The 144,179-nt window shown below is 44.7% G+C and overlaps 2 protein-coding genes across 2 annotated transcripts; one reads left to right on the forward strand and one right to left on the reverse strand.

The window, feature by feature from the left end:
• Window positions 1-5,153: 5,153 nt before the first annotated feature.
• On the reverse strand, window positions 5,154-16,242 carry C1GALT1C1 (C1GALT1 specific chaperone 1). Its single transcript, XM_069747197.1, has 2 exons — window positions 16,189-16,242; window positions 5,154-9,919 (listed from the first exon to the last, which is right to left on the reverse strand). The coding sequence occupies exon 2, from the start codon at window positions 9,912-9,914 to the stop codon at window positions 8,961-8,963; it is 954 nt and encodes a 317-aa protein (XP_069603298.1). The 5' UTR covers window positions 9,915-9,919; window positions 16,189-16,242; the 3' UTR covers window positions 5,154-8,960.
• Window positions 16,243-36,919: 20,677 nt separating this feature from the next.
• LAS1L (LAS1 like ribosome biogenesis factor) lies at window positions 36,920-117,888 on the forward strand. The gene is made up of 13 exons (XM_069747198.1): window positions 36,920-37,155; window positions 48,332-48,457; window positions 56,815-56,884; window positions 57,689-57,770; window positions 69,328-69,495; window positions 93,591-93,637; window positions 96,791-96,897; window positions 100,579-100,664; window positions 111,398-111,604; window positions 112,383-112,530; window positions 112,846-113,198; window positions 115,034-115,172; window positions 117,592-117,888. The coding sequence occupies exons 1-13, from the start codon at window positions 37,025-37,027 to the stop codon at window positions 117,674-117,676; spliced, it is 1,749 nt and encodes a 582-aa protein (XP_069603299.1). The 5' UTR covers window positions 36,920-37,024; the 3' UTR covers window positions 117,677-117,888.
• Window positions 117,889-144,179: the final 26,291 nt, after the last annotated feature.

Consider the following 144,179-nt stretch of genomic DNA (forward strand, 5'->3'; position numbering starts at 1 on the left):
AGATTAAATGTGAACTTCAAGCTCAAGCAACATCAGTGTCAGATCGCACCATCCGTCGTTGTATGAGCCAAAGTGGACTTCATGGGAGACGACCAAGGAGGACACCATTGTTGAAAAAAATGCTAAAAAAAAAGCCAGACTGGTATTTGCCAAACTATATGTTGACAAGCCACAAAGCTTCTAGAAGAATGTCCTATGGACAGGTGAGACAAAAATGGAACTTTTTGGCAAGGCACATCAGCTCTATGTTCACAGATGGAAAAATGAAGCATATGAAGAAAAGAACGCTGTCCCTACTGTGAAACATGGAGGAGGCTCTGTTATGTTCTGGGGCTGCTTTGCTGCATCTGGCACAGGGTGTCTAGAATCTCTGCAGGGTACAATGAAATCTAAAAACTATCAAGGGATTCTAGAGAGAAATGTCCCGCCTAGTGTCAGAAAGCTTGGTCTCAGTCGCAGGTCATGGGTCATGCAACAGGATAATGACCCAAAACACACAGCTAAAAACACCTAAGAATGGCTAAGATGAAAACATTGGACTATTCTGAAGTGGCCTTCTATGAGCCCTGACCTAAATCCTATTGAGCATCTTTGGAAAGAGCTGAAACATGCCGTCTGGAAAAGGCAAACTTCAAACACGAGACAACTGGAGCAGTTTGCTCTTGAGGAGTGGGCCAAAATACCTGTCGAGAGGTGCAGAAATCTAATTGACAGTTACAGGAATCTTTTGGTTGCTGTGATTGCCTCAAAAGGTTGTGCAGCAAAATATTAAGTTAAGGGTACCATCATTTCTGTACAGGCCTAAACAATTATGTGGAAGCATGATTAAAAAGCAATGTCTGACTTTAATTTTCATAGATCTTTATTATTACCTTTGTCAGATTCAAGTTATTTCTGTGACCATTGTGGGTTTTTCAGTCATTAAACAAGGGGTGCCAACAGTTTGAAAGAAGGATTTCCCATCATATGTATGTATGTGTGTACATGTATATAGCTCCGTTCCCATGAGGAGTATTTGCAGAGTTTAATAATGTTACTGATTTTCTGAAACATTTCTGCAACTATTTTGAAAATTTGGTCATTGTTTTTTTTTTTTTTTCATTGTTTTTGACGTTGCTGTTTTGACCTCTTTTCAGGATGTTAATGTTTTTGATACTTCCTGTTTTTTTAATTTGACAAAACTTTATTGATGTAGTGTGGATTACTGGAGTATTTTTTCTTGCCGATTTTCTATATCTAATGCGATTCTATAGGGAAAATCCACACATAAAACTCAGAGTACCTGCAAGGGAAATGGTCATGTTGCAGATTTGAATCCCACATCGTAAGTCAGCACGTTGGCATGAGATTTCTGGAAATCTCATCCACTGTGCTGGAACTGTAAGAGCTGCCTTTTTTGCAGCGTAAAAAAAACATTGTGGTGCTGGAGAAGGATGTTCTTCTTAATACCATGGATGACAAGAACAAATAAATCAATTTTGGAACTAACCAAGCCAGACATGTCACTCGAAGCAAAGATCACCATGCTACAACATGCCTACTTTGGACACATCATACAAAGATAGATAGAAGGAACAAGGTGAAGAGGGGGATCCATTATAGCAGAAAAGACTACAGATTGACTCTTAATTCTGGACAATGTAAATGTGGAACGTTATTCGTAGGGGGGGGGACTGGTGTTCGATCAACCAAAGAAGCACCATTAATTAAAAAAAGTGGAATTTCATGAATCTGTTTAACACATCTGGATAAGGAAAGTCGATGAGGAAAATTCAAAAGAGAAATAAAAGGTTTGTATGTACTTCTACGTCACTCTATGTGACTGCAGACTAGTGAATACTTGCGGCGCGCACATCATACACACTCAGGATTTTTCAGGTGGTCACAAGTATGTGATTTACATACTTCCGGCCACATTGTGACTAGACTTGCTCAACACACTTATGCCTGGCCTCACTTTGTACGTCTAGTCTTTACATGACCACATATATGCAAATTACACACTTGTGGTCACGTGACCAACCAGTCATGCTGGCAACATCGGAGAAACCTAATAACGTGTGATGCACTCGCAGTAAGGATTCAATAGTCTGCAGTCACAGAGTGACTACAGAATTTTAGTAGAAGCCCAGACAATCGCTTTCAAAAAAATAACCTTAAAAAGTGGCGCAAAATATATAGAGAATAAAGTGCAAATGCTAAAGCCATTAAAAGGAGCCAATTACTTCAGAAAAATCGAGAAATAGCAATGAGACCAGTGTTTCCCAAACCCCAGTCCTCGCAGACTCCATGAGATCAGGATTTCGTTAGTATGGCAGAGGTGGTGGAATGATCATCAAGGCATCAGAAACTGACACAGGTTCTCTCACCTGTGCAATGATAAGGATTAAGCCATTAAGGTTAGGGATCTTATGTTCCCTTCCTAGTCTATCCAGTATCTTCATGTGCCCTGCTGCACCCATTACACCTTTACAGTGACGCTTTCTCCAGAACGGGCCGAGCGTGTCCGACCAGTTCAGACGCTTGTGACATGAAAAGACTACTAGTCAGTGTCAATGGAGAGAGCAGGCTGCCCAACACATCCAATAAAGTGTTAACCAGGTTCTTCCACAAATACAGACTAAGGCTGCCGTCAAACCAGTAGTATTTGGTCAGTATTTTACATCAGTATTTGTAAGCCAAAACCAGGAGTGGGTGATAAATACAGAAGTGGTGACGTGTTTCTATTATACTTTTCCTCTGATTGTTCCGCTCCTGGTTTTGGCTACAAATACTGATGTAAAATACTGACCAAATACTGAACGTGTGACGGCAGCCTTACTCTTTTAGATCAGGCAAAACAAAAGTTTGTAGTTGGAATTTTTAAAAAGGTTGTCTGAAATTAAAATTATTACTTTTTTTTAGGTATGAATTGTTTGAAAATAACAAATGTTGGCATACTCCTCTTTCAGGGCCCTTGTGGATGTAGCAGAGGGTGCTGTGGAGCTCTGGAAGCAGTGTCTGCTCCTTACGGAAATCGCAGCACAGGCTGCAGCAGTCAGGTGAAGGATGCGTCTTACGCAAATATCTAATGACACACTCGGCTAGTCATCTGACCGCTGCAGCCAATCACAGGTTTCAGTGGTGCTGTGACTTCCGAATGGAGCAGACACCAACTATGGAGCAGATGCAGTCTGCGAGAGTGGCCTGCACTGGACCCATGGTGGCCCTTGAAGGGGAGTATGCCTCCATTTATTATTTTTAAACAATCTATGCATAAAAAAAAATGTGGAGTTTATTAAGCCCTTTATAAATATTTCGGTAATCCCTAACTACTTTTGTAATTTTCTTAATAACAAAATTCCCTATCTTGCTATTCCCTCTATTTTTTGTTAAGTCCACTTCCGGTTTCATTTTGTTTGAGGTGAGTTTCACAGGATGGTCCTGTAGTCTCGCCGGCCACCAAAGATGCGTGTGGCTGAGACAGAAGCTTCGGCACTTCTCTATCACCACCCCTTGTATCAAAACAGGACATCAGCAGGGGACAGTGGTGATAGCAGTGCCACCCCCTGACGATGTCCTGTTTCGCTGGGGGTGATAAACGCTGCAGAGAAGTGACTGCATGGTCATCTTCCTTGACATTCCAACTGAAAAAAAATTGTCAAAAAGTGTGCTCGTGTGTCACAGTCCAGAGGCAGCTTCCTACAATCCAAGAGAACGTAGACAGCATCCTTTCTGATCAGTGAGAAAACAGTTCTCCTCTAGCCCAACACTGATCAGTCTGATCGGTGCAGGGCAGGAGAGAACGCTACTGGGACCTGCACATTGATGAAGCTGCAAGTCGAAGGCATCTGAAAGGAACTTCAAAAAGTGGTAATGTGTAGTGTGTGTATGTATGTAGCAGAGCTGTGTATATATAGGACAGTTGTGTGTATGTAGCAGTGATGAGTAGTGAGTATGTATGTAGAAGAGCTGTGTGTATATAGGACAGTTGTGTGTATGTAGCAGTGTTGTGTAGTGTGTGTATGTATGTAGCAGAGCTGTGTGTATTTAGGACAGTTGTGTGTATGTAGCAGTGATTAGTGTGTATGTATGTAGCAGAGCTGTGTGTATATAGGACAGTTGTGTGTATGTAGCAGTGATGTATAGTGTGTGTATGTGTGTAGCAGAGCTGTGTGTATATAGGACAGTTGTGTGTATGTAGCAGTGATGAGTAGTGAGTATGTATGTAGAAGAGCTGTGTGTATGTAGGACAGTTGTGTGTATGTAGCAGTGTTGTGTTGTGTAGTGTGTGTATGTATGTAGCAGAGCTGTGTGTATTTAGGACAGTTGTGTGTATGTAGCAGTGATTAGTGTGTATGTATGTAGCAGAGCTGTGTGTATATAGGACAGTTGTGTGTATGTAGCAGTGATGTATAGTGTGTGTATGTGTGTAGCAGAGCTGTGTGTATATAGGACAGTTGTGTGTATGTAGCAGTGATGTGCATGTGGGTAGCAGAGCTGTGTGTATATAGGACAATTGTGTGTATGTAGCAGAGCTGTGTGTATATAGGACAGTTGTGTGTATGTAGCAGTGTTGTGTAGTGTGTGTATGTATGTAGCAGAGCTGTGTGTATTTAGGACAGTTGTGTGTATGTAGCAGTGATGCGTATATGTGTGCGCTGTAGATAGTGAACATAGTAAGCCATCCTGGGCCTAAGAGTAATTTATGAAGTTATGATTTAGTTGATAGGCAGGTGTAACCGCACCCTGTCCATGTACTGCCCAAATTGGCATAGTTGGACATTACTAGAGTGTACTGTGAACCCCAAAAGTATAAATATTTTTGTGCAACTGAAAAGTTGACTAAAAATATTGTGACTAATTAAGGTGTTTACGCCAGATTTCTGGGGTAAGCATCTTAATGAACTGAAGAAAAAAATACATCCATGATGAGCCAACCATACAATTATACGCTGGAGTCTGAAGAAATAGTGGTCGGCGGCTACTATAGCGTATGAATGACCAACTTCTTATGCAAGTAGAAAGTTTAAATCACATTAAACCCGGAAGATTTCAGCTCTTAAGTCTGCAGAATCACTAATGCATCTCTGGCCAGGATGTAATACAATGGAAAGATATTTAGTTTAGGCAAAACAGGAATAAACTATAAAATAATAATAATACAGCACATGTAATATAAAATAATTGTTTAATTCATACAGAAATTCATTGTCGTAAATTTTTCAGACCATAAAAAATTACAAATATTTATTCTTCATTTAATTATTTTATACAAGAAATGCTGTTAATATCCACATACCAGTCAAAAATATAGAAAAAAAATATATATGACACAGCCAGCAATCTTCCGCAATTCTTACCTTACAAGCTACCTATAGTATTACAGTTTAGTATAGTAGTGCAGCTCCTCATGGCTGAGCAGCCATTCTGATCCAGTTCTGCAGAATGACCAGAGAGTAGATCAAAATTTTTCATGTTGTTAAACAAAACTTTTTTCTTTATAACAAAAAAGAAAACACACAAATTCATTGATCAAGAAGCCAGTTGGGAAACACTGAGGATATGTTCACACCACGGCATGTATTTTGCATGTTCCGCATCCCAAATTTCATAGAACAGCTTAAAAGGAGATATCCAAGTTCTTAAAAAGGGAATATCAGTAAGATCAACACCCCCCACCCTTCCAAGCTTAATACATGGACACCTTCATATATTCTATCTGCTGCTAAATTCCCAAGAAATTACCTGTTTAATTCATATGCAGATGAGGCATTATGGGCTCTGGGCATGACAGAGCATTTAACTAGCCACTGATTTATTTCCCTGTTTTTGCCAGCCCCTTTAGCTTGATTGATAGCCTACTTTGTGATTTCCCTGCCTGGCACCTAACGTCACACAGACAGTGAGCTGTCAATCAAAGCTGAGCTGGTGGTAAGCAGGGAAACATCCTCAGGAGGCAGAGGCTCATTAAGTGCTGTCGGGAACAGAAAACTACACCTTATTTGCATATGAATTAAAACACTGATTTCTTGGCAAAGTAGCAACAAACGAAAGATATAAAAGGTGTCGATGGATTTAGCTTTCAAAGACCCACATTTTTAAAAAAAAATTTATAAGTGTGAAAAATGAATAAAAACTTTCAGAAAATAAAATATGCAGATCTATGGGACAACACAAACTGGCTTTAACGAAAAAAAAACAGTCCTGAGTGTTGTGTGTGTGTGGAAAAACTGAACAGGTACTTTTCTATATTTAAAACCTTCACTGCCAATATTACCGGACAGCATGTTGTAGAAATCCAATGTGCCAATCATGATATAGCTGAAAAGCCATATGCAAATCAGTTTGGAAATGCATTGTGGGCGTGTCTACACAGTTGCGCTGCATCTTCCCAGTGCGGTAACACAACCCCAATGCACTGCCAACCTAATTAGCATACGGCTTCTACAGGGACAGGTGTCCTTTAATGTGCCAAAGAGGAAAGTTAGAAAATCGGAATAGTGGTTTCTCCATGCGAATCCTCAGTGGTCTTTACTGGGTGGTTGGATAATGGGGGATTACTGGAGAAGGGTCATCAGGCTCATTCTTGGATTGATTTATTTTTAAACGATGTCTGCTAAAATCTTTACTTATCTATATTTTTCCATTATGATTCGGTCGAAAAAACACTCATATCCAAGCACCACAATTAATGAGAGATGAAGTAATAGTACGTGTACTGATGTTTTAGAGCATTAGATGGCCTTAACTCCTCGCTGTCGAGATAAAGGCGAATGAAAGACAGATCCAACATCCTCTTCCACAAGCCATTTTATCAGAGTTTATTAAATCATTGATCGTCAGTAAATTTAATTTTTAGCCATTTTATTCCTCTGCCTCACCTCCACTTTTTTTTTTTTTTTTTAAATAGTGATAAAAGGAAAAAAAAAAGGATTATTCGCATAGCCTAATTTGCACACTTAGTAACCAAATAGATAAATTAGTTTTTTCCTCCTCGACTTTACAGAGGGAATCATTACTACAAGGCGAGGTTATAATGACAGGACTATTATGCTGCTGGAGACCGGATAGGCTGGAATATGCACCCGTCAGCAGCATAGGAAGGAGGACACGTGCCATCTACAGCACATACCCCCTCTATAGTGATAACAGGGGCTTACAAAAGTAAAAAGAATAATCACCGCTCACATCTTGTATTACAGAAAGACAAAAATAAAAATTTGTAATAGACTCCCATAAAAGTGGATCTGACCCCTCTTCTGCCGGATCTCGTCCCCCATGAAATATTCCTGGAGCTTTTCCTAGGACTCTACAGTTCTCTGTTATCACCAGGATGAGGTTTTCTTGGTTTTCTTTGAAAAACCATTAACATCTCAAAAACTTTTTTGTAATGGTTATTATGCAGATACCCAGAAGAGAGGCTTGTGTGCGGTGGGCTCCAGGCATGGCCAGAGGCGACCATTATCTACCATGGTGGCAGACAGTGGAGACTTTGTCACGTTTTTGTGAGATCTTGCAACTAACAAAAAGTTATCTTTTCATAGTATTACTGCTGGTTTTGCATAAAGGGGTATTCTGGCTCCGATCACTTCTACATTGGGAGGTGAGCGGTGGTCTGCCGGGATGCGTGCAGTGCTATCTGCAGATATCTGTAGAGGCGACATCAGCACCGCTCACCTCTTAATGCAGACGTTAGTGGCTATGGAATAATATTCCTGCCATTTATAAAACTTTTTTTTTTCCAGGGATGGGGGTTTTCTTTCGTGGGTTTTTTTGGTTATCGATCCTCGAAATACTGAGAGTCCGTTGGAGCTGCAGTGGCTCCTTTTAATATTTAGCTGCCTCCAAAACCTAGTAACAGCTGATCAATGGTGGTTCCGGGTGACAGACTGTCATTGCGCGGATATTGATGATCTATCCTAGCGGTAAGTCAGCAATATTTTATGCCCGGACAATCCCTTTAATAACGATGTGTTGGCTGTGTTAACATATCCAAGTCCTCACATTCTGAATTTTGTTCTTCAGTTATGCCTCCTGGAAAATTCTGAATAAATTGACAACTGGCCAGTGCCGTTCCCTTTGTCAATAATGTGCGTCCCTACACTTGTTGACACAGCGATCAGGTCCAGATTGTGTAGGCAAATCTTGTGACAAGTAGAATGGTAAAGCCCAGTCGGCCATTGAGTTGTAGGAATGGCACAATGCACCATTATAAGAAAATATGCAGCAGAATCATTGCGACATGCGGCAATTATAAGATGTGGGGAGAGAACGTTGCTGCATAAAACCAGGATGCCCCCCTCCATATTACTTCCCCACCAGTCCTGTATCTCACAGGGAGAACAACGATGCCACTAGGGCTCTGGCTTGTGGATTCCTAATAAAAATGTAGAGGTGCCATCACACCACCTTCTAAAATACCAGAAGGGCCTCCCTGGGGGATGCCATGTCCTATCACTTGTATACAAAGGGGCCCTATGCCCTAGGTGTATGAGGTAATGGGGTTCGAGCCTCGTGGTAGGAAGGGAACGTGTCCTCTAACACCAAACACTGTCATTTGGCAATATCACCCATGTACGACGGAGGTGACAGACACAAGTCAGCTCATTTACACTCTCCCATAGGGAGCAGCCTGAAGAATTGTACAAAGCTCGCTGACCACGGAAACTGAAAAGATCAACCCAGTTCTGTATGACGTAGAAAAATAGAATTTGAGTTCAAAAATCATCACCGAAGAAAATCAGTTGCAGTCCGAGTAGTGAAACAGTATTGAGCAGTCCCGACATGTGGAAAGACAGAAGCTTCTAGAATGTACAGAGAAGAGAGTAAATTACACATGTACACGGATCCCGCTCTTCCTCCCCGCATAAATAAATAGAGCCACCATACTTGATTGATTAGTTTCTTTTTTAGTCCTTGTCTCCGGATTTCAGAATTAAGCACACCCTAGAGTATTTAGTGATGCGAATAGAAGTTCGTCAGTCGTTATCGGAATTTGAAGGCGGTAAGAAGACTAGTGCGTCGTTAAAGCTGTGCCCGTACGCCCGTAACCTGTACACACCGTACATCATAACCTGCATGTGGTTTGGAGATATGCCACTGAATGTGATCGCCATGTCTGAGCAACAGCCTTCAACAACCTTTTGAGGATCATTTGCCATGGCTTCTTTAATTAGGGTCCCTACAGATTTGGTGTTGAAGACGTTCTTGCCTTCGGAGTCTTCTGCATTTTCGGCCACTACTCCCTTATACTTCAGGCACATGGCCAACTGCTTATCTCCTGGAACTTTCCATATGAGGCCACCAGTTTCTGGACACTTATCGGGCTCGTTCATGACATGGATAAGACGATTTACTGACCCGATACTGAGCACAATGCCACCCGCCAAATCCACATAATCTAGGTCTCCATCTTTTACAGTGTGACCAATGTAGAAAGGCTCCAAAGGATTTTTCTTCAAGACAAAGTACTTTAGGTTTTCAATGATGGCAAAAGTAGAGGGTTGAGCAATGAAAAACCAGTTGTACTCCTTTTTATGTTTCTCATAAGCCATCTGGAGGGCTTTTCTCATCATGGTCCACATGTCGCTGCTGTCAACAACGATGGATTCAAAGACCTTAACGTTTTCCGAGCTGTAATAGTCAGTCCGGTCGCAGTGCTTGCTCCACGTGTTTATGACGGCAGACCAGAGGCTCAGGTCTTTTGGCTTGACAAGGATGATACAGTAGACCTGCATGCTCTTACTCAAGTCCAACCGTTCTGCATGTGAAAGCTTCAATACGTCCTCCTTGTTAGGTGCCTGGATGTGATGGTGCTCATGGGGGGAGGCAGATTCATGCCCCAACTTAATGTGTCCGAGAAGAGTCACCACCAGACAAAAGCCACCTCCTATCAACATGCCCCGCATGAACGAACCGCCTTCGGAAATCATCTTTCCTAGAAAACAAAATTAGCATCCATTAATAGGCTGATAACGGTAAATAATTAAAGGGGTTTTCCATTACTGGATAAACCCAGTTTAATCAATTCTTGTCCCCAATTTAAATAAAAACAGTGTATACTCACTGCCCATAGAAGCAAAGTTTCTGCAAAATCAGCGATGCTGTTGCCGTAAGATAATGTGATATTGTGGTCTCATATGCCTGCTGCAGACAATGAGTGCCAACATATACGTTTCTACCTATGCTGCGGATTAACCCTTTAAGGCTATGTGCACACGTTGTGGATTAGGCTTAGGAATTTCTGGTGTGGATTCTGCCTCTCCTGGCAGAAAACGCACCTGCGGATTTGTCGCGTTTTTTGTGCGTTTTTGCTGTGGATTGGCTGCGTTTTTTTACCCCTGCGGTTTTCTATAATGGTATGGGTACAAAAACGCTGCAGATTCACAAAAAAGTAGTGACATGCTACTTCTTTTAAACCGCAGCGTTTCTTCTGCAAAGTGTGCACAGCATTTTTTTTCTCATTGATTTACATTGTACTGTAAATCAATTGCGGATCTGCAGCGTTTCTGCACTGCAAAAAACGCTGCAGATCCGCAGACAATCTGCAACGTGTGCACATACCCTTAGTGTGCATTAATGGGTTTTTTTTACCTACTGCCTCTCCGCTGCTCCCTGAAGGTGTTTGTTTACCTGGCTGAAGTGAATCACGACTGAGGCACATATTGTTGGACTGGGGGCCGCAAGTATTAATCGACTCCAGGGACCACTGCTCAGCTACATACAAATAGCTCATTACCTCATTCACAAATGTATATAATACCACACTGGGTAGTGTGCCATTTACTAAAGGAGCCCCTGTCTGCACATAGCAAATCAAGAGTATTGTGCCAACTAGTGGCTATATGGGAAGGTGAGGGGTCCACTCCTGCATCGGGGCCTACCGGGGGATTCTCCTCTTCTCCTGTGGATCAGTCTGAGCCTCGGCACCACATGGCTTTAGCAGCCAATCACTGACTCAACGTTCTTTTACTGTCAAGCTGGGATTTTATAGGACTAAACCAATGATCATAAGGATTTGACCCCGGCGAGCCATGCTGACAGGCAGAATGAAGGGGCTGCAGTACCATGTAATGGTGACACCAGACAGCCCCCTGTAATGTGAATTGTCACTTTCTGAACAATTCTAGCTAGAATAGAGGCTGACACAGCAAACTCAACCAGAGATAAGCCGGACCACCTGTGTGCAGGACCCCAGATAGTGCAGTGTGGACTCTCAAGGGACTAACATGTATTACAATCAGTGATTACTGCTCCTTGCAAGCCATGTGTATGTATGTGCTGTGGATGTATGTGCCGTGGATGTGGTATGGATGTATGTATGTGCCATGTATGCGGTGTGGATGTATGTATTTGCTGTGTATATGTATGTGTCGTGTGGTGTGGATGTATGTAGTTGCTGTGTATGCGTTGTGGATGTATGTATGTATGTGCTGTGTATGCGGTGTGGATGTATGTATGTGCTGTGTATATGTGCCGTGTATGCGGTGTGGATGTATGTATGTGCTGTGTATGTATGAGCCATGGATGTATGTATGTGCCGTGTATGCGGTGTTGATGTATGTATGTGCTGTGTATGTATGTATGTATGTGCTGTGTATATGTATGTGCCGTGTGTATGTGCTGTGGATGTATGTATGTGCTGTGTATATGTATATGTATGTGCTGTGGATGTATGTGCCGTGTGTATATGTATGTGCCGTGTGTATGTGCTGTGGATGTATGTGCCGTCTATGTGGTGTGGATGTGTGTATGTGCCGTGTATATGTATTATGTATGTGCTGTGGATGTATGTGCCGTGTATGCGGTGTGGGTGTATGTGCTGTGGATCTATGTGTCATGTGTATGTGCCATGTATGCGGTGTGGATGTATGTATGTGCTGTGTATATGTATGTGCCGTATGTATGTGCTGTGGATGCGGTGTGGATGCACAGTACAGATTGTTGGAAGACCATTCCCGGTGACTACCTCTTGAAGCTCAACAAGAGAATTCCAAGAGTGTGCAAAGCTGTCATCAAAGCAAAAGGTGGCTACTTTGAAGAACCTAGAATATAAGACATATTTTCAGTTGTTTCACACTTTTTTGTTAAGTATATAATTCCACATGTGTTAATTCATAGTTTTGATGCCTTCAGTGTGAATGTACAATTTTCATAGTCATGAAAATACAGAAAAATCTTTAAATGAGAAGGTGTGTCCAAACTTTTGGTCTGTACTTTATGTATCTGCCGCGTATATGTATGTGCTGTGGATGTATGTGCCGTGTATGCGGTGTGGCTGTATGTGCCGTGTATTCGTGTATATGCCGTGTATGTATGTACAGTATGTGCTGTGTATATGCCGTGTGTATGTGCTGTGGATGTATGTGCCATGTATGTGGTGTGGATGTATGTACAGTATGTGCCGCGCCATGTATGCGGTGTGGATGTATGTACGCGCCATGTATGCGGTGTGGATGTATGTACGCGCCATGTATGCGGTGTGGATGTATGTACGCGCCATGTATGCGGTGTGGATGTATGTACGCGCCATGTATGCGGTGTGGATGTATGTACGCGCCATGTATGCGGTGTGGATGTATGTACGCGCCATGTATGCGGTGTGGATGTATGTACGCGCCATGTATGCGGTGTGGATGTATGTACGCGCCATGTATGCGGTGTGGATGTATGTACGCGCCATGTATGCGGTGTGGATGTATGTACGCGCCATGTATGCGGTGTGGATGTATGTATGCGCCATGTATGCGGTGTGGATGTATGTATAGTATGTGCCATGTATGCGGTGTGGATGTATGTATGCGCCATGTATGCGGTGTGGATGTATGTATGCGCCATGTATGCGGTGTGGATGTATGTATGCGCCATGTATGCGGTGTGGATGTATGTATGCGCCATGTATGCTGTGTGGATGTATGTATGCACCATGTATGCGGTGTGGATGTATGTATGCGCCATGTATGCGGTGTGGATGTATGTATGCGCCATGTATGCGGTGTGGATGTATGTACAGTATGTGCCATATATGCGGTGTGGATGTATAGTATGTGCCATGTGTGCGGTGTGGATGTATGTATAGTATGTGCCATGTATGCGGTGTGGATGTATAGTATGTGCCATGTGTGCGGTGTGGATGTATGTATGCGCCATGTATGCGGTGTGGATGTATGTATAGTATGTGCCATGTATGCAGTGTGGATGTATGTATAGTATGTGCCATGTATGCGGTGTGGATGTATGTATGCGCCATGTATGTGGTGTGGATGTATGTATAGTATGTGCCATATATGCGGTGTGGATGTATGTATAGTATGTGCCATGTATGCGTTGTGGATGTATGTATAGTATGTGCCATGTATGCGGTGTGGATGTACGTATGCGCCATGTATGCGGTGTGGATGTATGTATAGTATGTGCCATGTATGCGGTGTGGATGTATGTATAGTATGTGCCATGTATGCGGTGTGGATGTATGTATAGTATGCGCCATGTATGCGGTGTGGATGTATGTATGCGCCATGTATGCGGTGTGGATGTACGTATGCGCCATGTATGCGGTGTGGATGTACGTATGCGCCATGTATGCGGTGTGGATGTACGTATGCGCCATGTATGCGGTGTGGATGTATGTATAGTATGTGCCATGTATGCGGTGTGGATGTATGTATAGTATGTGCCATGTATGCGGTGTGGATGTATGTATAGTATGCGCCATGTATGCGGTGTGGATGTATGTATGCGCCATGTATGCGGTGTGGATGTACGTATGCGCCATGTATGCGGTGTGGATGTACGTATGCGCCATGTATGCGGTGTGGATGTATGTATAGTATGTGCCATGTATGCGGTGTGGATGTATGTATAGTATGTGCCATGTATGCGGTGTGGATGTATGTATAGTATGCGCCATGTATGCGGTGTGGATGTATGTATGCGCCATGTATGCGGTGTGGATGTACGTATGCGCCATGTATGCGGTGTGGATGTACGTATGCGCCATGTATGCGGTGTGGATGTATGTATAGTATGCGCCATGTATGCGGTGTGGATGTACGTATGCGCCATGTATGCGGTGTGGATGTATGTATAGTATGTGCCATGTATGCGGTGTGGATGTATGTATGCGCCATGTATGCGGTGTGGATGTATGTATAGTATGCGCCATGTATGCGGTGTGGATGTATGTATGCGCCATGTATGCGGTGTGGATGTATGTATGCGCCATGTATGCGGTGTGGATGTATGTATAGTATGCGCCATGTATGCGGTGTGGATGTATGTATGCGCCATGTATGCGGTGTGGATGTATGTATAGTATGCGCCATGTATGCGGTGTGGATGTATGTATAGTATGCGCCATGTATGCGGTGTGGATGTATGTATAGTATGCGCCATGTATGCGGTGTGGATGTACGTATGCGCCATGTATGCGGTGTGGATGTACGTATGCGCCATGTATGCGGTGTGGATGTATGTATAGTATGTGCCATGTATGCGGTGTGGATGTATGTATAGTATGTGCCATGTATGCGGTGTGGATGTATGTATAGTATGTGCCATGTATGCGGTGTGGATGTATGTATAGTATGTGCCATGTATGCGGTGTGGATGTATGTATAGTATGTGCCATGTATGCGGTGTGGATGTATGTATGCGCCATGTATGCGGTGTGGATGTATGTATAGTATGTGCCATGTATGCGGTGTGGATGTATGTATAGTATGTGCCATGTATGCGGTGTGGATGTATGTATGCGCCATGTATGCGGTGTGGATGTATGTATAGTATGTGCCATGTATGCGGTGTGGATGTATGTATGCGCCATGTATGCGGTGTGGATGTATGTATAGTATGCGCCATGTATGCGGTGTGGATGTATGTATAGTATGTGCCATGTATGCGGTGTGGATGTATGTATAGTATGTGCCATGTATGCGGTGTGGATGTATGTATAGTATGCGCCATGTATGCGGTGTGGATGTATGTATAGTATGCGCCATGTATGCGGTGTGGATGTATGTATAGTATGTGCCATGTATGCGGTGTGGATGTATGTATAGTATGCGCCATGTATGCGGTGTGGATGTATGTATAGTATGCGCCATGTATGCGGTGTGGATGTATGTATAGTATGCGCCATGTATGCGGTGTGGATGTACGTATGCGCCATGTATGCGGTGTGGATGTACGTATGCGCCATGTATGCGGTGTGGATGTATGTATAGTATGTGCCATGTATGCGGTGTGGATGTATGTATAGTATGTGCCATGTATGCGGTGTGGATGTATGTATAGTATGTGCCATGTATGCGGTGTGGATGTATGTATAGTATGTGCCATGTATGCGGTGTGGATGTATGTATGCGCCATGTATGCGGTGTGGATGTATGTATAGTATGTGCCATGTATGCGGTGTGGATGTATGTATGCGCCATGTATGCGGTGTGGATGTATGTATAGTATGTGCCATGTATGCGGTGTGGATGTATGTATAGTATGTGCCATGTATGCGGTGTGGATGTATGTATAGTATGTGCCATGTATGCGGTGTGGATGTATGTATAGTATGCGCCATGTATGCGGTGTGGATGTATGTATAGTATGCGCCATGTATGCGGTGTGGATGTATGTATAGTATGTGCCATGTATGCGGTGTGGATGTATGTATAGTATGCGCCATGTATGCGGTGTGGATGTATGTATAGTATGCGCCATGTATGCGGTGTGGATGTATGTATGCGCCATGTATGCGGTGTGGATGTATGTACAGTATGTGCTGTGTATGTGCCGTGGATGTGCTGTGTATGTGCCATGTATGCGGTGTGGATGTATGTATGCGCCATGTATGCGGTGTGGATGTATGTATGCGCCATGTATGCGGTGTGGATGTATGTACAGTATGTGCTGTGTATGTGCCGTGGATGTGCTGTGGATGTATGCGCCATGTATGCGGTGTGGATGTATGTACAGTATGTGCCGTGTGAGAACAGTGATCCTGGACTGCAGCACATCTTCTATGTCGGGGCTGACAGCGCAGCCTTCACATCCTGTGTCTATGGGAAGATACAACACCGACTACTACAGGGCTGCAGCCGCTACACATGCACACGGCCGTGACGTAAGCTGCTCAGGAGACGGAAGGGTTAACACCCCAGTCCCCGCCAGACCCCCTATCCCGGTGTCCCCGCCCGCGGGCACCGCACTCACCCTGCCGCTCCTGAGCTCCGTCTGCTGTTGCCTCTGCCGGATCTTGGATTTCCGCCTTCATGCGCAGGTGACATGGAGTCACGTGTACAGTCGTGACGTGTCACTGTTCTGACGCCATCTTTGACCCTGGCAAAAAAAAAAACTGAACGTTACATGAGGAAATAAATGATACTGTGGAAAGTTGAAGGAGAATTTAGGACCAGTAAATGGGAAGTTACCTGAGTCTAGAGAACTAGTATAGACAACCCAGGGAACAATAAAGGGCGCCAGATTCCAGTTATCAATTCCAGTGCAGGAGTTTACTGCCGCAATTTGTTGGGTTGGTCACGACGGTCTGGTCTGGTCGGTCTGGTCAGGACGGTCTGGTCAGGACGGTCTGGTCAGGACGGTCTGGTCAGGTCGGTCTGGTCAGGACGGTCTGGTCAGGTCGGTCTGGTCAGGTCGGTCTGGTCAGGTCGGTCTGGTCAGGACGGTCTGGTCAGGTCGGTCTGGTCAGGACGGTCTGGTCAGGTCGGTCTGGTCAGGACGTTCTGGTCAGGACGTTCTGGTCAGGTCGGTCAGGTCAGGACGGTCTGGTCAGGTCGGTCTGGTCAGGTCGGTCTGGTCAGGTCGGTCTGGTCAGGACCATCGCACTTCTGTATAGTCAGGACAAGAACTCCATGAACCCATGAGGCTCTGCTGAAGGTTTAGCATGCTGGTGGCCAACTGTCCCTGTACATCTGGGGGGCTACCACATTAATGGGCCACCGAAGCTTCCCGCAGCCCCTCAGAAAGCGCTCACGCACCTCCGCTCCATTCAGGACCGCATGGCCGCGTTCTCGAGGTTCCAAAGCCCCAATTATGGGCTCGTTGGGGGTTAAAGTGGTCAGACCCTTATCAATCAGCAAGATACTCCCTATCATATGGATAGTGATAACTTAATTTTTGGGGAATAAGCATTTAAAGGGGCTTCACAGTTTGGGGAAACCCGTGTCCTCAGCTACAGTCTGGTTATAAAACCCTCACGCTGTGCTTTACCCACGATCCCGGGATCTGATCGTCTGCAGCGCTGACGTCACATTGACAGCGCTGCTCCACACCCCCACCCTTTCATCCCGCTTGCGTAAGAACGCGACATTTTGTGACTTTTTAAATCTTTTACCCCAGAATTCTGGCATGAAAGCTTTGATGCATCGGAACCAACGTTCGTTGTTTTTAAAGGTTCTTCAATGGACTGATCACTGTTATTAATATTAATTGTGGGACCCCAGAAGCAGCGTGATAACTATGGCTCGCAGGGTGACTAGGTATTGGGAGGAGGACCAGCAGCGTGCCTCCCTGGAGGGCAGGTGCTCACCACCCATCCAAGAAAACAGTCGGGTTATACTGATCAGAGTGGGATCAATTTTTCTGAGTGGAGAGAAAAAAAAAGTTTCTCCACCTTCTCCATTCAGTCAGTCTTTGAAAATCGGACCGCGCTCGGGATGTCTAGAGTTGGCCTGTGTGCATGTGTGTGAGATGGGGAGACTAGATTGTGAGCACAATAGAGATGGGCCGATTGATTCGCACTTGGCTTCCTGGATGGGGTCCGGCAAACATCCTCCTACTTGGCAGCGTACCGGAGTCTCTTCTGATTAGGAGGGCGCAATGCTTTGTGTGTCTTTCTGTAACAAAGATGTGATGTCTGGCCCATGATTCAGAAGAAGAGCCGGGGATGCCGGAAGGCGGGAGACTGTTCACGTTGCTCCTCACCAGGAGTTCTGATCTGGCCACAGGACCAGGGTCCTGCAAATTGATTCGTTCACCTCTAGAGCCCGAATTTGTGGCCATAGATATGGAATAGTTGGTGATTCCAATGATAACTTGCTAATAATGTTCATTACATCCTTTTGTTCTCGGGTGAGATAAGCCACCTACAGCGGTGTCTGACATTGACTTAATGGGTTTGTCATTATTCAAAATTTTTATTAACCCCTAATTTTACTGATGGGACAGGTTTTCTGAAAGAGGACAATCCCTGGGCCATTCAGACAGGCCGATAATCAATAACATTCAATATTGTGCTCTTGAAAATGCGTTAAGTCAGTCTAAGGGCACAGAATGATGGCGGTATAAATCGATCTGAGATCGGAAAGGAGTGCCCAGACTGGCCGGCGGCTCTCCCCACCCAAGTCTGACAGCTGTGCATAGAAAATACATGAAGGTGTCACGCTCGGATCAGGAGAGCCACCGGCCAGTCCAAGCATTGCGGTTCCATGTTCAGTCTGATTTATATGGCTATCTGACTGCTGGCTGTTAAATGACCGCCAATCAGCTTGCATGTTGCCAATCCATGGTCGTTTTACAGCTGCAATCGTGCAGTGTATTCAGGGCCTTAGGCCCCAACACCCATTGAAAGCACTTGTTTGTAAAATCGAGTGTGTAAGTGTATAGGAGAGGTGTCAGGACAAGAATTCAGATCAGGTTCTAATCACAACCGCGAGCAAAGCAATATCAAATCTGATCAGGCGATGTCTTCAGCCTGTGCCATATGAATCACCTGATGGCACTGATGTGTCACCTCCACGGTGATTTCAGCCACTATCTGACATGTTCATCTCATGTTAGTAAGGCCGGGATCACACATACGCGAGATACGGCCGAGTCTCGCAGGTGAAATCCCTCCTCTGGCGCCGGCACTCCGGAGCGGAGCGTGCAGCCGCACAGCAACACATGGAGCTGCACGCTCCGCTCCCAAGCAGGGATTTCACATGCGAGACTCGGCCGTATCACGCGTATGTGTGATCCCGGCCTAATTCTGTAAATCTGGGTTATATTTTAAGTGAAAGGAATTGGATAAAACATGAGGAAGTATTAGGGTGGGGGTGAGGATGAGGTTGGGGTGGGTTGAAGTATTGGGTGGGGGTGAGGTATTGGTGGGGTGAGGTATCGGGTGTGAGGATGAGGTTGGAGTGGGGTTAAGTATTGGGTGGGAGTTGAGGTATTGGTGTGGGTTGAAGTATTGGATGGGGGTGAGGTATTGGTTGGGGTGAGGTATTGGATGTGGGTGTGAAGTTGGGGTGGGGTTAAGTATTGGGGTGGGTTGAAGTATTGGGTGGGGGTGAGGTTTAGGATGGGGTGCTGTATCGGGTGTGGGGATGAGGTTGGGGTAGGGGTGAGGTATTGGTGTGGGGGTGCAGTATTGGGGTGGGTTGAAGTGTTGGGTGGGGGTGAAATATTGGGGTGGGGGGTGAGGTATTGGAGTGGGGTTGACAGCACGGTGGCTCAGTGGATAGCACAGCAGCCTTGCAGCGCTGGACACCATCTGCAAGGAGTTTGTATGTTCTCCCCGTGTTTGCGTGGGTTTCCTCCGGGTACTCCGGTTTCCTCCCAAATTCCAAAAACATACTGATAGGGAATTTAGATTGTGAACCTCATCGGGGACAGTGATGATAATGTGTGCAAAACTGTAAAGCGCTGCGGAATATGTTAGCGCTATATAAAATAAATATAAGATAAAAGATAAAAAAAAGTATTGGGGTGGGGGTGAGGTATAGGGGCGTGGAAGTATTGGAGTGGGGTGAAGTATTGGAGTGGGGGTGAGGTATTTGGGCGAGGAAGTATTGGGGTGAGGGTGAGGTATATTGGGGCCTGGGTCAAGTATTGGAGTAAGGTGAAGTATTGGAGTGGGGGTGAGGTATTGGGGTGTGGAAGTATTGGGGTGGGGGTAAGTTATATTGTGGCGTGAGTGAAGTATTGGGGTGGGCGTGAGGTATATTGGGGCGTGGAGGTATTGGAGTGGGGTGAAGTTTTGGAGTGGGGGTGAGGTATTGGGGCGTGGAAGTATTGGAGTGAGGGTGAGGTATATTGGGGGGAAGTATTGGGATGGGGGTGAGATATTGGGGCGTGGGGGTATTGGAGTGGGGTGAAGAATTGGGGTGGGGGTGAGATATTGGGGTGTGGAGGTATTGGAGTGGGGTGAAGAATTGGGGTGGGGTGAGATATTGGGGCGTGGAAGTATTGGAGTGGGGTGAAGTTTTGGTGTGGGGTGAGGTATTGGGGTGTGGAAGTATTGGGGTGGGGGTGAGGTATATTGTGGCGTGGGTGAAGTATTGGAGTGAGGGTGAGGTATTGGGGTGTGGAAGTATTGGGGTGGGGTTGAGATATATTGGGGGAAGTATTGGCATGGGGGTGAGACATTGGGGCGTGGAAGTATTGGAGTGGGGTGAAGTTTTGGGGTGGGGTGAGGTATTGGGGCGTGGAAGTATTGGAGTGGGGGTGAGGTATATTGGGGGGAAGTATTGGGATGGGGGTGAGATATTGGGGCGTGGAGGTATTGGAGTGGGGTGAAGAATTGGGGTAGGGTGAGATATTGGGGCGTGGAAGTATTGGAGTGGGGTGAAGTTTTGGTGTGGGGTGAGGTATTGGGGTGTGGAAGTATTGGGGTGGGGGTGAGGTATATTGTGGCATGGGTGAAGTATTGGGTTGGGGTGATGCTGCCTCCCTGTGAATCACATAGATGCACAGTTAGGCTGCCGTCACACTAGCAGTATTTGGTCAGTATTTTACATCAGTATTTGTAAGCCAAAACCAGGAGTGGGTGATAAATGCAGAAGTGGTGCATATGTTTCTATTATACTTTTCCTCTGATTGTTCCACTCCTGGTTTTGGCTTACAAATACTGAAGTAAAATACTGACCAAATACTGCTAGTGTGACTGCAGCCTTACAATGATATTCTGGCCACACTCCACTCTCTAGAGCAGTTGTCATTACTATAGGGAAAACGTCCGCCAGAGCGCAGTCCGGAACCTAAAGTCGTGGCTCTCGTTTCCCGATCGGGCTTGTTAAATTGTTACTCCGCACCAAAACAAAGGGTTGTGGCTAAATCCAAGTCGGCTAAAGGACCTGGTCCCTCTGCCGACTTGGATTTAGCCGGCTCAGTATAGAGAAAGCTAAATCCCAGTCGGCTAAGGGACCTGGTCCTTCTGTGCACTGGGATTTAGCTTTCTCACACAGAGTCGGCTATTTCCAAGTCGGCAGAGGGACCAGGTCCTTTAGCTGACTTGGTTTTAGCCTGCTCTATATAAGAATGCTAAATCCTAGTGCACAGAAGGACCCTTATTGTATATAGATATATATCAATACTGTCATGTGATTTTTTTGAGCCGCAGACTAAATATGACATCTGATCACACATTTATTTATATGTGACAATTACACGCAAGAATTTTCCCCTTAATCCCAGTGTGTACAATATTCTGCGCCAATCTCATCTGCGTCCCGTTTTATTTTCTGGTGATCATTTTTGTAGATCACACGACCACATATTTTTTTCCATGCATGCACCTAGGAGTGTTTTAACCTTCGGGCGATTTTCTGTTTTTTAACATTTTTTTTCCTTCCCATAACTTATTTTTCCATCCACATCGCCGTTGAGATCTTTTTTATTTTGGCGGGACGCTATTATTGATACCATTTTGGCGCGGATACCATGTTTTGATCACCTCTTATTTCATTTTATTGCAATGTTGCGGCGACAAAAAAAAACGTAATTATGGCGCTTCGAGTTTACTTCTCGTTATGCCGTTTACCAATCAGATTATTTTATATTTTCATTGGTCAGACCTTTCTGAACACATCAATTCCCAATTTTTTTTTTTTTTTTAATGGAGCAAAAGCGATATTTTTTTTTCCTTATATTTTTATGATATATGACGTAACTTGTAGATCACACAACCACAGATTTTTTTCCATGCATGCCCCTAGGAGTGATTTAACTCTCCGGCGATTTTCATTTTTTTAATATTTTTTTTCCTGCCCATAACTTATTTTTCCATCCACATCGCCTTTGGGATTTTTTTTTATTTTGGCGGGACGTTCTTATTGATACCATTTTGGCGTGGATACCATGTTTTGATCACCTCTTATTTTATTGCAATGTTGTGGCAACCAAAAAAAAAGTCATTATGGCGTTTCGAGTTTTTTTCTCTTTGTGCCGTTTACTGATCAGATTATTTTACATTTTGATTGGTCAGACCTTTCTGAACACGTCAATTCCAAATTTCCAATTTTTTTTTTTTTTTTAAATGAAGCAAAAGTGATATTTTTAAAAAAAATATTTTTATTATATATGATGCAACTACATCATGCGTTGTGAAGGGGTCAATTCTATAACTATTGGCCAAATGGACCAGGTCCTTCTGCCGACTTGGATTTAGCCTGCTCTCTGTGAGAAAGCTAAATCCCGGTCGGCTAAAGGACCAGGTCCCTGTGAGTGTTTTAATACTAGATCTAGCAGACTGAAGGACCAGGTCCCTGTGAGTGTTTTAACACTAGATCTAGCAGGCTAAGGGACCAGGTCCTTCTGCCAACTTGGATTTAGCCTGCTCTCTGTGAGAAAGCTAAATCCCAGTTGGCTAAAGGACCAGGTCCCTGTGAGTGTTTTAATACTAGATCTAGTAGGTTAAAGGACCAGGTCCTTCTGCCAACTTGAATTTAGCCTGCTCTCTGTGAGAAAGCTAAATCCCGGTCGGCTAAAGGACCAGGTCCCTGTGAGTGTTTTAATACTAGATCTAGTAGGTTAAAGGACCAGGTCCTTCTGCCAACTTGAATTTAGCCTGCTCTCTGTGAGAAAGCTAAATCCCGGTCGGCTAAAGGACCAGGTCCCTGTGAGTGTGTGAGTGTTTTAATACTAGACCTAGCAGGCTAAAGGACCAGGTCCTTCTTTCAACTTGGATTTATCCTGGTCTCTGTGAGAAAACTAAATCCCAGTTGGCTAAAGGACCAGGTGCCTGTGAGTGTTTTAATACTATAGGAGGCTAAAGGACCAGGTCCTTCTGCCAGCTTGAATTTAGCCTGCTCTCTGTGAGAAAGCTAAATCCCATTCGGCTAAGGCCTCTTTTTCACTTCCTTTTCTTGCAATCCGTCGCAATCCGTCATTTTGGGCAAAAACGGATCCTGCAAATGTTCTCGCAGGATGCGTTTTTTTTACCATAAACTTGTATTAGCGACGGATCGCCACACGTCGCGTCCATCGTGCTACGGATCCGTCGTGTTTTGGCGGACCGTCGTCACAAAAAAATGTTCCACGTAACGTGTTTTTGTACATCGCGTCCGCCATTTTCGACCGCGCATGCGCGGCCGAAACTCCGCCCCCTCCTCCCCAGACTGCAGAATGGGCAGCGGATGCGTCGAAAAACTGCATCCGCTGCCCACGTCGTGCAAAACTTTCACAACGTCTGTCGGTACGTCGGCGCGACGCATTGCGATGAAAGATGATCTACTAGATCTAGCAGGCTAAAGGACCAGGTCCTTCTGCCAACTTGAATTTAGCCTGCTCACTGTGAGAAAGCTAAATCCAAGTGGGATAAAGGACCAGGTCCCTTGAAGTGGTTTAATACCAGACTTAGGCTAGGGTCACATTGCGTTATGTGACCGCGATTAACGGACTATGTTACACCGCGGCATAACGCGGTGTAACGTAGTCCGTTAACGCCACCATAGCCTGTAATGGCGAACGCATCGCTAGCGCACGCCCACATTGGGCGTGCGCTAGCGATGTGCCGTCATTTGAGTGATGGACCGCGAACACTGCTTGCAGCGTTCGCGGTCCGTTCCTCGCTAGCGCAGATCGGGGATCTGCGCTTGCGGGATCGGCTAATGCGATCCCTTTTGGGACATTGTGTTAGCGCAGTCCATAGCGCTATGCGCTAAACGGACTGCCCTAACGCAATGTGACCCTAGCCTTAGTAAGCTAAAACACCAGGTCCTTCTGCCCACTTAGATTTAGCTTGCTGTATGTAACAAATTCTAGTGGGCAACGCAGTCCAACAGTGATTCACCATCTGATGCACTGTAATGATTCCACTGGTTCACTGTCGGACTTCCGTACTGTAGTGCCCCTGTGTCACGCAGGGGCCAGTCTGGCAATCCAACCTACTACAATGTTTCCGCCTGGTTATGCATATTGCCGGTCACTGTGCTCCTTGAGTTCACCTCAAGTGACAGTTGACAGCTCAGAGGGTTCTGTGATAACCGCAAACTGTAATCTCCAGTGACCTCACAGGTGGTGGCTTCCATGCCACCCTTAGGCCGGGGTCACACTCGGCGTAAGACAATACGGTCCGTAATTTACGGCCGTAATACGCAGAAAAGTCCACAAAATAGTGGTCCGTATCTCCTCCGTAGGCAGGGTGTGTCAGCGTATTTTGCGCATGGCATCCTCCGTATGTAATCCGTATGGCATCCGTACTGCGAGATTTTCTCGCAGGCTTGCAAAACCGACCTACGGACATACAATGGATCCATGTACTCAAAAAATCGTAACAACATATATACCAGGGATTCAAGCTTCAGGAGGCTAATTTGCATATTCCAGGTGCCTTCTGGGAGAAGCGAAGTCTCCCTAAGCTAGAAGATCGTTGGGTACAGCCGGGACCAGCTGCTTCGAAAGCATCACCAAACCAGGGATTCAAGCTTCAGGAGGCTAATTTGCATATTCCAGGTGCCTTCTGGGAGAAGCGAAGTCTCCCTAAGCTAGAAGATCGTTGGGTACAGCCGGGACCAGCTGCTTCGAAAGCATCACCAAACCAGGGATTCAAGCTTCAGGAGGCTAATTTGCATATTCCAGGTGCCTTCTGGGAGAAGCGAAGTCTCCCTAAGCTAGAAGATCGTTGGGTACAGCCGGGACCAGCTGCTTCGAAAGCATCACCAAACCAGGGATTCAAGCTTCAGGAGGCTAATCTGCATATTCCAGGTGCCTTCTGGGAGAAGCGAAGTCTCCCTAAGCTAGAAGATCGTTGGGTACAGCCGGGACCAGCTGCTTCGAAAGCATCACCAAACCAGGGATTCAAGCTTCAGGAGGCTAATCTGCATATTCCAGGTGCCTTCTGGGAGAAGCGAAGTCTCCCTAAGCTAGAAGATCGTTGGGTACAGCCGGGACCAGCTGCTTCGAAAGCATCACCAAACCGCGCGCCTTACGGCGCGCAAATTTTTGCCTGTAGGACATTATTGCAAGAGAGCTTGGCTGAGTAGATTACACAAGAAGGAAAACACACAGCAAGTCAGCAGGATCTAGGAGCAACATGGCAGATGTGACAACCTACATGGTGAGCTGCAGCATGTGCTACATGTTCACAGATCGACCAGAAGAAGAATCCAATTTCACCTGTCAGAAGTGTAGACTAGTGGCCCTTTTAGAAGAAAAGGTGCGGGGTCTGGAAGAAAGAATAGCAACTTTGAAACTCATCAAAGAGAATGAAGACTTTCTAGACAGAACAGAAGCATCTCTACTGGTCACAGAAGGTGCAAAAAGTGTCAGAGAACCTCCAAAAGCAGATGAGTGGAAGCATGTGACCAAAAGAAGCAAGAAGACCATGGAGAAATCACCAACCACACAACTGAAGAACCGATATCAAATCTTTGTAGAGGATGAAGATGGCACACCTAAGAATGAAGCAATACCAGCAAGCAAAAAAGAAAAGGGCACACAGCAACAAGTGACAGCAAAAAGTACAGCCAAGAAGCAACGAAGAGTGGTGGTGGTGGGAGACTCACTACTGAGAGGCACCGAAGCAGCCATCTGCAGACCGGACATAACTGCAAGAGAAGTATGCTGCCTTCCAGGTGCGATGATCAAGGATGTGACCGATAGGATACCAAAGCTCTTCAGCTCCAAGGACGTCCACCCATTTCTTCTGATACATGTTGGCACCAATGACACGGCAAGGAAGGACCTACCGACAATCTGCAAGGACTTTGAAGAGTTGGGGAAGAAAGTAAAGGAACTGGATGCACAGGTAGTTTTTTCTTCTATCCTTCCAGTAGACGGGCATGGCACCAGGAGATGGAACAGGATCCTTGATGCAAACAACTGGCTAAGACGATGGTGCAGACAACAAGGATTTGGATTCCTGGACCACGGTGTGAATTACTGGTATGATGGACTCCTCGCCAGAGACGGACTACACCTCAACAAACCTGGGAAACACACATTCGCCAGAAGACTCGCTACACTCATCAGGAGGGCGTTAAAGTTAAACTAGAAGAAGAGGGGACGGGAAGAAAAACATTAGACTCGAACAAAGACGACCCAGGAAAACATACTCAGAAGGGAGGTAAGAACATTTCTAAAACAATCCACAGTGAGGAGATTGGAACAAAACAAAATCCTCTAAACTGCATGCTCGCAAACGCCAGAAGCCTGACAAACAAGATGGAAGAACTAGAAGCAGAAATATCTACAGGTAACTTTGACATAGTGGGAATAACCGAGACATGGTTAGATGAAAGCTATGACTGGGCAGTTAACTTACAGGGTTACAGTCTGTTTAGAAAGGATCGTAAAAATCGGAGAGGAGGAGGGGTTTGTCTCTATGTAAAGTCTTGTCTAAAGTCCACTTTAAGGGAGGATATTAGCGAAGGGAATGAGGATGTCGAGTCCATATGGGTTGAAATTCATGGAGGGAAAAATGGTAACAAAATTCTCATTGGGGTCTGTTACAAACCCCCAAATATAACAGAAAGCATGGAAAGTCTACTTCTAAAGCAGATAGATGAAGCTGCAACCCATAATGAGGTCCTGGTTATGGGGGACTTTAACTACCCGGATATTAACTGGGAAACAGAAACCTGTGAAACCCATAAAGGCAACAGGTTTCTGCTAATAACCAAGAAAAATTATCTTTCACAATTGGTGCAGAATCCAACCAGAGGAGCAGCACTTTTAGACCTAATACTATCTAATAGACCTGACAGAATAACAAATCTGCAGGTGGTTGGGCATTTAGGAAATAGCGACCACAATATTGTGCAGTTTCACCTGTCTTTCACTAGGGGGACTTGTCAGGGAGTCACAAAAACATTGAACTTTAGGAAGGCAAAGTTTGAACAGCTTAGAGATGCCCGTAATCTGGTAGACTGGGACAATATCCTCAGAAATGAGAATACAGATAATAAATGGGAAATGTTTAAGAACATCCTAAATAGGCAGTGTAAGCGGTTTATACCTTGTGGGAATAAAAGGACTAGAAATAGGAAAAACCCAATGTGGCTAAACAAAGAAGTAAGACAGGCAATTAACAGTAAAAAGAAAGCATTTGCACTACTAAAGCAGGATGGCACCATTGAAGCTCTAAAAAACTATAGGGAGAAAAATACTTTATCTAAAAAACTAATTAAAGCTGCCAAAAAGGAAACAGAGAAGCACATTGCTAAGGAGAGTAAAACTAATCCCAAACTGTTCTTCAACTATATCAATAGTAAAAGAATAAAAACTGAAAATGTAGGCCCCTTAAAAAATAGTGAGGAAAGAATGGTTGTAGATGACGAGGAAAAAGCTAACATATTAAACACCTTCTTCTCCACGGTATTCACGGTGGAAAATGAAATGCTAGGTGAAATCCCAAGAAACAATGAAAACCCTATATTAAGGGTCACCAATCTAACCCAAGAAGAGGTGCGAAACCGGCTAAATAAGATTAAAATAGATAAATCTCCGGGTCCGGATGGCATACACCCACGAGTACTAAGAGAACTAAGTAATGTAATAGATAAACCATTATTTCTTATTTTTAGTGACTCTATAGCGACAGGGTCTGTTCCGCAGGACTGGCGCATAGCAAATGTGGTGCCAATATTCAAAAAGGGCTCTAAAAGTGAACCTGGAAATTATAGGCCAGTAAGTCTAACCTCTATTGTTGGTAAAATATTTGAAGGGTTTCTGAGGGATGTTATTCTGGATTATCTCAATGAGAATAACTGTTTAACTCCATATCAGCATGGGTTTATGAGAAATCGCTCCTGTCAAACCAATCTAATCAGTTTTTATGAAGAGGTAAGCTATAGACTGGACCACGGTGAGTCATTGGACGTGGTATATCTCGATTTTTCCAAAGCGTTTGATACCGTGCCGCACAAGAGGTTGGTACACAAAATGAGAATGCTTGGTCTGGGGGAAAATGTGTGTAAATGGGCTAGTAACTGGCTTAGTGATAGAAAGCAGAGGGTGGTTATAAATGGTATAGTCTCTAACTGGGTCGCTGTGACCAGTGGGGTACCGCAGGGGTCAGTATTGGGACCTGTTCTCTTCAACATATTCATTAATGATCTGGTAGAAGGTTTACACAGTAAAATATCGATATTTGCAGATGATACAAAACTATGTAAAGCAGTTAATACAAGAGAAGATAGTATTCTGCTACAGATGGATCTGGATAAGTTGGAAACTTGGGCTGAAAGGTGGCAGATGAGGTTTAACAATGATAAATGTAAGGTTATACACATGGGAAGAGGGAATCAATATCACCATTACACACTGAACGGGAAACCACTGGGTAAATCTGACAGGAGAAGGACTTGGGGATCCTAGTTAATGATAAACTTACCTGGAGCAGCCAGTGCCAGGCAGCAGCTGCCAAGGCAAACAGGATCATGGGGTGCATTAAAAGAGGTCTGGATACACATGATGAGAGCATTATACTGCCTCTGTACAAATCCCTAGTTAGACCGCACATGGAGTACTGTGTCCAGTTTTGGGCACCGGTGCTCAGGAAGGATATAATGGAACTAGAGAGAGTACAAAGGAGGGCAACAAAATTAATAAAGGGGATGGGAGAACTACAATACCCAGATAGATTAGCGAAATTAGGATTATTTAGTCTAGAAAAAAGACGACTGAGGGGCGATCTAATAACCATGTATAAGTATATAAGGGGACAATACAAATATCTCGCTGAGGATCTGTTTATACCAAGGAAGGTGACGGGCACAAGGGGGCATTCTTTGCGTCTGGAGGAGAGAAGGTTTTTCCACCAACATAGAAGAGGATTCTTTACTGTTAGGGCAGTGAGAATCTGGAATTGCTTGCCTGAGGAGGTGGTGATGGCGAACTCAGTCGAGGGGTTCAAGAGAGGCCTGGATGTCTTCCTGGAGCAGAACAATATTGTATCATACAATTATTAGGTTCTGTAGAAGGACGTAGATCTGGGTATTTATTATGATGGAATATAGGCTGAACTGGATGGACAAATGTCTTTTTTCGGCCTTACTAACTATGTTACTATGTTACTATGTTACTGTCTATCTATCTATACATATATATATATATATATATATATATGTCAGTAGACACATATATGTATATATATTAATATTTCATCCAGCGCGAGATAGCAAAAGCCGGCAATTGAATTATCGGCTTTAAAGCTATCTCCTTCCTAAGCCCGACATGATATGAGACATGGTTTACATACAATGAATGAACAAAACGCACCAACCCATTTCCTCAGGTTACCAATGGGCCACATTCCAAGCTCAATATAAACATATTGACCATAAGGTAATAAACCCTAGTCACGAAGTGTATACTTTAAGACAAAATCTTTATTTAACATACATAAAACAACATATAAATATTAAAACAGTGCCTCACAATCAGATGAAATACTACACCAAGGTGAACAGCGAACATCACAGGTATATAATCTTAAGTGTATTTTATAGTTACCTAGAAATCATCGGATAGATATTTCCTATTTCATATCTCCGCCAGAGTAGTAAAGCCAGTGACTGAGGGCAGATAGTCCATGGTTATTGGCCCCCTCCCTGGCTAAAAACATCTGCCCCCAGAAAAGGCACATCTGGAAGATGCGCCTATTCTGGCACTTGGCCACTCTCTTCCCATTCCCGTGTAGCAGTGGGATATGGGGTAATGAAGGGTTAATGTCACCTTGCTATTGTAAGGTGACATTAAGCCAGATTAATAATGGAGAGGCGTCAATTATGACACCTATCCATTATTAATCCAATTGTATGAAATGGTTAAAAACACACACACACATTATTACAAAGTCTTTTAATGAAATACAAACATAGGTTGTTGGAATATTTTATTATACTGGTAATCCACCTGAAGACCCTCGCTCTGTAACAAAGGAAAAATAAAAAAACAACAATATCTCATACCTTCCGATGATCTGTCACGTCCCACGATGTAAATCCATCTGAAGGGGTTAAAATATTTTACAGGCAGGAGCTCTGCTATAATGCAGCTGTGCTCCTGCCTGTAAAACCCCAGCGAATGAATGGAAAGTAGGTCAATGACCTGTAGTTACCTTCATTCGCGGTGATGCGCCCTCTGCTGGTTGTCCTCATATGACCTCGAGGCTGGGAGAATATTCTGAAAAGTTCCCACGCTCGAGGTCATATGAGGACAACCAGCAGAAGTGTCTATCAGCCATAAGCCGGCGTCACACTCAGCGTAAGACAATACGGTCCGTATATTATGGCCGTAATACGCTGAAAAGTCCACAAAATAGTGGTCCATAGCTCCTCCGTAGGCAGGGTGTTTCAGCGTTTTTTGCGCATGGCATCCTCCGTATGTAATCCGTATGGCATCTGTACTGCGTGTTTTTCTCGCAGGCTTGCAAAACCGACATACGGCTATACAAGGGATCCATGTTTAAAAAAAAACAAAAAACATATATACTGTCTATATATGTCTATATATATATATATATATATATGTCAGTAGACACATACAGTATATGTATATATATTAATATTTCATACAGCGCGAGATAGCTTTAAAGCCGGTAATTCAATTACCGGCTTTTGCTATCTCCTTCCTAAACTCGACATGATATGAGACATGGTTTACATACAGTAAACCATCTCATATCCCAATTTTTTTGCATATTCCACACTACTGTTAGTAGTGTGTATATGCAAAATTTGGCCGTTCTAGCTATTAAATTAAAGGGTTAAATGGCGGAAAAAATTGGCGTGGGCTCCCGCGCAATTTTCTCCGCCAGAGTAGTAAAGCCAGTGACTGAGGGCAGACATTAATAGCCTGGAGAGGGTCCATGGTTATTGGCCCCCCCTGGCTAAAAACATCTGCCCCCAGCCACCCCAGAAAAGGCACATCTGGAAGATGTGCCTATTCTGGCACTTGGCCACTTTCTTCCCATTCCCGTGTAGCGGTGGGATATGGGGTAATGAAGGGTTAATGCCACCTTGCTATTGAAAGGTGACATTAAGCCAAATTAATAATGGAGAGGCATCAATTATGACACCTATCCATTATTAATCCAATACTAGTAAAGGGTTAAAAAAAACACACACATTATTAAAAATTATTTTATTGAAATAAAAACAAAGGTTGTTGTAATAATTTATTCTACGCTCAATCCTTCTGAAGACCCTCGCTCTGTAACAAAGTAAAAATAATAAACCAACAATATACATACCTTCCGAAGATCTGTAAGGTCCCACGATGTAAATCCATCTGAAGGGGTTAAAACATTTTGCAGCCATGAGCTCTGCTAATGCAGCGCTGCTCCTGCCTGCAAAACCCCGGGGAATGAAGGTAAAGTAGGTCATTGACCTATATTTACCTTCATTTGCGGTGAGGCGCCCTCTGCTGGCTGTTCCTGGAGCGTGGGAACTTTCCTAGAAAGCTCCCTGGCTCGAGTTCATATGAGGGCGCCCTCTGCTGGTTGTCCTCATATGAACTTGAGCCTGGGAGCTTTCTAGGAAAGTTCCCACGCTCCAGGAACAGCCAGCAGAGGGCGCCTCACCGCGAATGAAGGTAAATATAGGTCATTGACCTACTTTACCTTCATTCCCGGGGTTTTGCAGGCAGGAGCAGCACTGCATTAGCAGAGCTCCTGACTGCAAAATGTTTTAACCCCTTCAGATGGATTTACATTGTGGGATGTTACAGATCTTCAGAAGGTATGTATATTGTTGGTTTATTATTTTTACTTTGTTACAGAGCGAGGGTCTTCAGATGGATTGAGCGTAGAATAAATTATTACAACAACCTTTGTTTTTATTTCAATAAAATAATTTTTAATAATGTGTTTTTTTTAACCCTTTACTAGTATTGGATTAATAATGGATAGGTGTCATAATTGACGCCTCTCCATTATTAATTTGGCTTAATGTCACCTTACAATAGCAAGGTGACATTAACCTTTCATTACCCCATATCCCACCGCTACACGGGAATGGGAAGAGAGTGGCCAAGTGCCAGAATAGGCGCATCTTCCAGATGTGCCTTTTCTGGGGTGGCTGGGGGCAGATGTTTTTAGCTGGGGGGGGGGGCAATAACCATGGTCCCTCTCCAGGCTATTAATATCTGCCCTCAGTCACTGGCTTTCCCACTCTGGCGGAGAAAATTGCGTGGGGGCCCACGACAATTTTTTTCCGCGATTTTACCCTTTAATTTAATAGATAGAGCCCCCAAATTTTACACCAATTTTACACTTCTTACATTACTAAAGAGGAATATGTAATAAAAGAAGAGATATGAGATGGTTTACTGTATGTAACCATGTCTCATATCATGTCGGGTTGGGGAAGGAGATAGGAAAAGCCGGCAATTGAATTACCGGCTTTTCTGCTATCTAGCGCTGCATGAAATATATATATATATTAATATATGTGTCTCACTGACATATATATATATATCCCTATACTATGTATAGACATTTATTTTAGCTATTCTATTCTAACCTGTCAGTGTGATTTAACTGTACACCGCACTGAATTGCCGGCTTTTCTATAGAACACCGCTGCGTCTTTCTCGCAAGACACACTGTTGGTCCGTGTGTAATCCGTATTTTTCTCGCCCCCATAGACTTTCATTGGCGATTTTTTTTTTTTGCGCAATACGCTGACAAACACAGCATGCTGCGATTTTCTACGGCCGTAAAAGACCGTATAATACGGATCTATAAAATACGGCAGATAGGAGCTGGGCCATAGAGAATCATTGTACCGTGTGCAATCCGTATTTTCTACACCTCTCATACATCCGTAAAACTCGCTAGTGTGACGCCGGCCTAACTCTCGACTCTGCCCTGTCCATCAAACCGCACGTCCAAACTCTTGCCACCTCCAACTCAAACATATTGCCAGAATCCCTCCCTTCCTCTGCCCTCAATCTACTAAAACGTTTGCGCACGCACTCATCATCTCTCGCCTCGACTACTGCAACACCCTCATCTGTGGCCTCCCTGCTAACTCTCTTGCACCACTCCAGTCTGTCCTCAACGCTGCTGCCCGGCTAATCCACCTCTCTCCTCCCCTCTGCAAATCCCTCCACTGGCTCCCAATTCCCCAACGAATCCAGTTCAAACTACTAACACTGACCTACAAAGCCATCCACAACCTGTCCCCTCCCTATATCTCTGCACTATTCTCCCAATATCTTCCCTCACGTAATCTTCGATCCTCCCAAGACCTCCTACTCTCCTCCACACTTATTCATTCCTCACACAACCGCCTCCAAGATTTCTCCCCAATATCCCCCATCCTCTGGAATTCAACACCTCAACACGTCTGATTAGCCACTAGTGCCACCACCCTCGGATCCTTCAGACAGAACCTGAAAACCCATCTCTTCAGGAAAGCCTACAGCCTGCAATAACCATTCTGCCGCCTCCCCACCACCAGAGCTGCTGCACCCCCGACCTTCTGTCTCTTCCCCATTATCCCATAGAACATAAATCCACAAGGACAGGGTCCTCTCCCCTCTGTACCCGTCTGTCATTGTAAATTTGTTCACTGTAAATGATATCTATAACCCTGTATGTAATCCCTTTCTCATGTACAGCACCATGGAATTAATGATGCTATATAAATAATAATTCATTCCAGGCTGCCCAGAGGCAAAGACAAACTGTCCTCTGTGGGAGGTGTATGGTCTATGTCCTCCCTGCTATGCTCCAGTGATGCCCGTGAGCTACTTTGAGTGCCACCCTGTTGTGTTCACGACATGGTGAAGTGTTGTTCCACAGAACTACTCACCCGTGCGTGCTGCAGCTGAAACGCCAGTATTGCTTCTGCTCGCACAGCCTCTACAGCGTATGCAACTTTTGAGTTCCACCTTGTTGATATGTCGCATATGAGGCGCTGATCGAGAAGGTAGAAGTGAAGCTACAGCGCAGACCGTCGAGCAGCTGCAGGGTGTGAACGCCATAATCGTGCACAGACGACCTCTCACATATGGGTAATTTTTAAGAAAGATTTGCACCACTAAACTTGACACATGTGCCAGGCAAGGGATGTGGTCAAACCAGCTAGGCCTAGGAGGTGCTACCAGATTTCGCCCGTTATTGCACACCACCAGGCCTGGATTTAGGTCCAGCAGCACCAACCACTCATCAGTCTCGTTTATTCCTTGTCCACAGCTCTTGAGAAGTATGGAACTTGTCCCCCAAAATGATGAGTTTGAGAACAGCCTACTGTCTTTTCCCCCTGGCTGTGTTGAAGTTGCAGGTGCTAGTCTTACTGCTAGGTGATGGAGTAAGTGGAGTAGGCCACATGGGCAGAGCAATGTCCAACAATAGATGTAGGACATGCGCTAGAACGCCTTCCTCCTCTGTCCCAGCTGCCACATTTACCCAGTGTGCAGATAGGGAGATGTAACGTCCCTGCCCATACTTACTGGTCCACGTATCGGTAGTTATCTGGACCTTGCCACTGATGGCGTTGCACAGTGCACACCTGATTTTGGTTGCAATATGTGTGTGCTGGGCAGGGATGGCCAACTTGAAACATTAGTGGTGGATGGGAACCACGTACTTAGCAACAGCCACCACCATCATTTATTTAAAATGTTTTTTTCTCCATCAGCTGGAATGGCAGTTTCAAAGGCCAGGAATTGGTAAATGCTGTTATTCAGGACCAGGGCCTGTGGGCGGGTAGTGGGGTATTTCCTCTTTCTCTATGGGGTTTGTGTGATGGAGAGATGAACACTTCAATGGGACAGGGTGGAGATGCTTGGTGACACTGCTGGTGGTGCTGTCACATCCTGTCTTTGCGGGTAGGCTGTTGTTCGTGAGCTGGATGAAGAGGTCAAGACCGCAGCAGAAGAGGGAGCAGGAGGAAAGCTCACATCTGTCATGTTTATTTTTAAGGTGTCTACTCTACTGCTGCTCGTACTTAGAACTCAGATGCAGGTGGTGCTCAGGTTAAGAAAATGTAAAAAAAAAAAAAAAAATAATAATCAGAAGAGACTGCTTCATGACTTTGGGCTGATACTGCTTGGCCGATTTGCAAAGGGGTGAGGTGGTAGAAAGATGCCCACGGTCCTCAGGTGAAAACTGCGCTTTCAGCAGTGGACCCAATGGAAGGAACTAGAGGCGCTCTCAGCCATCATAGATGAGGAGGGTGAGGTTTTATTGTCCTGTGATTTAGGTCTGATCCAGGGTTGTGAAGTCTCCAGGAGGTCTGAGGGAAACATTCCTTAATTGATGGAGCAAGACAAATACATGCGACCCATTCATTCCAGCTGTGTCACAGGTCATCAGAATTTTGTAAACCATTAGTACAAAAAAAATAAAAAAGTATGTAAATATTGCCTAACATTCCAGAGATACATTATTCCTCTGGAAAATATGTCACAGCCTGTCCCATCAGTGGTGGCAGCAGCACCCTCAGAGGAAGCCAGCTTATGTCTTTTACAGAAAAAACAATTATGGATTTTAAAAAAACACCCAAGTGCGGGTCCGGTCTACTGGTGAGGACATCCCTACAGATAGTTTCCCCAATAACCTGCAATGTGTAAACTCAGCCTGATACAGATCCAACTCCTTACTCTCCACTAATGTCACCCCGCGCTTAAGAAATATAAAAATGAAAATTCAACTCATAGCTGTCAAACAATTTTATTACAAGTCAAATAGTTAGAAATAAAAGATATATAAATATATGCATAAATACAAATGAATAAGTTGTGTTTTAGAAATCAAAACAATAAATTAAACATTAAAAGACAGATTAATGATAAAAAAGCAAAACACATTTTGTACCAAAGTCCCCTGTGCTTTAGCTGCAAAAATGGTATTGTGGTGCTTAAAGGGAACCTGTCACCCCCAAAATCAAGGGTGAGCTAAGCCCACCAGCATCAGGGGCTTATCTACAGCATTCTGTAATGCTGTAGATAAGCCCCCGATGTATCCTGAACAAATGAGAAAAAGAGGTTATATCATACTCACCCAGGGACAGCACGGTCCTGTCCAATGGGCATCGCAGTCCGGTCCAGCACCTCCTATCTTCATCAAATGACGTCCTCTTCTTGTCTTCTCACTGCGGCTCCAGCACAAAGTACTGCAGTGCGCAGGCCCCAGGCCTCTGACATTTCCCGGCGCCTGCGCACTGCAGCGTGAAGACAAGAAGAGAACGTCATCCTAACAAGATGTGAGGCCCCGGACCGCGACGCCCATCAGATCGGACTGCCTGCGTGAGTATATTATAACCTCTTTTTCTCATCTTTTAGGATACATCGGGGGCTTATCTACAGCAACAGGATTACAGAATGCTGTAGATAAGCCCCTGATGCTGGTTGGCTTAGCTCAACTTGAATTTTGGGGGGAGGCAGAGGGACCCGACGGGGCCGGGGAGGCAGACCCCCCTCTCTCCAGGCAGACCCCCCTCGAGCGTGCACATGCAGCCCCATGCAAGTATCACCCCCTTCTCTCCAGGCAGATCCCCCCTCCACTATACACATGCAGCACCATGCAAGCAACATTACCCCCTTCTCCTCAGGCAGACCCCCGTTCAGCATGCACATGCAGCCCCATGCAACATCACCCCTTTCTTCCCAGGCAGACTCCCACTTACTGATCTGTGACTATGGAGAACGACCCAAAACCCTCCAAATCTTACACAAAATCCTCGAAATGCCGCCATGACATCCACAGCTTCCTCCTGTCTGCTCTGTCTGCTCTATGGAGGAAGAAGCGCCGCCCCTTCCGGTCACATGGGCACGACATCAGCAGAGGTCCCTTAGCCGACTTGGATTTAGCCTCTACCCAAAACAAAGGCGAACACTGATTGGTGGAGAAGGTCGCGCTGTGCAGCCGCTGAGCATGGCGAACAGACGGCTGGTAGTGGCCTGGATCAGTAAGGCGGAATGGGAGCAGGTCCTGGAGTATCTGTACAGCCGGGACTGCAAGCTCCAGCGGGACGCGCTGCACCAGATCTCCGCCTGGAAGAGCAGGTGAGGGGCGGAAGCGTGCGGTGCATGTTGTGTACCGGTACAGTGAGCTGGTGGGATGTGTAACCAGTGTGATATAAGGTATCGTGTCACCTACCAGCCGGTGTAATGTGCGTGCCTGGAGTAATTTGGTGCCTTTTATACCGCTCCACCCCCCTTTACTGCTCGGTGGAGTGTGTGGCACCGTGCTCCCCCCCCCCCCCCTCCTTTATTGCTCGGTGGAGTGTGTGGCACCGTGCTCCCCCCCCCCCCCTCCTTTATTGCTCGGTGGAGTGTGTGGTGCCGTGCTCCCCCCCCCCCCCTCCTTTATTGCTCGGTGGAGTGTGTGGCGCCGTGCTCCCCCCCCCCCCCTCCTTTATTGCTCGTTGGAGTGTGTGGCACCGTGCTCCCCCCCCCCCCCTCCTTTATTGCTCGGTGGAGTGTGTGGTGCCGTGCTCCCCCCCCCCCCTCCTTTATTGCTCGGTGGAGTGTGTGGTGCCGTGCTCCCCCCCCCCCCCTCCTTTATTGCTCGGTGGAGTGTGTGGTGCCGTGCTCCCCCCCCCCCCCCTCCTCCTTTATTGCTCGGTGGAGTGTGTGGCACCGTGCTTCCCCCCCCCCTCCTTTATTGCTCGTTGGAGTGTGTGGCGCCGTGCTCCCCCCCCCCCCTCCTCCTTTATTGCTCGGTGGAGTGTGTGGTGCCGTGCTCCCCCCCCTCCTTTATTGCTCGGTGGAGTGTGTGGTGCCGTGCTCCCCCCCCTCCTTTATTGCTCGGTGGAGTGTGTGGCACCGTGCTCCCCCCCCCCCCCCTCCTTTATTGCTCGGTGGAGTGTGTGGTGTTGTGCTCCCCCTCCTTTATTGCTCGGTGGAGTGTGTGGCGCCGTGCCCCCCCCCCCCTCCTTTATTGCTCGGTGGAGTGTGTGGTGCCGTGCTCCCCCCCCCCCCCTCCTTTATTGCTCGGTGGAGTGTGTGGTGTCGTGCTCCCCCTCCTTTATTGCTCGGTGGAGTGTGTGGCGCCGTGCTCCCCCCCCCCCCCCTCCTTTATTGCTCGGTGGAGTGTGTGGTGCCGTGCTCCCCCCCCCCCCTCCTTTATTGCTCGGTGGAGTGTGTGGTGTCGTGCTCCCCCCCCCCTCCTTTATTGCTCGGTGGAGTGTGTGGTGCTGTACCCCCCCCACCCCCCCCTCCTTTATTGCTTGGTGGAGTGTGTGGCACCGTGCTTCCCCCCCCCCCTCCTTTATTGCTCGTTGGAGTGTGTGGCGCCGTGCTCCCCCCCCCCCTCCTTTATTGCTCGGTGGAGTGTGTGGTGCCGTGCTCCCCCCCCTCCTTTATTGCTCGGTGGAGTGTGTGGCACCGTGCTCCCCCCCCCCCCCTCCTTTATTGCTCGGTGGAGTGTGTGGTGTCGTGCTCCCCCTCCTTTATTGCTCGGTGGAGTGTGTGGCGCCGTGCCCCCCCCCCCCCTCCTTTATTGCTCGGTGGAGTGTGTGGTGCTGTACCCCCCCCACCCCCCCCTCCTTTATTGCTTGGTGGAGTGTGTGGTGCCGTGCTCCCCCCCCCCCCCCTCCTTTATTGCTCGGTGGAGTGTGTGGTGCCGTGCTCCCCCCCCCCCCCCTCCTTTATTGCTCGGTGGAGTGTGTGGTGCCGTGCTCCCCCCCTCCTTTATTGCTCGGTGGAGTGTGTGGTGCCGTGCTCCCCCCCCCCCCCTCCTTTATTGCTCGGTGGAGTGTGTGGTGCCGTGGTCCCCCCCCTCCTCCTTTATTGCTCGGTGGAGTGTGTGGTGCCGTGCTCCCCCCCCCCCCCCCCTCCTTTATTGCTCGGTGGAGTGTGTGGTGCCGTGCTCCCCCCCCCCCCCCCCCTCCTTTATTGCTCGGTGGAGTGTGTGGTGCCGTGCTCCCCCCCCCCCCCCCTCTTCTTTATTGCTCGGTGGAGTGTGTGGTGCCGTGGTCCCCCCCCCCTCCTTTATTGCTCGGTGGAGTGTGTGGTGCCGTGCTCCCCCCCCTCCTTTATTGCTCGGTGGAGTGTGTGGTGCTGTGGTCCCCCCCCTCCTCCTTTATTGCTCGGTGGAGTGTGGCGCCATGCCCCCCCTCCTTTACCGTGGAGTAGCCACCTGAATAACAATCAGTTGTACCCTATAATAGTTAGTGGGGTCCCTCTGGAGCTATTTCTTGTCAGCCGTCTAGTGTTTTGTTCAATGACAGATATTTCTGATCTCTCCATAAATTTGGCTTACCAGAATTCCATCACTTGGGCTCTACAATTTGGAGAATATACACCCCTTCCCCAGACCTACCAGAAATGTTTCCCCTTCTCCCCCACTTTTCGTGCCCTGTAATAATTCCACTGGCACTTGACAATCTGCTCTGCGCTCGCCTTCTTACTACCACTGTGGCTGCAGGTAGTGTGTGTGGTGTGGTCCCCTCCACCCCTCCAGCCTTTTTTGGGAGCTGTTTTGGGAGCTGTTTAGGGGAAAATACTAAAACCCTATGTGTCATATTTGTCTATACCTATGCCTATGGTAGATTTTGCCTATGGTAGATTTTTTTAGTCATATTTGTCTATACCTATGGTAGATTTTTTACAGTGTGCAGGAAATCAGCAATTCCGCAGAATTAATGAACATGTTGCTTTTTTTTCCGCGATTGGTTTTTTTCGCGGAAAAAAATCGCAACATTTGCACAAGTTTTGCGGATTACATTGAAATGATTGGGAACCATATGTAAGCATTTTTTTCATGTTTTTATTGCGTTTTTATAGCAAAAAAAACGCGAAAAATACTGAACGTGTGCACATAACCTTACAACTCCCTTCTCTGTGTACCTGAATTGAGAGAGGGAGGGGGATGTTTTGAGTGATATAATATTAAGGCTAGGTTCTCATTTCGTTTTCGGGTGAGCGCTAACAGACAGCGTTGCACGGCGAAATTAACGCCGTGCAACGTGTCCGTTAGTGCTCCCATTGCCAGCAATGTTAAAGCGCATTGCTAGTGCGTGCCATTATCGGCACGCGCTAGCGATGTGCCGTTCTTTTGTGGCGCGCCTCGGACGCTGCTTGCAGCGTCCGAGGCGCGCCCGAGGTCCATTCCCCGCTCTTGCAGATTGGGGATCTGCGCTAGCGGGGACGTTTAACGCGACTCCTAAAAAGACATTGCGTTAGCGCAATCCCCTAGCGCTTATCGCTAAACGGATTGCCCTAACGCAATGAGAACCTACCTAATATTGTCTACCTTGAGATAGTTTATAAACCCTCCTCTCACACATCCAGTACCCTAGCAACCACAGAATGCAGAGTAAGTGGACATGCTAGCTGGGGCATATCTTAAGGTACCGTCACCCTCGGCAACTTTGCAACGAGAACGACAACAATCTGTGACGTTGCAGCGTCCTGGATAGCGATCTCGTTGTGTTTGACACGCAGCAGCGATCAGGATCCTGCTGTGCCATCGCTGGTCGGAGCTAGAAGTCCAGAACTTTATTTGGTCATCAGGTCGGCGTGTATCGTCGTGTTTGACAGCAAAAGCAACAACGCCAGCAACGTTTTACATGGAGCGAGAACAATAAGTGAGTCGCCGTTACGTCACTGGATCGCTCCTGCATCGTTCTGCTGTTAGTGTTTGACGTCTCTACAGCGACGCTGCAGCGATCTAGTTTAGGTCGGATCGTTCTCTATATCGCTGCAGCGTCGCTTAGGGTGTCTGTACCTTACTGAAGTCATGCTGCAACACCAGGCTCTCCCATCATCACTTTGGTAAGAATTACGAATAACAGTTTTAAGCTCCGTTTTTTTTATTGGAAAAAGTTCATATTAGTGACAGAAAGTTACTTTCCCAGTTTCATTAGGATCTTTTTAGGGATTCAGTCTTTATGCGCCATATTCTGCCATACCTATGCCTACAGTGTTATCATGGTTGGAAACGGAATAAAGGTTTTGAGCTCCGTTTTTTTTATTGGAATTAGTTCATATTAGTACAACAACGTTATCTTCCAAGTTTCATTAAGATCTTTTTAGGGATTCAGTCTTTATGCGCCATATTCTTCCATACCTATGCCTAGTGTGTCATCATGGTTGGAAACGGAAAAACGGTTTTGAGCTCCGTTTTTTTTATTGGAATATGTTCATATTAGTACAACAACGTTATCTTCCAAGTTTCACTAGGATCTCTTTAGGGATTCAGTATTTATGCGCCATATTCTTCCATACCTATGCCTAATGGGTTATCACGGTTGGAAACGGAAAAACGGTTTTGAGTTCCGTTTTTTTTTTATTGGAATATGTTCATATTAGTACAACAACGTTATCTTCCAAGTTTCATTAGGATCTTTTTAGGGATTCAGTCTTTATGCGCCATATTCTGCCATACCTATGCCTACAGTGTTATCACGGTTGGAAACGGAATAACGGTTTTGAGCTTCGTTTTTTTTATTGGAATATGTTCATATTAGTACAACAACGTTATCTTCCAAGTTTCATTAGGATCTTTTTAGGGATTCAGTCTTTATGCGCCATATTCTTCCATACCTATGCCTATGGTAGTTTTTTTTCTAAAGTTGAATTTTTTGAATCTATTTTTCCTTTCCACTTCACTCTATTTAAAAATAAATTAGCGGAGGTTAAACTTTAATTGCGTTTTCAACAAGGCAAACCCATACATTTCTATATAGTAACTATAAATTTGAAATAAACACTGAATCCCTAAGAAGATCTTGATGAAACTTTGAAAATAAGTTTGTCATTAATATGAACTTTTTCCAGCAAGAAAAACAGAGCTTAAAAATGTAATTCTATTTTCAACAATGTTAATTCATACATTCCTATATAATAACTTTACATTTCAAATAAACAGTGAATCCCTAAGTAGATCTTTAGCGAAAAATTTTGCCTTAGGCCGACCTCACACTAGCGTGTTTTACGGACGTTTGAGAGGTGCAGAAAATACGGATTGCATACGGTACAATGCTTCTCTATGGCCCAGCTCCTACCAGCCGTATTTTACTGATCCGTATTATACGGTCTTCTACGGCCGTAGAAAATCGCAGCATGCTGCGTTTGTCACCGTATTGCGCAAAAAATACGCCAATGAAAGTCTGTGGGGGCCAGAAAAATACGGATTATACACGGACCAGCAGTGTGACTTGCGAGAAATACGCAGCGGTGTTAGAGAGAAAAGCCAGCAATTCAGTGCGGTGTACAGTAAAATCACACTGACAGGTTAGAATAGAATAGGTAGAATAAATGTGTACACATAGAATAGGTATATACTGTGTGTGTGTGTGTGTGTGTGTGTATACACACACACACACACACACACACACACACACACACACACACACACACACACACACACACACGATGGTGGCCCGATTCTAACGCATCGGGTATTCTAGAATATGCCCGGCCACGTAGTATACAGCACAGAGCCATGTACAGTAGTATATTGGCCAGTCACGTAGTATATTGCCCAGCCAGGTTTGTCACATTTTAAAAAATAAATATATACTCCCCTATCTGAGGGCCCCTTGTAGTCCACGGCAGCTTTGGGTCCCAGCAGTGGTATGAGCGCAGGGCCTGTGATGACGTCGCAGTCACATGACCGTGACGTCATAGCAGGTCCTTCTCCCATACCATCTTTGCCACCGGAACCTGCAACGGAAGAAGGCGGCCGGCGCGAGCGACTACGGAGGGTGAGTATAGCAGTTTTTTTTTATTATTATTATTTTTAACATTACATGTTTTACTATTGATGCCGCATAGGCAGCGTCAATAGTAAAAAGTTGGGGACACACAGGCTTAATAGCGGCGATAACGGAGTGCGTTACCCGCGGCATAACGCGGTCCGTTACCGCCAGCATTAACCCTGTGTTAGCGGTGACCGGAGGGGAGTATGCGGGCGACAGGCACTGACTGCGGGGAGTAAGGAGCGGCCATTTTCTCCTGGACTGTGCCCGTCGCTGATTGGTTGCGGCGGCCATGACAGGCAGCTGGCGAGACCAATCAGCGAATGAATAACTGTGACAGAAGGACAGACAGACGGAAGTGACCCTTAGACAATTATATATATATATGTCAGTGAGACACATATATGTATATATATTAATATTTCATCCAGCACGAGATAGCTTTAAAGCCGGTAATTCAATTACCGGCTTTTCATTTCTCCTTCCCAAACCCAACATGATATGAGACATGGTTTACATACAGTAAACCAACTCATATCCCTTTTTTTAGCATATTCCACACTACTAATGTTAGTAGTGTGTATGTGCAAAATTTGGGCGCTCTAGCTATTAAATTAAAGGGTTAAATCGCGGAAAAAATTGGCGTGGGCTCCCGCGCAATTTTCTCCGCCAGAATGGTAAAGCCAGTGACTGAGGGCAGATATTAATAGCCTGGAGAGGGTCCATGGTTATTGGCCCCCCGTGGCTAAAAACATCTGCCCCCAGCCACCCCAGAAAAGGCACATCTGTAAGATGGTATGGGAGAAGGACCTGCCATGACGTCAGTCATGTGACCGCAACGTCATCACAGGTCCTGCGCTCATACCAACCCTGGGACCGGAAGCTGCCGTGGACTACAAGGGGCCCTCAGAAATGTGAGTATATATTTATTTTTTATTTTTTAAAATGTGACAAACCTGGCTGGGCAATATACTACGTAGCTGGGCAATATACTACGTAGCTGGGCAATATACTACGTGACTGGCCAATATACTACATGGCTCTGTGCTGTATACTACGTCGCTGTGCAATATAGTACGTGGCTGGGCAATATAGTACGTGGCTGGGCAATATAGTACGTGGCTGGGCAATATAGTACGTGGCTGGGCAATATAGTACGTGGCTGGGCAATATAGTACGTGGCTGGGCAATATAGTACGTGGCTGGGCAATATAGTACGTGGCTGGGCAATATAGTACGTGGACATGCATATTCTAGAATACCCGATGCGTTAGAATCGGGCCACCATCTAGTGCGTGTGTATATATATATATATATATATATATATATATATATATATATCATCCCTATACTATGTATAGACATTTATTTTAGCTATTCTATTCTAACCTGTCAGTGTGATTTTACTGTACACTGCACTTAATTTCCGGCTTTTCGATAGAACACCGCTGCGTATTTCTCGCAAGTCACACTGTTGGTCCGTGTGTAATCCGTATTTTTCTGGCCCCCATAGCGGCCCTGCGCTTAGCAACCCGATATTTACCCTGGTTACAGGTGAACACATCGCTGGATCGGCGTCACACACGCTGATCCAACGATGACAGTGGGTGATCAGCGACCAAAAAAAGGTCCTGATCATTCCCCAACGACCAACGATCTCCCAGCAGGGGCCTGATCGTTGGTCGCTGTCACACAATAATGAGATCGTTAGCGGGATCGTTGCTACGTCACAAAAAGTGTGACGTTGCAACGATATCCTTAACGATATCGTTATGTGTGAAGGTACCTTAAGGCAAAAATTTTCGCTAAAGATCTACTTAGGGATTCACTGTTTATTTGAAATGTAAAGTTACTATATAGAAATGTATGGGTTTGCCTTGTTGAAAACGCAATTAAAGTTTAACCTCCGCTAATTTATTTTTAAATAGAGTGAAGTGGAAAGGAAAAATAGATTCAAAAAATTCAACTTTAGAAAAAAAACTACCATAGGCATGGCAGAATATGGCGCATAAAGACTGAATCCCTAAAAAGATCCTAATGAAACTTGGAAGATAACGTTGTTGTACTAATATGAAAATATTCCAATAAAAAAAAACAGAACTCAAAACCGTTATTCCGTTTCCAACCATGATAACACACTAGGCATAGGTATGGCAGAATATGGCGCATAAAGACTGAATCCCTAAAAAGATCCTAATGAAACTTGGAAGATAACGTTGTTGTACTAATATGAACATATTCCAATAAAAAAAACGGAGCTCAAAACCGTTTTTCCATTTCCAACCGTGATAACACACTAGGCATAGGTATGGCAGAATATGGCGCATAAAGACGGAATCCCTAAAAAGATCTTAATGAAACTTGGAAGATAACGTTGTTGTACTAATATGAACATATTCCAATAAAAAAAACGGATTTCAAAACCGTTATTCCGTTTCCAACCACGATAACACACTAGGCATAGGTATGGCAGAATATGGCGCATAAAGACGGAATCCCTAAAAAGATCTTAATGAAACTTGGAAGATAACGTTGTTGTACTAATATGAACATATTCCAATAAAAAAAACGGAGCTCAATACCGTTATTCCGTTTCCAAAAAATGTAACCCCTACATTCATGTATTGCGACTTTATGTCAAATAAATACATATGTAAATAAATTGGTTACTCTGCTTCAAATGGAGTAAAGTGGAAAGGAAAACTAAATTAAGAAATTGAAACGGTAAAAAAAAATCTAAAATAGGCATAGGTATAGATGAATACGACTAAAATATCTACCATAGGCATAGGTTAATTTGGCACATAGGGTTTTAGTATGCACCCTGTTTAGGGTATACTGCATTAAGGTATTGAATTGTAGCCCTCAGTAAAGGAGCATGTCGTTCTGGCTTATTCCCCTTTTATTCAGAAGCATATGAAATGTAGAATTGATAATGAAGGCTGGGCACCTGATACATTGCGGAGTTTTCAGAGAGAAACATATTATTAGAGCGCCACAGGACTGAGCCGCATGGAGACTTGCTGGACAGGTGGATCCTTGGTATTTTTCTTTGAAATGCTGCTGCATTTCAGATTGTAACATACATGGCTGAAATCTTCAGCCAGTGTTGTCTGCATTCTGCCCGTGGATGGAGCAGCATGTATCAGCTGCCAGACTGCCTTTAAAGAGACTTTCCACCACTGATATTCATGGCCTCTATCAATTTATTCTAAAGATGGGCCATCGTCTCTCCTATTATCTGACTGGGAAACCAGTCCTGCTTCTAAGTCTGTGCACCAAAGACACTTGATCCAGGAGCTTCAACATATATGTGGAACTTGTGAATTCATTAATCTGTGCTTTGGTTTAAAAAAAAAAAAATAAATAAATAAATTTCTTGGACTAACATTCAGTTGGTTGCTGGCATCTAAGCTGTCCTTTCATACCAAAATGAGCAGGGTCTGACGAGTTTTGTGTGTATGGGATCCTCTTCTGTGTAACCCTAGGGAGATTTACCAAGGAAAATCAGCATTGAATTTGATGGATTTTAGTATCTTCATTCATCTGTGTTTAACGGGGCAGTTTCAGAAGATGAAGATGAATGGCTAGCCTGGACAGGTATTCATATTGTTATTATTCCATGGCATTTTACATGTGAGGAGGGGTATACATAATAAGTACAATAATCTTAAACGATAAAAGTCACAACTGGTACAGGAGGAGAGAGGACCCTGCCCGCGAGGGCTCAGTGTACAACTGATGGGTTAGGATACACTAGGTAAGGGTAGAGCTCATCGTGCTGCGGTTTGGTGGTTACTGCAGGTTCAAGGCTTTTCAGAAGAGGTGGGTCTTCATGTTCCTTTTGAAGATTTCCATGGTAGGCGAGATTCTGATATGTTGGGTTAGAGAGTTCGAGTATGGGTGATGCGCATGAGAAATCTTGTAGGAAGAGGAGAGAAGGAGGTCTTCTGAGAATCTGAGGTTGCGTGCTGGTAAGTATCGGGAGACGAGGCCACAGATGTATGGAGGAGACGGGTTGTGGATGGCTTTGTACGTCATGGTCAGGGTTTTGAACTGGAGTCTCTGGGTTATGGGGATCCAGTGCAGGGACTGACAGAGGAGAGAGGCCGGGGAATAGCGGGGAGGATAAGTGGATTAGTCGGGCAGCAGAGTTTAGAATAGATTGGAGGGGTGTGAGTGTGGTTAGGTACCGTCACACATAGCGACGCTGCAGCGATACCGACAACGATCCGGATCGCTGCAGCGTCGCTGTTTGGTCGCTGGAGAGCTGTCACACAGACAGCTCTCCAGCGACCAACGATCCCGAGGTCCCCGGTAACCAGGGTAAACATCGGGTAACTAAGCGCAGGGCCGCGCTTAGTAACCCGATGTTTACCCTGGTTACCATCCTAAAAAGTAAAAAAACAAACGCTACATACTTACCTACAGCCGTCTGTCCTCGGCGCTCTGCTTCTCTGGTCTGGCTGTGAGCGTCGGTCAGCCGGAAAGCAGAGCGGTGACGTCACCGCTCTGCATTCCGGCTGACCGACGCTCACAGCCAGAGCAGGAGGAGTGCAGAGCGCCGAGGACAGACGGCTGTAGGTAAGTATGTAGTGTTTGTTTTTTTACTTTTAGGATGGTAACCAGGGTAAACATCGGGTTACTAAGCGCGGCCCTGCGCTTAGTTACCCGATGTTTACCCTGGTTACCAGCGAAGACATCGCTGAATCGGTGTCACACACGCCGATTCAGCGATGTCTGCGGGGAGTCCAGCGACGAAATAAAGTTCTGGACTTTCTTCCCCGGCCAGCGATCTCCCAGCAGGGGCCTGATCGCTGCTGCCTGTCACACTGGACGATATCGCTAGCGAGGACGCTGCAACGTCACGGATCGCTAGCGATATCGTCTAGTGTGACAGTACCTTTAGAAGGGAGGCCACAAAACAGAAGGTTGCAGTAGTCAAGGTGGGAGATGAGGAGGGCATGGACTAGGGTTTTTGCAGATTTTTAGATGAGGAATGCTTGGATCCAGGAAATATTTTTGAGCTGAAGTCATCAGGAAGTGAAAAGGGCTTGGATACGTGGTTTGAAGGAGAGATCAGAGTCGAGGATTACCCCGATGCCGCGAACTTGTGGGACTGGGGAGAGTGGGCAGCCGTTTACTTTAAAGGATAGGTTCGTTTGGGGGGGTCAAGTGACATGGGGGCGGGGGGAGATAAATTCTGTCTTGTCCATATTAAGTTTTAGAAATCTAGCAGAGAAGGATGTTTGCTTGGCTATTTTTTAGGAATCCCATAGAAGTGACTGGTGGGAGCCATACATCTGCAGCCACCCCTGTATTGTCAGCAGAGTAAAATTGGACCCTTTTTTGACATGGGTGAAATCCACTATTATACATTTATGGCATTTGCTCTAGGTATGACATACATGTCTGAGATGGAAAGAACTGTTTAATGATGAGTGTGAGCTGATGTTCTGTTACATCGATGGCAGTGTATAACTGAACAGCTGATGTATGATGTATAGTGAATTTTCAACTTTTTCTTGTTGCAGGTATGGGAACAGCATGCCCCTGGCTGTAGAGTGCACCGCTGATCTGGTGCGGTGCAAAATCCTGGATGTTAGTGGCGGGATGGGAGAACAAGAACTGGAGTTACTTTATGGATTGGCTCTTGTCAGGTAAGCATGTTACTGGTTTTATCTCTTGCATGGTATGTGTGTGTATTTTATTTATTTTTTAATCTGTCATAAAGTTCTTAAGATATGGGTCTTTTTATTTGGTGCTAATTTTTATGGTTTTTACTAAGGGTTAGTTTTTCACAGGGTAATAGTGCAATGAAGCCTAATGATGCACACTCAGAGAATCCTGTGAGCAATTGCACTTTGGTAACAACTGTAAAAAGTGGCACTAAATATATGTTAAATTATATGGTGGATGGACAGTGGCATGTAAAAGTTTGGGCACCCCTGGTCAAAATTACTGTTATTGTGAACAGTTAAGCAAGTTAAAGATGACATTATCTCTGAATGGCCTAAAGTTAAAGATGACACATTTCCTTTGTATTTTAGGCCCCAAAAAAAAACTTTTATATTTTAAAAATTTCAAAAAGGAAAATGAGCTATGCTAAAGTTTGGTCACCCTTGTGGAGTTGTGTGCTCAGATAACTTTGTCCAAGGCTTCAGACCTTAACCCCTTCATGACCGGGGGATTTTTCGTTTTTCCGTGTTCGTTTTTCGCTCCCCTCCTTCCCAGAGCCATAACTTTTTTTATTTTTCCGTCAATTTGGCCATGTGAGGGCTTATTTTTTGCGGGATGAGTTGTACTTTTGAACGACATCATTGGTTTTAGCATGTCATGTACTAGAAAACGGGAAAAAAATTCCAAGTGCGGTGAAATTGCAAAAAAAGTGCAATCCCACATTGGTTTTTTGTTTGGCTTTTTTGCTAGGTTCACTAAATGCTAAAAATGACCTGCCATTATGATTCTCCAGGTCAGTACGAGTTCATAGACACCTAACATGACTAGGTTATTTTTTATCTAAGTGGTGAAAAAAAATTCCAAACTTTGCTAAAAAAAAAAAATTGCGCCATTTTCCGATACTGGTAGCGTCTCCATTTTTCATGATCTGGGGTCGGTTGAGGGCTTATTTTTTGCGTGCCGAGATGACGTTTTTAATGATAGCATTTTGGTGCAGATACGTTCTTTTGATCGCCCGTTATTGCATTTTAATGCAATGTCGCGGCGACCAAAAAAACGTAATTCTGGCGTTTCAAATTTTTTTCCCGCTACGCTGTTTAGCGATCAGGTTAATACTTTTTTTTAATTGATAGATCGGGCGATTCTGAGCGCGGCGATACCAAATATGCGTAGATTTGATATTTTTTTTATTGATTTATTTTGATTGGGGCGAAAGGGGGGTGATTTAAACTTTTATGTTTTTTTTTATTTTTTTCACATTTTTTTTTTAAACTTTTTTTCTTAACTTTTGCCATGCTTCAATAGCCTCCATGGGAGGCTAGAAGCTGGCACAGCACGATCGGCTCTGCTACATAGCAGCGATCTGCTGATCGCTGCTATGTAGCAGAAATGCACGTGTGCTGTGAGCGCCGACCAAAGGGTGGCGCTCACAGCCACCGCTCATCAGTAACCATAGAGGTCTCTGGGACCTCTATGGCTACAATATACAAGCATCGCCGACCCCCGATCATGTGACGGGGGTCGGCGATGACGTCATTTCCGGCCGCCCGGCCAGAAGCGGTAGTTAAATGCCGCTGTCTGCGTTTGACAGCCGCATTTAACTAGTTAATAGGTGCGGGCAGATCGCGATTCTGCCCGCACCTATTGCGGGCACATGTCAGCTGTTCAAAACAGCTGACATGTCCCGGCTTTGATGCGGGCTCACCGCGGAGCCCTGCATCAAAGCAGGGGAGCCGGCATCGGACGGTATAGTACGTCCGATGCCGGTAAGGGGTTAATTGGCCTGTTGGGGTTATGGCTTGTTCACTATCATTATTAGGAAAGTCCAGGTGTTGCAAATTTCCAAGCTTTATCTAGACTCCTCTAACCTTGTGCCAAAAAACAGCAGCCATGGGTTCTTCTAAGCAGCTGCCTAGTGCTCTGAAAAATGGTGGAGGCCCACAAAGCAATAGAATATTATAAGATGATAGCAAAGCGTTTTTCAAGTTGCTCTTTCCTCAGTTCGAAATGTAATTAAGAATGGCAGTTTACAGGAGTGGTGGAGGTAAAGATAAGGTCTGGGGGGGCCAAGCAAAATTTCAGAAGTCTGATGCATTTTGGAAACAAGTCATGAGGACCGTTGAAATTTAAAATAGAACTGCCGTATATACTCGAGTATAAGCCCCCCTAATTTTACCACAAAAACTGGGAAAACTTAATGACGAGAGTATAAGCCTGGGGTGGGAAATGCAGCAGCTACCGGTAAATAAAAGTAAAAATAGATATCAATAAAGTAAAATTAATTGAGACATCAGTAGGTTAAGTGTTTTTGAATATCCATATTGAATTAGAAGCCCCATATAATGCTCCATACAGTTTATGATGGCCCCATGAGATGCTCCATATTAAAATATACCCCATATAATCCTGCATAAAGGTTAATTATTGCCCCATAAGATGCTCCACAGACATATTTGCCGAATATAATGCTGCACAAACCTTGATTATGGCCCCATAAGATGCTCCATACTGACACTGGCCCCATTTGCTGTTGCTGCGATTTAAAAAAAAAAAAAAAAATCACATATTCACCTCTCCGTCGCTCAGGCCCCTGGCACTTGCAAAATTCACCTGACTTTGTTCCGGCCCCGCTCCATCTTCAGCTTCTTCTGCACTAACGTTCAGGCAGAGGGTGCGCACTAACCACGTCACCGCGCCCTCTGATCTGAGCGTCACTGCAGAAGACGGTGAAGACGGAGCGGCGCCGGAACGAGGAGCAGGTGAATATCGCGCAGCGCTCCCCTCCTCGTTATATTCACCTGCTCCTGGTTCGGTGCAGTCCCTGCTTCCCCGGCGCCGCAGCTTCTTCCTGTATTGAGCGGTCACCGTTACCGCTCATTACAGTAATGAATATGCGGCTCTACCCCTATGGCAGGTGGAGCAGCATATTCATTACTGTAATGATCGATACCATGTGACCGCTCACTACAGGAAGAAGCTGCGGCGCCGGGGAAGCAGGGACCGCGCCAGGAGCAGGTGAGTATAATTAGACAGCTCCCCCTCCCCTGCCAACCCCTGGGTATGACTCAAGCATAAGCCGAGAGGGGGACTTTCAGCCCCAAAAAATGGGCTGAAAATCTTCGCCTTATACTCGAGTATATATGGTATTTGGCCACAATGATCAAAGGTATGTGTGGAGGAAAAAAAAGAGCACGGAATTTCAGGACATCTCACCAACCATTAAGCGTGGGGGTGGATCACTCATGCTTTGGGGTTGTGTTGCAGCCAATTGCACAGGGAATATTTCACGGGTAGAGAGAAGAATGGATTAAATTAATTGTCAACAAATTCTTGATGCAAACATAATACCATCTGTGGAAAAAAAAAAAGTGGAAAAGAGGATGGCTTTTACACATGGATAATAATTCTAAACACACGTCAAAATCTGCAATACAATAGGCTCCCTGAAAAGGCGCAAGCTGAAGGTTCTACAATGGCCCTCACAGTACCCTGATCTGGACATCATTGAAAATCTGTGACTAGATGTCAAAATAGCAGAGGATGCAAGACGACCCAGGAATCTCACAGAACTGGGGGAATTTTCCAAGGAGTGATGGATGAAAATCCCTCAAACAAGAATTGACTCTTGTCTGGTTACAAAAAGCGTTTACAAGCTCTGATACTTTCAAAAAGAGGGTGCTACTAGATAATAATCATGCAGGGCGAACTTTGGCATCTGCCCATTTTCTGTTTTGTAGTTTTTAAAATGTAAAAGATGAAGTTAATTAAAAAAAATATATATATTTGTTTAAATACACCTTCCCACCTGCTTCTTTTCCATCCATCACTCACTTCTCTTGGTCTATGATGTCAGAGCTGTGAAATAAGGGGGGGGGGGGTGATGGAGGGACAACAAGCGGGTGGGAATGTGTATATAAATGATTGGCGCCACTGTGAAGCACTGAACAGCAGGACTGAGCTTGAACAGTGATTATGTGCTGACAGTCCCTTTAAGTAAAATATCATTGAGTGACATGCATAGTATACAGTCGTTGCAAACATTTTTGAGACCAACACAAACTTTGCTTTTCATAGCGTTTGCTGCTTTAGTTTTTATAATGTCAACTAGCTGAAGAGCCCGGCGTTGCCTGGGCATAGTAAATATCTGTGGTTAGTTATAGCACCTCACTTCTCTTATTTTCCCATCACGCCTCTCATTTTCCCAATCACATCTTTAATTTTCCCCCTCACACCTCTCATTTTCTCCCTCACTCCTCTCATTCCCGCCTAACACTTGTCATTTCGACCTCACATCTGTCATTTTCCGATCACTACACTATTTTCCCTCACTCCTCTCATTTTGCACTCACACCTTTTCATTTTCACCTCACACCTCTCATTTTCACCTCCGTATATACATGTTTGTCATCTCCCTTATATATAGTATACACCTGTATGTCATCTCCTGTATATAGTATATACCTGTATGTCATCTCCCCTGTATATAGTATATATCTGTGTCATCTCCCCTGTATATAGTATATACCTGTATGTCATCTCCTCCTATATATAGTATATACCTGTATGTCATCTCCTTCTATATATAGTATATACCTGTATGTCATCTCCCCTGTATATAGTATATACCTGTATGTCATCTCCCCTGTATATAGTATATACCTGCTGTGTCATCTCCCCTGTATATAGTATATATCTGTGTGTCATCTCCTCCTGTATATAGTATATACCTGTGTCATCTCCCCTGTATATAGTATATATCTGTGTGTCATCTCCCCTGTATATAGTATATACCTGTATGTCATCTTCTATATATAGCATATACCTGTATGTCATCTCCTCCTGTATATAGTATATACCTGTGTGTCATCTCCTCCTGTATATAGCATATACCTGTATGTCATCTCCTCCTGTATATAGTATGTACCTGTGTCATCTCTCCTGTATATAGTATATATCTGTGTCATCTCCCCTGTATATAGTGTATACCTGTGTGATCTCCTGTATTAGACCTTGTTAACACGTTATTTGCTCAGTATTTTTACCTCAGTATTTGTAAGCTAAATTGGCAGCCTGATAAATCCCCAGCCAACAGGAAGCCCTCCCCCTGGCAGTATATATTAGCTCACACATACACATAATAGACAGGTTATGTGACTGACAGCTGCCGGATTTCCTATATGGTACATTTGTTGCTCTTGTAGTTTGTCTGCTTATTAATCAAAGTTTTATTTTTGAAGGCTAATACCAGACTTGTGTGTGTTTTAGGGCGAGTTTCGTTTGTCAAGTTGTGTGTGTTGAGTTTTGTGTGGCAACAGGCGTGTAGCAACTTTTTGTGTGTCAAGTTGCATGTGACAGGTTAGTGTAGCAAGTTGTGTGCAGCAAGTTTTGCGCATGGCGAGTTTTGCGCATGGTGAGTTTTATGTCTGGTGCCTTTTGAGTATGTGCAAGTCTTTTGTGAGGCAACTTTTGCATGTGTTGCAAATTTTGTGCATGTGGCAATTTTTCCGCATGTGCAAGTTTTGCGTGTGGCGAGTTTTCCATGAGGTGAGTTTTGCGTGAGCTTATTTTTTGCATGTGGCGAGTTTTGCGCGTGGTGAGTTTTGAGCGGCGACTTTTGTGTTTCGACTTTTATGTGGCGAGGTTGGTGTATGTGTGGTGAAATGTGTGCTGAGGGTGATATATGTGTTCAAGCACGTGGTAGTGTGTGGCGCATTTTGTGTGTGTGTTCATATCCCCGTGTGTGGTGAGTATCCCATGTCGGGGTCCCACCTTAGCAACTGTACGGTATATACTCTTTGGCGCCATCGCTCTCATTCTTTAAGTCCCCCCTGTTCACATCTGGCAGCTGTCAATTTGCCTCCAACACTTTTCCTTTCACTTTTTTCCCCATTATGTAGATAGGGGCAAAATTGTTTGGTGAATTGGAAAGCGCGGGGTTAAAATTTCACCTCACAACGTAGCCTATGACGCTCTCAGGGTCCAGACGTGTGACTGTGCAAAATTTTGTGGCTATAGCTTCGACGCCTCCAACACTTTTCCTTTCACCTTTTTCCTCATTATGTAGATAGGGGCAAAATTGTTTGGTGAATTGGAAAGCGCGGGGTTAAAATTTCACCTCACAACGTAGCCTATGACGCTCTCAGGGTGACTGTGCAAAATTTTGTGGCTGTAGCTGCGACGGTGCAGATGCCAATCCCGGACACACACACACACACACACACACACACACACACACACACACACACACACACACACACACACACACACACACACACACACACACACACACACACACACACACACACACCCCTTTATATAGTAGATTTGCATTAAATGTAGATTGTCATAGAGTGGTCAGGTGTATTTCAGACCCGTGTATTTCAGACCCAACACAAAATAACCAGCTCACATTTTTTTCAGCAACCGTAGCTCTTACTTCCTCTGGATGTCACGTCTCCAGAGATGAGTAGAATTGTTATTTTGCTTGAGTGGGAAAAATAGGAATTCAGAAGGGATTGTCCCAGTAGTGGAGTCGTAGATGAGATGAATCTGTGCTGCACTTTATGTACACGCTCAGTAGTGACCAGTGCTGTGGAGTCGTAGATGAGATGAATCTGTGCTGCACTTTACGTACATGCTCAGTAGTGACCAGTGCTGTGTAGTTGTAGATGAGCTGAATCTGTGCTGCACTTTATGCACATGCTCAGTAGTGACCAGTGCTGTGGAGTCGTTGATGAGATGAATCTGTGCTGCACTTTATGTACATGCTCAGTAGTGACCAGTGCTGTGGGGTTGGGGTTAGGGAAATTGAGGAGTCGGCGGTTTGGTTGACCGACTCCATATCCCTGAGTGGAACAACCCCTCTAAAATGGGCTGGTGCTTGAAAGTTTTGTGATGTTAACCATTTTTACCTCCAAGGAAACATGTGCTGTCATAATTATTTTGCATCAAAACTTCTTTGGGAGATTGCTGCATGTAAGGTTGCCTCTAGATCAACCATTTATCTGATCTTGGAGGGGTTTAATTACTGTGAAGAAGACTTCCTAGAAAGCTCAGCAAGTGCCAGAGCCATCTCCTAAAGAGGCTTCAGATACAGCAGGGGTGGGCAATTTTCCCGAGGGGCTGCATAAGACCTTGACTGTTGTGGAGGCCGACCGAATAGGCTGAAATTAATTCTGCTAAATATTAACATATTCTAATTGTATCAACTTAATATTGAGAAGAATTAAGTATGTGGACATCCCCCTATATACCGGATGACCCTATACACAGCCCCTCTAAGCAGTATGAGTCCGCGCATAGCCCCTCTATATGGAGTATGTATTCAATGCTTTCTGTATAGTGGTGACGGCGGGCGAGTGCATGTTGCTGCCAGTGGGCCACTTTTTCAGGCTTTCAGCAGTTTCAGTATGCAGTCAGGACTGAAAACACCAGTGGGCCGGATGTGGCCTGTGGGCTGCACTTTGCCTAAGTCTGAGCTACAGGATCCATTAAATACCAATGTCGAGCATGCTCAGGAATGGCAGCAGGCAGGTGCCAGTGTGTCTACACGCAGGGACATGAAGGCTTTTGGAGGCTATTCTTGTGTCAAGAAGAGCAATAAAGATACCATTTCTCTCCAAAAACATCAGTCCAGAGATTGGACTGGGGTAAAGTTATTTTTTTGACGCCACCTTCAGCCTCTTTGGGGCATCCTGAATAATGATTTTCAGGAGAAGAAGGGGTGATCAATACCATGAGTCTTGTGTTTTCCCAACAGTAAAGCATCCTGAGGCCATTCTTGAAAGGGCTGACTCTCCATCCAGAGTAGTGGGCTCACTGACCATTTTTCCTAACAACACTGTCATGATTAAAACATGAGATCTACGGTAAGTGTCTTCCAAGAACAATGTCTCCCAACCATCCAGGAGCAAGTTAGTGATGAACAATGCTTTTCGAGCATAATGTAGATCATGTGATAACTAAGTGGCTTGGTGAGCAAAACATTGACATTTTGAGTCCATAGCCAGGAGACTCCTCAAATCTCATTCCCATTGAGAACCTGTGGTTAAACCTCCGAAAAGCGGGTGGTCAAACAGGATACTGAAACTGCGATAAACCCCATGCCTGATATCCAGTGAAACATCAGTCAATACTGTAAATATTCAGGCGTTCCATAAACTTGATGCATTTGTCAATAAGTTTCAAAATGTTGAAATGAAATGTTTATAATTGTACATTAGTAACCATAGAAACTATCGAAAAATAGTAAAGCAACAAACTGAGAATCAAAATGTCAGTCACAAAACTTTTGCCACTTGTAAATATTTAAATTTTTCTTATTTTCTTCCTTTTCCAGATTTGTAAATATAATCACAGGACCGAAACAGAAATCCATAGCGATTCCCTTAAGGCGCCTGGCTAATGAGGTGGGTACCCATATTCTCACTCCTGTTCCAAAAGCAGCTTTCACACATCCGATATTTTATTTTATTTTTTTCCTACTTCTTTGTGTTTTTCACAGAACACATATACCATTTCACTTCCACATACAAAAAAAACAAACATGTTTAGCCAGCTTACGGGTACAACCAAACTGTACTTAAATGCAGGAAAAGGGGCAAAAGTAACATTTGAGGAATGAGGTATTTGCATAGGCAAGCCCAGTTTGGCAGTGAATCCTAAGACTGCATCTTAAGATACAGTTGTATCATTACTATTGGTTTTCTTTGCTGAATAAATTGACCTTATGAAATTTGGGTCATGCAGTCAGAAAACCTGGTTTTTCAGTTCCATCTGCACCTTCATAGCTGACTCTTGGAGGAATTCTAAGTTCACTTATAAAGGTTGCAGACTAGGAACTTCCTTCTGTAATCAATTGTGAATGCAAACTGGCGGGTCTATACATCACATGGCGGCACCTTCTTTTCATCAAGCATCAGAAAGTCTTATTGCCAAGTTCCACTGCAGAATGTAGCTATTACCAGCCTTGGCGATGCTAAAAGTGGACTAAATTTCCGTTTGCAATTCCTGTTAGTCATCATGTACAGTGATGGCTAATAGGAATTAGAAAGTCAAAAGGGGTTAATGCTCGTATAGCTAAATAAGTTAGGAAGTGGGTTACTGACGGGCTACTTACTATGTGTGGGGTGTTCTTTATTTTATTTCATTTTATTTTAATACAGATCCATACTGGTGTTCTAAACTAATGGTCTCCTGTTGTCTTATTTCAGCTAAATATTCCAGAATGGGTGATAAACCTTCGTCACAGTGCAACTCATGGAAAGTTGCCAAAACTGAGTCTGTGCCGCAAAGGTAAAGTATTCTTAATCCGTGGATTTCTATTTATTTAGTTGTAAGAGTTATCTGGGCCATGATTGGATTTTATGAGAAGAAACTCCGTGTGCACTGCTATAGACCGGTGCAGAGACTAGGTACCCAAACCATAAAGTGCAATATGAAAAGAAGTCTCGCACTCAACTTAAATGTGTTTCGTAGATTTATTGCTGGACGTAGCACCAGAAACGTTTCAGCCCTACAGTGGGCTTTCATCAGTCACTACAGTGTTCAAAAAAACGCAATGCAATGCGGTATATAAACAAAATATGCAATACAATGCGGTAGATAAATAAAACATGAAAAAAACTAAAGTATATACAAAATTGTCACAAACAATCAAATGGAGCCAAAGCATTAACAGATATATCTTTTTCAATGATGGTATCGCAGTGAATTTGTGCTCAATATCCTCGCTAGATACATTGTGGGAGTGGCTAACATGAAGAAAAAGTTAAAACACATACCGTGCTAATGCCAATTTCTTTTGTGGCAAAGAGTCCTTATACAGGGAAGCAGACCTGAATCAGGTGCCTAATGTGGTGACAGACAAGAGAAGAGAACGCACAATGTATAGCATTCACATGGACATGGATAGATAGACTGTAATCAAAAAGGAGGATGGTACTCACAGACAATATCCCCTTGTTGGGAAAGTAGATGAGGGGTAGATGTAGTTTTTAATGGGGTGTAACTATAGGACGTGGGAGGGAAAGGAAAAGTAAATACCGGAGGTATAATATACTGATGTACCCCTGAAACTGTAGTGCCCCTAGGTATATGTGCTAGAGTACCTTGGAAATATATATAGAAATGGCGGGAGGTGATCCCTTCGTAAGGTGAACCACGAGACCCGGGCTGCAGAGGATAGAGATCAGGCAAAACTCAGTGTAAGTCCCCATATTGATTAGCCATGCATATTGCGGAGATGGTTATAGGAGGCATGTAATTACCCGTAGAGAAGCCGCTGGGGTATGAGGATAGTCCTCTCAGACGCGGAGTCCACCGCTCGTCTGAGAGGGATCAGCGGGTGCCGGTTAATATACCGGTGTCAGCACAGAAAACGAGCGCCGCGACCGGAAGTGACGTCACAAGGTGTCGCCAGACCGGAAGTAAATGGCTGTGCGGTTCACAGCAGCGGGGAGTGCGTTCCAAGGAGGGGCGCTATACTACAGTGTAAAACTAAAGCCTCCGTACCACTATGGCATGGGGAAGGGCAAGCAGACATGGGAAATAAAACCCCTTGTGAGCGCCGATTATGGGCGGAGCCGTATGACAAAGGGGGCGTGGTCTAATATGGGTGGAATCCCTTAGCAGTAGAAGGGGAATATAGGAGAGTGTAAGGGAGGGGGAAGGGGGCGGAGTACCATGAATAGGTTCTATCCATACCAGTGATAGAAGAGGGATGTCCCACGTGACAGATAAGCAGGCGGAGAGGAAGGGAGGTGACCACAGCTACAATATATACTAAGTATATGGGAATAAGCAGTCTAAACAGTATAACCATACTTGGGTATAGGGTGCAGACCCAGATATAGCAGGGTACATATGGAGTGTAGGGTGTTTTGATATATGAGCGTGAGATCAATAGTGTAACATACATATAGCAGATACTGCCCATTGCAGCTACATCTAAAAAGAGCGTGTCCGTAGTGAACGTTGATAACGGACAAAAGTATAGACACGGAGAGTGATGGTCAATCCGATGGTGACAGTGGTTCGTGATGTGTAGATCAATCATTAGTACAGACGACTCTAAAAGACAAAGGCATATATTAGTATATGGCATAAAAACACGCTTGTGTCAGGAATATCAAACCCTATAGTTTCAGACACAAAAGAAGTATCCAGAACCCCTCAAATAAATGCAGATAGTTCATATTCCCTGTTTAGACCTTTCGGTTTAGACCTTTCTGTTTAGACTGCTTATTCCCATATACTTAGTATATATTGTAGCTGTGGTCGCCTCCCTTCCTCTCCGCCTGCTTATCTGTCACGTGGGACATCCCTCTTCTATCACTGGTATGGATAGAACCTATTCATGGTACTCCGCCCCCTTCCCCCTCCCTTACACTCTCCTATATTCCCCTTCTACTGCTAAGGGATTCCACCCATATTAGACCACGCCCCCTTTGTCATACGGCTCCGCCCATAATCGGCGCTCACAAGGGGTTTTATTTCCCATGTCTGCTTGCCCTTCCCCATGCCATAGTGGTACGGAGGCTTTAGTTTTACACTGTAGTATAGCGCCCCTCCTTGGAACGCACTCCCCGCTGCTGTGAACCGCACAGCCATTTACTTCCGGTCTGGCGACACCTTGTGACGTCACTTCCGGTCGCGGCGCTCGTTTTCTGTGCTGACACCGGTATATTAACCGGCACCCGCTGATCCCTCTCAGACGAGCGGTGGACTCCGCGTCTGAGAGGACTATCCTCATACCCCAGCGGCTTCTCTACGGGTAATTACATGCCTCCTATAACTATCTCCGCAATATGCATGGCTAATCAATATGGGGACTTACACTGAGTTTTGCCTGATCTCTATCCTCTGCAGCCCGGGTCTCGTGGTTCGCCTTACGAAGGGATCACCCCCCGCCATTTCTATATATATTTCCAAGGTACTCTAGCACATATACATAGGGGCACTACAGTTTCAGGGGTACATCAGTATATTATACCTCCGGTATTTACTTTCCCTTTCCCTCCCACGTCCTATAGTTACACCCCATTAAAAACTACATCTACCCCTCATCTACTTTCCCAGCAAGGGGATATTGTCTGTGAGTACCATCCTCCTTTTTGATTACAGTCTATCTATCCATGTCCATGTGAATGCTATACATCGTGCGTTCTCTTCTCTTGTCTGTCACCACATTAGGCACCTGATTCAGGTCTGCTTCCCTGTATAAGGACTCTTTGCCACAAAAGAAATTGGCATTAGCACGGTATGTGTTTTAACTTTTTCTTCATGTTAGCCACTCCCACAATGTATCTAGCGAGGATATTGAGCACAAATTCACTGCGATACCATCATTGAAAAAGATATATCTGTTAATGCTTTGGCTCCATTTGATTGTTTGTGACAATTTTGTATATACTTTAGTTTTTTTCATGTTTTATTTATCTACCGCATTGTATTGCATATTTTGTTTATATACCGCATTGCATTGCGTTTTTTTTGAACACTGTAGTGACTGATGAAAGCCCACTGTAGGGCTGAAACGTTTCTGGTGCTACGTCCAGCAATAAATCTACGAAACACATTTAAGTTGAGTGCGAGACTTCTTTTCATGATTGGATTTTAGACATTCTTAGGAGCCTATATGAGAATACAACCATTTGTGGGGTAATTATTTGTCTCCCGTGCAGTGATGCCTCTGTATGGGGGTTTTATTGGCATCTTAGGATTTATCTCATCCATAGGGGAAGAGATGAGAATGCAGTGTATGGCGCGATGTAATCCGTTATAACCAAACTGGAATGCCCATGTATCCTTCTGTGATAACCAGGCCACGGGTACAAACATAAATGCAGCCTAAACCGAGAATAAAACCGTGAATAGATACTCCACAGTACATTAGTAGTAATACAGTAGTAGTAACATGGACTACATAATAGACAGACATTATTTTGATCAGAATGATGTAAAAGCCATCTCACCTCAACAAGCTGTACCCTATCAGGATGGTCCCTAGCTCTGTTATCTCGCCTCGCTATGTGCCTGCAGACTACAAAATAGACGGAGGGCGTAGCAGGACCTGGACCTGACTGTTGTGCCCCTGCTGTGGAGAACTTAATAGACAAGATGCATGACCCAAAGGGGGTGTCCCCCCAAATGTACCGAGTGCAATATAAAATAGTATATTATTATAAAATAATAGTTTATCTACTCTTTACATGATACGTAATAAATGTATAATTGACTGGAGACCCCAAATCCCCTTTGTAAATGCAGCATTGGGGTGCGTTGAGGACACAGCTCCACTCTCTTTGGGACTGATGGAGCCTATAGAAGTGATTTTTAGAGGCGGTCATGATGCTCGCCACATTTATATCCACATGGGACCCCTGTTCTCTGGATTGTTGGTGGACCATTGTTTATACCCAGTGATCATACATCTGTCACTTTTCTCTGGGAAAAGCCCTTGAATGTTACTGCTGTGGCCCAACATCTAAGTTCTTCCTTCCTCTTCTACATTTGATGTGAATACTGTTCACTGTTTTTCCCTAACTTCCAAATAATTTTTTTTCCATGCCACCAAGACTATTAGGACCATTGATGCACAGTCAAAATTACTTTTCTGTCCGTATGCATCACTGCTTGTTTTTTGTTTTTGTTTTTTTTTCCTTTCAAGATGTAGGAGTTGACGCTAAGTAATGACTAAAGAAACTGAAAAAAAATAGAATGTCTTACCGGTAATTCGGTTTCTAGGAACCTTCCACGACAGTCACCTTGGAGGATGTCTCCCCGCCCTAATGGGGGACAGGAAACACAGAGGTTAAATAACCCTCCCCTTCCTGCTATCTCAAGTGTTTTTTTTTTTCTGTACACACAAGAATAATAATAAATAATTAAAAAAAATCTTTATTTTTATATAGCGCTAACATATACCGCAGTGCTTTACAGTTTGCACACATTATCATCGCTGTCCCCGTTGGGGCTCACAATCTAAATTCCCTATCAGTATGTCTTTGAAATGTGGGAGGAACCCGGAGGAAACCCACGCAAACACGGGGAGAACATACAAATTCTTTGCAGATGTTGTCCTTGGTGGGGTTTGAACCCAGGACCCCAGCGCTGCAAGGCTGCTGTGCTAACTACTGAGCCACCATGTATAGTTACCACAAAAATGCAGGAATCATCCAATAAGAATATCAGATAGGGAGGGAAATTAGTGCTGTCGTGGAAGGTTCCTAGAAACCGAATTACCAGTAAGACTAATTCTATTTTCTCCAGTCACCTTCCACGACAGTCACCTTGGAGTAATACCAACACTGATTTCTTTAGGGAGGGACCACAGCATGCAGAACACGTCTGCCGAATATTAGATCCCTGTTTAAAGCTCAGTCTATAATGTCTGGTGAAGGTATGTACAGAAGACCATGTTGACGCTCTGCATATCTGCTCAGATGAATCGTTCCCTCTCGCTGCCCAGGATGTAGAGACCGACCGGGTGGAGAGAGCCTTTAGTGAAGCAGGAGGAGGAAGATCTTTTATCGAGTACGCTAGACAAATTGCCTGTTTGATTCAGTTTGCAATTGTGCTATTAGCTGCCTTTTTACCTTTATTTTGGCCTGAAAACTGAATAAAAAGATTCTGGTCAACCCTCCAATCCCTGGATTGTTCCAGGTAATGGAGGACCACTCTGCGGACATCCAGAGTGTAGAAATTTTCTTCCTTCGCATTAGAAAGATTTGGGCAAAATGAGGGCAGCACAATATCTTGACCCCTATGGAAGTCTGAGGCAACCTTGGGCATAAAGGAGCGATCTAAACGCAAAACTATACTATCAGAGTTTATAGTTAGGTAGGGTTCCTGTATTGACAGGGCCTGCAATTCTCCTATGCGTGTAGCCGTGGTAATTGCCATCATAAAAACCGTCTTAAGAGTCAGCGTTTTAATAGATATTGAGGACAAGGGCTCGAAAGGAGCCTGGGTTAGACTGTTGAGTACTAAATTTAAATCCGAGGGAGGGACCCGGTTAGGGAGTCTAGGACGTATTTTACTTGCAGAGGTCATAAATCGTTTGATCCAGCCGTGGCCCGTCAGGTCTTAGTCAAAAAAAGAACTAAGAGCAGAAATCTGAACCTTCAGAGTGCTTGGGGAAAGACCTAGCTCCAACCCTTTCTGGAGGAAGTCCAGTATCTGAGCAATGTTGGGGTGGAAGGGATCAGGGACATTGGGAAGGCACCAGGAAGATAACTTTTTCCATACTTTGCTATAGATGGCATTTGTCACTGGTTTCCTGCTCTTTTGGAGCGTTTGGATTACCCTGTCCGAGAGACCTCTGGCTTTTAGGATGCTGGCTTCAGTAACCAAGCCGCTAGGTTCAGTCTGTTCAAGTCTGAGTAACGTAGGGGACCCTGGTAAAGGAGGTCGGTGGTCTGGGGTAGAAGTAAGGGACCCTATAATGCCGTGTCCATCAGTGCGCTGTACCAGCTGTGCCCTGCCCACATTGGAGCAATTAGGATCGTTGTAACCTGGTCCAATCGGATTTTCTGCAGTGTTTTCACCAACATAGGGATAGGCGGGAAGGCATAGGCAAGGCTGAAATTCCATGGATGGGCGAAAGCATCTACCCCCTGAGCTCCATAAGCCGGACTGAGAGAGAAAAAGGTTTTTGTTTTTGCATTCTGAGCACTTGCAAACAAATCGACGTCTGGGCTCCCCCCATCTCGCGGTCAGGGATAGGAAGACCGCTTGGTTCAGACACTATTCTCCAGGATGGATATCCCTCCTGCTCAGGAAGTCTGCCCGGGCATTGTCTGAACCCTTGATATGTGTTGCCGAGATAGACAACAAGTGTTTCTCTGCCCAGAAAAATATTCTTTCCGCGATTAGTTTTAAGCTGGCATACTTCGTGACCCCTTGGTGTCGAAGGTAGGCTGTCGTTACGTTGTCGGAGTAGACCCGAACATGATGATTTTTAATTAGAGGTGAGGCAGCTATCAGTGCTTCCTCCACTGCCTTTAGCTCCCTCAGGTTTGAAGATCTGGATCTTATGTTCAGGGGCCATAATCCCTGAAAATGTCTCCTCCACCACAGCTCCCCAACCTCTTCGGCTGGCATCTGTACAAAGAATTTTTAGAGGGAGCTGATCCCAGCTCACCCCCCTCCGCAGGTTTTGGCAATTCAGCCACCAGGAGAGAGCCAACTTCACATGTCCGGGAAGCGGAATTCTCCTGGACAGCACGTTGTGGTACCTTCAAGAGTATAGAAGGACGTGGGATTGGAGGGTTCGGGTGTGCGCTTGAGCTCAGGATACTGCTTGAATGCATGAGGTCAGCGATCCCAGAATGGACATGGATTCTCTCAAGGTTGGTGACCTCAGCTGTTTGAATTTTGAGATTCTCTGGCGAAGGTCGTGTTGATGATCCTCGGGAAGCAAGGATGTCCTTTTTTCCAAGTCTAGGAGGATCCCCAGAAATGTCTTCCTTGGGGAAGGGTGGAGGTCTGATTTTTGAAGATTTGGGATCCAGCCTAGGGATTTTAGGATCTCCAGGGTTTTTGACACATCCTGGTTCAACCAAGATGTCGATGGCGCGACTATGAGGAAGTCATCCAAATAAGCAACGACACCCATTCCTTGGAGACGGATGAATATAACTGCTTCCCTCATGATTTTTGAAAACACTCACGGTGCTGAGGAGACGCCGAATGGTAGTGTGTTGAATTGGAAGTGGGTGATCCCTTGGTTGTGGGAGACTGCGAACCTGAGGAACTTCCTGTGATTCGGATGGATCGGAACGTGGTAGTAAAGGTACCTTCACACATAACGATATTGTTAACGATATCGTTGCTATTTGTGACGTAGCAACGATATCGTTAATGAAATCGTTATGTGTGACAGCGACTAACGATCAGGCCCCTGCTGGGAGATCGTTGGTCGCTGAAGAAAGTCCAGAACTTTATTTCGTCGCTGGACTCCCTGGAGACATCGCTGGATCGGCGTGTGTGACACCGATCCAGCGATGTCTTCACTGGTAACCAGGGTAAACATCGGGTAACTAAGCGCAGGGCCGCGCTTAGTAACCCGATGTTTACCCTGGTTACCATGCTAAAAGTAAAAAAAAACAAACACTAGATACTTACCTACAGCCGTCCGTCCTCCAGCGCTGTGCTCTGCTCTCCTCCTGTACTGTCTGTGAGCCGGAAAGCAGAGCGGTGACGTCACCGCTCTGCTTTCCGGCTCACAGACAGTACAGGAGGAGAGCAGAGAAGCAGAGCGCAGCGCTGGAGGACAGACGGCTGTAGGTAAGTATCTAGTGTTTGTTTTTTTTTACTTTTAGCATGGTAACCAGGGTAAACATCGGGTTACTAAGCGCGGCCCTGCGCTTAGTTACCCGATGTTTACCCTGGTTACCGGCATCGTTGGTCGCTGGAGAGCGGTCTGTGTGACAGCTCTCCAGCGACCAAACAGCGACGCTGCAGCGATCCGGATCGTTGTCGGTATCGCTGCAGCGTCGCTAAATGTGAAGGGGCCTTAAGTGTCCCTCAGGTCTGTTGTAGCCATCACCCAGTTTTTTCCAATCAGAGGGATTGCCATCTTGATGGACTCCATCTTAAACCTCCTGTATTTGATGAACTGGTTTAGGGGTTTTAAGTTTACGATGACCCTGCATTTCTCGGAGTGTTTCCTTATGAAAAACAGGCGAGAGTAATGGCCTCTGTCTATCTCCTGATGGGGCACCTGAGAAATTACTTTTTCTCGCAAGAGATCTTGTATTTGTAGGAGGGAGGAGTTTTGGACGTCTGGAGACTGTAACGAGGTAATCCTCAAACACTTGAGGGGAGGGGGGGATAAGACTCTCTAAGGGTACCGTCACACTATACGATTTACCTACGATCACGACCAGCGATATGACCTGGCCGTGATCGTAGGTAAATGGTAGTGTGGTCGCTGGGAGCTGTCACACAGACAGCTCTCCAGCGACCAAGATGCCGAGGTCCCTGGGTAACCAGGGTAAACATCGGGTAACTAAGCGCAGGACCGCGCTTAGTTACCCGATGTTTACCCTGGTTACAAGCGTTAAACTAAAAAAAAACAAACAGCACATACTTACATTCTGGTGTCCGTCAGGTCCCTTGCAGTCTGCTTCCCGCACTCAGTGACTGCCGGCCGTAAAGTGAAAGTGAAAGCACAGCCGCTGTGCTCTGCTTTCACTTTACGGCCGGCAGTCACAGTGCTGGAAGCAGACTGCAAGGGACCTGACGGACACCAGAATGTAAGTATGTGCTGTTTGTTTTTTTTTAGTTTAACGCTTGTAACCAGGGTAAACATCGGGTAACTAAGCGCGGTCCTGCGCTTAGTTACCCGATGTTTACCCTGGTTACAAGCGAACGCATCGCTGGATCGCATCGCTAGATCGCTAGATCGGTGTCACACACACCGATCTAGCGATGACAGCGGGAGATCCAGCGATGAAAGAAAGTTCTAAACGATCTGCTACGACGTACGATTCTCAGCAGGATCCCTGATCGCTGCTGCGTGTCAGACACAGCGATATCGTAACGATGTCGCTGGAACGTCACGAATCGTACCGTCGTAGCGATCGAAATGTTATAGTGTGACGGTACCCTAACTCCAACTTCAGCCCGAACTTTATGGTGTGACGGATCCACTATTTTGTGGATATGGAAGTCCGAGAGCCGGCCCCCCACCGGAGAGTCACTGTTGTCCTGGGTCTGTTGTTGTTGAGGGACAAGGATGTTCCTGCCTCTACCTCCTTTCGGGTAGCTCCACCGTCCAGTTCTTCTGGGGCTGTTCACGAGGGGGATGGAAAAAAACGCTTCCTAGTAAACTTCTGCTCGGGAAGTGATTTTTTCTTATCCGAAGCTTTCTCAAGGATATCATCCAAGACTGGACCAAACACGTGGTGTCCCTGGAAGGGGATGCCACAGAGTTTAGTTTTAGAGGTGATGTCCCCTACCCCACCCGCCCTCCCCCCCCTTGCCCCCCACACGATTTTAACCAAAGGACTCTCCTAGCAGAATTAGAGAGGACTAAGGATTTTGCTGCCACCCAAAATGACTCTTCTGAGGCATCAGCTAAGAAGCCCGTGGCCTTTTGGAGAAGGGGAAGGGAGTGAATGATCTCCTCTCTAGAGGTCCCCTGTGAGAGGTGTTCCTCCAATTTACGAAGCCAGAGAAAGAGGGATCTGGCGACGCAAGTAGAAGCTATGTTGGGTTTGATCAGATTAGTAGAGGTTTCCCAGGATTTTTTCAGGTGGCTTTCAATTTTCCGATCCATTGGATCTTTTACATTTTTTTTTTTTTACTCCGAGGATATGCTAAGCCCCTTTTCTGGGGAAGACCATTCCTGAAATATAAGGTTCTGGACATTTTCATGAACCGGAAACACTTTTTTTTCCCCTGGGTTTCAGCCCCCCAAACATCTCATCCTGAATTGAATGTTTCACCTCTACTTCATCCACCCCCATGGTGTTTTTCACTATGGAAACTAGCTCTTCCATATCCTCGGAAGAGAAATAGTATTTTTTTTTGTCAAACGTAGGGGTGGATGTGGAGCCTTCATTTTCCCAAATGTCCTCTGACCCTGCAGTATGAATTTCGTCAGTCAGATTCAGCCGGTGCCAATTTCCTTTTTTTAGGGGGAGGGGGATGAGGCACTGGGGGCTGGGAAAGGGCTGCCATGGAGGTTTGCACCTCCTGCTTGATGAGCGTTTTTATACTATCCAGGAGAGAGGGCTGTTCGGTTCGTAGTACATCATCCGTGCAGGATTGGCAAAAGGTCTACTTATAAGCTGAAGGGAGCTTGGAACCACAAACATCACACTTTCGGCCGGGTTTGCTCTTTGGGGCAGAGACCTTTTCTCCCTAAAAGAGAGAGAAGGTATACTAAGTGACCCATAGGTATCGAGCCCGGACAGTAAGGGACCAGCCCCGCTACGAACGGTAGGAGGGTGAACGCTGGGATCTGCAGATGCAGCAGTAGGTTTGTCGCCGTCCAGGGTCAGACTGTCACCAGTCACACAAGACAGAGATTCTGCTCTTACCTGGAGGCTCCCAACCAGGATATAAAGGGATCGAGGTCCAGCGTCAGTTGTGTGCTCCTCCTCCTCCCATGATCCGCAGGGAGGATCCTTAGGAACGACCCCAGTAGCTGAAGTTGCAGAGCCCTGGCTGCAAACCACGTACGTGATCAGCATGGCGCCGAGATGCGAACCCGGAAGTGAACGCCGACCTCACTTCCAGTGCGCGCTGACGTTACTTCCGGCGCGCATGGCTGCAGGGGAGGAGGATGCCGGGGACCTCAGGGAGGACCCCGGCTGCACATCACCGCCCCTCTTTACCTCCCGAAGAGGCACGGGAAGGGGGTCCCGAGTCACAAGAGCATGGAGACTGGAGCAGTCATCTGGAGGAGGAGAGGGGAAACCTCGGACCGCCCGGCTTCTATGGTAACGCTTCTAGGGCTCCGCTCATCGGCCGCGGCAGCACTTGGACGGACCTCTTCATGCCCCACTGGGGACAGGAAAAAACACTGGAGATAGCAGGAAGGGGAGGGTTATTTAACCTCTTTGTGTTTCCTGTCCCCTTTTAGGGTGGGGAGACATCCTCCAAGGTGACTGTCGTGGAAGGTGACTGGAGAAAAATACACTTTGTTTTGCCTATTGGAACACATTTTGGTTTCCTGGTTGTGTGATGTACCATTTTACATGTATGACCAAAAGATTTGTGTAATATTATATAAAGATTTTGGGAGAGGTCCATGGACTGCTTATCAGTGATTTGCATATAATCTCGTTTTGCTGCAGATTTTATTTGCTTTATTTACAAGATACTTGTTTTTGTGCAGGTTGGGACTTTGTGATGGACTGGCTGAGGCGAGTATATTGGTCTCGTCAGCTGGGTAACTCCTCAGATCCTGAGTGGGTGTCTGAAGATAGCAATGATTCAGAAGAAGCAGAAGAAGGCGGCCTTCCCTCCTTATCTTTAAAAGATCAGAAAGAACAAACCCTTTCCGGTTAGTGATGCCAGAACTGTGCTGTTCTTGTTTCGTCTGTTATTTTTTTTGATATATGGCATTGGGATGTTTTTTTTTTGTTTGTTTGTTTGTTTGTTTTTTTCTCCTAGAAATATTTTTTCTTGTTGGGGTATTTGCACACAATGTCTTTTTCAGATGGGTCCGCTCTGTAACCCACCAGTAAAAAGGGCCAATTAAACACTTAAAAAGAAAAACCACAGGTCCTGCAATGTGAACACGACTTGCTGTGGATATATTCAGTCTGAGGTTCTTTAATGACCGATGATGCACATTAATGGCTCTTTCACATGCCAGTGTCTCTGGCACATGTGGTCACAGATTTCACACGTACAGTGGACACTTACACACATACACACTCAAGTGAATAGGTCTGCCTACATGTCACTGTGTTTCCATGGACCATGTGTCTGTAGACAAAACAAAAAACGTTGACATGTCTGGTTGTGGTTTTTTGTTTAATTTTTTTTATTGATTATTTTGAGTTTATAAACAATTACATGCATTATACAATATAGTACAAGCACAAACTTAGCAAAAACAAGTTTAACCCTTAACGTTTATATAGTCCTATACGTGCCAAGGCATTCCATGCCAAACAAAGTTATCAATTTTGTCCAAATTAAGATTTTACCAAACACTGGTGAAACGTTATTAAATACAGGGATTATACCAAAACTAGTATTGGTTGTATGTTTGGAAACATGTTTACGAATTGAAAATTGCTATCTACAGTACAGTCCAAAAGTTTGGACACATCTTCTCATTTAAAGATTTTTCTGTAATTTTCATGACTATGAAAATTGTACATTCACACTGAAGGCATCAAAACTATGAATTAACACATGTAGAATTATGTACTTAGCAAAAAAGTGTAAAACAACTGAAAATAAGTCTTATATTCTAGGTTCTTCAAAGTAGCCACCTTTTGCTTTGATGACTGCTTTGCACACTCTTGGCATTCTCTTGATGAGCTTCAAGAGGTAGTCACCGGAAATGGTCTTCCAACAATCTTGAAGGAGTTCCCAGAGATGCTTAGCACTTGTTGGCCCTTTTGCCTTCACTCTGCGGTCCAGCTCACCCCAAACCATCTTGATTGGGTTCAGGTCTGGTGAGTGTGGAGGCCAGGTCATCTGGCGTTAGCACCCCATCACTCTCCTTCTTGGTCAAATATCCCTTACATAGCCTGGTGGTGTGTTGGGGGTCATTGTCCTGTTAAAAAATAAATGATGGTCCAGCTAAACGCAAACCGGGTGGAATAGCATGCCACTGCAAGATGCTGTGGTAGCCATGCTGGTTCAGTATGCCTTCAATTTTGAATAAATCCACAACAGTGTCACCAGCAAAGCACCCCCACACCATCACACCACCTCCTCCAAGCTTCACGGTGGGAACCAGGCATGTAGAGTCCATCCGTTCACCTTTTCTGCGTTGCACAAAGACACGGTGGTTGGAACCAAAGATCTCAAATTTGGACTCCTCTGTCCAAAGCACAGATTTCCACTGGTCTAATGTCCATTCCTTGTGTTCTTTAGCCCAAACAAGTCTCTTCTGCTTGTTGCCTGTCCTTAGCAGTGGTTTCCTAGCAGCTATTTTACCATGAAGGCCTGCTGCACAAAGTCTCCTCTTAACAGTTGTTGTAGAGATGTGTTTGCTGCTAGAACTCTATGTGGCATCGACCTGGTCTCTAATCTGAGCTGCTGTTAACCTGCGATTTCTGAGGCTGGTGACTGATAAACTTATTCTCAGAAGCAGAGGTGACTCTTGGTCTTCCTTTCCTGGGGCGGTCATCATGTGAGCCAGTTTCTTTGTAGCGCTTGATGGTTTTTGCAACTGCACTTGGGGACACTTTCAAAGTTTTCCCAATTTTTTTGGACTGACTGACCTTCATTTCTTAAAGTAATGATGGCCACTCGTTCTTCTTTACTTAGCTGCTTTTTTTCTTGCCATAATACAAATTCTAACAGCCTATTCAGTAGAACTATCAGCTGTGTATCCACCAGACTTCTGCACAACACAACTGATGGTCCCAACCCCATGTATAAGGCAAGAAATCCCACTTATTAAACCTGACAGGGCACACCTGTGAAGTGAAAACCATTCCCGGTGACTACCTCTTGAAGCTCATCAAGAGAATGCCAAGAGTGTGCAAAGCAGTCATCAAAGCAAACAGTGGCTACTTTGAAGAACCTAGAATATAAGACAGAAATTCATTTGTTTCACACTTTTTTGTTAAGTATATAATTACACATGTTAATTCATAGTTTTGATGCCTTCAATGTTAATTTACAATTTTCATAGTCATGAAAATACAGAAAAATCTTCAAATGAGAAGGTGTGTCCAAACTTTTGGTCTGCACTGTATATGTCCTCAACATACAATATTTAAAAAGCCAAAATAGCCAACCGGTCTAGTACAGTTATTCTGAGTAGGTCCACAGATGCCATCCTAGGGTTGACCAGCCACCGTTCCCATATATTTTTAAACTTTTTTGAGTTCCTTTTAATGTAAGTACCTCTGTCCAGGCATATGGTATTATTAATTTTAGCTTTCAATTCCTCCAATGTTGGGGGGATTACGGTCTAACCAGTTCAATGTTAACAATTTCCTGGCCAGAAACAGTAGTCTCAGAATGGTGGTTGTCACGGGATCTTAAATCTACTCCCACACCCAGAAGGCCCAGTATGCACACCCTAGGATCAAGTTGTGTGTCGAATACTTGTTTAATCATGAGGTCACTCCCACCCAGCAATGACCTATATCAACACATTCCCATAGCATATGCATCAGAAGGACCCCGTTAATACCGCATCTCGGACATGAGTCTTGAGTCAGAGCCCCAATTTTAAGCAATATTATTAGGTGTCTTTTATACCCTGTAGATGAGGAAAATTTGGGATATTCTTTGGGACTCAGAGATAGTCGTATAGGTGTTGTTTCTAGTATTTCATTCCATTGTTCTTCAGATATGGGGCCGACATCCTCTTCCCACTTTGATCTGATGTCTGGTTGTTTTTAACAGCAACACAGGCACCAAAAACGTCTTTCACACTGACACACGGATGACCTAAAAGAAAATTGCGTAAGGTCTCCCCCATTTTTGACTATCAGCCAAGCTAAAGCAGACAGCTGGGGGCTGGTATTCTCAGGCTGGTAAGGGACCATGACTATTGGACCCTCCAGCCTAGAAATAGCAGCCTGCAGCCGCTCCAGAAAAGGTATGAGCTGCTACATTTAGGCTGGGGGTGTGGAGGCAATACCTGTGGCACCTGGTGAAGCGGAAGACCAGGGCCTACAAAGGTAGAAATCTACCTCATCCAGATTGCTACATATAACAGCTTTGTCCTTTATAAAAAGTCACAAGGACCACAGACATTCTTCCAGTTCCTAGAGAATATTGCCGAGTGTCTACTATTTGACTCCACGCAGAGACAGGAGGCAATATATTTTCTGTTTAGTGGGCCAAAGTAGAGGAATCTTATTGGACAGGCAATAAAAGGGATATTTTTTTTATCAGTAAAACACATTTTACCCCATTTCACAATTAATTCCAGGACTTGGTCAATCACATACCAAACTATTATTCAGACCAATTCTCTTCTGTATCCTCCAGAATGTGGACCCCACAATGTTCTTGAAAAGTGAGGTCATTTGACAGTTCTAGGATCTGATTACTCACATAAACATTTTTGACCATTCATCTTATGACTGTTTTTACGACTATGTTTTGCTACACAAAACTTTTGTTTCCATTTATATTACTTATATATTTATGTAGGTGATCCGGGCATGATCATTTTATTGGAGGGTCTCTAATGATGAGGCTGTTCCATAATTATACACTATGGGTTTTACTGCATGGTTTTTGCCGAACCTCCTGTACCAGACAATACCTTCAGGATTCTTTTGGGGATTGGTTGTTTTGTGCATATAGCGGTTCCCACTTTGGCGGGCGGGAGCCTGCTACGGTGGACTACGTCTCTCAAATAGGGATTGATGGAGCTAAATGGACGATGTACGACCAGTCTCTGAAAATCTGTCATTCTGGTGTCCTTCATCTTCGGCACAACTCGGCTTTGCCACATAGTTGGCTGCATTTTCCTCCACATTTTGCCCTTCATTCCAGTACAGTTTATTCTTCCTGCTATAATATTAGCAATTACAAGACAAATGTTTTGTTCACCAGACCAAGTTGAATAATCACCAAATGTGTTTAGAGGCATGCTTACTTCCCCCGTGGGTCATAATTCCTGGAAGGATTTTCTTCTTTGGTCGCTCCAATGTCTCTAGAAGCTTTGAATGGGTCCTGGAATTCCATCATTTTTACCCGAAAGACCAAATGGTGCACCATCTATTATTATAGGCACAGCCGTGTGTCCAGTAGTAACATTGGTGCCATATTGGATATGTGACGCCCAGGAGACCGGGGTACCCAGCACCGGACCATTGGGGTCTGTCTCTTGAGGGGGATGTCACGGGTGGCTTGACCCGGTGCTGTGGTCTCAGGCAATGCACAGTGTAAGGGGTATCGTGAGGGAACATGCACTTACTTGATCAGCAGCAGGTTCTTCCAGCGGTGATGATCCCGATCCTGGATAGATGGCTATTGTCCAAATGAAAGACTGAGGCACTGAAACGTTTAACCAGTTTACTTCAACATAAAGGGATTTACAACCAGTCCTGTCACCGGAGTCTGTATGGGAACTCTGAGTTACTTTGACCCTGTCGGGGTCTTCGCCTCCTATTGTACGCAGTTTCTGTGTGGCCCTGCTGCTGTATGTGAACTGGCTGCCGGCCCAATCTGTCCCCTCCGGGTCCTGGTTCAACGGGCAACCCAAGTCCTTTTATCGGCTTACCCCCTCCGGGAGTACCGCTGAACTCTGTGTCTGTTGCTGCGTCCGGCCCTAGTGAAGCTGATATCACCTCACGTTTTTCCGGTTGCTGTATTATATATAATGAATACAGCCACGGATCCGGTATCCGTCTTTGCGCCTGTTCTGGGTAGTGATTAATGCTACCCGGTTCTCACAATGTCCTTTTTCTCTGTCCCTTTTCTCCTCAGGCCGGTGATTTGGGCCTGGAAACCGTCATAGGGCTGTTAGAAATTCAGCTGTATGACCTCTCACTTTCAGCTCCTTAGCCCAACTGCCATTTCTTCTCTCAGACCAGAATGGATCAAGGGGAGTCTCTGGAGCTCCCCCTTCTGGCCGGAGGTGGTAGTGCAGTCTTGCTATTTTAGTATTTGTATTTAGTGTCAGTAACTGTTTTTGTGGCAAATACCCCTAGGGGTGCCACAGATATATATCTGAACACTGGAAAACTAGAGCAATCAAATCTGAGGTGTGTTCCTCAGAACATACAAAAAGGATTCATAAAAGTCACAGTGAAGAAAATGTAAACTTTAACCCCTCTGTGACCTTAGACGTACTATCCCGTCGAGGTGCCCTGGGCCTATCTGACCCTGGACGGGATAGTACGTCATAGCGATCGGCAGCGCTCACGGGGGGAGCGCCGCCGATCGCGGCCGGGTGTCAGCTGCTTATCGCAGCTGACATCCGGCACTATGTGCCAGGAGCGGTCACGGACTGCCCCCGGCACATTAACCTCTGGCACACCGCGATCAAAGATGATCGCGATGTGCCGGCGGTGCAGGGAAGCACAGCGCAGGGAGGGGGCTCCCTGCGGGCTTCCCTGAGCCCCCCGCAGCAACGCGATGTGATCGCGTTGCTGCGAGGGTCTTGCCTCCTTCCCTCCCTGCTCCAGGCCCGGATCCAAGATGGCCGCGGATCCGGGTCCTGCAGGGAGGGAGGTGGCTTCACAGAGCCTGCTCAGAGCAGGCACTGTGAAGGCTGCAGCGCTGCATGTCAGATCAGTGATCTGACAGAGTGCTGTGCAAACTGTCAGATCACTGATCTGTGATGTCCCCCCATGGGACAAAGTAAAAAAGTTAAAAAAAATGTTTCCAAATGTGTAAAAAAAAAAAAAAAAATTAAAAAATTCCTAAATAATGAAAAAAAAAAAAATATTATTCCCATAAATACATTTCTTCATCTAAATAAAAGTGCACATATTTAGTATCGCCGCGTCCGTAACGACCCGACCTATAAAACTGGCCCACTAGTTAACCCCTTCAGTAAACACCGTAAGAAAAAAAAAGAGGCAAAAAACAACGCTTTATTATCATACCGCCGAACAAAAAGTGGAATAACACGTGATGAAAAAGACAGATATAAATAACCATGGTACCGCTGAAAACGTCATCTTGTCCCGCAAAAAAATGAACCGCCATACAGCATCATCAGCAAAGAAATAAAAAAGTTATAGTCCTGAGAATAAAGCGATGCAAAAATAATTATTTTTTTCTGTAAAATAGTTTTTATCGTATAAAAGCGCCAAAACATAAAAAAGATATAAATGAGGTGTCGATGTAATCGTACTGACCCGAAGAATATAACTGCTTTATCAATTTTACCAAACGCGGAACGGTATAAACGCCTCCCCCAAAAGAAATTCATGAATAACTGGTTTTTGGTCATTCTTCCTCACAAAAATCGGAATAAAAAGCGATCAAAAAATGTCACGTGCCTGAAAATGTTACCAATAAAAACGTCAACTCGTCCCGCAAAAAACAAGACCTCATATGACTCTGTAGACCAAAATATGGAAAAATTATAGCTCTCAAAATGTGGTAACGCAAAAAATATTTTTTGCAATAAAAAGCGTCTTTCAGTGTGTGACTGCTGCCAATCATAAAAATCCGCTAAAAAACTCGCTATAAAAGTAAATCAAACCCCCCCCCTTCATCACCCCCTTAGTTAGGGAAAAATAAAAAAAAATGTATTTATTTCCATTTTCCCATTAGGGCTAGGGTTAGGGTTAGGGCTAGGGTTGGGGCTACAGTTGGGGTTGGGTGTTATGAACAGGTAATTCAGAACCACAATGGACATTGAAGTTCAGAGCACACAAAGTGACCTGACAAATACCAAAAACAAAGGACGAGCTCTGAGACGTGGGAACTCTGCTGACCGCAATCCCTAATCCTAACACACCACACTAGAGGTAGCCGTGGATTGCGCCTAACGCTCCCTATGCAACTCGGCACAGCCTGAGAAACTAATTAGCCCTGAAGATAGAAAAATAAGCCTACCTTGCCTCAGAGAAATTCCCCAAAGGAAAAGGCAGCCCCCCACATATAATGACTGTGAGTAAGATGAAAATACAAACACAGAGATGAAATAGATTTAGCAAAGTGAGGCCCGACTTACTGAATAGACCGAGGATAGGAAAGATGGCTTTGCGGTCAACACAAAAACCTACAAACAACCACGCAGAGGGGCAAAAAGACCCTCCGCACCGACTAACGGTACGGAGGTGCTCCCTCTGCGTCTCAGAGCTTCCAGCAAGCAAGAAAAACCAATATAGCAAGCTGGACAGAAAATATAGCAAACAAAAATAACATAAGCAAAACTTAGCTTATGCAGGAAGACAGGCCACAGGAACGATCCAGGAGGAAGCAAGACCAATACTAGAACATTGACTGGAGGCCAGGATCAAAGCACCAGGTGGAGTTAAATAGAGCAGCACCTAACGACTTAACCTCATCACCTGAGGAAGGAAACTCAGAAGCCGCAGTACCACTCTCATCCACAGGAGGGAGCTTGGCCACAGAATTCACAACAGTTGGGGCTAAAGTTAGGGTTAGGGTTTAGATTACATTTACAGTTGGGAATAGGGTTGGGATTTAGGGTTAGGGGTGTGTCAGGGTTAGAGGTGTGGTTAGGGTTACCGTTGGAATTGGGGTTAGGGGTGTGTTTGGATTAGGGTTTCAGTTTTAATTGGGGGGTTTCCACTGTTTAGGCACATCAGGGGCTCTCCAAACACGACATGGCGTCCGATCTCAATTCCAGCCAATTCTGCGTTGAAAAAGTAAAACAGTGCTCCTTCCCTTTAGAGCTCTCCCGTGTGCCCAAACAGGGGTTTACCCCAACATATGGGGTATCAGCGTACTCAGGACAAATAGGACAACAACTTTTGGGGTCCAATTTCTCCTGTTACCCTTGGGAAAATACAAAACTGGGGGCTAAAAAATAATTTTTGTGGGAAAAAAAAGGATTTTTTATTTTCACGGCTCTGCGTTATAAACTGTAGTGAAACACTTGGGGGTTCAAAGTTCTCACAACACATCTAGAGAAGTTTGTGGGGGGGGTCTACTTTCCAAAATGGTGTCACTTGTGGGGGGTTTCTACTGTTTAGGTACATTAGGGGCTCTGCAAACGCAATGTGACGCCTGCAGACCAATCCATCGAAGTCTGCATTCCAAATGGCGCTCCTTCCCTTCCGAGCCCTCCCATGCGCCCAAACGGTGGTCCCCCCCCCTCCCGACATATGGGGTATCAGCGTACTCAGGACAAATTGGACAACAACTTTTGGGGTCCAATTTCTCCTGTTACCCTAGGGAAAATACAAAACTGGGGGCTAAAAAATAATTTTTGTGGGAAAAAAATTGTTTTATTTTTATGGCTCTGCATTATAAACTTCTGTGAAGCCCTTGGTGGGTCAAAGTGCTCACCACACCCCCAGATAAGTTCCTTAGGGGGTCTACTTTCCAAAATGTTGTCACTTGTGGGGGGTTTCAATGTTTAGGCACATCAGTGGCTCTCCAAATGCAACATGGCGTCCCATCTCAATTCCTGTCAATTTTGGCATGAAAAGTCAAACGGTGCTCCTTCCCTTCCAAGCTCTACCATGTGCCCAAACAGTGGTTTACCCCCACATATGGGGTATCAGCGTACTCAGGACAAATTGGACAACAACTTATGGGGTCCAATTTCTTCTCTTACCCTTCGGAAAATAAAAAATTGGGGGCGAAAAGATAATTTTTGTGAAAAAATATGATTTTTTATTTTTACGGTTCTGCATTATAAACTTCTGTGAAGCACTTGGTGGGTCAAAGTGCTCACCACACATCTAGATAAGTTCCTTAGGGGGTCTACTTTCCAAAATGGTGTCACTTGTGGGGGGTTTCAATGTTTAGGCACATCAGTGGCTCTCCAAACGCAACATGGTATCCCATCTCAATTCCTGTCAATTTTGCATTGAAAAGTCAAATTGCCCTCCTTCGCTTCCAAGCTCTGTCATGCACCCAAACAGTGGTTTACCCCCACATATGGGGTATCGGCGTACTCAGGACAAATTGTACAACAACTTTTGGTGTCCATTTTCTCCTGTTACCCTTGGTAAAATAAAACAAATTGGAGCTGAAGTAAATTTTTTGTGAAAAAGTTAAATGTTCATTTTTATTTAAACATTCCAAAAATTCCTATGAAACACCTGAAGGGTTAATAAACTTCTTGAATGTGGTTTTGAGCACCTTGAGGGGTGCAGTTTTTAGAATGGTGTCACACTTGGGTATTTTCTATCATATAGACCCCTCAAAATGACTTCAAATGAGATGTGGTCCCTAAAAAAAAAAAAAATGGTGTTGTAAAAATGAGAAATTGCTGGTCAACTTTTAACCCTTATAACTCCCTAACAAAAAAAAAATTTGGTTCCAAAATTATGCTGATGTAAAGTAGACATGTGGGAAATGTTACTTATTAAGTATTTTGTGTGACATATCTCTGTGATTTAATTGCATAAAAATTCAAAGTTTGAAAATTGCAAAATTTTCAAAATTTTCGCCAAATTTCCGTTTTTTTCACAAAAAAACGCAGGTACTATCAAAGAAATTTTACCACTATCATGAAGTACAATATGTCACGAGTAAACAATGTCAGAATCACCAGGATCCGTTGAAGCGTTCCAGAGTTATAACCTCATAAAGGGACAGTGGTCAGAATTGTAATAATTGGCCTGGTCATTGACGTGCAAACCACCCTTGGGGGTAAAGGGGTTAAATTTTCAAACTGGTGTGGCATCAAACTACTCAAGAAGGTATAATTTACAAAAAAAAGACATGGGGGATTTCTGTTGCTCTTGAACCACACAGGCTCTGCAAATATGACAATCTATCCCAAATAGAGCCAAATCTGAGTTTTAAGCCCTTCACGCCACAGCCTTTTTTTTTTTTTTTTTTTTCAATCCCCTTCTTTCCAGAGCAATAACGTTTTGTTTTTTTGTTTGTTTTGTTTTTCCCAATATGGCCATGTGAGGGCTTGTTTTTTGGGGACGAGTTGTACTTTTGAACAACACCATTGGTTTTTACTATATTGTGTACTGGAAAGCAGGAAATAAATTCCAAGTGCGGTGAAAGTTAACAAAGAAAAAGAAAAAAGTGCAGTTCCACAACTGTTGGTTTTTTTTTCTTTCCGCACCATATAAATAATCAATATTAGATTGCGTCATTTTCCTAGACCCATAGCGTCTCCATTTTAGTGATCTGGGGCTGAGTGAGGGCCCTTTTTTTTTTTTTTTTTTTTTTTTGGGCATACCGAGCTGACATATTTAATTTGTACCATTTTGGTGCAGATACGATCTTATGATCACCTGTTATTGCATTTTAATTCAATGTTGCGGCAAACAAAGAAACGTAATTCTGGCGTTTTGGTGTGATTTGAACTTTCATATATATGAAAATTTCATGAATGTTCAAATCAAACTTTTTTTTTTTTTTTTTTTTTAACTCGGGAGACTAGAAGCTGCAGTTGTCTGATCGCCTCTTCTACATACAGGCGATGATCAGATCGCCTGTATGTAGCAGAAATGCTCACTTGCTATGAGAACCATAAAGGTCTGATTGTGACCTCCTGGTTATCATGCTGACCCATCGGTGACCCGCCATCATGTGACGTGGTCACCGATGGGCGGGATTAGTGATGCGCTTCCAGCGCAATTACATTAAATGTCGCCGTCAGATTGACTGCGGCATTTAACGGGGTAACAACCGCAGGTGGATCGCATTTCCACCTGCTGCTGTCGCGGGCACATGTTAGCTGTTCAAAACATGTGAAGGGGTTAAAGGGAACCTGTCACCCCGTTTTTTGAGATTGAGATATAAATACTGTTAAATAGGGCCTGTGCTGTGCGTTACTATAGTGTATGTAGTGTACCTTGATTCCCCATGTATGCCGAGAAATACATTACCAAAGTCGGCGTTTTCGCCTGTCAATCAGGCTGGTCTGGTCAGGTGGGCGTGTTCACAGCGTTCTTTTCTTCCCCAGGTTTCCGTTGGTGGCGTAGTGGTGTGCGCATGTCCAAGGTCCGGATTCCCTGTGCCCACGTGAAGACACAGCGCGCGATCTGCGCTGTCATTCCTTTCATCGGTGCGGGCGGCCATCTTCCTGGGGCCGCGCGTGCGCAGATGTAGTGCTCTGCTGCACGGGGCTTCAGGAAAATGGCCGCGGGATGCCGCGCGTGCGCAGAAGAGATCGCGGCGGCCATTTTCCCAAAGCCGAGTTTGCATCTCGGCTTTGGGAAAATGGCCGCCGCGATCTCTTCTGCGCACGCGCGGCATCCCGCGGCCATTTTCCTGAAGCCCCGTGCAGCAGAGCACTACATCTGCGCACGCGCGGCCCCAGGAAGATGGCCGCCCGCACCGATGAAAGGAATGACAGCGCAGATCGCGCGCTGTGTCTTCACGTGGGCACAGGGAATCCGGACCTTGGACATGCGCACACCACTACGCCACCAACGGAAACCTGGGGAAGAAAAGAACGCTGTGAACACGCCCACCTGACCAGACCAGCCTGATTGACAGGCGAAAACGGCGACTTTGGTAATGTATTTCTCGGCATACATGGGGAATCAGGGTACACTACATACACCATAGTAATGCACAGCACAGGCCCTATTTAACAGTATTTATATCTCAATCTCAAAAAACGGGGTGACAGGTTCCCTTTAAAGTTCACATTGTGCCCATTCTGATCTGAGCCCTGCTGTTAGTCCAAACATAACGTTTTGAATACGTGCATTATATCGCAGCGCTCGTAAGAAAGTGGGTAACAAATTGAGTGGTCTACGTTTTTGGTGTTATTTCTGGCAAAAGTAAGAAGTTTGGGGCTAAAGTAAAATTTTTGTGAACAAAAATTGAATTTTTTCAATATGACGACCTAATGTTATCACATTCTGCGTCGTACCTGTGGGTTCAAAATGCTCACTATACCCCGGATAAAATCCGTAAGGGGTCTAGCTTCCAATATGGTTTCACTTGTTGGGTTTTCCCACTGTTTAGGCACATCAGGGTCTCTCCAAACCCATTAAAAAAGTCAGTGCTCCTTCCCTTCCGAGCTCTGCATTTATGGGGTATCTGCATGCTCGGGACAAATTGCACAACATATTTTGTGGTCCATTTTTCACTTGTTACCCTTGTGAAGATAAAAAAAAAAAATGTGGTTATGAAGTGATTTTTTTTTTTTTTTGTGGAAGAGCTAAATGTTCATTTTTTTTTTTTCTCTTTTTCCCCTGTGAAGCACCTGAAGGGTTAATAAACTTCTTAAATGTGGGTTTTGAGCACCTTGAGGGGTGCAGTTTTTAGAATGCTGTCAGTTTGGGGTATTTTCTGGCATAGATGTCCCTCAGTCACTCCAAATGTGATGTGGTCCCTTTAAAAAAAAAAAAAAAAAAGCCCCCAGCCAACCTGAGATCACGAAAAATGGTGACGCTACGGGTATTGGAAAAAGGTGCACTTTTTTTTATTTATTTTTATGTTTTTACACACTTTGGAATTTTTTTTTTCACCACTTAGATAAGAGAACCTAGACATATTTGGTGTCTATGAACTTGTAATGACCGGGAGAATCACAATGGCAGGTCAGTTTTAGCATTTAGTGAACCTAGTTAATAAATAAATAAATTGTACTTTTCTTTGCAATTTCACTAGACTTGGAATTTTTTTTCCCCCCCGCTTTCCAGTACACAATTTGGTGAAACCATTGGTGTAGTTCAAAAGTAAAACTCGTCCTGCAAAAACAAGCCCTCACATGGCCATATTGACGGACAAATCAAAAAGTTATGGCTCTGGGAAGGAGGGGAGCGAAAAACGAAAACCCAAAACTGAAAATACCTCTGGGGGTTAAGGTCAAAATTGGCTCTGTCACAAAGGGGTTAAAGTACTTCGGGATTAAAAACATCCAAAGTGGTTAAAGGAGTGACTGGTGTATTTTTATGGCAGTGCTTACTAGTTTATTCGATATTTTACCCAAAATTCCGCTACCAAATATGTTGCAAAAAAACACAAAAACAAAAAAGATGCTTCAGGACTAAGGATGCTGATGTGTCCGCAAACATCTTCCTTCCTTATCATGTCAGCACTGAGGAGTAAGGAACACACTGTATTGGTTGCTTTCTTTAGAACAATAGACAGACCTCTCGCAGAAAGACCAATTGCGGAAATTATTATTCCATAATCTATTGATTAAAATGTACTTTTGTGTGTAAACCCCCTCTAAGGTCTGGTATGATTGCATGTGACAAAACACATTGCATCCCTTAATCCTAGATCCCAGGGAGAGATCACACTCCGATTTCTGTATCCTGTCAGTAGAAATTAGGGAAAAACTTCCAAAATGATTGTATTAGTAGTGTATGCAGTGTCTCGCCTTTACTTGTATTATGCTGTCAGGGGTGGATTAAGGGTAGCCAGGGCCCCGGGCTGTTCAGACACTGTGGGCCCCCCCCCGGTCATGTGACGGGGGTCATGTGACGGGGGTCATGTGACGGGGGTCATGTGACGGGGGTCATGTGACGGGGGTCATGTGACGGGGGTCATGTGACGGGGGTCATGATATACCCGAACCAGATTATTCCAGAAAAATGGCCGGGCCCTACTCTACTGTAACCTATTAAATATTTGTTAGAATCTGCAATACAATTTAGGTATATTTTGACCAATAATATCACATACAAGGAACAAATACCACCGCACCGTGACCAGACCACAAATTACAACCACAGTGATCGAATAATATTACATACAAGGGACAAATACCACAACACCATTTCCAGACCACATATTACCACCACATAGTGACTGAATACTACAATACTGATCAGTAAAAAACAACAACACAATACTATCACCATAAGTGCCAGTATTCACAGGAGATCTGTACTTAGTATGCAGTGTCTGTGTAGAGGTAATACAGAGATCACTGGTGGTATTATACACAGGAGCTCAATATAGTATACATTGTATAGTGTCAGTGTATAGGTAACACTGACTCACCAGTGACGTCTCTAGGTGAAGTCCTTCATCTTTCAGCCAGCACAGACCGCCATCATTTCTCCCAGCCAGGACTCGTTTCTGCAGGAAATAACACAGTTATCTCGAGCTCCGCTTGCAGAACACATTACTTAATTTTCACAACTTCTACATTACACCACATGAAGAAAAAAAGGTGATATAGTGTCACTCTGCACAGTAACAGGCCTGCCCCCCATTTAAAACAGTATACTCAAAAAATAAAATAAATACATCACTGCAGTAATAATATCCCTAAATTAGCCCCTATGGTAATAATATTCCACATCCTGGCCCCGTGTGTCTCATTCCTGGCTCCAGCCATATGTTCTCGCATCCTGCCCTCATGAGTATCCATTCTACCCCATATGATCTCCACATCCTGCCCCATATGTCTCCATCCTGCCACATGATCCAATCCTGCCCCATGTCTTTAATTCTGCCCCGTGTCTCCAATCATGCCCCGTGTCTACATTCTGCCCATGCCTCCAGTCCTGCCCCCATTGTGTCCAGCAATCTGCCCCAGTATGTCCAGCATATTGCCCCAGTGTCCAGCAATCTGCCCCAGTGTCTCCAGCATATTGCCCCCAGTGTGTCCAGCATTGCCCCCAGTGTGTCCAGCAATCTGCCCCAGTGCGTCCAGCATTGCCCCCAGACAGTGTGTCCAGAATATTACCACCAGTGTGTCCAGAAATCTGCCCCAGTAAGTCCAGCATTTCCCCCAGTGTCTCCAGCATTGCCCCAGTGTCCTCCAGCTCCAGCAATCTGCCCCAATGTCCTCCAGCATTACCCCAGTGTCCTCCAGCATTGCCCCAGTGTCCTCCAGCAATCTGCCCCAGTGTCCTCCAGCAATCTGCCCCAGTGTCATCCAGCAATCTGCCCCAGTGTCATCCAGCAATCTGTCCCAGTGTCATCCAGCAATCTGCCCCAGTGTCATCCAGCATTGCCCCAGTGTCATCCAGCCATCTGCCCGTGTCCTCCAGCATTGCCCCAGTGTCTTCCAGCATTGTCCCAGTGTCCTCCAACAATCTGCCCCAGTGTCTTCCAGCCATCTGCCCCAGTGTCCTCCAGCCATCTGCCCCAGTGTCCTCCAGCATTGCCCCAGTGTCCTCCTGCCATCTGCCCCAGTGTCCTCCAGCCATCTGCCCCAGTGTCCTCCAGCATCGCCCTCAGTGTGTCCAGTCCACCGTTGTAAAAAAAACAAAAAAAAAAAAACAAAGTCTCCTCACCTGTCCTCGCTCCAGCGCCGCGGTGAGCTCCCTCCAACAGAGCACACTCGCCGGCGACTGACAATGACGTCAGACGCCGGCGACGTGTGCGCCTGCGGCCGACATCAGCCGCCAGCCTCCAATTGGCTGGCGGCTGGTGTTAACTATTGACGTGCGGGCGCGTGCCCGCACGTCAATAGGAAACCGCCGCAGGCAGCGCCAGAAGGGGCCCGGTGAGCAGATGAGAAGGGGCCCCATGCGGGCCCCCTCTCTCTGCCCACCGGCTACGGCAGGGGGCCGGGGGCGGGCACATAAATGCCGGCGGCGGCCGCCGGCAGCGGCATTCGAATAACAGATGATCAGAGGGTCAACAGTGCGGTAGCCCAGGGCCCCCCCAGACCACTGGGCCCTGGGCTACCGCCCATATTGACCCTCTGATAATCCGCCCCTGTATGCTGTCCTTCACAATCAAGAAAACTTGCTGAAAAATGTTTATTGATGACGTTTGACATTGACAATGCTTATGGAAAAAAAAATCTTATGTTTTGGTTAAAATTAGATTTTTTTTTTTTTTTTTTTTTACTAATTGACAATTTTTTTGTTTCTATGCGTTCAGTAATTAATATTCCAGTATTGCCTTGCGCACACAGTGATTTGTATTCTGTTCAAACACATTTCTTCTTTGATATTCTCTGCAGCAAATTCTTCAAAATGACACGTGGATCATTCATTTATTGCCAAATTTTAAAATTATTATATTTTGGTCTTCACAGTTGTTGTGGTGTTTTTTTTTTTTTTTTTTTTGTTTTGTTTTGTTTTAAATCACAAGTTCCAGTAAAATGTCTCAAAATTAGCTGGAAAATCCAGACATGCATAAAATATCATTGGGGGACTATAGTACATTTGTGCGAGAGAAATAAACTTTCTAAGTTGCAACTGATGAATCTACAGGAAACCTTACACGTGGCCCAAGTAAAACGGGAACACATAAATTGACTTAAAGTGAAAAAACTAGATACACCAAATACAATAATGAATTGGGCCCATAGTTGCATATTATCAAAAGCAGCGGGGCACCGTGCAGATATATGGAAATGAATAAGTAATCACTTACAGCTTTATGTGCAAAGCAGAATGGCTCATCAGGAATATAAAAAATACAACTTTCCTAAGTTAAATATAGAGGCGACCGCACGGCAAGTATATAAAACAGACTGGTGTAGACAAAAAAAAATCCAAACAAAAGATATTAAAGGTGCAGTTTCAAGCTTCTTAATGAGTAAGATTGCAGTGTTGCTTGGTTTTACAAGCTCTATGCTTTTTACCCAATATTAATAAAATCTTGTCCTGTCCCCAAAACAAATGGACTTGTATAATATACATTTACAGCTTGTTGTCTAGGTTACCGACCACCCTGCAGTGGGATTGGCTGGTAACCTAGGTAAGGAACGTCAGCTGCCTGGGAGAGCCTTTAGTCCAAAACAGCAGTGTGACCTGCCACTAGTCTGATTGGTCACTTCTCAGGAGCACGTCCGTGCCTGAGAGCCAGGAAGCCGGGGGCTGGCAGTAGTGCACTCCTGAAATTTCATCTTCTTTGGAAGAACCCCCCTCCCCCCCCCCCCCCCACCCTTTTTAACAAAGCATGAATAATATAGGAAAAAATCAATACATTGTAAAATGCATGCAAAACTACAGAATGACATCACCCTTGTAAGGGGAGAAAATGAAGACCACCATGCCTGGAAAACGAGAGTGTGGAGTAAACCCATGTGTTTCGCTGTGTGCACCAGCTCCATCAGGGGCAATTTAAGAGCTGTACTTCAATACATCTAGTAAAGTATGTGAAGGCATTAAGTACATAGTTCTGTATTGTGCAGTCTAAAATCTTTCAAGGTTTTAGTTTATAGAATCTGTCCCCCACACCTCTCCTTTTTAATTCCTCAGCAGAGAAATTAGTTATTATTTTCTTGCTTAAAGATATTAGTGAGGAATCAAGAAACGTCAATGTACTATATAATTGTCTAAGGGTCACTTCCGTCTTTCTGTCCATCTGTCTCGGATATTCATTGGTCGCGGCCTCTGTCTGTCATGGAATCCAAGTCGCTGATTGGTCGTGGCAAAACTGCCACGACCAATCAGCGACGGCCACAGTCCGGCAGCAATATGGCCGCTCTTTCCTCCCCGCAGTCAGTGCCCGCTCCATACTCCCATCCAGTCAGCCCTCACACAGGGTTAATGCCAGCGTTACCGGAGCGCGGTGTAACGCACTCCATTAACGCAGCTATTAACCCTGTGTGACCAACTTTTTACTATTGATGCGGCGTATGCAGCATCAATAGTAAAAAGATCTAATGTTACAAATAAGAATAATTTAAAAAAAAAAAAAAAAAGGTTATTCTCGCCCTCCGACGTGTGCGCTGTCCTCGGCAGTGCAAGCGGCAGGTTCCGGTGCTAAGGATGCTATGCGAGAAGGACCTTCCATGACATCACGGTCACGTGACCGCGACGTCATCACAGGTCCTGCGCTCATACGAACCCTGGGACCGGAAGCTGCCGCGTGCGCCGCACACAGGTGCCAGGACTTCAAGGGGCCCTCGGAGGGTGAGTATGTTTATTTTTTAACCTGTTACATACGTGGCTGGGCAATATACTACGTGGCTGGGCAATATACTACGTAACTGGCCAATATACTACGTGGTTGGACAATATACTACGTAACTGGCCAATATACTACATGGCTGCGTAATATACTATGTGGCTGGGCAATATACTACGTAACTGGCCAATATACTACGTGGTTGGGCAATATACTACGTGACTGGGCAATATACTACGTGGCTGCATAATATACTACGTAACTGGCCAATATACTACGTGGCTGCGTAATATACTACGTGACTGGGCAATATACTACGTGGCTGCGTAATATACTACGTAACTGGCCAATATACTACGTGGCTGCGTAATATACTACGTGACTGGGCAATATACTACGTGGCTGCATAATATACTACGTAACTGGCCAATATACTACGTGGCAGCGTAATATACTACGTGGCTGCGTAATATACTACGTGCCTGGGCAATATACTAGAATACCCGATGCATTAGAATCAGGCCACCATCTAGTAACTAATAAAGCAATTGCGAATGTTTGGAGGAAATGTAGTGTATGACCACTAGGTGGCACTCCAGGGAAGGACTGTGAGCATTTCTGGGAAAGACCTTTTTCTAATACAAATGTGGTTTTGACTTAAAAATGGTTATGGATGTAGAATCTGACTGCATAGTTACCGTGAAAACGTATCGGTCCCTGTGGTCAGGGATAAACATTTTAGACATTGTAGGGCAAAGGGAACAACGACACCCACTTGTCAATTTATTCTAACATTTTACAGGAGCATTACAGAGGATCAACAGAGTACCAAAAATTTGCTGCTACCCTTTATGACCCCTACTACCAGATTCACAAAACTCCTCCAATTATTTGGGTTAGTACCATGATCAAAAGATTATCCACTTCTCCTAATTCTTCACATAGCCGGGATAAAGACTCTAAAATACAGTTGTGGCCACAAGTTTAGTATTTTCCAGGTTTGCTGCCTCAGTTTATATACTGGCGATTTGCATGAACGCTTGATTCTGTATAGTGCCAGTCTTATAAGGGGTGTGGTGGGTCCCCAGGAGTACTCATTTGGTAACTATACTTATACCTATTATGCTATAACCTGTATATTACTATATTTATTACTATTGGTGCTTGTCCGTACATGGTCACACAACACTACTGTATGTATTTCAGAATTTGGATTCATTGCATACATGTCACTATTTGTTTGGGGTTACAACCTGGGTTACCCACCTTCTCTGCCTGTCCTTGTGGCAATATACCTAGCTTTTTATACTTGTTTTTATGGTGTTTAATAAAGATTGTCAAAATATAAGAGGTAGAACGGCACTAGGGTAGAGCAAATCCAGGTAGATAGGACTATTAGCGGACAGCTATGTGTTCAGGCGCCACAATCGCTAAGGGGACCGGTGCTCAGCATAAACGTCCACAAAGTAATCCAAGTATAATAGAAGAGAAGAAAAAATGCGGCACTCATCCCGAGATAGCTGTGAAGATTGTGGTCTTTTATTGGAGAAGAAATGAAAATAACATCCGTCAGGACATCAGGTATGTACGAGGGTGCGGTATAGGAGCTCGGACGACGGCCGTTTCGCACACGCAGGTGCTTCGACGGGTCCGGATCATCTCGGGGTGAGTGCCTCATATTAATAAAGATTGTGTATATTTTACTGGCCTAGTGTGAAGGTGTTTTTTTGGTGATTTATTATGTACTTCATGGCCTTATATGGTGGATATACTTAGGTGTTTGTATGGCATCAGTCAGAATGTGACCTAGACCGGATATCCAGCTGCCAGGGCGAAATGCAGAAGTCTAGGCAATATAAGGGACAACACTGTCCATTTTGAGCCTTTACATAAGTCAAAAGTTTAAAAAGTTGTGAAATCCTTATAATTTGTACTACACAAACCATAAACCTCTACCAGATCTAAAACACAAGCAGGAAACGTTATGAAAACCCAAATTTGCGTCCTTTTCAACCCATTTTGCCACGACTGTGCTGCCATCTACACGACACACGAGTCATGAGAACAACGCATTTTACGTAAAAAAATAAAATAAAAATAATTTATTCAGGTTCATAAATAAGAAAAATAAATCTATCTGCAAGACTAAATATACGGTTGACTGTGCTATCCCCATTTATAGTACAAAAGTCCACAAGAAAGATGGAAACTAAATCCTCATGATGGCAATGCAAAATACAAGAGACCATTCAGCACCTGGCAGATAAGTTACTGATGTGAGGCTGAGGAGTGACACGCGGGGCCATTGTCACCCAATAATTTCTAATGACATCACTTGTACTCCTATGTCACGATGAATCGCTTCATTTCTTATGCCATCTGGATGCAACAAGTATGTTTTCAGAAGGTTATTAAAACATAAAATCTAATAAAGATCTTACTCCTGAATGGGGCAGTGATGTTTTGCATCTTGGCTTCATAGGGGGTCATTATCCTATGATGAATAGGTCTGTTGCCCACTTTTTGTATTTTAACGTGTTATGCATATGATTTGTGACACTAATAATCCATGTTTTTTCTCTTGCCCTTTTTAGTGCTGCCTTCCTCACAGACTGCACGGTGCTCATGTTATCAGAATGGCTGCTAGTGGAGGAGTTTGTGACCGTACCATACACTTCCATGTAAATTGTTTTGTTTGTTTTTTTTTAGGTGGAGGCTGATGGTCTAGTCTGGTCACAAACACCTCCATCAGCAGCCATTTAAAAGGGTATTCCCATCTCCAAGATCCTATCCCTATATGTAATAGGTGCAATAATATTAGCAAATACCTCCAATTAGAAATATATAGTTCTTCTGATTTCACTATGTAGATTATTCCATGTGCCGGGCTTTACAGTAGCTTAGGTATCCATGGTTACAACAACTCACATTTACCGGTCACTGTGAGTGGTTGTAACCATGGATGCTTAAGCTCCACTGCAATGCCCTTCACACAGGGTAAGCAACGTAGCAAATCAGAAGAACTATCCTACATTTCTCACTGGAGGTGGTTATTCCTCCTTCTAAATATTGGGATAGGATCTTTATAGATGGGAATTATTATTATTATACATTATTATTATTATTATTATTATACATTTTTATAGCGCCATTTATTCCATGGCGCTTTACATGTGAATACGGGGCAAATATAGACAAATACATTAAACATGAGCAGATAACAAGGCACACGAGTACATAAGGAGGGAGGACCCTGCCCGCGAGGGCTCACAGTCTGCAGGGGGTGGGTGAGGATACACTAGGAGAGGGTAGGGCAGGTTGCGCGGCTGTTCAGTAGGTTGAGGATCACTGCAGGTTGTAGGCTTGTCGGAAGAGGTGGGTCTTCAGGTTCTTTTTGAAGGTTTCTATGTTAGGCGAGAGTCTGATGTGTTGGGGTAGAGAGTTCCAGAGTATGGGGGAAGCACGGGAGAAGTCTTGGATGCGGTTATGGGAAGAAGAGATGAGAGGGGAGTAGAGAAGGAGGTCTTGGGAGGATCGGAGGTCGCGTGTAGGTAGGTACCGGGAGACCATGTCACAGATGTATGGAGGAGACAGGTTGTGGATGGCTTTGTATGTCAGTGTGAGGGTTTTGAACTGGAGTCTCTGGGCGATAGGAAGCCAGTGAAGGGCTTGACACAGGGGAGAGGCTGGGGAATAGCGGGGGGACAGGTGGATTAGTCGGGCAGCAGAGTGTAGGATGGATTGGAGTGGTGCCAGAGTGCTAGAGGGGAGTCCAGAGAGTAGGAGGTTGCAGTAGTCGAGGCGGGAGATGATAAGGGCATGCACTAGCGTTTTTGCAGTGTTGCGGTCAAGGAAAGCACGGATCCGGGAAATATTTTTGAGTTTGAGACGACAGGAGGAGGCAAGGGCTTGGATATGTGGCTTGAAAGAGAGGGCAGAGTCGAGGATCACCCCGAGGCACCGGGCGTGTGGGACTGGGGATAGTGAGCAGCCATTGACATTGATGGATAGGTCTGGTGGAGGGGTAGAGTGAGATGGGGGAAAGATGATGAATTCTGTTTTGTCCATGTTCAGTTGTAGAAAGCGAGCAGAAAAGAGGGCTGAAATGGCAGACAGACAGTGCGGGATTTTGGTAAGCAAGGAGGAGAGGTCAGGTCCGGAGAGGTAGATCTGCGTGTCGTCAGCGTAGAGATGGTACTGCATACCGTGGGATTCTATGAGCTGTCCCAGGCCGAAAGTGTAGATGGAGAAGAGTAGGGGTCCTAGAACAGAGCCTTGAGGAACACCGACTGACAAGGGGCGAAGTGAGGAGGTGGTGTGGGGGAGGGAGACACTGAATGTTCGGTCTGTCAGATATGACGAGATCCAGGAAAGGGCCAAGTCTGTGATGCCAAGGGATGAGAGGATTTGTAGCAAAAGGGAGTGGTCTACAGTGTCAAAGGCAGAAGACAAGTCCAGGAGAAGGAGGACAGAGTAGTGTCGCTTGCTCCTGGCAGTTAGTAGGTCATTGGTGACTTTAGTTAGGGCAGTTTCAGTTGAGTGATGGGAACGGAAGCCTGATTGTAACCGATCAAAGAGGGAGCAGGAGGAGAAGTGGGAGGACAGTTCAAGATGGACGTGTTGCTCCAGCAATTTGGAGGCATAAGGGAGAAGAGATATTGGGCGATAGCTAGACACAGAGGATGGGTCGAGGGAGGGCTTTTTGAGGATGGGTGTGATCTTGGCATGCTTGAAGGATGAGGGAAAGACACCTGTTGTGAGTGAGAGGTTGAAGAGGTGTGTTAGGGTTGGGATGAAGACCGTGGAAAGGTTAGGGATGAGGTGGGATGGGAGCGGGTCAAGCGTGCAGGTGGTGAGGTGTGATCTTGACAGGAGGGTGGAGAGCTGATCTTCTGTCATGGTGGAGAAGCTGGTTTTGGAGGAGCAGGGTTGAGCAGCTAAGAGGGGCAGTGGGCGCTGTGGGCCAAAGCTTTCTCTGATCGTATCGATCTTCTGTTTAAAGAAAGAGGCGAAGTCATCAGCAGAAATGAGGGGGGAGGGAGGAGGTGCGGGGGGACGGAGTAGAGAATTGAAAGTGTTGAAAAGCTGTTTAGGGTTGTGGGACAGGGAGGATATGAGGGATGAGAAGTAAGTTTGTTTTGCAGCAGTGAGCGCAGACTTGAAGCTGGCGAGGGACTGCTTGTATGCAGTGAAGTGGTCGGCAGAGTGGGATCGCTTCCATCTCCGCTCAGCAATCCTGGAAGCCCGTCTCAATTCTTTGGTCAGGCTGGTCAGCCAGGGCTGCCTGTTAATTGTACGAGTTTTACTATGCATGAGTGGGGTGGCCGAATCGAGTGTTGTTGTTATTGTGGTGTTATAAAAAGTGGCAGCAGCATCTGTGTCATGAAGGGAGGCTATGTCTGTGAGAGGGAGAAGGGACTCAGAGAGTGATTGTAAGGAATGCCCCTTTAAGAACAGAATAGCTGTTGGGAAGAAGAATCTGTAATACTTGTATATTAGTGAGAGTTATAAATCATGCACTCAACTCGTCTGATAGTGTCAAACCCCTTTAAATGAGATGCGTGGTCTACTCTCCTGACCTTTCTGCTTGTTCGGGGTTAAAACCCCTTTAAAAAGTTAATTTTAAAGTTGATTTTATTCAATAGATCTTGGAATTGTAGTAATTTCCACAATTAGATGTGTTTAATAATAAAATGTTCCTGTGCTGAGAGAAACTCATCCAATTGTGGAAATATTATTCAAAGATCTTTTGACTTAGAATGCAGTCATGGAAAACCCCTTTAAGACATGAGACTGATGACCTGTATTGGTGCGTTTTCATTGATGTCCACTATAGGTATTTTCTAGGTAGAGTCGTAGTTTGAGCAATGCCTCCTGTATTGTATTAGCGGGGGATATTGGCTTTTCTAGGGGGATTTTCCACCTCGTCACTTCTGCAATAAGTGTCACGCTGTTTACTCTGCAGTTGTGGCTGAATTGCTTCACCAGGAAACGGATAACATTTAATTCTTGCTGCTTTTATTTTCCTCCTGGCAGATAATAAGCTCATCTAGTTCTTTATTTTTTTTATTTACTTTATTCATTTCCTTACAGTGAAGCTCCGAGAGACGTTACGATCCTACAAAAGTGAGCAGTTCAAGGTACTGTCCCTGCGCCGGGCAGGTTATTTCCCGTCATTCACATCAGCGTGGTGTTCTGGTCATTTTATCCATTAGGGGATTCCAGGCCAGGGGTTTTTATCATGAATCATTGGGCCAGTGTGCAGCTGACACACAGGACCTCCTGAGAGCGGGTGATGCCGTCACCTGCCAGGGTCTACTGCAGCAAAGTAGCCGAGATGTCCTCATAGCTGCACCTGGGCCATTGGTTACAGGCACCATAATATCACTAGGAAGCATGTAAGGAGATGGATTCCAGCTTTTTTTATGCACAGGCGATGTTAAATTCAAGGCATCATAACACAAAGCCACACTCTGCTTACAATCAGGGCTGTGGAGTCGAAAAGCCAAACCTCCGAACTCCTCAGTTTCCACAACTCCAGCACAGATTCATCTCAAGCCCAGGTCCTTAGATCAGGAACAGAACAGACATTTATAGGACATATCATAACCTTCCCAAATTATTCTGAAAAACATTTACATCACATCCTGCGCTGAACTAATGTACCCAATGTATTATATATTTTATACCATCCCTTCCATTCCAGCTCCACAGCCCTGCTTACAATGGCACACAGTGTTGATCTGCAACCCTTGATTGGATAGAAGATTTAGCCAATCAGAATGACCCATCCCCCCCCCCCCATATGTTTTTAAAAACTGAAGTAAGGCTCAACGTTTTCTTTTTTTTTTTCCCAACTGACACATAAAAGGGTCTTAGGTTTTCAAACAGTTGTTAATATTAAATTGTTAACCACTAATATTAAAGGAGCTGGGATAAGCACACTCACGTGCCAATAGTGTTCAGCGTGCCCGAGTGCTACAGTGAAGTCGCCGTGGCTGACTGACAGCCGCAGCAGATGCATGGACTGCCTGTTGGGCTACCCGCGCATATGTTGCGGCTGTTAAGCAGCCACGGCGACGTAAATGTATCACTCGGGCACGCTGAACACTCTATTGGCACGTAAGTGTGCTTACCCCAGCTCGTTCATCACTAATAACCTTTAATCTTTAATATACTTAAATTAAAATTTCCCGATCATTCCCTCACTACAGTAACTTACGACTTGCTTTTTTTTCTTTTTCTGCTTACATTCAGTGACCTTTCGTTCGAGTCTTGGGCATGGGCTGGCGATTCCCATGGGATGTCATCAGTGGCGGCTCTGCCGTTGTCGTACCCACTTGAGAATCCCAAGTCCATGACCAGAGACTTCCCCCAAATTGTTCAATTATGCAGAACCACTTTGTCACCCACCGTTCCCTAAACACAGACTGAAGTTCTTTGTCGGCTTCTTAATAATCTTCTCTGCTGGTGAATAGTTAATCTCGATAACACACAAAGGGGATTGGTTTTTTCTGAGTTGAGATGCTGCTGGTGGCCGTTTTCGGGGACTTCACCGCTGACGTTCAGTGCTGCTGTATTATTGCCTCACATAGTATGGCTCCGGTTACAGCTTCCTAATGTGCAAACCAGCAACTCACACTGAGTTTTTCCAGGAAACCAAATAATCCCATTTTACATCAGAAGTGGGGACTCTCTCTGCTCCCTCTTACACCTACACAGTAACTAGGCAACTCAATATACCTTTACAGCCACATTACACCCCGAAATGTGAGGATGGGGCCAGAGGTGTAGCTAGGGGCTCAGCTCAGGGGGGTTGAAATGAGTGCGCCCCTCACCAGCTAACCCTGATTACAGCTATGGTAGCAGACCCTAATTGTGGGCATAAGGGAACCTCAGCAGGTGACAGAGCGATTACTGAAAATAAATCTCAGTACAAAGACCAACACTGATATTACCGCCATATAGTGGCAGATACTACCTGTCCTGCAGAATATGCGAGTGATCACAGCACAGTTACAGATAATGACTTACTGCTGGCTTTCTTTCTGATGGAGTCATTCACTTTTCCCGTCCAGACTGACATAAGTACTTTTTCCCGCCGCGACTCATCTGCAGAGACTACAACAAAGACACATTTGACATCTCACGTTTCTTGCACTGTCTCAATCTATCCCCAACCTGCACAAACTCCTCCACCCAATGCTGGGCCACTGCTGCCATGTGTCCCGATTCCTGCGCCTACTGTTTGGCACAATGACTGCTCCCCTTACTGCCCCACATTGTAATGCCACCACTGTGCCCCTTACCTAGTAATAAAGCCTCTTTTATGTCCTATGGATGGTAAAATTGCCATTGCCTCCTAGAAAATACTAATTCCCTGTGCAAATGTCCTAGAAAATGGCATCCACATTAGAACGTAATCCTTTTCCCTGTGCACCTTTTCTGGTCTCAATACCCGGAGTGCCGCTATAAAAATAATGCTTAAGTGCCCACTTAACATTTAATAATGTCCCCTGAGACCTCCAATGTACACCTCCCCTGAAAATGCAGTAGGAAGGGCCCACAACTCCCCCAAAACGTATAATGACCCTTGCACTTTGAGGGACACCCCACACAGTTTCAGGGTCTCCCATTATATATGATGCCCCCACAATCTCACAATAAGTTTCATCGTATAATTTCCTAATCCTGGATCCTGATGAGTCCATAGATTCGGCTGGGGCCGACTAATGCGCTGATGTCATAGCGCCAACTCTTACGCAGATGATATCACCGCGCCAGGACTCTGAAGCCCTACATGTGTGCCGGCGCCTCTGCCACTGTATCGCCAACGGACAGCAATGGTGCATGGGGATCTTGTCTCCCTCCACTACCGCACTACCTGTTGTGCACACCGATGTAGTTAAGGATAGCGGTAGCTTTGACTGTGCCTCCCTGAGTGGGGGGCTTGGGGCACCCTCTATCCTACCCACCCTCCAGTAGCTACGCTACTAGTAGGGGCATATTCTGTATTGGTGGCTGCTTGGTTGCTGAGCTGTGTGACTCAGTGTGGGGGAGTGTTTATCTCTCTTCTCCATTATTCATATGGCTCTATTCCAAAATGGAAAGTGGGGAAGGACACAAGATGCCGCACCACGGGCGACTCATCGTTGGCTCAGTCCATGAGAATCCCACAGAATCATGGCATAATGCAAGCAATAAAAACAAATTCTTATCATGTGTTTTGTCTTCCTGAAAAGAAGTTTATTACATATGTACCGGTAATTTTTTTTTTTGTCTCTTAAATGCAGATTTTTGGAGACCTACAGTCTGATTCTGCGTTTCGAAAATTATGGACTGCCACAGCTAATCTGGAGTGGATTATAGCACAAGTCACAGAGCTGGTGCAGCAATGCAGGTAATGCCGGGCAGAGCATTGTTAGGGGAAGGTCTCGGGCTGACATGCTCGTGGCCAAAAAAGGGGGCGACAAACTGCATGATGTAGGATCACTTAATTATAGAGGTGAAACTGTGACTTCACGGTTAATATCAATCACTCCTGAATGAAGGCTGCTGTGGCTCTCGGCGTATCTGCTGTGTGTGACCGTGAAAATAAGTTATCACATATCTATAGAAAAGGTGATGAGCGAGTATACTCGTTGCTCGGGTTTTCCCAGCACGCTCGGGTGACCTCCGAGTATTTGTTAGTGCTCGGAGATTTAGTTTTCATAGAGGCAGCTGAATGATTTACAGCTATTAGCCAGCCTGAGTACATGTGGGGGGTTGCCTGGTTGCTAGGGAATCTCAACATGTAATCAAGCAGGCTAGTAGCTGTAAATCATTCAGCTGCCGGGACTAAAAAAAACTAAACTAAATCTCCGAGCAGTCATAAATACTCAGAGGTCACCCGAGCATGCTCAGGAAAAACCAATTTGCTCATCCCTAGTGATAACTTATTTATGGTGGGTGTCCGCCCGCTGGTTCCAGCACTGATCGGTAAGAACGGGGCAGTTATCTTTTAGCACACTACATTCATGCCCTATGGTGCTCCCAAACTCTGCGCTCGGGCAATCACACGGTGAGTCCAATTTGGAATTGGAATAAAATGCTTTGTTCTACTGATCTGTGCAGGTCCCAATGATTGGATCCCTCCTGATCAATAACTTATTGATAACTTATTACCTGTTAGGTTATCACTTTTTTTTTTTTTTTTTTAAGACAATAGTAACCGCTAAACAGTTATGTGCATACAACCTTATACACAACACTCAATCATACCCCTTCCCCAAAATGTGTTTAATACCTTTTGGAGACATCTGATAGAACTGAACATACAGAAGGCTCTGCTGGGAGTCCTAATGGGCAGTGTCTATTACTAATCGCCGTCCCCCAAACCTTATAACCACATCTCCTGTTTATATAGAGGGCTATATATAGTGGAATATATTTGACTAACTGCAGCCAGTGGATCATTCGGGGGAATTCCGTGGATTTCCATGCCATTTATACCGTATTTTGCGGACTACAAGACACTCAACAAATTTTGGGGTGCAAAATAGGGGAAAATATTTTGAAATAAAATGGTGGTACATTTTCTAATCCCATTTTACTGTAGCTTGCTGGGGGGGGGGGGTTGACATTGATTGGGCAAGGTTGCTGCTTCAGTAGGCTGGTGGCAGGAATGGGGCAGTTCTACGGAATCCAGGTTGGGAGGATGGGGTGCCCAGTCGCTCATCTCCTGAAATCTCAATTTGCTCATGCACAGCCTCGGCGGCCGTTTTCTCAAATATATCTGAAAATTGCTTATAATCTGAAAAATACTGTAATTATTTTTCTAGAACAGAAATCTAAAAAATAGTCCATTGTCGAAACCATCAATAAGCTCCACTATAATACCCAGCAGGCACACTTTAGGGGACAACACCTAAATTCAGAGCGTTCATGAATAAAGAGAAGAAGCTCAGACCAGAATGGAAGAATTTTTGGATAGGACCAAATTGAGTGCAGAGAGAAGCCCACTGCCGCTTGACAATAAAAACACAAATTAACTAGGGCCATCCCAAACCCCCTCAACCTTTCCGGAGTGTAGGAAACTCTGTTAAGAAAATGTGTCCCTAGCACTCACCACTGAGGAATGACTTTGTAAGGTTTCTCCTTGTGGAGAGTGACATACCAGCCGTGGTGTGCCAATGTAAGGAGGCTTATTCAACGAGCATTGCTCCTCTGGGAAAATAAATAAGCAAATTGCCTCTTCAAAGAGCAAGAGGCATAGTAGTACATAGCGCCACCTGTTGGACCCAGCGATCCTTCTTACATTGGCATGACAGGGCCGGTATGTCTTACTCCACAAGGAGAAACCTTACCCCTTGGACCTCAGTGCTGAGCCTCTCACCTAGCCAAATCAGATCTCATACTTTGCACTGATGAGGACCAAAACACTGTGTCTGCAATTTTGAGATTCTGATTTGGCTTTTATCATGCGTCATATTGCAAGACTCGTTAAAGGGTCGATTTTGACTTGTAGGATCGCTGCTTCCAACAGGTGGCGCTATAGAGTTAAAGTCCTCTTCCTCTCTGAAGAGGCAATTTGCACACCACTGAGAAATAAAATGTATCTTCCACTTCTCCTTCCACTGTTAAGTCAGATGTATTCTCCACCAATTTCACATAAGCCTTATCATAAGGCTTGTCAACAGCTGACTGGAGAAGAGAATAAGCTTGTGTGAGTTTAGGTAAATAGGATGTCCCCAACAGCCCCTCCAATTCTGAAAAGCCTAGGGACTGGCTTTACCAAATTGTGCATACACTGTGTGACGAAGTTGTGTGAGTATATATAGGAACTTAGTGGTATAAGGAATCCTGTATCTAGCTTGGAAATCCTCAAAGGTAAGCAAATCTGATGTATCTAAGAAAATATGAAATGTGAATTTGACAGCAATCCTCGCCCAGGAGACCACATCAGGCAGAGAATATACATGTGGAAGGTGAGGATTAAACCAAAGCAGTACCCTGGGTGAAATTAGTGACTTATACGAGCCTCTCAATCTATTCTGTGCTATTGCCCACACTCTAGCTACTATCTTTAGGGGGACTGGATCTGATGACATTGCATTATATCTATACAGTAGATTAATTAGCCCTTCATAAGAACAACCATAGAGTGGGTGGGAGGTTGTCCACCTTATCTCCACCTCAGGGTGTGGTCTAGGGTTTTAATATTCAGCCTCCTGAGGCGTTCAGTGTTCAGTGTGCATGGACAGGCTTACTCCGGCGAAGTGTTCATGTTTGTGCTAACCTGAACATGTGTGGTGTTTTGTCAACCCTGTGCTGGCAGATCCCCCGTTACCACAAGGACTGTACTTTGTGCTACTTTTTGTTTTCCTGTTTTTGCCCAGAGGGCCATTTTTATTTTTACTTCAGTGGTTTATTATATATGCTGGTCAGGAACACTGCTGAAGAAGGAAGCTGTTCCTGCACTGTTAAACCACTGTGCAATATGGATTAGGGGGAAGCACCAGGTCCATCTTTGTGCTGGGCCCCACATGAGACATTAATGGAGTCCCTTCACCTAGCTTTTCCTGTAGATTAGTGCTGTCAATTCACCGTAGCACCCTGGACTTCACCTTCTCCACTCTCCTCTACGATTCTGTAGCTCACCAAGTGGAAGGAGCAGCTGTTTCACACTTGACTCAACAGCATGTACAAAGCTCATCAGCCAGGGTCGGGAGCAGGGTAGGCCAGAGCACAAAAACGCTGGTCTGTGAGGAAGCACCTCTCCAAAACTGCTGCAGGGTATTCCTGAAGTGATGCTCTACCGATTCCTCAGTTCCAGTGAGAGATTACAGTCAGATTGGCAGTTTTCTCAGCAGCAGAGAAATGCTTCCTCTCGGGCATCAGAGCACACCCTCCGACAACCTTTTCTTCTGAATCCACCAAAAACATGCAAGCTTTGCGAGAGTGATTATTTCAGTGATTAAACGTTCTGAACAACTGTGCCACACATGTCAAGTTAAGAGATGGATATGTATATATCGGTCTCAGAATATATGAGGAATCTCTGCATGTATTTAAAAAAAAACTTGTGTTTTTCTCCTCCCAGCGTTCATACTGCAGTAGATGTTCTCCTTGAAGACGGTTTACTTGTACCTACTGGAAAACAACTATTGACCCTGAAGATAGAGCCAGGTAATGTACCCAATGCATGCGCACCACTGTTTAATATTGGTGATTTGACTATAATGTGACACAAATAGTAATTCTTCTCCTCTTTGTGGTCAAGCTTAGTATGTGTACATGCAGCAGCGCTCCTGTCTGACTGTCATTCTATGTGGCCTTGACATGGGATCAAATATTAAAGAAGCACTCCTCCTACTAATATATTGCAGTCATCATATGATATAGCACTGTGTACTTACAATTGCTCATTTTGCCCTTTCTACCCAAATAATTCTCTCACTAGCTCTGTGACATCACATGATTAAAAACTGACTAGCTGAATCCTTCTAAGCTCTATGTAGAAACAGGAGGTCCATTTTCCCTGTATGAGTCATAAGTCACTGCAAAAGTCCCTGGCAGGGGGAGGAGGGGAATGATAAATGCAGGGACAAGAGACTTCACCCATGCTAGAAACGCGTGCACTTTACATTACATTACCAGAACTAGAGACTGGACCCTGCCTGGAATTTGCTTGTATAAGACACTTGAGTTGCCCTGTCTGTCACCATCAATGTTAATGCTTCCAGCACTTGGCCATTTACAGCGCTTATGCACGTTGGTGAAATCAAAATTATTGTATTTACACTATTCTACTAAAATTTAATATAACAAAAGGGCAAATGCATAGTGTCATGTGCACCGCTGCTTTGGTTTTAAATAGAACCTTTCACTTCTTTATTTTTACGAATTGTTATTCCTGTTGTCATTTTTGCCAAATTTGTCTGAAACTTAAATAGTCCAAATATCTGTATGCAAACCAAATTCCTGTTATCAACTTTTTAATCCTCTTCCGACTGTCTGATTTTCCAGCACATGGCCATTTTTTGCATTTCCGCTGGAAATCTTCTATACTGTCCTTGTCCCAAGTATATTGCCCCATAACTCGGTTGTAGGAAGGGGGATACTTGTTGCTGTTAATGTGACCCCTGTAAGTGTAAACCATTTTGTGATGTCGGCTATTGTTTGGCACATACTGCTAAGGTTTTAATAGAGGGACTGAGTAACTAAATGCACGCTCATAGTGCAACGGTAACCCCAACCCCAACGATTGCTGATGCATTGCAGCGGTGAAATCCAGCAAACTGTATTTGTTATGGTCACTTTTCAGCAGGTTCATGGCCAAACACTTCTCGATTTATGAAACAGACGTAAGACTTTGTAGTATCTCCTTGCTGATAATTAATACGAACATATCGCCAGAAGCATGTTACTATACGGTGCTGATTTTGTAGGTAATGTACTGAGTGGTATGACCAATATCATTATTCTGCTACTCACTGTATACTTTGCCTATTGCCAATATGGTAGATTGAACTTTTTTTTTTTATCCTATATTTGAATGAATTTAGTATATCCCCTTTCATATTGATGCATCCTTATCTGTCAAATTGGTTGTTATCCCTTCACCGATTTGTTTAAATGGGGGACGGAAGGATCAGCCATCAGGAGTGGGGCGTCTCTTGCACTTACATAGGGTGCAACCTCCACTGGTATGCAGGGGCAATTTAACCCCTTCATGACCCAGCCTATTTTGACCTTAATGACCTGGCCGTTTTTTTGCAATTCTGACCAGTGTCCCTTTATGAGGTAATAACTCAGGAACGCTTCAACGGATCCTAGCGGTTCTGAGAATGTTTTTTCGTGACATATTGGGCTTCATGTTAGTGGTAAATTTAGGTCAATAAATTATGCGTTTATTTGTGATAAAAACAGAAATTTGGCGAAAATTTTGAAAATTTCGCAATTTTCACAATTTGAATTTTTATTCTGTTAAACCAGAGAGTTATGTGACACATAATAGTTAATAAAGAACATTTCCCACATGTATACTTTACATCAGCACAATTTTGGAAACAAAATTTTTTTTTGCTAGGAAGTTATAAGGGTTAAAATCTGACCAGCGATTTCTCATTTTTACAATGAAATTTACAAAACCGTTTTTTTTAGGGACCACCTCACATTTGAAGTCAGTTTACGGGGTTTTTATGGCTGAAAATACCCAAAAGTGACACCATTCTAAAAACTGCACCCCTCAAAATGCACAAAACCACATTCAAGAAGTTTATTAACCCTTCAAGTGCTTCACAGCAGCAGAAGCAACATGGAAGGAAAAAATGAACATTTAACTTTTTAGTCACAAAAATTATCTTTTAGCAACAATTTTTTTGATTTCACAATGGTAAAAGGAGAAACTGAACCACGAAAGTTGTTGTCCAATTTGTCCTGAGTACGCTGATACCTCATATGTAGGGGTAAACCACTGTTTGGGCGCAGGGCTTGGAAGGGAAGGAGCGCCATTTGACTTTTTGAATGAAAAATTGGCTCCACTCTTTAGCGGACACCATGTCACGTTTGGAGAGCCCCCGTGTGCCTAAAAATTGGAGCTCCCCCACAAGTGACCCCATTTTGGAAACTAGACACCCCAAGGAACTGATCTAGATGCATAGTGAGCACTTTGAACCCTCAGGTGCTTCACAAATTGATCTGTAAAAATGAAAAAGTACTTTACTTTTTTTTCACAAAAAATTTCTTTTCGCTTCAATTTTTTCATTTTCACATGGGCAATAGGATAAAATGGATCCCAAAATTTGTTGGGCAATTTCTCCCGAGTACGCCGATACCTCATATGTGGGGGTAAACCACTGTTTGGGCACACGGCAGGGCTCGGAAGGGAAGGCGCGCCATTTGACTTTTTGAATGGAAAATTAGCTCCAATTGTTAGCGGACACCATGTCGCGTTTGGAGAGCCCCTGTGTGCCTAAACATTTGAGCTCCCCCACAAGTGACCCCATTTTGGAAACTAGACCCCCCAAGGAACTGATCTAGATGCATATTGAGCACTTTAAACCCCCAACTGCTTCACAGAAGTTTATAATGCAGAGCCATGAAAATAAAAAATAACTTTTCTTTCCTCAAAAATGATTTTTTAGCCTGGAATTTCCTATTTTGCCAAGGGTATTAGGAGAAATTGGACCCCAAATGTTGTTGTCCAGTTTGTCCTGAGTACGCTGATACCCCATATCTGGGGGTAAACCACTGTTTGGGCGCACGGCAGGGCTTGGAAGGGAAGGCACGCCATTTGGCTTTTTAAATGGAAAATTAGCTCCAATCATTAGCGGACACCATGTCACGTTTGGAGAGCCCTTGTGTGCCTAAACATTGGAGATCCCCACAAATGACCCCATTTTGTAAACTAGACCCCCCAAGGAACTTATCTAGATATGTGGTGAGCACTTTGAACCCCCAAGTGCTTCACAGACGTTTACAACACAGAGCCGTGAAAATAAAAAATCATTTTTCTTTCCTCAAAAATGATGTTTTAGCAAGCATTTTTTTATTTTCACAAGGGTAACAAGAGAAATTGGACCCCAATAATTGTTGCGCAGTTTGTCCTGAGTATGCTGGTACCCCATATGTGGGGGTAAACCACTGTTTAGGCACACGTCGGGGCTCGGAACTGAGGGAGCACCATTTGACTTTTTGAATACAAGATTGGCTGGAATCAATGGTGGCGCCATGTTGCGTTTGGAGACCCCTGATGTGCCTAAACAGTGGAAACCCCTCAATTCTAACTCCAACACTAACCCCCCCACACCCCTAACCCTAATCCTAACTGTAGCCATAACCCTAACAACAACCCTAACCGCAACACACCCCTAACAACAACCCTAACCCCAACACACCCCTAACCACAACCCTAACCCCAACACACCCCTAACCACAACCCTAATTCCAACCCTAAGGCTATGTGCCCACGTTGTGGATTCGTGTGAGATTTTTCAGCATCATTTTTGAAAAATCCGCGGGTAAAAGGCACTGCATTTTACCTGCGGATTTACCGTGGATTTCCAGTGTTTTTTGTGCGGATTTCACCTGCGGATTCCTATTGAGGAACAGGTGTAAAACGCCGCGGAATCCGCACAAAGAATTGACATGCTGCGGAAAATACAAAGCAGCGTTTCCGCGTGGTATTTTCCGCACCATGGGCACAGCGGATTTGGTTTTACATAGATATACTTGGTACTGTAAACCTGATGGAACAATGCTGCGAATCCGCAGCCAAATCCGCACCGTGTGCACATGGCCTAATTCTAAAGGTATGTGCACACGCTGCGGAAAATGCTGCGGATCCGCAGCAGTTTCCCATGAGTTTACAGTTCAATGTAAACCTATGGAAAACAAAAATCGCTGTACACATGCTGCAGAAAAACTGCACGGAAACGCAGCGGTTTACATTCCGCAGCATGTCACTTCTTTCTGCGGATTCCACAGCGGTTTTACAACTGCTCAAATAGAAAATCGCAGTTGTAAAACTGCAGTGAAATGCGCAGAAAAACCGCGGTAAATCTGCCATAAATCCGCAGTGGTTTAGCACTGCGGATTTATCAAATCCGCAGCGGAAAAATCCGCAGAGGACCAGAATACGTGTGCACATACCGAAACCCTAACCCTAGCCCTACCCCTAGCCCTACCCCTAGTTCTTACCCCAACCTTAGTGGAAGAAAAAAAAAAAAAAAATCTTTATTTTAACCCCTTTACCCCCAAGGGTGGTTTGCACGTTAATGACCGGGCCAATTTTTACAATTCTGACCACTGTCCCTTTATGAGGTTATAACTCTGGAACGCTTCAATGGATCCTGGTGATTCTGACATTGTTTTCTCGTGACATATTGTACTTCATGACAATGGTAAAAATTATTTGATAGTACCTGCGTTTATTTGTGAAAAAAACGGAAATTTGGCGAAAATTATGAAAATTTCGCAATTTTCCAACTTTGAATTTTTATGCAATTAAATCACAGAGATATGTCACACAAAATACTTAATAAGTAACATTTCCCACATGTCTACTTTACATCAGCACAATTTTGGAACCAAAATTTTTTTTTGTTAGGGAGTTATAAGGGTTAAAAGTTGACCAGCAATTTCTCATTTCTACAACACCATTTTATTTTAGGGACCACATCTCATTTGAAGTCATTTTGAGGGGTCTATATGATAGAAAATACCCAAGTGTGACACCATTCTAAAAACTACACCCCTCAAGGTGCTCAAAACCATATTCAAGAAGTTTATTAACCCTTCTGGTGCTTCACAGGAATTTTTTTGAATGTTTAAATAAAAATGAACATTTAACTTTTTTTCACAAAAAATTTAATTCAGCTCCAATTTGTTTTATTTTACCAAGGGTAACAGGAGAAAATGGACCCCAAACATTGTTGTACAATTTGTCCTGAGTATGCCAATACCCCACATGTGGGGGTAAACCACTGTTTGGGCGCATGGCAGAGCTCGGAAGCGAAGGAGTGCCATTTGACTTTTCAATGCAAAATTGACTGGAATTGAGATGGGACGCCATGTTTCGTTTGGAGAGCCCCTGATGTGGCTAAACATTGAAACCCCCCACAAGTGACACCATTTTGGAAAGTAGACCCCCTAAGGAACTTATCTAGATGTGTGGTGAGCACTTTGACCCACCAAGTGCTTCACAGAAGTTTATAATGCAGAACCGTAAAAATAAAAAAATCATATTTTTTCACAAAAATTATCTTTTCGCCCCCAATTTTTTATTTTCCCAAGGGTAAGAGAAGAAATTGGACCCCAAAAGTTGTTGTACAATTTGTCCTGAGTACGCTGATAGCCCATATGTGGGGGTAAACCACTGTTTGGGCGGATGGGAGAGCTCGGAAGGGAAGGAGCGCCGTTTGACTTTTCAAAGCAAAATTGACAGGAATTGAGATGGGACGCCATGTTGCGTTTGAAGAGCCACTGATGTGCCTAAACATTGAAACCCCCCACAAATGACACCATTTTGGAAAGTAGACCCCCTAAGGAACTTATCTAGAGGTGTGGTGAGCACTTTGACCCACCAAGTGCTTCACAGAAGTTTATAATGCAGAGCCGTAAAAATAAAACAAAAATTTTTTCCCACAAAAATTATTTTTTAGCCCCCAGTTTTGTATTTTTCCGAGGGTAAAAGGAGAAATTCGACCCCACAATTTGTTGTCCAATTTGTCCTGAGTGCGCTGATACCCCATATGTGGGGGGGAACCACTGTTTGGGCGCATGGGAGGGCTCGGAAGGGAAGGAGCTCCATTTGGAATGAGGACTTAGATAGAATGGTCTGCAGGTGTCACATTGCATTTGCAGAGCCCCTAATGTACCTAAACAGTAGAAACCTCCCACAAGTGACACCATTTTGGAAACTAGACCCCCTAAGGAACTCATCTAGATGTGTTGTGATAGCTTTGAACCCCCAAGTGTTTCACTACAGTTTGTAACGCAGAGCCGTGAAAATTAAAAAAAAAAATCTTTCCCCCCAAAATTATTTTTTAGCCCCCAGTTTTGTATTTTCCCGAGGGTAAGAGGAGAAATTCGACCCCAAAAGTTGTTGTCCAATTTGTCCTGAGTACGCTGATACCCCGTATGTTGGGGGAAACCAACGTTTGAGCGCATGGCAGAGCTCGGAAGGGAAGGAGCGCCATTTGGAATGCAGACTTAGATGGAATGGTCTGCAGACGTCACATTGCGTTTGCAGAACCCCTAATGTACCTAAACAGTAGAAACCCCCCACAAGTGACCCCATATTGGAAACTAGACCCCCCAGGGAACTAATCTAGATGTGTTGTGAGAACTTTGAACCCCCAAGTGTTTCACTACAGTTTATAACGCAGAGCCGTGAAAATAAAAAATCTTTTTTTTTCCCACAAAAAATATGTTTTAGCCCCGAGTTTTGTATTTTCCCAAGGGTAGCAGGAGAAATTGGACCCCAAAAGTTGTTGTCCTATTTGTCCTGAGTACGCTGATACCCCATATGTTGGGGTAAACCCCTGCTTGGGCACACGGGAGAGCTCGGAAGGGAAGAAGCACTGTTTTACTTTTTCAACGCAGAATTGGCTGGAATTGAGATCGGACGCCATGTCGCGTTTGGAGAGCCCCTGATGTGCCTAAACAGTGGAAACCCCCCAATTATAACTGAAACCCTAATCCAAACACATCCCTAACCCTAATCCCAACAGTAACCCTAACCACACCTCTAACCCTGACACACCCCTAACCCTAATCCCAACCCTATTCCCAACCGTAAATGTAATCTAAACCCTAACTGTAACTTTAGCCCCAACCCAAACTGTAGCCCTAACCCTAACCCTAGCCCTAACCCTAGCCCTAGCCCTAACCTTAGCCCTAGCCCTAACCCTAGCCCTAACCCTAGCCCTAACCCTAGCCCTAACCCTAGCCCTAGCCCTAACCCTAGCCCTAACCCTAGCCCTAACCCTAGCCCTAATGGGAAAATGGAAATAAATACATTTTTTTAATTTTTCCCTAACTAAGGGGGTGATGAAGGGGGGTTTGATTTACTTTTATAGCGGGTTTTTTAGCGGATTTTTATGATTGGCAGCCGTCACACACTGAAAGACGCTTTTTATTGCAAAAAATATTTTTTGCGTTACCACATTTTGAGAGCTATAATTTTTCTATATTCTGGTCCACAGAGTCATGTGAGGTCTTGGTTTTTGCGGGACGAGTTGATGTTTTTATTGGTAACATTTTCGGGCACGTGACATTTTTTGATCGCTTTTTATTCCGATTTTTGTGAGGCAGAATGACCAAAAACCAGCTATTCATGAATTTCTTTTGGGGGAGGCGTTTATACCGTTCCGCGTTTGGTAAAATTGATGAAGCAGTTTTATTCTTCGGGTCAGTACGATTACAGCGACACCTCATTTATATCATTTTTTTATGTTTTGGCGCTTTTATACGATAAAAACTATTTTATAGAAAAAATAATTATTTTTGCATCGCTTTATTCTCAGGACTATAACTTTTTTTATTTTTTTGCTGATGATGCTGTATGGCGGCTCGTTTTTTGCGGGACAAGATGACGTTTTCAGCGGTACCATGGTTAGTTATATCTGTCTTTTTGATCGCGTGTTATTCCACTTTTTGTTCGGCGGTATGATTATCAAGCGTTGTTTTTTGCCTCGTTTTTTTTTTTTTTTTTCTTACGGTGTTTACTGAAGGGGTTAACTAGTGGGCCAGTTTTATAGGTCGGGCCGTTACGGACGCGGCGATACTAAATATGTGTACTTTTATTGTTTTGTTTTTTTTATTTAGATAAAGAAATGTATTTATGGGAATAATATTTTTATTTTTTTTTTCATTATTTTGGAATATTTTTTTTTTATTTTTTTTTACACATTTGAAATTTTTTTTTTTACTTTTTTACTTTGTCCCAGGGGGGGACATCACAGATCAGTGATCTGACAGTTTGCACAGCACTCTGTCAGATCACTGATCTGATAGGAGTGCAGGCTGCTTCACAGTGCCTGCTCTGAGCAGGCTCTGTGAAGCCACCTCCCTCCCTGCAGGACCCGGATCCGCGGCCATCTTGGATCCGGGGCTGGAGGGAGCAGGGAGGGAGGTGAGACCCTCGCAGCAACGCGATCACATCGCGTTGCTGCGGGGGGCTCAGGGAAGCCCGCAGGGAGCCCCCTCCCTGCGCGGTGCTTCCCTGTACCGCCGGCACATCGCGATCATCTTTGATCGCGGTGTGCCGGGGGTTAATGTGCCGGGGGCGGTCCGTGACCGCTCCTGGCACATAGTGCCGGATGTCAGCTGCGATAAACAGCTGACACCCGGCCGCGATCGGCGGCGCTCCCCCCGTGAGCGCTGCCGATCGCATATGACGTACTATTGCGTCCTTGGGAAGTAAAGCCCACCCCACATGGACGCAATAGTACGTCTAATGGCAGAAAGGGGTTAATATTGTCCCTACCTATGGGGGTGACAAAGGGGGGGGTCATTCAGTATTTTTTTTATTTTGATCACTGCGATAGGTTTTATCGCAGTGATCAAAATGCACTTGAAATGAATCTGCCGGCCGGCAGATTCGGCGGGTGCACTGCGCATGCGCCCGCCATTTTGGAAGATGGCGGCGCCCAGGAAAGAAGACGGACGGACCACAGGAGGCTCGGTAAGTATGATGGGGGGGTGGATCGGAGCATGGGGGGGTAAATCGGAGCACGGGGGGTGGATCGGCGCACGGGGGGGTGCATTGGAGCATCGGGGGGTGGATCGGAGTGCAGGGGGGGTGGATCGGAGTGCAGGGGGGGTGATTGGAGCATGGGGGGGAGCGGACAGGAGGACGGAGGGGAGCGGAGCAGTGTAAAGGACAGATCAGAGGGCTGGGGGGGCGATCGGTGGGGTGGGGGCACATCAATGTTTCCAGCCATGGCCGATGATATTGCAGCATCGGCCATGGCTGGATTGTAATATTTTACCAGTTATAATAGGTGAAATATTACAAATCGCTCTGATTGGCAGTTTCACTTTCAACAGCCAATCAGAGCGATCGTAGCCACGGGGGGGTGAAGCCACCCCCCCCTCGGGCTAAACTACCACTCCCCCTGTCCCTGCAGATCGGGTAAAATGGGAGTTAACCCTTTCACCGGATCTGCAGGGACGCGATCATTCTGTGACACAGCATATGCGTCACAGGTCGGATTGGCACCGACTTTCATGACGCATACGCTGTGTTACAGGTCGGGAAGGGGTTAAGGGAGAGCCCCCTATTTTGAATTGGTCAGACTTCGATTCGTGAGACTATTTATGTACACCACTCCCTTTTGCACTTTATCAAGCTGGGCCTTATTGCACATAGATTTGTTATGGTGAGTTTTATGTGATAGCATGCTTTACACATGTGCATCAATGTACCCAGCATGTGTGTCCCCATGTTCTTTTCTTGACCCCTTTACCAGGGCCTGATAGGGCTAGATGGGATAGCCATCGAAGAGCGGGAGCGCCAATTGCGCATCTTATAGGGTGCTAACCTCTGCTGCTAGGCAGAGCGAGTACAGTAAGCTGATCAGGGTCAGACACGGCCCCCAGGCTTTTTGCAATGTGTTCTCCATTTTGGGTGGTGGTGGTTCTATTTTTGTTTTTCACTTCTTGTTTGGTTGACGTTTCAATGGAAACCAATGAAAGTTTTTTTTATTTTATTATATCTAGAAGTACAAAGTTGATTATGGTGAAACAATTTTAGGTCTGCAGACTTGTATGAAGGTATCTTTGTGACTGTGAATCAACCATTGCCCACATACTAGAACACATGGCCTAGTGTTCTGCCATCAAAGAAATCCGCCCTACACTTTCCTATGAGTACTGAAGACGTAACAGCCTTGGTTATGGAAAGAACCAATAATTATGGTTCTCGGTGATTAGAATCTGAATTGCTCCATGTAGATACACAAAACGCTTGTCATTGAAAATTGACCGACTAATTATGGTGTCAACTGTCTTGTCCTACTGTCCTGTGTTACCACTTTTTGTAGCTAATATATAACATGGTTGTAAAAGGGAGGCTCTTTTCGTAGATTTAATTGGGGTCTATTGCTAAAGTGTGTTTTAAAAAAACAAACAAAAAAAAAATTGAACTATAGTTGGGTATAAATGGTTTGCCCCAGTACGAGGCTCTCATGCGTATTCGGCACTGGTCTGTACACGAGGCTGTAGCTGGTAATATAAAACTTGTTGATCTGTTATTCCAGAGGAATAAATTGGAACCAGCTTGATTGTTTTTTTTTTTCCCCTAAAATGAAATCATGTAATTTTTTCCCATTTACACAACTAATATACTTCTGCAGTTCTGCTCAAGTACATTTATCCAATAATTTTATTGTGGGTTGCCCCTATGCATTTAGATCAAGGAGAAGAACTTCGCCTACCCCGCACTCTCCTACGTTTCTGGCAGCCACTGCTGAAGGTCCTGCACTCCCAAGCGTTCACTCAGGAGTTATTGGAGATGATGTTTGCTGGATTGGGGAAGTCCAAGGAGAGGAAGACACAAACGCGGGTCCACTATCTCAGCTGCTGGATCTCTGAGATTTTACAAGCCAACTATAGAGCAGGTGTGTGGCCATTATATGGCCTATCCGGAATCTACGTTTGCCGAGATATTACCTGGTGTTGGCATCATGAAAGGGAGTCTGGCGTCAGTATACAGTGTCCGACAGTGTATACAAGCCAGTAGACCACCTTCAGATGGTTGTAGAACCAGTCCAGCTGAATGTCTGGTGCCAACAACAGAATTGAATCCCATCAGAACAAAGCTACAAAACCTTTGCAGAAGGGTTTACCACCTGTCTGCTTATGGCATTCAACCTGGTTCTTGGCACTAAATGTTTGGCTCCCACACAGCCATATTACAGCAGCCTTACATCGCTAAATAGGAGGATTTGTGGGTTGTGATCCGCACTGCCAGCTCATCCAGAAACAAAGTGTACAATTGAACAGTGGTTTATTCTACGCGTTTCGGAGTACATATGACTCCTTCTTCAGGAAAATACCACAACCCACAAATCCTCCTATTCAGAGATTTAGCTACGGTCGACCGGTGGATCTGCGGCAGCCGGCACTATATACCTAAGAATCTTCTACATCCGGTGAGCAGTTACATTACTGGCGAATCTTCCTTTAAATCATGAGATAAGAAACTATCTGCGCTTTTTCTTTCCTACAAGCTATATTACTAGCAGCCTTACATGGGTGGTGGGGATTCTTGGAGATGGAGCAGCTGCATCTCATGAATGGCAAAGTTGTAACCATGAATCTTACTATGAAAATGTAATGTCATTAGAAATATTATTATTATTATTATTATTATTATTATTATTATTTTTTATTCAGACAAGAAATGTTCTGGTGGTTCTCGTAACCAAATATCTGTGAAAAGCAAATGGAAGTTATTTACCTACAGCGTGCCTCTACAGTGGAAGAATCTGCTGCAGAAGTGTCTTGAATCCCCATGCCGGACGACCCCACAACTATTACAGCTGTAAGTAGTCCTGTTACCAGGAGGGACGCACCCATGGAACCCAGAATCGAAGTATGACTTCTATTGCCTGGGGAAAGGAGGAATATTTGTTTGGTTACTGTGTACTGGTGTTTGTGTTTTTTCTTTAGTTTTTTTGGGGGGGAGGGTTGGGGGATCCCTCCATAGCAGAAAATTGATACATGCTTCAGTCCTGTTAGAAAAATGAATCCTGACTATAAAAACAAAATGTAACTAAAGTGTAATATGTCCCCAAGCCTCATAATCACAGCTATCATATGATTATTTCCAACATAACTCATCATTTTTCTTATTTAGGATTTTCTCAAATTTGAGAACAAATGTGCCAGTTACCATGCAGGAGAAGCTGCTGTGCCTCTGCCTCATCTTCATCCAGGATGAAGGGGCTGATGGCTCGGTAGACTACAATGACCAGCCCATCTACACCGTGGAGAGCTTGCAGTGGAGAATAAAGCAGGATACTAAAAGTCAATCCTTCAGCCAGTGGGGTAGATCACAACCTGACGAGGAAGAAGAGAGCAGTGAACAGTCAGAGGACGAGGAGATGATCACAGAGTCTTACGAGGAGGAATACATTCAGATGATTAATGCGAAAGCTGCGACCGAGAGGAGAGCAGCCCTTGAAGGCTCTGTCTGGGGTGTCAGCTCAGGTATTGCCAGCAGAGTACAGAACACACGTTCAGAGTTAATGTGTAGAATGTAGCTCTATGGCAGATGGTGTATGTGCAGCTCCATCACTGGTGGCTTTAGGACAGAGCTGCTTGGATTGCTTCCTATAGTTTTGCTCAAAAGGTTACATACTCCGGCAGAATTTTTGCTTTCTTGGCCTTTTTTTCAGAGAATATTAACTTTTACTCCACTCATGGTTAGTGGTTGGGTGAAGCTATTTATTGTCAAACTACTGTGTTTTCTCTCTTTAAATGACAATGACAACCCAAAACATCCAAATGGCCCTGATCAAAAGTTCACATACCCCAGTGATTTTGGCCTGATAACAAGTTGACACAAATGCCTTTGTCTGGCTACTAAAGGTAACATCCTCACCTGTGACCTGTTTGCTTGTAATCAGTGTGTGTTGCATAAAAGCTGAGTGAGTTTCTGGGATCCAGACAGACTCTTGCATTTTTCATCCAGCCACTGACGTTTCTGGATTGTGAATTATGGCGAAAGCAAAATAATTGTCAACGGATCTACAGGGAAAGCTAGTTGAACTGTATAAAACAGGAAAGGAATACAAAAAGATATCCAAGGAATTGATAATGCCAGTCAGCAGCGTTCAAACTGTGATTAACAAATGGAAAATCAGGTGTTCTGTAAAAACAAAACCACGGTCAGGTAGACCAACAAAAATGTCGTCCAGAACCACCAGGAAAATTGTTCAGGATGCAAAGAAAAACCCACAACTAACATCAGCGGAAATACTGGACTCTCTGAAAACTAGTGATCTGGCTGTTTCAAGATGCTCAATAAGGAGGCACTTAAAGAAAAATGGGCTGCATGGTCGAGTCGTCAGAAGAAAGCAATTACTGCGCAAATGCCACAAAGTATCTCGTCTACAATACGCAAAACAGCACAGACAAGCCTTAAAACTTCTGGAACAAGGTAATTTGGAGTGATGAGACCAAAATTGCACTTTTTGGCCGTAACCATAAATTTACATTTGGAGAGAGGTCAACAAGACCTGTGATGAAAGGAACATCATTCCTACTGTAAAGCACGGAGGTGGATCGCTGATGTTTTGGGGATGTGTGAGCTATAAAGGCACAGGAAAGTTGAAGGAAAGATGAATGCAGCACATTATCAGGAAATACTGGAGGCAAATTTTTAATCAGCCCGGAAGCTGCACGTGGGATGTATTTGGACGTTCCAACATGAAAACGATCCAAAACACAAGGCCAAGTCGATCGGTCATTGGCTACAGCAGAAAAAAAAGTGAAGGTTCTGGAGTGGCCATCTCAGTCTCCTGATCTCAATATTATTGAGCCACTCTGGGGAGATCTCAAGCGCGCAGTTCATGCTAGACAGCCCAGAAATTTACAGGAACTGGAGGCTTTTTGCCAAGAAGAGTGATTGGGCAGCTTTACAATCTGAGATAACCTCATCCATAACTATCACAAAAGACTTCAAGCTGTCATTGATGTTAGAGGGGGCAATACACAGTATTAAGAAATGGGGTATGTGAACTTTTGATCAGGGTCATTTGGATGTTTTGGGTTGTCATTATGATTTAAAAAGAGAAAACACAGTAGTTTGACAACAAATGGCTTCACCCAACCACTAACCTTGAGTGTAGAAAAAGTTTTGGTGTTATCATTCATATTCTCTGAGAAAAGGCCAAGAAAGCAAAAATTCTGCCTGTAAACTTTTGAGCACAACTGTATACAAGCCTCTTTCCTATTGGTATGATTCGATAACTATCCTGTTTTTCCGGGATGAGATCTTTTAGTTCCCAGTGATTGGACTGCGTTTCTCTACTGTATTGCAGAATCTGTGAAGTGGGGCGAGTATCCACTAGGAGTGGTCCCTGGACAATCTGAAGACCCCGGCTGCCTTTTGGTTGACAGTTACTCTATGATGACTGTGTTGGAACAGCAGGACTCTGAGTCCTGGGATATCCCAATGAGGTGAGAGACCATATAGTTTTATTTTTCTTAGTGGCTAGCATGTTGACAGATTGGCGGCATAGCACCTGCCGTGACGGGATGGGGGGGAGGGGGATTGTTCCGATGTACAGCAGAAACTATTAACCCCTTCATGACATCTGCCGTACATGTTCAGAAACTGGTGTATGGAACGGGCTCACGGGGACCTGCCTTTAACACCTGTGATTATTTAACCTGTTAAATGCCACTATCACAGGCTGACTGAAAATGTTGGTCTCAGAAAATGGCAACACAACCCCCCCAAAAACTAGTGGTACATTTGGTATCGCTGTAATCCTACTGATGAACCAAATCATATTGCAATGTCATTTTTACCACAATGTGCACTGTAACAGTCAGAATTGCGTTTTGTTCACAAATTTTCCCCACTTGCAATTTTCTTCCCCATTTTCCAGTAAACTGTATGGTAAAATGAATAGTGTCATTCAAAAGTGCAACTGGTCCCACCAAAAAACAGTTCCTGGAGGTCTGATCGCAAGGACCCCCACAATATGCTGGAACAAAGCTTTAGAGCAGGGGTGTCAAACTGCATTCCTCGAGGGCTGCAAACAGGTCATGTTTTCAGGATTTCCTTGCACTGCACAGGTGATAATTTAATCACCAACTCATTATTTGTGTAGGTGATTAAATTATCACCTGTGCAGTACAAGGAAATCCTGAAAACATGACCTGTTTGCAGCCCTCGAGGAATGCAGTTTGACACCCCTGACTTAGAGTAGCGTGGATCCCTGCTAGGCCCATCCAGGCACTGAAGATCCGCATTAACTTAAGATAAGGTGGCTGCTGCATCTTTGTACAGGCAGGGAGAGAAGAGTTGGGCAGCATGGGGTGGGCTATGTAGTACAATATCTCTCCCTTTACCCTGTGCCATTTTGTGTGTGAGGGTATGTGCACACGTCAGGATTTCTTGCAGAAATTTTTTTGACAAAAACCGGACATTTCTGCCAGAAATCCGCATGCGTTTTTACCGTGATTTTACCGCGATTTTGATGCGTTTTTTTTCCAAAATGCATAGAATTGCGGGAAAAACGCAGAAAATCCGCAAAAATAATGAACATGCTCATTTTTTTTACCGCGATGCGTTTTTTTCGAGGAAAAAACGCATCCATGTGCACATAACATGCAGAATGCATTCTAAATGATAGAATGCATAATGTATGCGTTTTTAATGAGTTTTTATAGCGTTTTTACCGCGAAAAAACCTGAACGTGTGCACATAGCCTGAAAGCCTCTTCTTCTTGTATTGCATACTTTGTACATGCTGGCAGCTGCCCTACAGTGAGGAGGGCGACTATTGTTTACCTTTCTCTAATTCGGTTCCTCAACACAACGAATGGATTAATAAGAACGTGGGCTGCGATATCTTGTTTCTCGGTAGGCAGAATGTGAAGTGTAGTCTGCCCTGAAACTGGTCAACAAGGGCAAATGAAAAAAAAAAAAGTGGATTTTAAGATTCTTCCTACATTGCTGAGAAAAAATATTGGGGAGAATTCACACCCAGCATATTGTTACATTACAGATGAGGACACCGTGAATCCGCTGTAACACCCACATCTTGCACACTGAATTGCATATGATTCTGAAAAGTGTAGAACTATTCTAGATCTCCTTGGGTTAAATCTACGCCATAAAGCTACACATCACGTGTGAGTCCACGCTAGTGTTCTGGGAACACACTAGACACGCTGCTGTCTGTATCATCAGAACCATTATCCAGATTTCTGCCAGGAGTGTAGAAAGGCTTGACTTTTTTTTTTTACTTTTTTTTTTTAAAGAATCGGTCAAGCTGATATTCTTCTTCCATTCCTTAACCCCCAACATGATTATCTATCACACTCTGCCCTTCTGTTGTACATTGTGTACTAACTCCTATGCAGTTCGGCCAACATTTTCATTCCCAAATTTTGCCCTGTTTTTACTCCTCTGCTCCATCAATCCCTTGCTTCAGTGTAGCATCACTCCGGCAGCTCGGACTATCTGTCTGCTGTGGTGACAATGATCCTTCTCTTGATGATCTCAATAAGCTAATGGCTCATTCCTCCCTGACTGGGAAAGACTCCTATTCTGGTTCTAATGACTATCATAGCTCAGAAAAGAGTCTGTAGAGAACGTGTGTGGTACAGTCTATGCAATAGCATCATACAGTAAATTCTTCCAACTAACATGGTGACCCCTTCAGAGAACGCAGCCATGGAATTCCCAGGGGTCACCATGTGGCCACATAACCCAACTGGTGAGTGAGAATCCATGAATATCCACACAAAGGACCTGAGTAAGGTAACACGAGATGAATTGTGCAGAGGATTAGTGACCTGATTGATTAAAAAACCAAGTCCCTGCAGTATTCTACTGTATTAACCATGAATTTGTATATCTGTAGCTCCTCTGCCATCACCACTGCAACGGACATGTCCTGGAGCCAGAGCCAACTGAATCACATTAAGGCCGGAGTGCGGCTCTTCTAAAGACCTGTCGTCACCTGCAAAGAACAATTCCAACAAGTCTGTGATGTGGCTGTGGAAATACTCATATTATTCTTTGCAAAAGTTTACAACAGAAAGACACTTATTGTATATTTTTTTCTCTTTTTTTTTTTTCTAATGTTTGTATGCACTGTTTTGCCCTACTCCCATTCAAAGTTCCCCTCGTTCTAAAATATATTGTGTTTTATTAATAAGCTTGTGTAGTGTACGTTTTTACAATCCCAATTCTGGATATAGGGTTATAGATGCTGGATACATTGGATTTAAAAAAACAAACAAACAAAAAAAAACATAATAACTCTTATGCAATAAAAATAAGGGTAGTGTCCTGATGGACTTCTGGAAACCGAATTGTTGGTAGGTCCAATTCCATCTTACTAGTGCGTCTGTCATGACCATAACAAATTAACACATCCAGGGCCATTTTAGTTGTCTTAAGGACTGAAGTCCCGTTCAAGAAGTAGGCTAGACATAACTGGTCTATAAGATCAGCACAGAATGTCAATAATGGAATCCATTCTCCAAGGTCTTGAAAAAGCCCATTAAACGCATTTAAAGTATCTTTACTTGTGGAAATTTCCGAAGGTTGGGGGATACTAAAACAATTTGCAACACATTTTTCTCTAATCCCCTCCACGATAGCACACAGGAGGTTGCCTCCCCATCCTAATTAGGGACAGGAAACAAGAGATTTAAATAGCCCTACCCTTCCATCTATCCTCAGTTTTCCTGTCCCTAAGGGATGAAGAGATTCTTTGTGTGCGTTCCTGAGAGCTGGGCCGGCGACAGACTCTTGTAATACCTTTTTTAAGTCAGGCAGCCTGGGTCGATTGTCCTGGACCTTCCTCCCGCAGCTGCTCCTGCCTCGGGTGGGACCGCACCATCCTCCGGCACCGGCTGGCACTGCTGGATGGTGAGGAGTGGCTGGGGGCCTCCCGTAGCCTCTCTCTCCCTCACGCCTGCATGCCGGCGGTGTCTTCCAGGTTCTCATCGGTGTGCATAGGAAGTGACGTACACCGCCGAGAGAGAAGATGCAACGTCACTTCTGGCACGTATTCTACAGTGGAACTCGCTGCCATTTTGGCGGGAAATTTCAAACCTGGAAAAGGTGCCAGAAGACAGGGTCTATCACAGAGGGGGAGAGATCTCATCCTAATGGATGAGAAGGGCTGAGTCTCGGTTCCTGTATAAAAGGATCCTGACTGAACACGCCATAAGGTAGGACTGAGGTTCAAATGATGGATGTTCCTTCTCTTAGATCTGCGTCTGCAGAGCCCAGTGCTAATTCTGGCCAAGTGAGTATACCTGGTAAGGGTAGGTTCCCCTTTGGTACAGGATCCATCCTTATGGAAATTTCCCTTCTCCTCTCTTGTAGGGAAACCAGGATCCTGCACCAAAATCGAGGGAAACATCTTCAAATCGCAAATGCGCCATCTGCAGTGAAAAACTTCCATTCGCCCATAAAAAAAAAGCTTTGTCGGCTATGTATGGAGAAAATTGTCTGGGAAGAACAGCTATCCCTGAAGGATGAAATGAGGGATGGTGCGACAGGAGATCCAGTCATCCCTAGTTACCTTCTCCCAATCTTTTTTCAGGGGCCCTCCTATATCCGAAAATAGAAAATACGCCCCTGAGGATACCTCTGACTCAGAAGCTGAAATATCAGGTCCTGAAGAATAGCTGGAAGAAGGTGAACTTACTCAGTCATATGGAGGATAATAAAAAAAATATTCTTTTCCTCTGAAGAAAGATATGGATGAACTATTGCTGGCAGTCAGGAATACAATGGGAATTGAATAGGAGAAACCATTCTGCACAGTCCAAGATGAGATGTTCGGGGTCTGAAATCAAAAAGGAAGATGGTTTTTCCCATCCATGACAACATTCAAAATTTAATCCTGGGTCAATGGGAATTCCCAGAAAGGAAACTAAACATCCCAAGTGATATGAAGGATCGCTTTCTTCTAGATGAAGACGTCTCAAAGTGCTGGACTGAAATCCCCAAAGTGGATTTCCAGGTGGCTAGGGTAGCCAAGAAAACTACGTTACCCTTTTGAGGACTCCTCTCAACTTAATGATCCACTTGAATGCAAGATGGACAGCTTATTGAGGAAGTCTTGGGAAGCATCGGTGACCTCCTTAAAGACCAATGTCTCATCTGCCTGCATCCCTATTTCTCTGGTTGCAACAACTGTAAGACCATATTAAGGGCGGTACCCCCAGAGAAGACCTGGCCTCATTACCTCTCCTATAGAAAGTTCTTGGTTTCCTTGCAGCCGCCTCAGCTAACTCAGTCCGCATTGCTGCGAGGATGTCAGTGCTCTCCAACACCACCAGAAGGGCACTATGGTTAACGATGTGGAGTGGAGATTTCCTATCCAAGTCTAAATTATGCTCTATTCCCTTCAGAGGAGAATACGTGTTTGGTCCTGGACGAATTATTGAAGAAAGTGACCGACTAAAAGAAAAATCTTCCTAAACCAAAAATCCTCAAAAAGAGACCATTTTGTCCACCTCCGACGCAAACCCCACAGTACAGAGGGAAAGGTAAAACTGGATGGTGGAGCTACCCGAAAGGGGGTTAAGGAAGAAATATTTTTCAAAACACATGTTCAGATAGAAAATGACGCCAAACAAGTAGGGATCAGGATTTCAAACTACTTCTCAAAATGGCAGGAAATATCAGAACGCAAAATCGTGACTTCAGAAGGAGTAAAGATATAATTATCCTCCTGTCCACCACAGAGACTAGAGGTGACCTCTCTTCCATCATCAAGGTTACAGCACATTCTATACACAGAACTCCAGCAAATGCTACCCTCTGTGGTAATATCTCCGGTTCCAGAAGCAGGGCTAAGGTCACTACTTGTGTCTAACTTATAAAGAAGCTGCGTGGAGATTACTGGGTTATCAACTTGAAATTGCTCAATCAATACATCGTGTATCGACAATTCAAAATGGAGACGGTAAAATCTACAATACCATTGATCGGGAAGGACTTCACAATGGCTACTATCGACCTCCAGGAGGCATACTACCATGTACCCATTTATCCAAGCTACCATTGTTATCTGAGGTTTGCAGTCACCCTAGACCAGGAGGTGTCACTTCTAGTAGCCTTTTTCAGAAAGTAAGACATCTGCCTCGTTCCCTACCTGGATGACCTTCTCATCATGGCTCTTTCCATTGTTACTATAAGAGCACATCTCCATTCAGTTTTACATACCCCAACATCTTTAGGCTGGATCATAAATCCAGGAAAATCAGACCTGAACCCATCAACCGAGAAGATCTTTTTAGGAATCCTCAGACTCCCAGAACCAAAGATCCTCTCTTCCAGTCATCAAACAATTAAAACATAAGATCAATGGTTCTGACCCTAAAAACTCAGAAGAAGGTGACTTGATTTTCCCTTAATGACCGATTGTAATTCAGGCTGGGCCAAGGCTCATTCGAGGATCCTCTAAAAATGGATCCCCTCTCGCTGGGACAAAACTCCGTAAGTACTTGATACAAGAATCTCTTCCTCACCATGTAAAACAATCCTTCAACTGGTGGCTCAGCCAAGAAAATCTGGCAAAGAGTACCTTGGATCCAATATCCCGTCTCTTCAGTAATAACAGATGCGAGCAAATGCAGTTGGGGAGCAGTGACATCTGTCTTTCAGGGAATTTGGCCCCAAAAGATGGACAACCGATCCTCCAATTTCAGGGAATTGAGAGCAGTAGAGGAAGCCCTGCAAAACCAATACTCCAGGGAACCAATGACTGAGTTTACTCCAACATGACCACTGTGGCCCATCTACATCATCAGGGCAGCACAAAAGTTGAGTGTCTGCAGCAGGTTTCGGCAAGAATTTTCATTTGGGTAGAACTTCAACTCCTGTCTTTATTGGCTTTTCACCTAAAAGGATCCGACAACATTGAAGCACTTTCTGAGCAAGAACCAAACCACATAACCTTATACCAAAGTGATAAATCAGATAAAAGTTAAATTTTAACAAGTATCTCTAAAATAGACACAACATATAAAACAATCACCATACAGCCAACCGTGCTGACTACTTGCACCCTGCACAACAAATCCTATCTACCAGCGGAAGTTGGCACCCTGAACACAAAAAACGAGAAATGGCGCCCCCGCTCCCACTGTGAAATTCGGTGGAGGATCGGTGATCTGGGGATGCTTCAGCAAGTCTGGAATTGGGCAGGTTGTTCTTTGCGAAGGATCATGAATCAAGCCAAATATTATTATTATTATTATTATTATAGCGCCATTTATTACAAGGTTATCCTAGAAAAACAGATTCCTTCTGCTCAGGCAATGTTCCCCAACTCTGAGGACTGTTTTTTTTTTTTTTCCAGCAGGACAATGCGCCATGCCACATAGCTAGGTCAATCAAGGTGTGGATGAAGGACCACCACATCAAATCCCTGTCATGGGCAGCCCAATCTCCAAACCTGAATCCCATTGAAAACCTCTGTAATGTAATCAAGAGGAAGATGGATAGTCACAAGCTGTCAAACAAAAATGACTGCTTAAATTTTTGTACCAGGAGTGGCATAAGGTCACCCAAAAGCAGTGTGAAAGACTCGTGGAAAGCATGCCAAGATGCATGAAAGCTGTGATTAAAAAATAGAATTAGACTTACCGGTAATTCGGTTTCTAGGAACCTTCCACAACAGTCACCTTGGAGGATGTCTCTCCGCCCTTCCTGCTATCTCCAGTGTTTTTTCTGGCCATAGTAGCGTGAATAGTTACCACTAAAGTGCAGGAATCATCCAGTGAATATCAGATGGGGAGGGAAATTAGTGCTGTCGAGGAATGTTCCTAGAAACCGAATTACCGGTCAGTCTAATTCTATTTTCTCTAGTCACCTTCCACGACAGTCACCTTGGAGATATACCAACGTTAATTTATTTAGGGAGGGACAACGGCCTGTAGAACACGTCTGCCGAAGGTCAGATACCTGCGAAATTTAGCCTGTAATGTCTGGTGAAGGTATGAACAGAAGACCATGTGGCGGCTCTGCATATCTGTTCTGATGAGGTGTTCCCTCTTGCTGCTCATGACGTGGAAACCGACCGGGGAGAATGGGCCTTCAGCGAGATCGGCGGAGGGAGATCTTTTTCCGAATATGCAAGGCAGATGGCTTATTTTATCCAGCTTGCATTCGTGCTCTTAGCCGCTTTTTTCCCTTTATTCTGTCCTGAGAACTGGATAAATAGATTCTGGTTGACTCTCCAAGTATTGGACTGCTCCAGGTAATGGAGAACTACCCTGCGGATGTCCAGGGTATGGAAGTTTTCCTCCTTCTCGTTGGAAGGGTTTGAACAAAATGAGGGTAAAACCACATCCTGACCCCTATGAAAATCCGAAACGACTTTGGGCATAAAGGCGGGGTCTAGTCGTAGGATAATGCTATCAGAGTTTATGGATCGGAATGGTTCTTGAACTGACAAGGCTTGCAATTCTCCTACGCGTCTAGCTGTGATAATTGCGACCAGGAACACCGTTTTAAGTGTTAGGATTTTAAGGGGCAGAGAAGACAAGAGTTCAAAGGGTGGATGAGTCACACTATTGAGTACTAAATTTAGGTCCGGGGGGGGGACCCTACTAAGGAGACTAGGACGTAGTCTACTTGCTGAAGTTATGAATCTTTTTATCCAGCGATGGCCAGCTAGATCCTGGTCAAAAAAGGAACTAAGGGCTGATACCTGGACTTCTAGAGTACTCTGGGAGAGGCCAAGATCTAAACTCTTCTGGAGGAAGTCTAAGATTTGAGAAATGTTTGGGTGAAGGGGATCAGGGACACTGGGAAGACACCAGGAAGATAACTTCTTCCATACTTTGTTATAGATGGCATTGGTCACCGGTTTCCTACTCTTTTGGAGAGTTTGGATAACCCTATTGGAGAGACCTCTGGCTTTTAGAATGTTTGACTCAGTAGCCAAGCAGCTAGATTCAACTTTTTGAAATCCAGGTAAAGGAGGGGACCCTGAACAAGGAGATCGGATCTTTGAGGAAGAAGACTGGGACCTTCTTCGGTCATTCCCCTCAAGGCGCTGTACCAGCTCCGACCTGGCCAAAATGGGGCAATCAGGACTTTTGTGACTTTGTTTGACCGGATTTTCTGCAGCATCTTTGACAACATTGGAATGGGGGGGGAGGCGTAAGCCAAGTTGAAGGTCCATGGATGAATGAGAGCATCCATTCCCAGAGCCCCATGCATGGGGCTGAGGGAGAAATATGTTTTTGACTTTGCGTTTTGGGCATTCGCAAACAAGTAGACCTTCGGGGGTTCCCCATCTCGAGGTTAAGGCTAGGAAAACCTCCTGGTTCAGGCACCATTCCCCAGGATAAATGTCCTTCCTGCTGAGGAAGTCATTTTTGGTGTTGTCTGAATCTTTCAGATGTACCGCGGAGATTGAAAGGAGGTGTTTCTCCGCCCAGAGAAATATCCGTGCTGCCACTAGCTTCAGACTGGTATACTTCGTGACCCCTTGGTGACTAAGATAAGCCACAGTCGTCACGTTGTCGGAGTAGATACGAATATGATGGCCTTGGACTACAGATGAGGCGGCTACCAGCGCTTCCTCTACTGCCTTTAATTCCCTCAGGTTAGAGGATCTGGAACTTTGTCTGAGGGCCATAGACCCTGAAAATGTTTGTTCCACCACGGCAACCCCAACCTCTTCGGCTGGCATCTGTGTGAAGCACTTTCAGAGGGAGCTGATCCCAGCTTACCCCTCGCCGAAGGTTCTGGCCTTTTAGCTGACTTCACATGTACAGGAAGAGGGATTCTCCTGGACAGAGTGTTCCGATATTTTCGAGAATGTAGGAGAACATAAGTCTGGAGGGTCCGTGTGTGTGTCTGGGCCCAGGAATACTGCCTGAATTCACGAAGTTAGGGATCCTAGAATGGACATGGACTCCTTCAGGGTTGGGGATCTTTGTTGTTTGAATCTGGAGATTCTTTGGCAAAGATCGCGCTGACGATCTTCTGGAAGGAAGTTAAGTAAATAAGGCAGCACACTGCAGTGCTAAAACATGCAAACTTGAAAACACAAAATTTGAACTGCATTACTGCACTAGAAATATGAAAAATGAGAGCTCAAATTTCGTGTTTTCAAGTTTGCATGTTTTAGCGCTGCAGTGTGCTGCCTTATTTACTTAACTATATACGAGTTGGCGACTCTAGGTTCAGCACTTGTTCACACTTAGTCTATGTTTGGATGTGCCGGTCAGGTTTTTGAAATGTATTCTTTAGCCTTCTGATCGTGCACTCCGCCTCCTAGCTTCAGGTGTTTTAATTACAGCAGGTCCAATACCCCTCCACAGAGAGAGAGAATTTTAGTCTAAGAAGAGGTTTCACATGTACCCATTCAGATGGAGACGTTTATTCTCAGCGAGGTAAGGCAAGTTTAGGACCTGGTATAAGAGAGATGCCGTAAAGGGGCTACCAGGTACACATAAAATTGGCCATTTTTATGCGCTAAAAGCTCTCATTTTTCATATTTCTAGTGCAGTAATGCAGTTCAAATTTCGTGTTTTCAAGTTTGCATGTTTTAGCGCTGCAGTGTGCTGCCTTATTTACTTAACTATATACGAGTTGGCGATTCTAGGTTCAGCACCTGTTCACACTTAGTCTATGTTTGGATGTGCCGGTCAGGTTTTTGAAATGTCTTCTGGAAGGAAGGACATCCTTTTTTCTGAGTCTAAGAGAATCCCCAGGAATTTCTTCCTTGTGGACGGCTGTAGGTCCAACTTTTGGCGATTCGGGATCCAGCCCAGGGACTCGAGAATACCTAGAGTTTTTGATACATCTTGGTTCAGCTGATATGTTGAAGGAGCCATGATAAGAAGATCGTCTAGGTAAGGGACCAGGCAGATTACCTGAAGATGTAGGAAGGTGACTGCTTCTCATGATTTTCGAGAATACCCTCTGGGCCGAGGATACTCCGAAGGGAAGCACATTGAACAGGTAGTGAGTGATCCTGCGGTTGTGGGAGATCGCGAACCTGAGGAACCTCCTGTGATCCGGATGGATTGGAACGTGATAATAGGCGTCCCTTAGGTCTATCGTTGCCATCACCCAGTCTTGCCCAATAAGAGGGATTGCGGTCTTAACTGACTCCATCTTGAAACTCCGATACTTGACGACCTGGTTGAAGGGTTTTAAATTTATGATCAGTCTGCATTTCCCAGAGGGTTTCCTTATGAGGAATAGGCGAGCGTAATGACCTCTGCCTAAGTCCTGTTGAGGTACATGGGAGATCACTATTTCTCGCAATAGTTCCTGGATTTGAAGGAGAAAGGAGTCGAGGAGGTCTGGGGGTTGTTCCGGGGTAATTCTCAGGCAATGGGGGGGGGGGGGGGGGAGGGGGGACGGACTCTCGAATTCCAATTTCAGCCCGAATTGTAATGTGTGGAGGATCCACTGGTTTGTGGATATGGACTGCCTTTGGGTGAGAAACCGAGAGAGCCGGCCCCCAACCGAAGAGTCACTGTTTCTCCTGAGTCTGTTGCTGTTGAGGCACAAGGATATTCCTGCCTCTACCCCCCTTTAGGTAGCTCCAATGACTCGTTTTACCTTTTCCCCTAAAGTTCTTCTGGGAGGACAGGTCACGAGGGGGACGAAAAAACCGCTTCCTAATAACCTTTTGTTCAGGAAGCGATTTCTTCCTAGCAGAGGCCTTATCCAGGATATCATCCAGTATTGGCCCAAACACACGGTGACCCTGAAAGGGGATGGCGCAGAGTTTGGTTTTAGAGGTAATGTCGCCTCCCCAAGATTTCAGCCAAAGAGCTCTCCTGGCTGAGTTCGAGAGAACTAGGGACCGTGCGGCCACACGAACGGACTCTCCTGAAGCATTGGCTAAGAAGCCCAAAGCCTTTTGAAGAAGGGGAAGAGAGTCCAGGATTTCCTCTCTGAAAGTACCCTGGTAGAGATGTTCCTCTAATTTGCGAAGCCAGAGGACCAGGGCCCTGGCGACGCAAGTAGAAGCAATATTTACTTTAAGAAGATTCGTAGAGGACTCCCAGGACTTCTTTAGGCGGCTCTCTATTTTTCGATCCATTGGATCTTTTAATTGAGTCCTCAAATGGGAGAGACGTCTTTTTGGTGACTTTAGGGACCTGAACGTCCACTCTGGGAACCTCCCAAATTGGATTATCACCATCTAAGGGAAATCGGTTTTTAAAGTCTGAAGGGATACTAAGGCCCTTCTCTGGGGAAGCCCACTCTTGGAAAATGAGATTTTGAACATTTTCATGTATAAGAAACCCTTTTTTAATGTTGGATTTCAGACCCCCAAACATTACATCCTGCACGAAATGGTTTTTCCTCCACTTCCTCAACCCCCATGATGCTTCTTACTATGGAGACCAACTCATCCATATCCTCAGAGGAAAAGTAATATTTTTTTTTCCCCATCAGCTTTAGGGGTGGATGTGGAGCCCTCATTCTCCCAATTATCGTCTGACTCAGAGGAATGGACCTCACCCGAGTCAGAATCAGTATTAACTGGGGCCATCTTCCTCTTTTTAGGAGCAGGAGGATGCGACACTTGAGGTTGGGAGAAGGCCGCCATGGAGGATTGAACCTTTTGTTTAATCAAGGTTTTAATGCTGTCCAGGAGGGAGGGCTGTTCACGTAATATATCATCCGTACAGGGTTGACACAGGGTCTTCTTATAGGTGGAGGGGAGCCACAAACACTACACTTGTGGCTAGGTTTACTCTTTGGGGCAGAGAAGAGAGAGAGAGGTACACTAAGTGACCCATTCAAACATGGCTGAACAGTAAAGGGACCAGCCCAGCTACTCACGGCAGGAGGGTGAACGCTGGGATCTGCAGAGGGTTTGTCGCCATCCATGGTCAAGCTGCATACAGTCAGAGAGACAGGGGAACAGCGTCTTACCTGGAGGCCCAGACCAGGATATGAAGGTATCGAGGTCTCCAGCGATATCATGTGCTCCTCCCCTTTCGGTCCATAGGGAGGCTTGAGATGACCCTATCCTGTTGGCGATTCCCCCTAATGGCCACCGACTTCATGGAACGCAGGAGACGGCATGCGTTCCAGTGTGGAGCCCCAGGCAGCGAACGGGAAGTGCGGTGACGTCACATCCGGGGCGCGCGACCCGGAGCTCCACACGGACGCCGGAGAGGGAGGACACCGGGGAGCTCAGCGAGGACCCAGGCAGCACGTCACCGCCCCGCTTTGCCCCTGACAGAGGCACAGGAGGAGCGGGAAGGAGGGCCCAAGTCCACCGCAAAGATAGAGATGGAGTGTAGCACATGGAGGAGGGGAGGATCACTGCCTGACCTCAGCTGCCCGGCGGTAAGAAAAATACAGGTGCTCCGTTCACCGGCCACGACAGCACCTGCAGGACCTCTTCATGCCCCACTGGGGGACAGAAAAAACACTGGAGATAGCAGGAGGGGGAGAGTTATTTCACCTCTTTGTGTTCCTGTCCCCCATTAGGGGAGGGGAAGGGACATCCTCCAAGGAGACTGTCGTGGAAGGTGACTAGAGAAATCATGGTTATTCCACAAAATACTGATTTCTGAACTCTTCCTGAGTTAAAACATTAGTATTGTTTCTAAATTATTATTAACTGGTTTTGTCATTATTTGAGGTCTGCAAGCAATGCATGTTTTTGTTATTTTGACCATTTCTCATTTTCAGAAAATAAATACAAAATGTATAGCTTGGAACTTTGGAGACATGTTATTAGTTTATAGAATAAAAGAGCAGTTTACATTTTACTCAAAAATATACCTATAAAGAGAAAAATCAGACAAACTGAAAATTTTGCAATGGTCTCTTCATTTTTGCCAGACCTGTATATCTAGAATGCCTAAGAATTCAATATAAATGCGGGAGCTAAATTACACAGCACCAATCAGGGTGTAATATATACTTACATTTTGCAGCACTGGGTATATCGACTCAGTATTCTTAGATGTTTAATTTGGCTTCGGAATGGAAGGTGACCTTGCATGGAGAGCTCACCGCTTGTTTCTGAGCGAGTAAATATGATGTGCAGGCAGTCCCTGACTTAAGAACAACCGACTTGCACACCACCTGTACTTACAAACATCTGATGGGGGGGAAAAAAAAAAATTCTCCAGCTGCCTCACTGCTTGCCATCTGGTTCTCTTCTTTTCGCTATTATGTGCCGCATCTCCAAGACATCTGCCCTCGTCGAGGCCCTGGAGATTACTGTGTTGACTTTGTGACCTTAGGATGAGTAGTAACTAACAAACAGGCAATCCCTGCATGTGTTGGGGCTGTCGAACAGCCACGAATCGTGGAGCCTCAAACATATTTTTCGAGCACGTCGAAGACACTCTGTTAGCCCTCGAGCATGCTCAGATAACTCCTTATCCGAGGACATTCGCTCATCTCTAGTAATGACTTTCACAAACTGGATGCAGCTGTAAGTCCTGCAATGGTAATGAGGCTGGAGATGCAGTGCACAATGGTGGAAAGAAAAGAACTGGACTCCGAGGCAGTCAGGAGCGGTCATTGTTGAGGTGAGTCGTTTTTGTTTTTTATTGTTTTGTTTTATTTTCCTACCCTGTTTTAACTTGCATACTCATTTGGGTTATGGACAAACCTACAGAATGTAACTAAGGGGATTGCCTGTCTATGTGAAATGTCTAATGCAGTAATAAGATTTCATACATGCATCGTCAATATAAAAATACAGATCTGTTCTACGATAGTCTCTTCTCTGACGTTTCGTGCTACTGTCAAATGGATCTGTAGTTTTATATTTACAATGCATGTATGAAGTCTTCTGTTATTAAAATGGAGCAATAAAAGTGAAGTTTTAACTTTCAATTGTTATTAGATTAACCTTTCATCTATACATCGTATACAAATGGTTGCACCACGAATGGATGGAGTTAGACCATAGTAACTAGAGGCACAACAACACAAATAATAAACCGCAATAACTAGAATTGCTCAGCAGCAAAATGATACAGTATACAGACTTATGCAACAAAAGAAATTAAGTAAAAAAGTAATAAAATAAAGGTAAGACCTTTCTATGATCTACAGAACTTTCATGTACTAAGATATATAGTATATCAAAAATTAAAAAGATTGTTTCAGAGGTTCTCGTGGGAATTCAAATTACAGTAAACTTTTCTGGTACTGTTCTGCCCGTCATTCCACAAAGAGTCCAGCCGAACAGTGGCCATGGGTTACAGAAAATATCAAACAATTACATTTAAATAGAGGACCCATTGACAGAGCGCTGGGACATATTCATTATACATACAGGAGCCTAATATACAAAAAAATAGGTTGTTAAAGCATGTCAATTTGGAATATGTGAAATTTGAATAGCAATATGGCGCACACTAATCATGTCATCACACCCTCTCACCTGAACATCACAGTCCGAGGACGCGGAAGACATCGCAGTGGTGGAACGGGGAGGTTAATATCGCCAGTACCGGGGCCTGAGCAAGCGGCGGCACAGGCACCTGGCCCCCATAGTGCGCCGATGTACCCGCCTGCTCAGGACCCCAGCACTTGCCCTGGTGCCAACGCTGGCCCTGTCAGAAGTCACCGAAACACAGAGGATGCAGGCGCACGCTGATGACTAAGAGACTGGGCAACACCTGCCCAGCAGCTGCGAACAAGTAAGTGGGACCATTATTCGTGTATAAGCCGAGGGGGGTCTTTTTCAGCAAAATAAAATGTGCTGAAAAACTCAGCTTATACACAAGTATATAGGTAAAAACGGATTGAAACCGCGCATAAGGATTAAAAGACAAAGCACACGTGAAATAGGTTAAAAAACCACAACACGTAAATGTGTGGTATGTAAAAAAAAACCTAGAAGCAGTAAATGGCAGTAGAAAATCGGTCTGTATGAAAATATTACTGCACATTAGTGCATGTCAGATAGTAATGCAAAAAACCTCCTCAAGATTAATGGTGCACGTACCTGCGGCACTAGGGCAAAATTGCTACCAACGCGTTTCAAAGGAACAACATCCTTCGTCAGGGTTACGTTGTCGGCCATCTTCCCTCGTGCTCGTATCCAGGGACGCCACTGGCCGGGGCTCTCCCTGCCTCTACGCAGCCTCTTCGCAGCACCATTGTGCCGCAGCACTTTTGGATTTACCTGTCCGTAATTCCATTCATACACCAGACGCCAGGCACTCCACCACAGGACCCCACGCCCAGCTCCGTACCTGGCACCTGTGTCCGGACCCCGGCTTTCTGTATAACACCATCCACCAGTATATTCACAGCCTCCTCATGTGGACTACATGACCTGGCAGGTACGTGCACCATTAATCTTGAGGTTTTTTGCATTACTATCTGTCATGCACTAATGTGCAGTAATATTTTCATACAGATTTTCTACTGCTACTTACTGCTTCTAGGGTTTTTTTTTACATACCACACTCATTCACGTGTTGTGGTTTTTTAACCTATTTCACGTGTGCTTTGTCTTTTAATCCTTATGCGCGGTTTCAATCCGTTTTTATTTGTATGTCAGGATTGGCATCCACCTGCCTTGACTCCAGCTGCTAAGGACATATTTTTTACTTGATTAGCGCTTGTGTGTTTCCATTACACAAGTATATAGGTAGTAAATAAGGAGTTAGTCACCCTTTTTTTTTTTTAACTATGTAGGATATTGAAGCATTAATTCTTCCAATCATTGTAACAAGGAGGCCTAAGTCAACCAAAGAGAACCCGCAAAATTACACTTACGTGTACAATAATTTGCTTATGCTCTGAAGAACCTACTGAAATAAAAGGGCAGTACCTCTCCCCCACTTCAGTTGGGTTAAAGAACATGAGAGGACTTCCGGTTAATTTGCACACACAACCAATACTACATTATTAAAAAAAACACCCAAAGTCTAGTGCACACCCAAAATGTGAGAAGGGGGAATATACAGGTGCTGTCAAGGGTTCCAGAACAAACGGCTAGTGCTATGTAACCTTAGTGTTTTCCCTTCACCCATGACAGCACACCTGAGAGATTTTTGGAGAAATGAAACACCTTAGGGAGGGACCACCACTTGCAGCACCCTTCTACCAAGGGTCAAGTCAGCAGAGGAGCACAGATTCAGTCTGTAGTGCTTAAAGAATGTATATGGTGAGGACCAAGTAGCGGCCTTACATATCTGATCAATTGATATCTCCACCTGTTCTGCCCAGGAGGTAGCCATGGCTCTAGTGGAGTGAGCCTTGATGCCTTTAGGAACCGGAGAACCACTCATAGTGTCAGATAAACCATCTGGCAATGGTACTCTTAGTCACCCCATACCCCTTTCTTCAACCCTGAAAGGCTATGAATAGGGACCGGTCCTTTCTCCACTGACTGGTCACAGACATACTCTAACATGGACCTCCTCAGAGCTAAGGTTTGGAATTGTTAGTCCCCTGGATTTTTAGGGTTATTGCAAAAGTAGTGCAAAGTAATCTCTTGGCTCCTATGGAATTTAAGAACTACCTTGGGGAGATAGAGTTGTTCTAAGGCCAGACCCGGCCTGTCTACATACAACCTGTGTGTAGGTGGAACATGGACAGGGCCTTTATATCACTCACCCTGCGGACTGATGTTAGGGCCACTAGTAAAACCGGCTAAAATGTGAGGAACTTCACAGATAAATACTGTAAGGGCTCAAATGGGTCTCTAATTAGTGCCTCTAAAACTAGGTTCAGGTCCCATGGAGGAATTTTGGGGACTGTAACTGGTCTGGATCTACTACAGGATCTTATAAACAAAGACTCCCATTTATTTACTGCTAGGTTGCAATTATACAAGGCACCCAGGGCAAATACATGCACCTTGAAAGTATTCGTTGCTAACATTAGTTCTAAACCTGACTGCAGTAACTCTAGAATGGACCCAACCAGGGCATCATCCCCTAAAGGCTGTCCAAAAAACTCGAGGAATCTTTTTCATGTTCTACCATAGATACTTGATGTAATCAGTTTCCTACTTTTTAACAGGGTGGCCCTGGTGAGAACCCCTGCTGACTCAGTAATGCCCTCTCAAATTCCATGCTGCTAGATAGAAGCCATTCACTTGAGAGTGGCATACTGTCCCCTGGGTAAGAAGGTCTGGGATCTCTGGTAGAATCCATGGATCGGACATGGACATTGGCCTACGAAGAGAAAACCATGGTCTCTTTGGCCAGAATGCAGCAATGAAAATCACCCTCGCCTGATCCTCCCTTATCTTCCTTAGGACTGCTGGAATCATCACTATTGGCGGAAATGCATAGGCCATCCTGATCCCCCAGGGAATCTGAAGAGCATCCACTGCGAATGGTTTCTCCCTTGGGTTTAATGAACTGAAGTTCTTCACTTTTCTGTTTTGTAAACTGGCAAACAGATCCATCTCCTGCCGCCCCCATTATCTGCTGGAAAATTTGGGAATTTAGATACCATTCTCCCTGTCTCAATTTCTCGTGACTCAGGAAGTCTGCCTTTGTGTTCTCTATTCCCATTATGTGAAGGGCCATAAGGGACAGTAGGTGTTGCTCCACTAGCTTGGAGTAGGAGGTCTACTGCCATCATTAGGGTATGGGACCTTGTTCCTCCCTGGTGATTGATATAAGCCACAACTGCTCGATTGTTTGACATGACCCGGACATGGCGACCCCGGAGGAAGGGGAGAAAGTGTCTCAAGGTTCTTTCCACAGTCCCCAGCTCTTTCAAGTTCGAACCCTGGCACGCCTCTTGAGACCAGGTCCCCTAAACCGAGTGAGACCTTAGATGTGCCTCCCATCCGGTATTGCTCGCATCTGTCGTGATAATGTCCTCCACTGGTCTTATCCACTGGACTCCTGACGACAAGTGTTTTCTTACTGTCCACAAAGACAGGGAATCCTTTATTACAGAATAAAGATGTAACTTTCCCCCTAAATGCTCTTTTAATGACCTTTGTGCAGAAAGGACCACCCACTATAGCTGCCTTAGGTGAAATTGGGCCCATCTTACTGCCAGGATACAAGATGTTAGGAATCTTAGCAAGGACATTGCCTTTCTTAGTGTCATTCTTGGCTGATCTATCACTGACAGTGCCAGGGCCATTATCTTGGCTATTTTGCCCTCTGGTAGGAGATAGATCTGGCACTTGGGAGTCCAGAACCAACCCCAGGAAGAATTGTATCCTTTCTGATTTTAAGCTCGATTTGAGGGTATTTACCATCCAGCCCAGCTCTTCTAGGACCACCGTTACCTCCCTCAGTTGTTATGCACCATGATCTTGTGACCTTCCGACCATAAGGAAGTTGCCCAGGATGTTTATGGTGTTTCGAGAACGAAGGTAGGCCATCACCTCAGATATTACCTTGGTAAATACTCTTGGCGCTATTGACAGTCCAAATGGAAGGGCTGTATACTGGTAGTGGCTGACCTGTCCCTGGACATACAGAGCCACCCTCAGGAATTTTTGATGGTCCCGATGGATTGAGCTGTGATAATAGGCATCCTTCAAATCGAAGACCGCCATGAAACAATTCTGGAATAACCGCTTTATAGCTGTGTTCACCAACTCCATCTTGAAGTAATAATTCACAATCCATCGATTGAGCTTCCTCAGGTTGATAGTTCTTAGAGAACATCCAGCTTCTTTATCAAAAAGAGGGGGAATAAAACCCCTTTCCTATCTCTTCCACCGGGACTTTGCACAGTACATGCTTTTGTAAGAGTCCCAAGATTTCTGCCTCCAGGGCCAGCTGTTCTCCTGGTGATTTACTGCAGGGTGTTAACACAAAGGTCTGGCGATGTGGAGAGGCAAAGTCTATTTTCAGACAGTCGTTGATGATACCTAAGATCCAGTGACTGGGTGAGATGTTCACCCAGGCAGGGAAAAAGAGGGAGAGCCTTCCTCCTACCACTAACCTGATGTCATTGGAAGGGCTTTTTAGAAGATGTAGAGGGTCTTCTGAACATATATCCAGACCCTTTTCTATCCTTGAAGTACCAGTTCTTCCTTTTTACCCTGAGGATGTCCCCTATTAAACTTCCTCCTGCGAAAGGAAGGCTTCCTAGCTTCAGGCGTGAAACGAGGGAATCCCTTCTTTTTGTCGCCTGCCTTCTCCAAAATATCTTCTAGTTTCTGATCATAGAGAAACTGCCCATCACATGGGATGGAGCAGAGTCTATTTTTTTGAAGGCAGGTCTCCCCAGACACTCCTTCAGTTATAAGGCCTGTCTGGCCGCATTGGTTAGGTTCGCCGACCTAGCCGCTAACCTCAGTCTGCTGAGGTGTCTGCCAGAAAGGCTACTGCTCCTTGCAACAGTCATGGCCAAGATTTAATCTCTTGGGACCTTGCTTTTAAGCTGTTCCTCCATTTGTTGCAGGAGCTGGCGGCTATAACATCATACTTAACCTCCCCGCACGGTCGCTGCCCCTTTCGTGCATCTGTGTCCTGACGGGGCGGCTCTTCCTGTGCTCAGCGGTCACGTGGTACCGCTCATTAAGGTAATGGATATGCACACGTCTCCACTCCCATAGGCGTGGAGCACATATTTATTCCCTTAATGAGCGGGAACACGTGACCGCTCAGCACAGGAAGAGGAGCTGCAGCATCGGGACAACATAGATGCAGGGACGTGCAGCGACCACGCGAGGAGGGTGAGGATGCCGAGCCATGCATACAAGGGGGAGGACACCGCGCCATGCATACAACTAGGGGACCAGTGGAGCCACACATAGCACAACAGGGATGAGGGGTAATGCATACCCTGCTTATACTCAAGTCAGTAAGCTTACCCAGTTTTCTGTGGCAAAATTAGGTGCCTTGGCTTGCACTCAGGTTGGCTTATACTCGAATATATACAGTAGTTTTTTTTTTAATGCACTCAGTGCCGAGACATTTCTGCCAATGAATTACCAGTGGGGTCCTACAAAGGGCATATTCTTTATTGCGCTGTCATATCAAGGGTACCGGATTCGGAGGATGATCAGGGGTACATACGATGTCCCTCCTGGCCGAGACGGCTGCCACTCCTGCCACTTGAGCGGCTGCTCCTGTTAGTGCGCCCAAGCAGGTGACTAGGCACAGATATTGGTGACTGCTGCTGCGGCTGTCCTCTGAGATCCTTCATGATGGGGAGCTTTAGGCTATATTCACACTTTGCGGATTTTGCTGCGGATCCGCAGCGGATTTGACCGCTGCAGATCCGCAGCAGTTTCCCATGAGTTTACAGAACAATGTAAACCTATGGGAAACAAAAAACGCAGTGCACATGCTGCGGAAAAAACCGCGCGGAAACGCTGCGGATTACATTCCGCAGCATGTCACTTCTTTTCTGCGGATTTTCACCTGCTCCAATAGAAAACTGCAGATGAAAATCCGCAGAAGAAACCGCAGTAAAAAACGCGATAAATCCGCAGTAAAAACCGCTACGGGTTTTCACTGCGGATTTAGGAATTCTGCTGTGGAAAAATCCGCAGTGGAATCTGCAAAGTGTGCACATAGCCTTAGACATAAGCACTTCTTCTGTGGGCATCCCCCATTTTAGAAGGGATCCACTGTGTGTCCCACCTCCTCTTGAGCCCAAAACGATGCCCTTCTCCCCTCCATCATCCCCGCCAGGACGTGACAAGTCTTCACGTGTCCTGGACGGCTTTTTCGCCCAGAACGCCGCCATTTTGCCTCGGGCGCACCCCCTCTGACGTCACTCGGGCATGTCCATTCCCCAGGTGCCTTGCCCATAACATCAGTTTAGCGTGGCCCTGGAAGCCATGCATACTACGGAGCTGCAGCCAGAAGACAGGAGGGAGAGCGGTGTGGCAGATGCAGAACAGCCGATCCGGCTTGCGTTTGTGCTGCCCACGCCCACACATACGCTAAGGTCCCTTGGACCCGTGGACAGTGCCTCCAGCACCTGAAGGCCTGCATAAAGTCATGAGCCTGTTCTTCCAGTGCCGGGACAGGAGTGGGTAAGAACAAAAAAATAATCTTAACCCCGCCTGGGTTTCAGCACAAGGGTTCCCGTCAGGACAGGAAACCAAACTGAAGCAGGAAAGAGGTACCGCCCTTTTATTTCAGTAGGTTTCCTGACCCGGCTGGGCATATCCCTCTCTCAGGTGTGCTGTCATGGGTGAAGGGAAAAATCAATTATTCTACAAGTGAGTGTCGGGATTTTTTATTATTTTGTGGTTTCGCTCCACATGCACCACAATCACATGGCGTGCTGGCCAGTTTCTTATTTTTAAACCCCTGATAAGAAAAAAAACATAGCTTTGTCCCTCCACCAAACTTTGAATAGTGGATTCCATAAATGCACTCACAGGTGATGATGGAATATCTATGAGGGGAGAAATATCATGGACTGACATGTTACGCTGGTAGCATGTTTCTTACAAGACCATGCTCCGTAAGCTTGTTTTTCTCAAATTTTAATAAAGAGACTGCATCGTGAGGGGCCGGAATTCATACACATGTGGTAATGATATCTATAGAGAAACCAGAATTCAGTAATTAAGAAGTGTGTCCGAATACATTTGTCCATGCAGAGCATGTACAGTAGTTGAGTTGAGACTCCAGTATCAAATCAGCATGGAGAACTGCTTGACAATACAGAGATTACCCACATATAATTATTTATTTTTACAGCACCATTGATTCCATGGTGCTAAACATAAGGGGTTACATATAATATATAAATTACAGTGAACGAATAGCGAGAGTTGTATAGAAAAAGAGAGGGTCCTGTCCCTGTGGGCTTACAGTCTACATATCAAGCCAAGGCATAAGATTTGGGCCCAGAGCTTATATTTTTAGTTTACAATCTGTAAACACAGATCACATTTTTAATTGAGAAGTCTAGATAATGTTTTTATCATGTTAAAAAAATACACTGCTCAAAAATATAAACACTAAAATCCCACATCCTAGATATCACTGAATGAAATATTCCAGTTGTAAATCTTCATTACATAGTGGAATGTATTGAGAACAATAAAACCTAAAAATGATCAACGTATATCATAACTAATAACCCACGGAGGTCTGGAGTTGGAATGATGCTCAAAATCAAAGTGGAAAATGAAGTTACAGGCTGATCCAACTTCAGTGGAAATGCCTCAATACAAGGAAATGATGCTCAGTAGTGTGTGTGGCCTCCATGTGCCTGTATGATCTCCCTACAATGCCTGGGCATGCTCCTGATGAGGCAGTGGATGGTATCCTTAGGGATCTCCTCCCAGACTTGGACTAAAGCATCCACCAACTCCTGGACAGTCTGTGGTGCAACGTGACGGTGGATGGTGCGAGACATGATGTCCCAGATGTGTTCAATCGGATTCAAGTCTGGGGAACGGGCGGGCCAGTCCATAGCTTCAATGCCTTCATTTTGCAGGAACTGCTCACACTCCAGCCACATGAGGTCTGGCACTGTCCTGCATTAGGAGGAACCCAGGGCCAACCCACCAGCATATGGTCTCGCAAGGGGTCTGAGAATCTCATCTCGGTACCTAATGGCAGTCAGGCTACCTCTGGCGAGCACATGGAGGGCTGTACAGCCCTCCAAAGAAATGCCACCCCACACCATTACTGACTCATTGCCAAACCGGTCATGCTGAAGGATGTTGCAGGCAGCAGATCGCTCTCTGCAGTGTCTCCAGACTCTGTCACCTGTGCTCATTGTGAACCTTTCATCTGTGAAGAGCACAGGGTGCCAGTGGTGAACTTGCCTATCCTGGTGTTCTGTGGCAAATGCAAGCATCCTGCACAGTGTTGGGCTTTGAGCACAACCCCCATCTGTGGACGTCAGGCACTGAGACCATCCTCATGGAGTCGTTTTCTAACCGTTTGTGCAGACACATGCACATTTGTGGCCTGCTGGAGGTCATTTTGCAGGGCTCTTGACAGTGCTCCTCCTGTTCCTCCTTGCACAAAGGCTGAGGTAGCGGTCTTGCTGCTGGGTTGTTGCCCTCCTACGGCCCCCTACACGTCTCTTGGAAGCGCCTCCAGCCTCTGGACACTACGCTGACAGACACAGCAAACCTTCTTGCCACAGCTCTGCATTAATGTGCCATCCTGGATGAGCTGCACTACCTAAGCCACTTGTGTGGGTTGAAGAGTCCGTCTCATGCCACCACGAGTGTAAAAGCACAACCAACATTCAAGTGACCAAAACATCAGCCAGGAAGCATTGGTACTGAGATGTGGTCTGCGGTCCCCACCTGCTGAACCACTCCTTTGAGTGTGTCTTGATAATTGCCAATAATTTTCATCTGTTTATTTCATTTGCACAACAGCATGTGAAACTGATTGTTGAACAGTGTTGCTTCCTAAGTGGACAGTTGTAAGTGTTCCCTTTATTTTTTGAGCAGTGTATGTGTGTGTGTATATATATATATATATACACACACACACCAATGTGGATGTACTGTAAGGAATATGACCATGCATTTATCCAATACAACAAAAAAGTTGATGTTTAAAATGCCCAACTAGGGTGAGTGCGTGATGAATTATTAAGGAAGTAAATGTATCAGGGAATAGGATTCTAAATCTCTGGATTACTTGCCAGAAGATCCTGTGTCCATTGAATCTCCAAGTCAAGTACTGTCTAGTTCTGCAAAATGCCTGACACTTCACTGAAGAAGGCTCTTAAGTGTAATGCCTGCCCTTCTCTTAGGGCCCATCCTAATGTCTCCTTTCTCAAACTGTGCTGTTATTTCTCCTCTGCTGCCAGGGTGGATTTGGTCCAGGTGGTGTGCTCATGTCTGCACTAGGTAGGAAGCTTTGCTTCAAAAAACAAACCCTATATATAGGGTGGACCAAAAGTAGGTGGACAGAAAATAAAATTTATTTTGATTTATATATAACATTATATTTACTAACACAAGCATAACATCGACAATTAAAATTTTATTCTGAACAATAATACAAAAGCCCTTAAATTTTATCAACGCAGGTGCTCAAACTGTTTTCCATCACAATTTGCACAGCTTTGAAGTCTGCCTCTTACGCTTTGACAAACATTTTTGCCCAAGTCTCTTTGGGTATTAATTTCTTGAAATGCATCTCTTATGTAATTTTTCAAATCACTGACACTTTTTGGTTTTAGACTATAAACTTAGTCCTTGAGTACTCCCCAAAAGAAAAAATCCATTGGGGTCAAGTCTGGTGAACGTGCCGGCCAAGCAAGTGGGCCTCTTCGGCCAATCTACAGTCATGGCCAAAAGTATTGACACCCCTGCAATTCTGTCAGATAATACTCATTTTCTTCCTGAAAATGATTGCAAACACAAATTATTTGGTATTATCTTCATTTAATTTGTCTTAAATAAAAAAAAAAAAAACACAAAAAGAATTGTCCTAAAGCCAAATTGGATATAATTCCACACCAAACATAAAAAAGGGGTGGACAAAAGTATTGGCACTGTTCGAAAAATCATGTGATGCTTCTCTAATTTGTGTAATTAACAGCACCTGTAACTTACCTGTGGCACCTAACAGGTGTTGGCAATAACTAAATCGCACTTGCAGCCAGTTGACATGGATTAAAGTTGACTCAACCTGTGTCCTTGTGTGTACCACATTGAGCATAGAGAAAAGAAAGAAGACCAAAGAACTGTCTGAGGACTTGAGAAACCAAATTGTGAGGAAGCATGAGCAATCTCAAGGCTACAAGTCCATCTCCAAAGACCTGAATGTTCCTGTGTCAACCATGCGCAGTGTCATCAAGAAGTTTAAAGCCCATGGCACTGTGGCTAACCTCCCTAGATGTGGATGGAAAAGAAAAATTGACAAGAGATTTCAACGCAAGATTGTGCGGATGTTGGATAAAGAACCTCGAATAACATTCAAACAAGTTCAAGCTGCCCTGCAGTCCGAGGGTACAACAGTGTCAACCCGTACTATCCGTCGGCATCTGAATGAAAAGGGACTGTATGGTAGGAGACCCAGGAAGACCCCACTTCTTACCCCGAGACATAAAAAAGCCTGCCTGGAGTTTGCAAAAACTTACCTGAAAAAGCCTAAAACGTTTTGGAAGAATGTTCTCTGGTCAGATGAGACAAAAGCAGAGCTTTTTGGGCAAAGGCATCAACATAGAGTTTACAGGAGAAAAAAAGATATTCAAAGAAAAGAACACGGTCCCTACAGTCAAACATGGCGGAGGTTCCCTGATGTTTTGGGGTTGCTTTGCTGCCTCTGGCACTGGACTGCTTGACCGTGTGCATGGCATTATGAAGTCTGAAGACTACCAACAAATTTTGCAGCATAATGTAGGGCCCAGTGTGAGAAAGCTGGGTCTCCCTCAGAGGTCATGGGTCTTCCAGCAGGACAATGACCCAAAACACACTTCAAAAAGCACTAGAAAATGGTTTGAGAGAAAGCACTGGAGACTTCTATGGTGGCCAGCAATGAGTCCAGACCTGAATCCCATGGAACAGCTGTGGAGAGATCTAAAAATGGCAGTTTGGAGAAGGCACCCTTCAAATATCAGGGACCTGGAGCAGTTTGCCAAAGAAGAATGGTCTAAAATTCCAGCAGAGCATTGTAAGAAACTCATTGATGGTTACTGGAAGCGGTTGGTCGCAGTTATTTTGGCTAAAGGTTGTGCAACCAAGTATTAGGCTGAGGGTGCCAATACTTTTGTCTGGCCCATTTTTGGAGTTTTGTGTGAAATGATCAATGTTTTGCTTTTTGTTTCATTCCCTTTTGTGTTTTTTCATTTAAGACAAATTAAATGAAGATAATAATACCAAATAATTTGTGTTTGCAATCAGTATTATCTGACAGAATTGCAGGGGTGTCAATACTTTTGTCCATGACTGTATTTATTAGGAAATGTTTCTTCAAGATTCCCAATTCTAAAGAGATTCTTCTGGTGGACTGTTTTGGACTCTGAACAAAATTATTATTTTCTGTTCAGGCTGTTTTGGGTCGGTTTAACCTACCTGCACTCTGCTGCCCCTTTGGGCATTTTCAGCAATGGGACTCAGATTCCCAGATACTTTAGTCAGCTAGCATCACAGCATTCCTCCATAATTCCAGCCTTTAGCAATCCGCCAAGATGCATATATAAACTCAACAAGATTGGCTTGGGTGCACATTTGTACTTTGTGAGAGAAACAATCAAAAAGCAAAATGCAAATACCAGGCCTCGCTGATAAGCCTTGTAGAGCGCCCTCTCCTCCTCTTAGGCTACTTTCACACGGGCGTTTTTTTGCCAGACGTCGCAATGCGTCGTTTATGGCAAAAAACGCATCCTGCAAAGTTGCCCCATAGATTAACATTAGCGACGCTTTGCCACACGTCGCAACCGTCGTGCGACGGTTGCGCCGTGTTGTGGCGGACCGCCGGGAGCAAAAAATTATCCCAATATCTGGGTTTCATGGGTTTTCATGTTTTTTCTGTCGTACCTGTGTAAACAGTCAATACATTTTGGATATATTTTTTTTCTGGTACTTTTATTCAATGCTTTTTGGTGAGCCAGTTATAGGTTTTTCTGATACGCTAAAATGCAGCCTTATAGATTTAAGAAATTCTGAATATGGGTCTGGCCTTCCAGTCTTGGTCAATAATGGTGACATTTGTTGCCTGAGCAAAGAACAGATGTAAAAACAATCCTTTCATGGTCAACAACTGTTCACCACTCTATGGCCAATGCTGCACAGACCATTGTGATCATAAACTGGCAGTGCACCATGTCGGCTTCAATTAGTGCCCAATTATGTTGTATGCAGCAAAAAAACCCATAAGGGGGCATGATAGTAAGGAATAGGGATAGGAAACCTTAAGGATGGAAGATAATAAGTACTGTACCTTTAAATGACTGGCACCCCTGACGCGTTTTGCGTTTAAGCTTTTTTCATGCACACTCCCTTGGAAAAAGCTTAAACGTGAAACGCGCGTCAGGGGTGCCAGTCATTTAAAGGTACAGTACTTATCTTTACTTCCATCCTTAAGGTTTCCTATCCCTGTTCCTTACGATCATGCCACCTTCTTATGGATTTTTTTGCTGCATACATCATAATTGGGCACTAATTGAAAACTTTTTCATACTTCTTTGGTGGCTGAATTACGTGGAGGCAGTTACTATTATATGGATTGACAATAGAATATATATAAGGATATTGCTAACACTTATGGGGCTTGTTATATTTTGACTACTTTACTATGTATGATATACTGTATAAAAAAGATTTTTGGAAGCTTCATTGCTCCACAAATTTATAAATACTTAATCTTCACTTTAATTCTAATAACCGCTCCATTCTTAAAGGTGATGATTCACCTGTAATTTGTGTACCTTTTTTTGGCTGTTTTTTTTGCATATTGCTGTCCCCATACTAACTGGTTTTTCCTTTAATCTTTTAATATTGTATCAATAAAAAGTTTCATGTCTTTTTATGGCACATAGCTTCCCGTCTATTTTTTTTATTTACATTTAGCACCATGTATACTTATACCAAAATGGTGTCAAAACTTGAACGCACTAAAAAAATCAAGCAAAAAAAAAAAAAAACTTCTATAAAATATTCTTACATACTTTTTATTCAGCATAATTACTTTAAAAAAAAAAAAGACAAGAACCTCAAAACAAAAAAAAAGAAAAACAATAAAACAAAAATATGGTACTGTAATCATACTTACAAAATAAAGCTATTTAGTTCACATTGGAGGGACCTGAACATATTTTGTGAGCACGCCCAAGATACTTGGATAACACCCGAGCATGGCCAGATAACACGTTATCCCAGCACGTTCGCTCATCACTAACTCCTATTAATAGAAGATAATTTACTGATCCCGAGAACGGAGTTTGAATACAGTGGAGGTCAAGCATGGGCACCATCGCTGTTTATTCTAGTACATGCTAGAACCCTGCTCCATTTTGCAGAACCCCGCTCCAGGGATCTGTGAGGTTCCCCGAAGTCAAACCTCCAAGCAATCAGTAAGCGATCTTCTATGCTATGGATAGAGGGCAACAAAAACCTCTAAGGAGATTTCTATTTGTGGACGTAACGGACACCCAAGAACGGAGATGGTAAGTAAACAGGTATCACTCCATTTGGGCAAAGCGGTCAGAGTTCCTAATCTATGTGCAAACGATACAAGTATTATAAGTTTACAGAAAATGTCACTAAACAATGTGACAAACAGAAAAACCCAAGTATATAGGTCATAGCAAAACAGCTATTGATTTAGCACATGTTCCTTTTTTGTACTAATGAGAAGCAAACTCACGTTGTCCTTTTTGGGGATGGTGTAAAGCACATGACATTACCGGGGCTCTATATAAATCCAAGTTTGTAAGTAGAAAGACATAAATGCTTGAGAAAAGAGAAGTAGATAAACCACGGCGAAGCTTGACATACAAACACAATGAGGAAGCACTGCCTCGATTTCACTGCAAGGTCACAACTAAATACATAAAATAGACCAAAATGGGTTAGCTTGACGCAACTTACATTTTCTATATGTCCACAGATATTATGAAATTGTTTTCTTCCTCAAA

Source organism: Ranitomeya imitator, chromosome 2, assembly GCF_032444005.1.
Source record: "Ranitomeya imitator isolate aRanImi1 chromosome 2, aRanImi1.pri, whole genome shotgun sequence".
Taxonomy (NCBI): domain Eukaryota; kingdom Metazoa; phylum Chordata; class Amphibia; order Anura; family Dendrobatidae; genus Ranitomeya; species Ranitomeya imitator.

Excerpts from the sequence above, each read along its gene's own strand:
- LAS1L (XM_069747198.1), top strand. The coding sequence starts at position 37,025 with ATGGCGAACAGACGGCTGGTAGTGGCCTGGATCAGTAAGGCGGAATGG. Across the intron at positions 37,156-48,331 it reads ATCTCCGCCTGGAAGAGCAG|GTATGGGAACAGCATGCCCC; the intron begins GTGAGGGGCGGA and ends TTCTTGTTGCAG. Across the intron at positions 48,458-56,814 it reads TATGGATTGGCTCTTGTCAG|ATTTGTAAATATAATCACAG; the intron begins GTAAGCATGTTA and ends TTCCTTTTCCAG.
- C1GALT1C1 (XM_069747197.1), bottom strand. The coding sequence starts at position 9,914 with ATGATTTCCGAAGGCGGTTCGTTCATGCGGGGCATGTTGATAGGAGGT.